Genomic DNA, 144,179 nt, shown 5'->3' with positions numbered 1-144,179 from the left:
ACTGATGTCTTGAGATGTTGCTTCAATATATCCACATAATTTTCCTTAATCATGATGCCATCTATTTTGTGAAGTACACCAGTCCCTCCTGCAGCAAAGCATCCCCACAGCATGATGCTGCCACCCCCGTGCTTCACGGTTGGGATGGTGTTCTTCAGCTTGCAAGCCGTCCCCTTTTTCCTCCAAACATAACGATGGTCAAACAATTATATTTATGTTTCATCAGACCAGAGGACATTTCTCCCAAAAGTACGATCTTTGTCCACATGTGCAGTTGCAAACCGTAGTCTGGCTTTTTATGGCGGTTTTGGAGCAGTGGCTTCTTCCTTACTGAGCGGCATTTCAGGTTATGTCGATATAGGACTCGTTTTACTGTGGATATAGATAATTTTGTACCTGTTTCCTCCAACATCTTCACAAGGTCCTTTGCTGTTGTTCTGGGATTGATTTGCACTTTTCGCACCAAAGTACGTTCATCTCTAGGAGACAGAACGCATCTCCTTCCTGAGCGGTATGATGGCTGCGTGGTCCCATGGTGTTTATACTTGCGTACTATTGTTTGTACAGATGAACGTGGTACCGTCAGGCATTTGGAAATTGCTCCCAAGGATGAACCAGACTTGTGGAGGTCTACTATTCTTTTTCTGAGGTCTTGGCTGATTTTTTTTAGATTTTCCCATGATGTCAAGCAAAGAGGCACTGAATTTGAAGGTAGGCCTTGAAATACATCCACAGGGACACCTCCAATTGACTCAAATTATGTCAATTAGCCTATCAGAAGCTTCTAAAGCCATGACATCATTTCTGGAATTTTCCAAGCTGTTTAAAGGCACAGTCAACTTAGTGTATGTAAACTTCTAACCCAAAGGAATTGTGATACAGTGAATTATAAGTGAAATAATCTGTAAACAATTGTTGGAAAAATTAATTGTGTCAAGCACAAAGTAGATGTCCTAACCGACTTCCCAAAACTGTAGTTTGTTAACAAGAAATTTGTGGAGTGGTTGAAAAACAAGTTTTAATTACTCCAACCTACAGTGAGGGAAAAAAGTTTTTGATCCCCTGCTGTTTTTGTACGGTTGCCCAATGACAAAGACATGATCAGTCTATAATTTTAATGGTAGGTTTATTTGAACAGTGAGAGACAGAATAACAACAACAAATTCCAGAAAAACGCATGTAAAAAATGTTATAAATTGATTTGCATTTTAATGAGGGAAATAAGTATTTAACTCCTCTGCAAAACATGACTTAGTACTTGGTGGCAAAACCCTTATTGGCAATCACAGAGGTCAGATGTTTCTTGTAGTTGGCCACCAGGTTTCCACACATCTCAAGAGGGATTTTGTCCCACTCCTCTTTGCAGATCTTCTACAACCTTCAGCTCCCTCCACAGATTCTCTATGGGATTAAGGTCTGGAGACTGGCTAGGCCACTCCAGCACCTTAATGTGCTTCTTCTTGAGCCACTCCTTTGTTGCCTTGGCCGTGTGTTTTGGGTCATTGTCATGCTGGAATACCCATCCACGACCCATTTTCAATGCCCTGGCTGAGGGAAGGAGGTTCTCACCCAAGATTTGACGGTACATGGCCCCCTCCATCGTCCCTTTGATGCGGTGAAGTTGTCCTGTCCCCTTAGCAGAAAAACACCCTCAAAGCATAATGTTTCCACCTCCATGTTTGACGGTGGGATGGTGTTCTTGGGGTCATAGGCAGCATTCCTCCTCCTCCAAACACGATGAGTTGAGTTGATGCCATCATCTGACCACAACACTTTCACCCAGTTCTCCTCTGAATCATTCAGATGTTCATTGGCAAACTTCAGACGGGCCTGTATATGTGCTTTCTCGAGCAGGGGGACCTTGCGAGCGCTGCAGGATTTCAGTCCTTCACGGCGTAGTGCATTACCAATTGTTTACTTGGTGACTATGATCCCAGCTGCCTTGAGATCATTGACAAGATCCTCCCGTGTAGTTCTGGGCTGATTCCTCACCGTTCTCATGATCATTGCAACTCCACAAGGTGAGATCTTGCATGGAGCCCCAGGCCGAGGGAGATTGACAGTTATTTTGTGTTTCTTCCATTTGCGAATAATCGCATCAACTGTTGTCACCTTCTCACCAAACTGCTTGGCGATGGTCTTGTAGCCCATTCCAGCCTTGTGTAGGTCTACAATCTTGTCCCTGACATCCTTGGAGAGCTCTTTGGTCTTGGCCATGGTGGAGAGTTTGGAATCTGATTGATTGATTGCTTCTGTGGACAGGTGTCTTTTATACAGGTAACAAACTGAGATTAGGAGCACTCCCTTTAAGAGCGTGCTCCTAATCTCAGTTTGATACCTGTATAAAAGACACCTGGGAGCCAAAAATCTTTCTGATTGAGAGGGGGTCAAATACTTATTTCCCTCATTAAAATGCAAATCAATTTATAACATTTTTGACATGCGTTTTTCTGGATTTTTTTGTGGTTATTCTGTCTCTCACTGTTCAAATAAACCTACCATTAAAATTATAGACTGATAATTTCTTTGTCAGTGGGCAAACGTACAAAATCAGCAGGGGGATCAAATACTTGTTTCCCTCACTGTAAGTGTAATATTAACTTCCGACTTCAGCTGTATAAATAGTAAAACCAGAGAAACTTATATTTTTCAGTGGTCTCTTAATTTTTTCCAGAGCTGTATATAGATATCCGCATTTGTGACCAGCTTTTTTCTTTTTCGCAAATCCATTTCGGGGTAGGGCGCTTTTCTAAGCTTTGTCTTTGTCATTGGATTGTGGAGGCTATCTCCCTGGCATAGAGTGCCTGTTCACACCCCTTGAGTTTTTCCACATTTTGTTGAATTTAAGTCTGAATTTAAAATGGATTAAATTGAGATTTTGTGTCACTGGCTACACACAATTCCCCATACTGAAATGTTTACAAATTAATTAAAAATGAAAACCTGAAATATCTTGAGTTAATATGTATTCAACCCCTTTGTTATGGCAAGCCTAAATAAATTCAGCAGTAAAAATGTGCTTATCAAGTCACATAATAAGTTGCATGCTCACTCTGTGCAATAATAGTGTTTTAACATTATATTTGAATTACCTCATCTCTGTACCCCACTCATATAATTATATGCAAGGTCCCTCAGTTGAACAGTGTATTTCAAACACAGATTAAACCGCAAAGACCAGGGAGGTTTTCCAATGCCTCGCAAAGAAGGGCACCTATTGGTAGATGGGTAAAAAAAAGCATACATTGAATATCCGTTTGAGCATGGTGAAGTTATGAATTACACTTTGGATGGTGCATCGAAGATACAGGCGTCCTTCCTAACTCAGTTTCCGGACAGGAAGGAATCCAATCTGGAATCTCACCATCAGGCCAATTGTGACTTTAATAAAACAGTTACAGAGTTGAATGGCTGTGATAGGATGGATCAACCACATTGTAGTTACTCCACAGTACTAACCTAATTGACAGAGTGAAAAGAAGGAAGCCTGTACTGAATAAAAATATTCCAAAACATGCATCATGTTTGCAATAAGGGACAAAGTAAAACTGCACAAAATGTGGTAAAGATACTAACTTTGTCTTGAATACAAAGCATTATGTTTGGGGCAAATCCAACACAGCACATCACTGAGTACCACTCTTCATATTTTCAAGCATTTGGTTGTCTGCATCATGTTATGGGTACACTTGTCATCGGCAAGGACTAGGGAGTTTTTTGGGATGAAAAGAACGGAATAGAGCTAAGCACAGGCAGAATCTTAGAGGAAAACCTGGTTCATTCTGCTTTCCAACAGACACTAGTAGACAAATTCACCTTTCAGCAGGACAATAGCCTAAAACACCAGGCCAAAAATACACTGGAGTTGCTTACCAAGACGACATTGAATGTTCCTGAGTGGTCTAGTTACAGTTATGACTTCAATCGGCTTGAAAATCTATGGCAAGACTTGAAAATGTCTTTCTATCAATGATCAACAACCAACTTGACAGCGCTTGAAGAATTAAGAAAACAATTATGTGTAAATATTGTACAATCCAGGTGTGTAAAGCTCTTACAGACATACCCAGAAATTATCACAGCTGCAATCACTGTCAAAAGTGATTATAACATGTATTGACTCAGGGGGTTGAATAATTATCAATTTCAACCACACTTTGTAACACAACAAAATGTGGAAAAAGTCAAGGGGTGTGAACATTTTCTGAAGGCACTGTATGACAGCGGTCGTCGCTTGGACTTAGTGATTAGCGGGGAGGAAACTCCATCTGTAGCTCATTTATGAGCTGAATGGCACTGTTGCTAGGGTGAAAACTGTGGATAAAGCCTTTGCTCCAAGAATTGTTGCAATACCATTGTCATTTTCGTTGCACTTGCATTCTGTAGAATCTATGAATTACACTACCGTTCAAAAGTTTGGGGTCACTTAGAAATGTCCTTGTTTTCCATGAAAACATACATGAAATGAGTTTGAATAGAAAATATAGCAAAATGCATAGGAAATGTAGTCATTGACAAGGTTAGAAATAATGATTTTTAATATAAATAATAATTGTTTCCTTCAAACTTTGCATTCGTCAAAGAATCCTCCATTTGCAGCAATTACAGCCTTGCAGACCTTTGGCATTCTAGTTGTCAATTTGTTGAGGTAATCTGAAGAGATTTCACCCCATGCTTCCTGAAGCACCTCCCACATGTTGGATTGTCTTGATGGGCACTTCTTACGTACCATACGGTCAAGCTGCTCCCACAACAGCTCAATAGGGTTGAGATCCGGTGACTGTGCTGGCCACTCCATTATAGACAGAATACCAGCTGACTGCTTCTTCCCTAAATAGTTATTGCATAGTTTGGAGCTGTGCTTCGGGTCATTGTCCTGTTGTAGGAGGAAATTGGCTCCAATCAAGCGCCGTCCACAGGGTATGGCATGATATTGCAAAATGGAGTGATAGCCTTCCTTCTTCAAGATCCCTTTTACCCTGTACAAATCTCCCACTTTACCAACACCAAAGCACCCCCAGACCATCACATTGGCTCCACCATGCTTGACAGATGCCATCAAGCACTCCTCCAGCATCTTTTCATTTGGTCTGCATCTCACAAATGTTCTTCTTTGTGATCAGAACACCTCAAACTTCGATTTGTCTGTCCATAACACTTTTTTCCAATCTTCCTCTGTCCAGTGTTAATCTTAATCTTTTCTTTTTATTGGCCAGTCTGAGATATGGCTTTATCTTTGCAACTCTGCCTAGAAGGTCAGCATCCCGGAATCGCCTCTTCACTGTTGACGTTGAGACTGGTGTTTTGCGGGTACTGTTTAATGAAGCTGCCAGTTGAGGACCTGTGAGGCGTCTGTTTCTCAAATTAGATACTCTAATGTATTTGTCCTCTTGCTCAGTTGTGCACCGGGGCCTCCCACTCCTCTTTCTATTATGGTTAGAGCCAGTTTGCGCTGTTCTCTGAAGGGAGTAGTACACAGCATTGTACGAGATCTTCAGTTTCTTGGCAATTTCTCGCATGGAATAGCCTTCATTTCTCAGAACAAGAATAGACTGACGAGTTTCAGAAGAAAGTTATTTGTTTCTGGCCATTTTGATTCTGTAATCGAACCCACAATTGCTGATGCTCCAGATACTCAACTAGTCTCAAGAAGGACAGTTTTATTGCTCCTTTAATCAGCACAACAGTTTTCAGCTGTGCTAACATAATTGCAAAAGGGTTTTCTAATGATCAATTAGCCTTTTAAAATGATAAACTTGGATTAGCAAACACAACGTGCCATTGGAACACAGGACTGATGGTTGCTGATAATCGGCCTCTGTACGCCTATGTAGATATTCCATACAAAATCAGCCGTTTTCCAGCTACAATAGCCATTTACAACATTAACAATGTCTACACTGTATTTCTGATCAATTTGATGTTATTTTAATGGACAAAAAATGTGTTTTTCTTTCGAAAACAAGGACATTTCTAAGTGACCCCAAACTTTTGAACGGTAGTGTACATTATTATTATTATTATGAATAGTATTGATGTCAAAAGGGAGAACCAAGGACATGGGTGGTTCCTAATGTTGTAAGATTATTGCTAGTGTTTACAGAACAACCAGTTCTGAGAGATTAGGATCAGGACCTGCAATTGTAACAATAAGCAACTCTAACAAAATGGATGACTGCAGTATAACCGCTATCATGGGTACATGTTGCATGGATTGCTAAGGCATAAGAATATAAGTGCGTATTCTTATTTTAAAAATATGTACAGTAGTTCTGTACCTTTCTATTAATGCTATGTATTGTCGTTGTATATTGTATTTAATTTATGAACCAAAATATAAACGCAACATGCAACAATTTCAAAGATTTGGCTGAGTTACAGTTCATATAAGGAAATCAGTAAATTGAAATAAATGAATTAGGCCCTAATCTATGGATTTCACATGACTGGGCAGGGGCGCAGCCATGGGTGGGCCTGGGCGGGCATAGGCCCACCCACTGGGGAGCCAGGCGCAGCCAAACCAGATTGAGTTTTTCCCCACAAAAGGGCTTTATTACAGACAGAAATACTCCTCCGCATCCCCCCCTCTGACGATCCCGCAGGTGAAGAAGCCGGATGTGGAGGTCCACTTTGTCTGTAGTTGTGAGGCAGGTTGGAAGTACTGCCAAATTCTCTAAAACGACGTTGGAGGCGGCTTATGGTAGAGAAATGTACATTCAATTCAAATGATCTGGCAACAGCTCTGGTGGACATTCCTGCAGTCAGCATGCCAATTGCAAGCTCCCTCAAAACTTGAGACATCTGTGGCATTGTGTTGTGTGACAAAACTGCACATTTTAGAGTGTCCTTTTATTGTCCCCTGCTCACTATTTGTGCAAACAATTTTAGATAAATATGCTTTTTGTGCAAATGGAAACTTTCTGGGATCTTTTATTTCAGCTCACGAAAACATGGGACCAGCACTTTACATTTTGCGTTTATATTATTATTTAGTGTATTTCTGTCATTCAGCTGTAATTATCTATTAATGTTATTTATTATGTAATGTTTTGTGTGGACCCCAGGAAGAGTATCTGCAGCTTTGGCTGTAGCTAATTGGGATCCTAATAAAATACTAAATACTCCACTAGGGGTGTTGCGGCTTCTTGGGCATTGTTCATGGGCATGACGATTGGTGACATCTGTGCTGCAGCGAGTTTGGGTTCACCACATACCTTTTTCAGGTTTTATCGCTTGGATGTATCTGCTCCCAGTGTGGCTCATAGTGTTCTTATGGCTGGATCCGGTATTGGGTGTTAGGCAGTGCGCAGGTTGCGCATTTATCCGGCCTCCATAGTGTTATACCGAGTGACCGAGTGAACTACTGTTCCCTAAAGGAAGGAATGAGGTATAACATATTTTGGCCACACGCCGTCAGGGGATTTGGGCTCACTGAAGAGTGGTACTGAATTGAGGAAATGAATGCGAACCCCGGTATTATAGCCAGGAAGGCGGGGCTTCTGAGGGCGCGCTTGGCATCCTTTGGCCCATTGGGTGTGAATTCAGTTTTCTTCAGGTGAATATGATTGGTCGTTGACTCCCCTCAGTATGTTATACCTCGTTACCTCCATCAGGGAACAGTAGTTATATTCATAACTGTACGTTTTCATTATATAGAAGTGAAAATGTTTTCTATGACAATAATTGTTTCCCAAAATATATTAGAATCACTAGGGTCCCCCTCTTATAAATGGCTTCCTCACAACTTTATGGCCAATTACACTATAGCCATTGCATTTTCTGACACATATACAGTATGTTTGCGTTTGAACATTATTAACATAAACGTATATTGGAATCCCTGAGTGGATATGTCCTCTGGGTTAAGTAAGTTGCATATGACACAAAACGATTTGCCCAAGTGTTGCACATGCATTTTTCTCATGCCTGTGATCCGCAGTTAAAACAGACCCACTGTAATCAATGACACATGCTACACTGGCCGCAGAAGTAGCACGTCAGTGAAGCAAGTGTCATTTTACGCTTCAAGTAAATTTCAAGTGTTTCTACACGTGTCTCTGAAGTGCTCTCAACTGAAAAAGTGTCTTGTGCTTCTGATTTCTGCCTCTGTTAGCTGCTTCTGGTGTAGCAGGCTGAAAGCAATACTAACAACAATGCTGACGAAAGGTACACGTGACACGTGAAGCCCAGTTTCAGAGTGAGTGTCCAGCAAAACAAGCTAGTCTTATCTGTCGACACAAAGTTATGGTGAAATACCATATGATATCTCCAAGAACCATACTTACACTCGATACATATTAGCTACTTTAAGAGGAACCCTGGTGTTCTGACCATGGTCTGGTCCAGACCGATATGGCCTCCGGAGGTTTAGCAATCAAGTCATGACATTGCTTGCTGAGACCTGCAGAGAAATGTTTAAAAAAAATAATTAGTTATGCCATTATTCAGATTTTGACACAAACATTTCACAAACTACAGTAACACGGCATAATGAGAGTATAGGTCAAGGTCCTCTTTGGGGAATGGTGTAAAAAATGCAACTTTTGTACTCCAGACTTTTAGGTGGGGTGGTTCTGAAGCAAGTTTTGACATTTAACTTTTTTATAAGATTTTATCTTATCTTTTATCATCAATACAAAACACACATACAAACGATGACATCATACTGTACAAACATCTATTACATCACACCTGCCCAGACCCACTAGCCCTCACCCCTATCTCCAACTGCACAATTTAGTTTTTCTCCGTCGCCCATGCACTTAACATTTTTAGATAATAAAGCATTTGACCTTTCCATTGCGTGAACGACAGAGGATTGGTTATTTTCCAGTTTTTAAGTACAGTGAGGGAAAAAAGTATTTAATCCCCTGCTGATTTTGTACGTTTGCCCACTGACAAAGAAATGATCAGTCTATCATTTTAATGGTAGGTTTATTTGGACAGTGAGAGACAGAATAACAACAAAAAAATCCAGAAAAACGCATGTCAAAAATGTTATTTTATTGATTTGCATTTTAATGAGGGAAATAAGTATTTGACCCCCTCTCAATCAGAAAGATTTCTGCTTCCCAGGTGTCTTTTATACAGGTAACGAGCTGAGATTAGGAGCACACTCTTAAAGGGAGTGCTCCTAATCTCAGTTTGTTACTTATATAAAAGACACCTGTCCACAGAAGCAATCAATCAATCAGATTCCAAACTCTCCACCATGGCCAAGCCCAAAGAGCTCTCCAAGGATGTCAGGGACAAGATTGTAGACCTACACAAGGCTGGAATGGGCTATAAGACCATCGCCAAGCAGCTTGGTGAGAAGGTGACAACAGTTGGTGCGATTATTCGCAAATGGAAGAAACACAAAATAACTGTCAATCTCCCTCGGCCTGGGGCTCCATACAAGATCTCACCTCGTGGAGTTGCAATGATCATGAGAACGGTGAGGAATCAGCCCAGAACTACACGGGAGGATCTTGTCAATGATCTCAAGGCAGCTGGGACCATAGTCACCAAGAAAACAATTGGTAACACACTATGCCGTGAAGGACTGAAATCCTGCAGCGCCCGCAAGGTCCCCCTGCTCAAGAAAGCACATATACAGGGCCATCTGAAGTTTGCCAATGAACATCTGAATGATTCAGAGGAGAACTGGATGAAAGTGTTGTGGTCAAATGAGACCAAAATCGAGTTCTTTGGCATCAACTCAACTCGCCGTGTTTGGAGGAGGAGGAATTCTGCCTATGACCCCAAGAACACCATCCCCACCGTCAAACATGGAGGTGGAAATATTATGCTTTGGGGGTGTTTTTCTGCTAAGGAGACAGGACAACTTCATCGCATCAAAGGGACGATGGACGGGGCCATGTACTGTCAAATCTTGGGTGAGAACCTCCTTCCCTCAGCCAGGGCATTGAAAATGGGTCGTGGATGGGTATTCCAGCATGACAATGAACCAAAACACACAGCCAAGGCAAAAAAGGAGTGGCTCAAGAAGAAGCACATTAAGGTCCTGGAGTGGCCTAGCCAGTCTCCAGACCTTAATCCCATAGGAAATCTGTGGAGGGAGCTGAAGGTTCGAGTTGACAAACGTCAGGCTCGAAACCTTAATGACTTGGAGAAGATCTGCAAAGAGGAGTGGGACAAAATCCCTCCTTAGATGTGTGCAAACCTGGTGGCCAACTACAAGAAACGTCTGACCTCTGTGATTGCCAACAAGGGTTTTGCCACCAAGTACTGAGTCATGTTTTGCAGAGGGGTCAAATACTTATTTCCCTCATTAAAATGCAAATCAATTCATAACATTTTTGACATGCGTTTTTCTGGATTTTTTTGTTGTTATTCTGTTTCTCACTGTTCAAATAAACCTACCATTAAAAGTATAGACTGATCATGTCTTTGTCAGTGGGCAAACGTACAAAATCAGCAGGGAATCAATTACTTTTTTCCCTCACTGTATACGTTTTTTAAAGATGATTGATGAGAAAAGTATTGTCTAACCCATCGGGTATCTCACTGCACCCTCATATGCCATGTCTTGAAATATGCACAGAAAATTAAAAGTAAATTTACATTGTAACACTTCTGACAGCCATCTAACTTTTGGACTTTGTAACATTCCCAGAAGGCATGAATTATTGAGTCATTAGTAGTTTTACACTTCAGACATGACTCTGCCATTGTGCTGTAGAATTTGTGAATTTTGTCTCTTGTATAATAAATTCTATACATTAATTACATTTTCGTTGACTGTAATCTCGTTAGTTATGTTCCAACATTCCCTCCATATTGTGCCAATAGTTATTTTTAAATATTGGTTCCTATAGTTTTAATTTATTTCTAAGAGATTGTCAGTTGGATAGGCTCTCTGCAAGGTTTTGTATAGCCTACCTATCATATGTATATCATTTTCCAACCTGGTCTCAGAGCATGTCATATTATTCTGTAGCTAAATCCAAGACACTCCATTTAGTATGATATGTTGCGTTTCGTATGGTATGTATTAATTTGTGGATACCCATCACCCATTTCATATGATATGTTACGAATTACAATTCGTATTATATGTTACACATTTTGCTAAACGCACAGTGTGTTATGAATTTGCAAAATGTACAAATGTATCGTCGGACAGGGCCACAGTGTCTCCCGACCCCCCCTGTCTCAGCCTCCAGTATCTATGCTGCAATAGTCTATGTGCCGGGGGGCTAGGGTCAGTCTGTTATATCTGGTGTTATTCTCCTGTCTTATCCGGTGTCCTGTGTGAACGTAAGTATGCTCCCTCTAATTCTCTCTCTCTCCCTCTCTCCCTCCCCTCCCAGAGGGCCTGAGCCCTAAGACCATGCCTCAGGACTACCTGGACTGAAGACTCCTTGCTGTCCCCAGTCCACCTGGTCGTGCTGCTGCTCCAGTTTCAACTCTTCTGCCTGCTGCTATGGAACCCTGACCTGTTCACCGGACGTGGTACCTTGTCCCAGACCTGCTGTTTTCAACTCTCTCTCTCTACCGCACCTGCTATTTCAACCTCTAAATGCCCGGCTATGAAAAGCCAAGTGACATTTACTCCTGATGTACTGACCTGTTGCAACCTCTACAACCACTGTGATTATTATTTGACCCTGCTGGTCATCTATGAACGTTTGAACATCTTGGAGAAAAATCTGGCCTTAATGGCCATGTACTGTTATAATCTCCACCCGGCACAGCCAGAAGGGGGCTGGCCACCCCTCAGAGCCTGGTTCCTCTCTAGGTTTCTTCCTAGGTTTCTGCCTTTCTAGGGAGTTTTTTCATCTGCGTTGCTTGCTGTTTGGGGTTTTAGGCTGGGTTTCTGTATAAGCACTTTGCGACAACTGCTGTTGTAAAAAGGGCTCAATAAATATGATTGATTGATTTATAGCTTTCTACTACTAGAATTGATTTTATTAAAAACAATTTCTTGCCCATTTATTGCTCAGTTATTGACCTCACAATAAGCCAGATTCAAGTAACTTACATTGTGGTGCTGAAACTTGAAGCCGCAGCAGCAGCACAATCAATCCACAATCAATCGGAAATGGACAGCTCATGGTGCTGAAAGTAGGCAAATTCAACTAGGTATAATTATTTTCAATCATCTTTATTTGAATTAGACTTTACTCACAACAAGAGGGCTTTGTGTTGGAGCCTATTTCTTCCTATTTAAGAAATAAAAGGTAAGCCTAGCTGTTTGACAGACAAAATTAGGCTATAGGCTGCTATATCCATAGATTTGTCGGTCAATTCCTCTACCCACCATGCACTCTTTAAAATCCTTAAGAGTGTATTGACGCACCCCGTGTAACACAATAAAAAAATCCCCATCAAAATCTGTCAGTTTAAGCTAGAGAGATCAGGTTTTTTGCATGGGCTGCGTCTCAATCCACCGCGTCCGCCTATGTTGGCATTCCGACATGTGTTTGTCAGACCATGACACTTCCCGAAAATCAGTCTTCTCAGTCTGTAGCGTCCGAACGGTTTGGCCTACAAACTATTATGGTTTGGCTTACAAAGGGGAGACTCTCACGAAAATGATGGGGTTAAATATATGTCCAAAAAAACAAAAATATATCTCCTACATATTGGACAGACACTTCAAAACCTTATTCCTTAATATTTTTGGACAGTCCTAAAATTCTAAATCAAATAGCTAAATGATCCATGGCTTAGACTTTTAGAGTTAAATAGCTTACCTCAATGTCAGTGAAGGGCTATTAAGTTAAAACCAAGACTCGAATTGAGGGGGTATGAGAGGGTATGCCACAGGCTTACCTTTATTAAAGAAAATAACAAAAAGCACAGTCCTACCCCTTGATAGGTTAAGATTGTGAAGAAAATAAAATGGATCTGATTATATAAAGTGATCTATAACAGCGCTTTGGTTCGCGATGCTTTATGCTAGAAACAAGCTGTAAAATACCTGGGAAAGACTTGACTCCGATGCATATGTGGATATCATTGTTTTGTTTCTTTGACATTCAGGGGCTGACTTTTCTTGGGAAGTAATCTAATTCTGTCACTATCAATTGATTAAGCTATTCACTTTCTGTAAAATAGAAGATTTTTAAACCAGAGAGCTTTTAGAGAAACACTTTGACCTTCGCTCCTTGGGTTAAGCCACAGAAGAAGAGTAGCCAGCAGTTAAAGATTACATTTTTCTGCGTCAGTAGGCCTGCTCTGTCTGGGGTGGAAAGTACCATGCTCAGATTCCTAATGATGTCTCAGATTTGATTACTTGCAAACAAGGACAGTTTAATTGCAAACAAAACACACTGATTTGGCATTGGATAAATATGATAAGATGAACACATAGGCCTATCTCTGTCCATTCTTAGCCTGTAATTTCAGTAATCTGTGTGGTATTAAAAAAAGATTATGCTCATATGTAAAATCACGTAGAATTGAATTAAATGTTTATAAAAGGCAATTTTTTTCTTGGACCTGCAAATACAATGATAGATTGATGCAATGCTTTTACTATAAAGGGAGTGTTCAGGGAGGGCCATCCATTTTCATTTCAGAGACGTCAGATTGTTTTTCATGTAACCCTTATTATAAATAATGTTCACTCCCTAACAGAATTCAGTAAAATCTCCCTCAGTTTTTTGTGACCACACTTTCCAAAAACTCTGTTAAAGGTGCAATATAACCCAAAATATTGTATTTTCAGCTGTTTGAAGCTGGTGTACAAAACCGAAAGTCAAAGACTAAAAAAACTTAAGAACAGGAGGCATAGAAATAACACACATATAACAGATCTACCGCTTCTTAGACATGCTTTGTCACGCCCTGGCTCGGGGGACTCTTAAATGTTGAGCCAGGGTGTGGAGTTTCTGTTATATTTTCTATGCTTTTGTTCTAGATCGTTTATATCTATGTTGGCCAGGGTGGTTCCCAATCAGAGACAGCTGTAGCTCGTTGTCTCTGATTGGGGACCATACTTAGGCAGCCTGTTTGGCACTAGTATTTTGTGGGATCTTGTTCCGTAGGGTTTTGTGTATAACCTAGGACTTCACGTATTGTTTGGTTTATTGTTTTGGTTCGTGTGTACACAAATAAAGAATGTACGCTTATCACGCTGCTCCTTGGTCCGCTTCATCTGTCGACGATCGTGACATGCTTTCAATGAGAATGACAGATCTATAACTCACATTTCTGTTAATTTTGTCGGGTCGCCCAAAAAGTTACATATTGCAGCTTTAAATATCCGCTCCAAATTAAGATTCAAAGATATCTGCAGAAAGAATAGGGTGTCAGCTATGACATGACACCTTGACTTTGAAAAAATGAATTGAAGTGGATTTACACACAGTAACATAATTACATCATGGGCCCCTGATCTGTACTATACAGAAATGCATAATTATGGATAAGAATAACCTGAATAGGTACACTATGGTAGAAATATGCAATATCCTCCTTTGCATATTTAGAAGATGCCAGATTAACCTAGCTGCCCTCTCTGAAACCCATCTGGCAGATGAAAGGCAGCTGAAGGAGAAGAAGGGTGGGTACACCTTCTTCTGGAAAGGGAAAGCAGCTGATGAGCCAAGGATCCATGGTGTTGGATTCGCAATCAAGAACCAGCTCATCAGCCACCTCTCTGAACATCTCGTTGGGATCAGTGAGCACCTCATGACCATCCGTCTGGTGCTTGCTAACAACCAGATGCCAACAGTTGTGAGTGCCTATGCTCCAACTGTGGACTCACAGGAAGAAGGTAAAGGAGACCTTCTACCCCAGCTTAGACACAACACTCTCAAGCATCCCAAAGGAGGAATAGATCATTCTTCTTGGGGATTTCAATGCCAGGGTGGGCCTGAGACCACAACCTTTGGAGAGGCAGAATAGGAAAGGAAGCCATTGGCAACATCAACTCCAATGGAGTTCTTCTTCTCATCAAATGTGCTGAGTATGACCTTACCATCACTAACACTCTCTTCCGCCAGAAAAATTAACTCAAAGCATCTTTGAGGCACCCCCGCTCCAAACGGTGGACAGATAATTGCCTTATCCGCTCCACAATGTCCATCAGACTAATACAGAAGAGGATGGTTCAGAAGAAGCAGACCCGGCCAAGACTCAACATTGAGAGCCTGGTCACACGGACACTGTCACTCAGCAACACATCCAGGCCTCACTTGTTGGAAAACTCCCACAAGATATTGGAAAACACTGGGGTCTGCTCAAATCAATCATTCTAATAGCCCATACAAACGCATTGAATTCTACGTGGAAGAACAGATAGTCCTAAAAAATAATAAAAAGGAAGTTTATTCTGAAGTGTCTGTACTACATCTGAGAGATATAAGATTTGTATAAAAAAAAAAAAAAAAAAAAAAGTATTTAACCACTTATATTTGGCACTAAACAGTCTCCATATAAATTTCCATTCATTTTTGCCACTGGTACTGGGGGACCTTCAGACGATTCTTGTGAGGCCTGTGGGCGTCCTAGAGCAAAACAACCTAAATGTACACTACCGTTCAAAAGTTTGGGGTCACTTAGAAATGTCCTTGTTTTCGAAAGAAAATCTATTTCTTTGTCCATTAAAATAACATCAAATTGATCAGAAATACAGTGTAGACATTGTTAATGTTGTAAATGGCTATTGTAGCTGGAAACGGCTGATTTTTTATGGAATATCTACACATAGGCGTACAGAGGCCCATTATCAGCAACCATCAGTCCTGTGTTCCAATGGCACGTTGTGTTTGCTAATCCAAGTTTATCATTTTAAAAGGCTAATTGATCATTAGAAAACCCTTTTGCAATTATGTTAACACAGCTGAAAACTGTTGTGCTGATTAAAGAAGCAATAAAACTGGCCTTCTTGAGACTAGTTGAGTATCTGGAGCATCAGCAATTGTGGGTTCGATTACAGGCTCAAAATGGCCTAAAACAAATAACTTTCTTCTGAAACACGTCAGTTTATTCTTGTTCTGAGAAATGAAGGCTATTCCATGCGAGAAATTGCCAAGAAACTGAAGATCTCGTACAATGCTGTGTACTACTCCCTTCACAGAACAGCGCAAACTGGCTCTAAACAGAATAGAAAGAGGAGTGGGAGGCCTGGGTGCACAACTGAGCAAGAGGGTAACTACATTAGAGTGTCTAGTTTGAGAAACAGACGCCTCACAGGTCCTCAACTGGCAGCTTCATTAAATATTACCCGCAAAACACCAGTCTCAACGTCAACAGTGAAGAGGCGACTCCGGGATGCTGACCTTCTAGGCAGAGTTGCAAAGATAAAGCCATATCTCAGACTGGCCAATAAAAAGAAAAGATTAAGATGGGCAAAAGAACACAGACACTGGACAGAGGAAGATTGGAAAAAAGTGTTACGGACAGATGAATCGAAGTTTGAGGTGTTCGGATCACAAAGAAGAACATTTGTGAAACACAGACCAAATGAAAAGATGCTGGAGGAGTGCTTGATGCCATCTGTCAAGCATGGTAGAGGCAATGTGATGGTATGGGGGTGCTTTGGTGATGGTAAAGTGGGAGATCTGTACAGGGTAAAAGGGATCTTGAAGAAGGAAGGCTTTCACTCCATTTTGCAATACCATGCCATACCCCATACCCAATTTCGTCCTACAACAGGACAATGACCCAAAGCACAGCTCCAAACTATGCAATAACTATTTCGAGAAGAAGCAGTCAGCTGGTATTCTGTCTATAATGGAGTGGCCAGCACAGTCACCGGATCTCAACCCTATTGAGCTGTTGTGGGAGCAGCTTGACCGTTTGGTACGTAAGAAATGCCCATCAAGCCAATCCAGCTTGTGGGAGGTGCTTCAGGAAGCATGGGGTGAAATCTCTTCAGATTACCTCAACAAATTGACAACTAGAATGCCAAAGGTCTGCAAGGCTGTAATTGCTGCAAATGGAGGATTCTTTGAAGAAAGCAAAGTTTGAAGGACACAATTATTATTTATATTAAAAATAATTATTTCTAACCTAGTCAATGACTACATTTCCTATTCATTTTGCTATATTTCCTATTCAAACTCATTTCATGTATGTTTTCATGGAAAACAAGGACATTTCAAAGTGACCCCAAACTTTTGAACGGTAGTGTACGTGTTTGTGAGAGTCTCACCTTTTCACAGAGGGGTCATATTAGTGTGTAGCCCAAACTTTTCGGATGCTACAGACAGAAGTTGGCATATCGGCTGTACAGACTTCAGACGAGTCTCAAGACGCTTGTGGGGGTCGTAGAACAATACGGAGAACACCATTGTGTTCGTGAGAGGGGTCATAATAGTTTGTAGGCCAAACCGTTCGGATGCTACAGACGATTTTGTGAGAAGACCAATTTTCGGGATGTCTCATGGTCTGACAAACTCTGCTGTAGCTCTGTCACCTTTCACCGCAGATGCGGAAGTGCGACATTGAGACGCATCCAATGCAAAAAAAAACAGATATATCTATCTTAAACGGACAGATTTTTATGGGGATCATTTTATTATGCTAAATCGATTTCTGGGGGCGTGTTACTTTACAATATTACTTTGTGTGGAAAATAACGTATTATATTACTAGTAATATTACTTTGCATAACTTTCATGAAAAAAATCGCAATCTCACTGTTAGACTGTCAGCGGGAGCAAGGCAAGCCGCGCACCCTATACCAAAGAGAGGCTACTTACTAAGGGCTCTATTCAATCTGTAAAGCTGAAGCATTACAGATGTTGCTATATAAATTTAAAGGTAATTTCCTATTGAGCCGACATATGCAGCGTTTATCGTGAATGCAGTCTCCGCTAAAGCGGGAACATTGCCTTTAAATTTCAATCGCGTTGCAAAGCTGAAATCTGCGTTGCGGATTGAATAGAGACTTACTGTAACTCAGGTTTGATCACTAGTTAATCCTTTCATCTGTGGCACTGCTTTCCTGTGCTAGTCTACAAGTGCTGCGCTAGCATATGGGCTGCTTAATTAGCTGTATACCGTAAGCCAAACATCTGTACAGATTTCCGATCTTTTCATTCAAAATCATTCTCTCAAGCCGACCAGTTCTGGTTATAGACTGCACGTACATGGACACATAGAGATGTATTTAGGCCACACTGGCCACTAGACATAATTGAATCACTTAATAATTCATAAATCAAATAGATATCAGTAAAAACACTAACTAATTGGTAGGTATACCTACAGTAGTTACTTCTGTAAACATTTATTATCCTCCCTCCTCATGAAGGAGAGAAATTAGAAAATATCTTAAAGATATGTGGGATTTTGGTAATGGATTACAAGGCACATGGGGCAATATTTCTTGCAAATAATTTCTCAAAATAAATATGTGTTGATATTAGTTGACAGGGGTCTTTACTTCAACTTTAATACCTTTTTAAGACGCTTTTTCTATCTGTTTGACCAGAAATCAAAGCCTTTGCTTATTCCAAATTTTTAGGATGGAAAACATATTGACTCTTAGCTTTCATTTGACACCCAATTTGACATGCTCCTAGGAATTTCACATGTTGGTGCTTATGGAAATGACCTTTTACATGGAAATGCCCTGTACTTTTCTACTGTATGTTGATCTCATCGGGATGATCATTCCTTGCATCCACAGCTCCATCTATACATTTGAGTGTGGTTTAATGCCCCCAGCCCCATCGCTCAGCTTACAAACAAAGTGGCAAGGTCCTGCTGTTGACATTACAGATTGTGCCTTTAAGTAATTGTGTGTTACAGCTATTTGGTTGTATAAGCGCAACAGAGAGTAACAAGATGATGTACTATGCAATAATATATAGGCTAAAGAGGAATGGTCAATAAAAGGCCTCTATTCAATAAATCCTGCTAATGCCTTATTGTTGTGCTGCTGTTTTGTTCCAGTAGGCTCTGAGACACAGATCCAACCTGCTCTGTATTCCGTTGCCCACTGAGGAGGTGCCGGCGATTGATGGCCAGGTTCTGTAGCATGCTAAGGATGGATGGATGGCCATGCTGTTGGAGATGGTGAGGATGAATGGATGGTTAGTCTATGGTACAGAGAGGATGGATGGATGCTTATATGATATGCCACAGCAATGAAGTGCTGAGGATGGATGATACCAGTAGAAGTCAGTGACTGATGGGCTTCCAAATGGGCAGGGGAAACATGTATAGATACCATACCATCTACTACTGTGCAGCGTATTACCCTATGTAATGCAACCTGCTCTCACAAAATCAGACACACAGCAAATTAAGTGGTCCCTTCCTCAAAGTTAGATACAGTACAACACTTGTTGTGTTCAACAACAGTCCCAACATCTTGGTTCTGGGCTATGCATCCCCCATAACATGAAATTAATACTCAATCAGCAACACAATAAATGCATTCATAATCAAATTGCACAGTAGCTGCCCTGTGATGATGACAACTGAGGAACTGAATAATAACAACTCCAAAAAGTATACTGTTGGTATATTATATACAAAATCCATAAAACCCCAAATATTACAGGGGAGACCGGAGGCAAAAACAAAAGATGGAACATGTAAAGGAGAGAGAAAGCAAGAAAAATTTATTTATGGCAATATATCTGCCACCGGGAGCTTGCATCGGAGGACCACTTGTGATGACGTACTGTATGAGCGGCAGCGAATTGATGTATTGCCTTTCCAGGTTATTAGATGGGGACCATGATAGGCAGTAAAATGAGTCTTTAGTTAAATGAAAGCAGCCTTTAACCATCCTCTGTATTGGGACCTGCAGCTCTCCTGTGGCGTTGACTTACCAGGCTTGATTTTTAGCGAGGCGTTAATAATCCACAGCTTTCAATTTCCCACTTAAATCAGCAGAAACCAAAGGCGTGCCCGCACAAAATGGAGGACGTGAGTCTTGTTGACACGACGGAGCCCAGCGGGGCCACAGCATTAATCTCATCACCAATCCATAAAAACCTCCAAGAGCATCATCAATGTAGTGACATGGCTCCATTGGGAATAAAGTCAGGCACAGGTAAGTTTACTAGGCCTCAAATATTTATTCATAAGGGCTCTGGGGAGAGTAGAGGACCCAGGAAGAATAAACAGCTTTACACATGTTTTTGTTAGCCCAATAGAGACCTACATGAACATATACAGTGCATTCTGAAAGTATTCAGACCCCTTGACTTTTTACATTACAACCTTATTCTATAATGGATTAAATAAATTGAAAATCTCATCAATCTATACACAATAACCCATAATGACAAAGCGAAAACAGGAACATTTTGCAAATGTAAAAAAATACTTTTTATAAATTTATAACATTTTTGACATGCGTTTTTCTGGATTTTTTTGTTGTTATTCTGTCTCTCACTGTTCAAATAAGCCTACCATTAAAATTATAGACTGATCATTTCTTTGTCAGTGGGCAAACGTACAAAATCAGCAGGGGATCAAATACTTTTTTCCCTCACTGTATTATATATAAATTGAAAGGCTCAACTCTCAAACAAAAACACAAACCAATGTATGGTTTGTAAATGATTAGGATTAATTTACAAGATTCGATAATTTCAAAAACGAACCCTTCTGTCATACAAAACACGTAAAAGCTCCATAGTCATACAAAGGGTTTAGCTTTCTCTGTAGAGATGGCTGAAATGGTCACAGAAATAGATATAATTATTAGGATGAGGATAATGAATTCAGACCGCGGGTTCTCAATCCCCTGCAGGTGCTTCAGTATGTTGATCATAAATGGGAAATTCCCCTGAAAACAGCCAAAAGGTCAACACGGCGGGGGACTGTCTGGAAAATATGAAAATCTTCAATCTGTGATTACAGTTACAATACAACCCAAGCTGCCTGTGGCCAATTATCAGCTGTAGATGTAGGAAGGCCTATGTGAGGAAAGGTTTTGTAATGCCTTCATTGCAAAATATGATCCACAGTTGAAATTCAATGTATTTTGCAATGCTTATTGCAGAAATGATTGTGTTGTTGCATGTGGCTGAATATGTTGTAAGATTTGTGATGGTAGGAAATGACATATTTATTCTATTGGCATAGTGTGTTATTTTGGTTCTGTGGTTTGTTTTGAATCTCAAGGGCCTGTTACATGCTAATACATGTCTTTATGTATAGATTACTAAAAACCAAAAATACTGAAATCAGTCATTTGGCAATCATCATCAGTCTTGTCTATGTCACTGTGTGTTTTCTGCAGTGAATATGCCCATCAACACTTAAACACCACTAATACAATAATGTCAAAGTTATGACCACATAAGACCAAAATAACCAGCTCCATTCCATGCATCCACCACGGTGATCTGCAAACTTAGGATCCTTTCATTGTTTTAACCCTACTTGACTCTTTTGTTTTGCGAAAGGAAAAGATACAATGAGCAAAACTGACAGGAAAGCCTTTAGCTAATAACAACCCAAATCTGCTCTCCCTTGGTAGATAGAGGCTGTGACTTAAATATTAAACTCTAAACTAGCTTTGCTCTCACTTAGCCCTCTGGTGTGATAGGGGACGGGTAAGTAGTTTATACTGCTGGGTGACCTGAGCTGCCCTGGAAGTTCAAAGTTCAAAAACAGAATAGCCATTAGCAGCAGTGCTATGTTTTGTGTGTTTTTTTGCTATGGCCATGAGCAGCAACTGATGCACTGCCACTGTTGGTGGATGCTGCCTGTTTCGACCAATCTAAAAGCACTGTTATAGACAAGACTGATGATGATTGCCAAATGACTGATTTCAGTATTTTTGGTTTTTAGTAATCTATACATAAAGACATGTATTAGCATGTAACAGGCCCTTGAAATTCAAAACAAACCACAGAACCAAAATAACACACTATGCCAATAGAAGAAATATAAGTAATTTCCTACCATCACAAATCTTACAACATATTCAGCCACATTCAACAACACAACCTCTATCTACCAAGGGTGAGGTCACTCACTGTTGTGTTTGACTGTGCAGTTAAAGTCAGGTATTAGATAGAAAGGTGCGGCCCCACGCAACTGTTTAGAAAACAACCTGTGGTTATCTAGGTTACCCCTTTGGCTCACAGCAAATACTTTACCTTTTTCAAAACACAATTTTCTTGTTGTCTGCTTGTTTTAGTCAATTACAAAGCTACATTTAAGAAAAGTACAACATGTCTACAAATTACTTTTCAACATTGCCTGCTCCCGAGCGTTCTCGCTACTTAGAAAAATGTAATATTGTAGGGCTTCCCTCATGCCCCTTTTCATGACGGTGCAAGCAACTGGCTCTAACCAGAATAGAAAGAGGAGTGGGAGGCCCCCTTGCACAACTGAGCAAGAGGACAAATACATTAGAGCAGGGGTGTCAAACGTCCGGCCCGCGGGCCGGATCAGGCCCGCAAACGGGTTTAATCCGGCCCGCGAGATGATTTTGTAAAGTATAAAAATGAGCTGCAATTTTTCAATAAAAGAAACTGCTGTTCCAATTGTGTCCACTGGAAAGCGCAATAGCAATTGTGTTAAGCAAGCAAACTGTTTATACCGGGGCAGAGCAAATAGGTCAAGCAAGTGCAGCCAGTCCGGATGAGCTACTTTGTTTTGCCCGCGATATTTATTACGGCTTCTACTTTTAACATTATGTGCTTTAGCACCCTCATTGCCCCAATATGTCTCTGTCAAAAAAGAGAAAAGTGGACGCAGAGTGCAGTGTTCCAAGAAAAATTGTCATCCTTCTATTTATTCACGGAATTGAATGGGAAAGCTGTATGTTTGGTGTGTTCACAGCATGTTGCAGTGCTGAAAGAATATAACCTTCGTCGCCACTATGTGAGTCTTCATGCCAACAAATATGACAACTTTCAAGGACAGCGGAGAAGAGAGAAGGTGAATGAACTGTTGGTGGGTCTGAAGAAACAGCAGTCTGTGTTTAGGGCGGCAGGTAGCTTAGTGGGTAAGAGCGTTGTGCCAGTAACCGAAAGGTCGCTGGTTCTAATCCCAGAGCCGACTAGGTGAAAAATCTGTCGATGTGCCCTTGAGCAAGGCACTTAACTCTAATTGCTCTGCTAAATGACTAAAAATAAAATAAAAATAAAATACTCACAGCCGAGACATCAGTGACGCTGCAGTGAAAGCTAGCTACCTCATTGCTAATGAAATCGCAATGGCTTCAAAACCATTTAGTGAGGGTGAATTTGTAAAAACATGCATGATGAAGGCAGCAGAGATTGTGTGCCCTGAAAAGCACCAGGCTTTTGCAAATATCAGCCTGACAAGAAACACAGTTGCAGACAGGATTTCCGATCTTTCAGTGGATTTGGACAGCCAGTTGAAGCAAAAAGTAAAGTCATTTATTGCGTTTTCGGTTGCAATTGATGAAAGCACGGACATTACAGATGTTGCACAACTGGCCATTTTCATCCGCGGAGTTGATGACACATTGACCGTCACCGAGGAGTTCGTGGAGTTGGTGCCGATGACAGATACAACGACAGCAGCTGATATTTTCACTGCACTCGTCGGCGCGCTGGACAGGGTCGGAGTGGACTGGTCCCGCGCTGTCAGCCTGGCTACAGATGGTGCGCCCTCAATTATCGGGAAAAAAGCAGGCGTTGTGACAAAGTTCCGAGAGAAAGTGCAATCTGCAAATGGAGGACGTGATTTTTGGACTTTTCACTGTATTTTGCACCAGGAGGCTTTGTGTTGCAAGTCATTAAAGATGGAAACGTCATGAATAAAACAAAGCTGCGCTCAAGGCTCACGCACAAGCACTTGAATCACATCCTGAAGTTGGCTGCCACTCAGGATGTGACGCCTGATATTGATGCGCTGGTGAAAGCTAAAGATGCCAGGTATCAGGAGTCAAATAAACTATGCAACCCCACTTAAAGTGCTGCATGAGACACCCTGATATAGTTCTGTGATCTGTGATATACTTCTGTGAATCACTGAGGCATTGTGTGTTTGTGTGTTGTTTGTCCTCAGAATTTCAAATAACTTGAGGTGTTTTATGATTAATAGTGATGTTGTGCTTTTGGACACACTGTCCTCAGGCTCCAGCTTTATGTTTATATGTTTTTATGTTGATGTGCTATTGTTTTTAATTTATTTTATTTTATTTGTATATTTAACCTATTCTTGATTCTGTGGTTCTTGCACTTGTTTGGGGAACAGGATTTCATTATTTGTATCTACATTTCTGCCTGAGAAATGACACCCTGATATAGTTCTGTGATCTGTGAAACAGTTATGTGAATCACTGAGGCATTGTGTGTTTGTGTGTTCTTTTTCTTTAGAATTTTCAAATAAACTTCAGGTGTTTTATGATTAATAGTGATGTTGTGCTTGTACTATTTTGGACACACTGTCCTCAGGCTCCAGCTTTATGTTTTATGTTGATAGTATTAAAACAAAGAAAACAATCTGAAGTTGTTGTTTTTAAGTTATATATACCATGATTTTACCGGTCCGGCCCACTTGGGAATAGATTTTCCTCCATGTGGCCCCTGAGCTAAAATGAGTTTGACACCCCTGAATTAGAGTGTCTAGTTTGAGAAACAGGCACCTCACAGGTCCTCAAGATTAAGATGGGCAGGCTGAGATATGGCTTTTTCTTTGCAACTCTGCAAAGGTCAGCATCCCGGGGTCGCCTCTTCACTGTTGACGTTGAGACTGGTGTTTTGCGGGTACTATTTAATGAAACCTGTGAGGTGCCTGTTTCTCAAACTAGACACTCTAATGTATTTGTCCTCTTGCTCAGTTGTGCACTGGGGCCTCCCACTCCTCTTTCTATTCTGGTTAGAGCTTGTTTGCGCTGTTCTGTGAAGGAAGTAGTAGACAGCGTTGTACGAGATCTTCAGTGTCTTAGCAATTTCTCGCATGGATTAGCCTTCATTTCTCAGAACAAGAATAGACTGACGAGTTTCAGCAGAAAGTTCTTTGTTTCTGGCCATTTCGAGCCTGTAATCGAACCCACAATTGTTGATGCTCCAGAGATAGAGAGATCCTGGTTCGAATCCAGGCTCTGTCATAGCCGGCTGTGACCGGGAGACCCATGGAGTGGCGCACAATTGGTCCAGGGTAGGGGAGGGAATGGCCGGCAGGGATGTAGCTCAGTTGATAGAGCATGGTGTTTGCAACGCCAGGGTTGTAGGTTCGATTCCCACAGTGGGCCAGTATAAAAAAAGAATGTATGCACTCACTAACTGTAAGTCGCTCTGGATAAGAGCATCTGCTAAATGACTAAAATGTAAATAACAAATCAGCCGTTTCCAGCTACAATAGCAATTTACAACATTAACAATGTCTACACTGTATTTCGGATCAATTTGATGTTATTTTAATGAACAAAAAAAATGCTTTTCTTTCGAAAACAAGGACATTTCTAAGTGACCCCAAACTTTTGAACGATAGTGTGTATATATACAGTGGGGAGAACAAGTATTTGATACCCTGCCGATTTTGCAGGTTTTCCTACTTACAAAGCATGTAGAGGTCTGTAATTTTTATCATAGGTACACTTCAACTGTGAGAGACGGAATCTAAAACAAAAATCCAGAAAATCACATTGTATGATTTTTAAGTAATTAATTTGCATTTTATTGCATGACATAAGTATTTGATCACATACCAACCAGTAAGAATTCCGGCTCTCACAGACCTGTTAGTTTTTCTTTAAGAAGCCCTCCTGTTCTCCACTCATTACCTGTATTAACTGCACCTGTTTGAACTTGTTACCTATATAAAAGACACCTGTCCACACACTCAATCAAACAGACTCCAACCTCTCCACAATGGCCAAGACCAGAGAGCTGTGTAAGGACATCAGGGATACAATTGTAGACCTGCACAAGGCTGGGATGGGCTACAGGACAATAGGCAAGCAGCTTGGTGAGAAGGCAACAACTGTTGGCACAATTATTAGAAAATGGAAGAAGTTCAAGATGACGGTCAATCACCCTCGGTCTGGGGCTCCATGCAAGATCTCACCTCGTGGGGCATCAATGATCATGAGGAAGGTGCGGGATCAGCCCAGAACTACACGGCAGGACCTGGTCAATGACCTGAAAAGAGCTGGGACCACAGTCTCAAAGAAAACCATTAGTAACACACTACGCCGTCATGGATTAAAATCCTGCAGCGCACGCAAGGTCCCCCTGCTCAAGCCAGCGCATGTCCAGGCCCGTCTGAAGTTTGCCAATGACCATCTGGATGATCCAGAGGAGGAATGGGAGAAGGTAATGTGGTCTGATGAGACAAAAATAGAGCTTTTTGGTCTAAACTCCACTCACCGTGTTTGGAGGAAGAAGAAGGATGAGTACAACCCCAAGAACACCATCCCAACCATGAAGCATGGAGGTGGAAACATCATTCTTTGGGGATGCTTTTCTGCAAAGGGGACAGGACGACTGCACCGTATTGAGGGGAGGATGGATGGGGCCATGTATCGCGAGATCTTGGCCAACAACCTCCTTCCCTCAGTAAGAGCATTGAAGATGGGTCGTGGCTGGGTCTTCCAGCATGACAACGACCCAAAACACACAGCCAGGGCAACTAAGGAGTGGCTCCGTAAGAAGCATCTCAAGGTCCTGGAGTGGCCTAGCCAGTCTCCAGACCTGAACCCAATAGAAAATCTTTGGAGGGAGCTGAAAGTCTGTATTGCCCTGGAGAAGGTATGGAGGAGTGGGCCAAAATCCCTGCTGCAGTGTGTGCAAACCTGGTCAAGACCTACAGGAAACGTATGATCTCTGTAATTGCAAACAAAGGTTTCTGTACCAAATATTAAGTTCTGCTTTTCTGATGTATCAAATACTAATGTTATGCAATAAAATGCAAATTAATTACTTAAAAATCATACAATGTGATTTTCTGGATTTTTGTTTTAGATTCAGTCTCTCACAGTTGAAGTGTACCTATGATACAAATTACAGACCTCTACATGCTTTGTAAGTAGGAAAACCTGCAAAATCGGCAGTGTATCAAATACTTGTTCTCCCCACTGTATATATATATATATATATATATATATATATATATATATATATATATATATATATGCACACACTCTCTATCCCCTCTCTTTTTCATTGTGAAATAAGGATAGCCTACAGGGCTTCCTTCCTGGTTTACTGCTGCTCACTGATAACTATTTTAATATACATTGACCCTCTACAAATCAATACCTTGAGGAGGCTAGTCCCCGGCTGAAATGAGTTGCCTTGCCTCTAACCATGCAAGAAATGTGGACAAAAGTTTGACAGTCAGTGTACATTTCAACAATCAATGGCATCAAGTTTGATATGGAGAAAGGCGGGATAGGTTCTGAGGGGGTGGAATGCCTTGGTCCCCCGTGCAAATATGGTGTGATAAAACTATAGTGATAAAAACATTTTATCTCTACACGAGTTAGGAGTTTTATTTCTGCATCCATTCTGCAACTGTCAATGTTCTCCTATATAAGCTTGGAAGCCCCATTGCAGAAGATGGAATCAGTCTTTTGGAACTTGAAGAGGACTTAACTGCTTAGGGCAGAAAATGTAGTGAATCATATACTTCCAAATGTACTTGCAGATTTACTGTATATCTTATCATGCTATACTGAAGAATGAGATACTGCCATGATAGCAAATTATTCATAAATGTTTGAAAAACATTGTGTGAGCACGGTCATAACAATATGTTATTCTTAGCGTCTATGTTCAGTGTTAGAGATGATGTGGGCGTCAGATCAGAGTCAAGAGAGAGAGAAAGAAAAGAGAGAGAAGAACACACACAAACACAGTACCACTGAACACATACTGTACACATACACTACCACCCTATACAAAGTAATGTAATGGCGCTGTCTATGGTACCAAAGCTAAACAGTAGCAGTTAATTCACAGTGTTGTCCATGGTACTTAGTGAAGTCATGTACTTGAATGATATTAATGTTTTTCACCATGCATGCATGCACGCACAAAAACTAACATTATACAGTTGAAGACCAAAGGATTTCAAGCATCCATAATGACTTACCTTGGTGTGGTCATTTCCATGTAAAAGGACCCATGAGCACTAAAATGTGAAGTTTATAGGAGTATGTCAAGTTGGGTGTCAAATGAAACCTACGAGTCTTAAATTAAGGCATATATACAATTTTCAACCATTTTCCACTAAACATTTGGAATAAGCAAAGGCTTTGATTTCTGGTCAAACAGATGGAAAAGGGGTCTTAGAAAACATCTAACAGAAAAAGTCTTACAAGGTATTAGAAATAAATCTAAACCCAATAATGTTGAAGTAAAGACCCATGCCTATAGGCAGGGGAGAAATGTTTCTGCCTTCTGTAAGTTTAGGAAATATTGCCTTGTAATTCCGTTACCAAAAACCCACATATCTTTAACATATTTTCTAATTTCTCTCCCTCTTGAGAAGGGAGGTTAATGAAAATTCACAGAAGTAACAAGTAAAGGTAGACCTATCAATTAGTTATAGTGTTTTTACTGATATACATTTTGTTTATGAATTATTAAGTGATTAAAAGTCGAAATGCCGTTACCAAATCGGTAAAGGAATTTCTGAAGAATCGGAAATGGAATTTCTGCAATTGAATTGGCTACAATTGGGAAAGCATAATAGTCACAAACCACAGTTGGTTCACAAATGTGGATACTGTACTGCACTGTACTGAACTCTACTGTACTGTACTGAACTATACTCTACTGTATTCTACTATACTGTACTGAACTTTACTCTACGGAACTCTGCTGTGCTCTACTGTACTCCAATGTGCTGTACTGAACTTTACTGTGCTGTACTCAACTGAGCACTACTGTGCTGTACTTCGATGTCCAATCTTGTGAAACATAGGCGTCTATGATTGGTTCAGATTTGGGGGCAGAGCTAATTAAAATAGTGTCTAGAATAATATAATAATATTTATACCCTTGTGTACATACAGTGGGGGGAAAAAGTATTTAGTCAGCCACCAATTGTGCAAGTTCTCCCACTTAAAAAGATGAGAGAGGCCTGTAATTTTCATCATAGGTCCACATCAACTATGACAGACAAATTGAGAAAAGAAATCCAGAAAATCACATTGTAGGATTTTTTATGAATTTATTGAATTTTATGAATTTATATGAATTTACAGCCCCAAAGCATGATGTTTCCACCCCCATGCTTCACAGTAGGTATGGTGTTCTTTGGATGCAACTCAGCATTCTTTGTCCTCCAAACACGACGAGTTGAGTTTTTACCAAAAAGTTCTATTTTGGTTTCATCTGACCATATGACATTCTCCCAATCCTCTTCTGGATCATCCAAATGCACTCTAGCAAACTTCAGACGGGCTTGGACATGTACTGGCTTAAGCAGGGGGACACGTCTGGCACTGCAGGATTTGAGTCCCTGGCGGCGTAGTGTGTTACTGATGGTAGGCTTTGTTACTTTGGTCCCAGCTCTCTGCAGGTCATTCACTAGGTCCCCCCCGTGTGGTTCTGGGATTTTTGCTCACCGTTCTTGTGATCATTTTGACCCCACGGGGTGAGATCTTGCGTGGAGCCCCAGATCGAGGGAGATTATCAGTGGTCTTGTATGTCTTCCATTTCCTAATAATTGCTCCCACAGTTGATTTCTTCAAACCAAGCTGCTTACCTATTGCAGATTCAGTCTTCCCAGCCTGGTGCAGGTCTACCATTTTGTTTCTGGTGTCCTTTGACAGCTCTTTGGTCTTGGCCATAGTGGAGTTTGGCGTTGACTGTTTGAGGTTGTGTCTTTTATACTGATAACAAGTTCAAACAGGTGCCATTAATACAGGTAACGAGTGGAGGACAGAGGAGCCTCTTAAAGAAGTTGTTACAGGTCTGTGAGAGCCAGAAATCTTGCTTGTTTGTAGGTGACCAAATACTTATTTTCCACCATAATTTGCAAATAAATTCATAAAAAATCCTACAATGTGATTTTCTGGATTTCTTTTCTCATTTTGTCTGTCATAGTTGACCTATGATGAAAATTACAGGCCTCTCTCATCTTTTTAAGTGGGAGAACTTGCACAATTGGTGGCTGACTAAATACTTTTTCCCCCACTGTATTTAGGATACATTTTACCATGAAGAGAATGACATTCATATCCATAATTATGCATTTCTGTCTAGTACAGATCAGGGACCCATGATGACATTCCGTTTAACGCAATTCCGTTACCGGGTGTAAATCCACTTCATTTACAGTAGTTCAATAACCAAAGTGTCATGTCATACCTGACACCCCATTCTTTCTACAGACATTGTTGAATCTTAATTCGGAGCAGATATTTAAGAGTTTTTGGAAAACGTGGACACAAAAAACGGAGGAAGATTTTACAAAAATTATATTACCTAACTTTGAATCTGCACAGTTCTTCCAGTAAAGATTTTCATGTATATTGTTAAAAGTAGTCCTTTGAAATCAATGTTTTTTGTTTAGCACACATTTTTAAGCCCCCATGCAATTAATTTTTCAATCATAACTTTATGTAATAAATCAGTGTGTTATTTTTTTCTATACACTGAACAAAAATTTAAACGCAACATGTATAGTGTTGGTCCCATATTTCATGAGCTGAAATAAAAGATCCCAGAAATTTTCCATGCGCACAAAAGCTTTTCTTTCTTTCAGATTTTGTGCACAAATTTGTTTATATCGCTGTTAGTGGGCATTTCTCCTTTGCCAAGATAATCCATCCACCTGACAGGTGTGGTATATCAAGAAGCTGATTAAACAGCATGATCATTACACAGGTGCACCTTGTGCTGGGGACAATAATAAATGTGCAGTTTTGTCATACAACACAATGCCACAGATGTCTCAAGTTTTGAGGGAGCGTGCAATTGGCATGCTGACTGAAGGAATGTCCACCAGAGCTGTTGCCAGATAATTTAATGTTAATTTCTCTACCATAAGCCGCCTCCAATGTCGTTTTAGAGAATTTGGCAGTACGTCAACTCGGCCTCACAACCGTAGACCACATGTATGTCGTCGTGTGGGCGAGCGGTTTGCTGATGTCAACGTTGTGAACAGAGTGCCCCATGGTGGCTGTGTGGTTATGGTATGGGCAGGCATAAGCTACGGACAATGAACACAATTGCATTTTATCGATGGCAATTTGAATGCACAGAGATACAGTGACAAGATCCTGAGGTCCATTGTCGTGCCATTCATCCGCCGCCATCACCTCATGTTTCAGCATGATAAGGCACGGCTCCATGTCGCAAGGATCTGTTCACAATTCCTGGAAGCTGAAAATGTCCCAGTTCTTCCATGGCCTGCATACTCACCAGACAAGTCACCCATTGAGCATGTTTGGAATGCTCTGGATCGACGTGTCCACCAGCGTGTTCCAGTTCCCGCCAATATCCAGCAACTTCACACAGCCATTGAAGAGGAGTATGACAACATTCCACAGGCCACAATCAACAGCCTGATCAACTGTATGCGAAGGAGATGTGTCGCATTGCATCAGGCAAATGGTGGTCACACCAGATACTGACTGTTTTTCTGATCCACGCCCATCCTTTTTTTTTTTTTTTTTTTTTATCTGTGACCACCAGATGCATATCTGTATTTCCAGTCATGTGAAATCCATAGATTTGGGCCTAATGAATTTATTTCAATTGACTAATGTCCTTTTATAAACTGTAACTCAGTAAAATCTTTGAAATTGTTGCATGTTGCGTTTATATTTTTGTTCAGTATATAAATTATAACTCCAACATATATTTTTTATAATGTATTTCCCTGATCCTCCTTGGGCCACTGAAATGCTCAGTCTGATCGTGTGGGCGTTGTGTAATATGAAATTAGATATTTACATACACAGTCTTACCACTTCAAAAAACAATAGGTCACCAGAAGATGCAGGACAAGAACAGCCTGTTTGCCTGGTGGACCATCCTGGCCTATACCCTGTCTGCCATCTATTCATTGCAGAATGCCATGACTATCTACAGGGCAGACTATAGGCCTCTGCATCTGAGGCCAAACACTGTAAGCAACACTACAGTATACTTGGTCATACTTGCTGTGTTAGGCCTCTGAGACGCAATGGCCTTTGTATAATCTTCAGTATCATCACAAAGTCTATTTCATCATTTTGCGAAATAGACTTTGTGATGGTACTGGAGATTATAACGTACTTAAAACACTCTTGAATTCAGTTGTTGAAAATGAATAAAGAAACCAAACTGCAATGAATGGTTGTAGTCATTCTTAATAAATTCTCCTGTCAGTTATTTACATAAAATAATAAACATGCCTGCAATTCAATTATTTATTGTAAACTGCAAAGTGCTCCACTGTGGCACATATATTTGTGTAAATAAAACCAATCTACAGTTGAAGTCGGAAGTTTACATACACCTTAGCCAAATAAATTTCAACTCAGTTTTTCACAATTCCTGACATTTAATCCTTGTAAAAATTCCCTGTCTTAGGTCAGTTAGGATCACCACTTTATTTTAAGAATGTGAAATGTCAGAATAATAGTAGAGAGAATGATTTATTTAGGCTTTTATTTCTTTCATCACATTCCCAGTAGGACAGAAGTTTACATGCACTCAATTAGTATTTGGTAGCATTGCCTTTAAATTGTTTAACTTGGGTCAAACGTTTTGGGTAGCATTCCACAAGCTACCCATAATAAGTTGGGTGAATTTTGGCCCATTCCTCCTGACAGAGCTGATGTAACTGAGTCAGGTTTGTAGGACTCCTTGCTCGCACACACTTTTTCAGTTCTGCCCACAAATGTTCTATAGGATTGAGGTCAGGGCTTTGTGATGGCCACTCCAATACCTTGACTTTGTTGTCCTTAAGCCATTTTGCCACAACTTTGGAAGTATGCTTGGGGTCATTGTCCATTTGGAAGACCCATTTGCGACCAAGCTTGAACTTCCTGACTGATGTCTTGAGATGTTGCTTCAATATATCCACATAATTTTCCTTCCTCATGATGCCATCTATTTTGTGAAGTGCACCAGTCCCTCCTGCAGCAAAGCACCCCCACAGCATTATGCTGCCACCCCCGTGCTTCACGTTTGGGATGGTGTTCTTGCAAGTATCCCCCTTTTTCCTCCAAACATAACAATTGTCATTATGGCCAAACAGTTCTATTTTTGTTTCATCAGACCAGAGGACATTTCTCCAAAAAGTACGATCTTTGTCCCCATGTGCAGTTGCAAACCGTAGATTGGCTTTTTTATGGCGGTTTTGGAGCAATGGCTTCTTCCTTGCTGAATGGCCTTTCAGGTTTTGTCGATATAGGACTTGTTTAACTGTGGATGTACATATTTTTGTACCTGTTTCCTCCAGCATCTTCACAAGGTCCTTTGCTTTTGTTTGGGATTGATTTGCACTTTTCGCACCAAAGTACGTTAATCTCTAGGAGACAGAACGCGTCTCCTTCCTGAGTGGTATGACGGCTGCGTGGTCCCATGGTGTTTATACTTGCGTACTATTGTTTGTACAGATGAACGTGGTACCTTCAGGCGTTTGGAAATTGCTCCCAAGGATGAACCAGACTTGTGGAGGTCTACCATTTTTTTATGAGGTCAGGGCTGATTTCTTTAGATTTTCCCATGATGTCAAGCAAAGAGGCACTGAGTTTGAAGGTACACTGAGGGAAAAAAAGTATTTGATTCACTGCTGATTTTGTACGTTTGCCCACTGACAAAGACATGATCAGTCTTAATTTTAACGGTAGGTTTATTTGAATAGTGAGAGACAGAATAACAACAAAAAAATCCAGAAAAACGCATGTCAAAAATGTTATAAATTGATTTGCATTTTAATGAGGGAAATCAGTATTTGACCCCTCTGCAAAACATGACTTAGTACTTGGTGGCAAAACCCTTGTTGGCAATCAGAGGTCAGACGTTTCTTGTAGTTGGCCACCAGGTTTGCACACATCTCAAGAGGGATTTTGTCCCACTCCTCAGATCTTCTCCAAGTCATTAAGGTTTCTAGCCTGACGTTTGTCAACTCAAACCTTTAGCTCCCTCCACAGATTTTCTATGGGATTAAGGTCTGGAGAATGGCTAGGCCACTCCAGGACCTTAATGTGTTTCTTCTTGAGCCACTCCTTTGTTGCCTTGGCTGTGTGTTTTGGGTCATTGTCATGCTGGAATACCCATCCACGACCCATTTTCAATGCCCTGGCTGAGGGAAGGAGGTTCTCACCCAAGATTTGACAGTACATGGCCCCGTCCATCGTCCCTTTGATGCGGTGAAGTTGTCCTGTCCCCTTAGCAGAAAAACACCCCCAAAGCATAATGTTTCCACCTCCATGTTTGACGGTGGGGATGGTGTTCTTGGGTCATAGGCAGCATTCCTCCTCCTCCAAACACAGCGAGTTGAGTTGATGCCAAAGAGCTCGATTTTGGTCTCATCTGACCACAACACTTTCACCCAGTTCTCCTCTGAATCATTCAGATGTTCTTTGGCAAACTTCAGACGGGCCTGTATGTGTGCTTTCTTGAGCAGGGGGACATTGCGTGCGCTGCAGGATTTCAGTCCTTCACGGCGTAATGTGTTACCAATTGTTTTCTTGGTGACTATGGTCCCAGCTGCCTTGAGATCATTGACAAGATCCTCCCGTGTAGTTCTGGGCTGATTCCTCACCGTTCGCATGATCATTGCAACTCCACGAGGTGAGATCTTGCATGGAGCCCCAGGCCGAGGGAGATTGACAGTTATTTTGTGTTTCTTCCATTTGCGAATAATCGCACCAATTGTTGTCACCTTCTCACCAAGCTGCTTGGCGATGGTCTTGTAGCCCATTCCAGCCTTGTGTAGGTCTACAATCTTGTCCCTGACATCCTTGGAGAGCTATTTGGTCTTGGCCATGGTGGAGAGTTTGGAATCTGATTGATTGATTGCTTCTGTGGACAGCTGTCTTTAAGAGTGTGCTCCTAATCTCAGCTCGTTACCTGTATAAAAGACACCTGGGAGCCAGAAATCTTTCTGAATGAGAGTGGATCAAATACTTATTTCCCTCATTAAAATGCATATCAATTTATAAAATGTGTTTTTCTGGATTTTTTTGTTGTTATTCTGTCTCTCACTGTTCAAATAAACCTACCAATACTTTTTTCCCTCACTGTATTCCTTGAAATACATCCACAGGTACTCCTCCATTTGACTCAAATGATGTCAATTAGCCTATCAGAAGCTTCTATTGCCATGACATCATTTTCTGGAATTTTCAAAGCTGTTTAAAGGCACAGTCAACTTAGTGTATGTAAACTTCTGACCCACTGGAATTGTGATACAGTGAATTATAAGTGAAATAATCTGTCTGTAAACAATTGTTGGAAAAATTACTTGTGTCATGCACAAAGTAGATGTTCTAACCGACTTGCCAAAACTATAGTTTGTTATCAAAACAAGTTTTAATGACTCCAACCTAAGTGTAAATAAACTTCCGACTTCAACTGTATCTCACATCATAAACAAGGTTATAATGAAAGTCAAAATCATGGCATGTAAATATAGTTTAGTTATTGTTTGTCACGGTTTCGGCCGAGGCGGCCCCTCCTCCTTGTTCGGGCAGGTTTCGGCGGTCGTCGTCTCCGGAGTACTAGCTGCCACCGTTCTATGTTTCATGTTTGATTGGTTTTGTCTGTTTGTCACACCTGTTTTGTGTTATGTCTCATTAAGCACCCTATTTAGTTCCTTGTTGTGAGTTTAGGTGTTGTGTGTAATTGTTCCCGTTGTCATGTTGCTGCGCTACCCGTTTCGGTGCGCTATTTGTAGCTTACCTCCTTGTTTCTTTAGGAGAGGATTACGCACATGTTTAGTGCGCCCGTTTGTTTACGCCTGTGTGCGCTTTTCTCGCCTCCGGGCTGTTTTGGATTATATTTTGTGTGATCTACTAAAAGTCTTTGTTGGACTTAACTTCTGCGTCCTGCGCCTGATTCCACACCACACCTACCTACAGCAACACCTGACAGAATTACACACCTTCGCATGGAATCAGCAGGAGCACCCACCGACATCATGGAGGAGCGTCTCCGTGGTCAAGACGATCGGATTAACCAGATCGGGCACGCCCTGGACCGGGTGATGAACATTCTCCATCGTTGGGAGACCAGCGATGTACCCACACCTCCACCTACCGCACCATCACCATCGGTCAGCCCGCCCGTACAACAACCGGAACCCAGTGGGATTCGGCTCTCGCTCCCGAGGGCGTACGACGGCACCGCTGCCGGGTGTCAGGGGTTCCTGTTACAGGTGGAACTCTACCTTGCCACCGTACACCCGGCGCCCTCGGGACACGAGAGCGTTTCCGCCCTCATCTCCTGTCTCACCGGCAAGGCGTTGGAGTGGGCCAACGCCGAATGGAGGAGAATAGACGCCGCCACTGTCACCTATGCGGAGTTCTCCCGCCGCTTCCGTGTGGTCTTCGACCATCCACCAGAAGAGAAGGCGGCGGGGGAGCGTCTATTCTACCTCCGACAGGGGATGAGGAGCGCTCAAGAGTTTGCGCTGGAGTTCCGGACTCTAGCGGCAGATGCAGGGTGGAATGAGCGGGCCCTCATAGACCACTTTAGATGCAGCCTCCGGGAGGACCTCCGCAGAGAGTTAGCGTGCAGGGATACTACACTATCATTTGACCAGTTGGTGGACATGGCCATTCGGCTGGACACCCTGCTCGCGACCCGCGGACGTCCCAGGTGGGGGTCGCCCATTCCACCCTCCAGCGCCTCCGAGCCGAGCCCGATGGAGCTCGGAGGTGCTGGCGCTAGAGGGGGAGAAGAAGGAGCCCGAGGGGGCGGTCTCCTGCACCAACTGTGGCCGCGGAGGGCACACCGCGGCTAGGTGCTGGGGAGGGTCCCCTGGTGAGGGAGACGGCAGGTCACACATTGGGGAGTCCTCCCAGGTGAGTAGGCGCCCTACTTACCCAGAGCTTTCTGTCGTACACATAACTATACCTGTTTGTTTTCTACAGGTTGCACCTCGTTCCCAGCATAAGGCGCTAGTCGATTCAGGCGCAGCTGGGAATTTTGTAGATCGTAAATTCTGTGTTGAGTTAGGGATTCCCCTCCTTCCGGTTGATAAGCCTTTCCCTGTACATGCCCTAGATAGTCGTCCGTTAGGATCTGGGTTGATTAGGGAGGTCACGGCACCACTTAGCATGAAGACGCAGGGGGGTCATAGATTCAACTCTATCTGATCGACTCTCCTGCGTATCCGGTGGTACTGGGGCTTCCCTGGTTGATTACCCATGATCCTACGATTTCGTGGCGAGAGAAGGCTCTTAAAGGGTGGTCTGCTCAGTGTGAGGGGCTATGTCTGGGTGTTTCCGTAGGGGCGACCTCGGTGGAGAGTCCGAACCAGATGCCAGCACTGCACATTCCGCCTGAGTATGAGGATTTGGTACTCGTGTTTAGTAAGACAAGAGCGGCACGGTTGCCGCCTCATAGACAGGGGGATTGTGCGATAGACCTCCAGGCAGGAGCTGCGCTCCCGCGGAGCCATGTGTATCCTTTGTCACAGGAGGAGAAAGGGGCAATGGAGACATACATTGCCGAGTCTCTGAGACAGGGATACATACGGCCCTCCACTTCTCCCGCGTCCTCGAGCTTCTTTTTTGTGAAGAAAAAGGATGGAGGTTTGCGTCCGTGTATTGATTACCGCGGTCTCAATCAGGTGACTGTGAAATATAGTTATCCACTCCCGCTGAATGCGACCATGACGGAGTCCTTACACGGGGCACGGTTCTTCACAAAATTGGACCTCAGGAGCGCATATAACTTGGTGCGAATTAGGGAGGGCGATGAGTGGAAGACAGCATTTAGTACTACCTCCGGCCATTACGAGTATCTCGTCATGCCATATGGTTTAATGAATGCTCCATCAGTCTTCCAATCTTTTGTAGATGAGATTTTCTGGGACATGCAGGCGCAGGGAGTAGTGGTGTACATAGATAATATTCTAGTATACAGTTCTACTCGGGCCGAGCATGTAGCCCTGGTGCGCAGGGTATTGAGGAGATTGTTGGAGCATGACCTGTATGTCAAAGCCGAGAAATGTCTGTTCTTTCAGGAGTCAGTCTCCTTTTTGGGTTACCAGTTGTCTGCGTCAGGGGTGAGAATAGAGGTTGACCGTGTGTCTGCCGTGCGTAATTGGCAAACCCCAACTACGGTTAAAGAGGTGCAGCGGTTCTTGGGTTTTGCAAATTACTACCGGAGGTTTATCCGGGGTTTTGGACAGGTGGCAGCTCCCATAACGTCTCTTCTGAAGGGGGGTCCTGTGCGCTTGCGGTGGTCGGCTGAGGCGGACAGGGCTTTTGGGAGACTGAAGGACCTGTTTACCTCGGCTCCAGTGCTGGCGCACCCGGATCCCACTTTACCCTTCCAAGTAGAGGTAGACGCGTCTGAGGCCGGTATCGGGGCAGTTCTTTCACAACGGTCCGGCACACCACCTAAACTCCGCCCCTGTGCTTTTTATTCTAAAAAGCTCAGTCTGGCGGAGCGGAATTATGACGTAGGGGACAGGGAGCTGTTAGCCGTAGTACAGGCCCTAAAGGTGTGGAGGCATTGGCTTGAGGGGGCTCAACACCCTTTCCTCATTCTGACTGACCACCGTAACCTGGAATACATTCGGGCAGCTAGGAGACTGAATCCTCGCCAGGCTCGATGGACTATGTTTCTCGCCCGGTTTGTGTTCAAGATCACTTACATCCCTGGGTCCCAGAACGGGAAGGCAGATGCCCTGTCTTGGCGGTATGACACGGAGGAGAGGTGCGTGGAACCCACTCCCATACTACCGGAGTCTTGTCTGGTTGCACCGGTGGTATGGGAAGTCGATGCGGAGATCGAGCGGGCATTACGCACCGACCCTAGCCCTCCACAGTGTCCGGTGGGTCGGACGTACGTCCCGCTCGAGGTCCGGGATTGGCTGATTTATTGGGCTCACACGTCACCCTCCTCTGGACATCCAGGTATTGGCCGGACAGTGCACTGCCTTAGTACAAAGTACTGGTGGCCAACGTTAGCCAGGGATGTGAGGATTTATGTCTCCTCCTGCTCAGTGTGTGCCCAGTGTTAGGCGCCCAGACACTTGCCCAGGGGTAAATTACAACCCCTGCCCGTTCCACAACGACCCTGGTCTCACCTCTCGGTGGATTTTGTTACCGACCTTCCCTCCTCACAAGGGAATACCACCATCCTGGTCGTTGTGGATCGGTTCTCGAAGGCCTGTCGTCTCCTTCCCATGCCGGGTCTTCCTACTGCCCTACAGACCGCTGAGGCTCTATTTACTCACGTCTTCCGGCATTACGGGGTACCCGAGGATATAGTGTCTGATCGAGGCCCCCAGTTTACCTCCATAGTCTGGAGAGCCTTTATGGAACGGTTGGGGGTTTCGGTGAGCCTTACCTCGGGTTACCACCCGGAGAGTAATGGGCAGGTCGAACGAGTCAACCAGGATGTGGGTAGGTTTCTGAGGTCATATTGTCAGGGCCGGCCGGGGGAGTGGGCGAGATATGTGCCCTGGGCCGAGATGGCACAGAACTCTCTCCGCCACTCCTCCACTAAACTAACCCCTTTCCAGTGTGTGTTAGGGTACCAGCCGGTTCTGGCACCTTGGCATGAGAGCCAGATCGAGGCCCCTGCTGTGGATGAGTGGGTGCGGCGCTCGGAGGAGATGTGGAACGCTGCACACGTCCATCTGCAGCGAGCCATCCGTCGACAGAAGACGAGCGCCGACCTCCACCGCAGTGAGGGGCCAGTGTACGCACCTGGAGATCGAGTCTGGCTCTCTACCAGAAACCTACCCCTCCGCCTGCCCTGCCGGAAGCTGGGTCGGCAGTTTGTGGGGCCTTTTAAAGTCCTGAGGAGATTGAACAAGGTGTGTTACAGGTTACAACTGCCCATTGATTACAAGAATATTAACCCCTCGTTCCATGTGTCTCTCCTCAGGCCGGTGGTAGCTGGTCCACTCCAGGACTTTGAGATAGAAGAGACTCCTCCGCCCCCGTTGGACATCGAGGGGGCTCCGGCGTACACTGTTCGGACCATCCTAGATTCGAGACGCCGGATGGGGGGTCTCCAATATCTCGTGGAGTGGGAGGGGTACGGCCCGGAGGAGCGGTGCTGGGTGCCGAGGAGGGACATTCTGGACCCGTCCCTGCTGACCGAATTCCATCGTGGTCATCCTACGCGCCCTGCTCCGCATCCTCCTGGTCGTCCCCGAGGCCGGGGGCGGCGCACGGCTGGAGCCGCGCGTCAAGGGGGGGGTACTGTCACGGTTTCGGCCGAGGCAGTACCCCCCCCTTGTTCCCGTTGTCGTGTTGCTGCGCTACCCGTTTCGGTGCGCTATTTGTAGCTTACCTCCTTGTTTCTTTAGGAGAGGATTACGCACATGTTTAGTGCGCCCGTTTGTTTACGCCTGTGTGCGCTTTTCTCGCCTCCGGGCTGTTTTGGATTATATTTTGTGTGATCTACTAAAAGTCTTTGTTGGACTTAACTTCTGCGTCCTGCGCCTGATTCCACACCACACCTACCTACAGCAACACCTGACATTGTTTTACAACTCAAGCTCTGGAAGGTATAACTCATTCACAGTAAAAGGTATTTATATTCTGATCTTTACAAAATAAGGAACACCTGTTTTAGTGACTGATGGTACTTTTCAAAAATTCTATGGAATTTTACGTGATATATCTGCATCAACACGTATCTGCACCAAAACAAATGACAGAAAGCATTGAGAAAGCATTGAGTCTTACATATGATATGTAAAGACATACACAAGTAATATAATATTAATAAAATAACAACTTTATTGAAAGAATAATGTTAGGGGAAAACACTGTCTCATTCAAACCTGAAAACAAAGTGCAAGTTGCATCACTATCATAACCATAACATCATACACAAACACTTGCCCTCGCATTCAGGTGCCACACAAGCAAGTCACATCATTCTTCTTTCTATCTTTCCAATAACAAAGCCAACAATTTATAGAGTAGTCCTCAAGTACATTGAAGTTTCACTCTTTCTATTCTGACAATCAGCCAAATGTTAACTTGGTCTTTATCTGTTTGTGCTATATAGCCAACTCCTATGTATAGCCAAGCCAACTGCTATGGTAACATGGCCATGTTAACTATCATACATTAGGAGTTAGCAAGACAGCATAAACAGATCTGGGACCAGGCTATAGCATTCTACGACCTGCACCACCAGCTTGGTATGTACAGCAGCCACCACCAGCATCAACCTTGGAGGGTTGGGGGGGAACCAGTTCAGCTGCTTCTCTGCCAGGTGATGTTCACCTGTCTGTCTGTGTGTGTGTCTCATACTCTTCGTCCTAATCTTCACCAAGTAGCTCCTCATCAAAAGCATCTTCCTCCAAGACGTCCATGACCTCATGGTCCTCTTCACCCTTCAGGCCTTCCTCAGTGATGACCCTGAGCACATAAATAAGTGGATCATGAATGGAAGGGAATTGGCAAGGTGACAAAGTTACATTTTATAATCCTAAGGTTTTTAACTATCACATTTGAGAAAACGTAACAATTTAATATCTGATAGTCCATAACTGAATTAATATGATCATGTATGCCTGTAGCAAAGTCAAACCAGCTAGACCTCCAGCCTGAGCTTTCATAAGGGTTATACATTCGTTCTTGCATTCAACTGCCAGAAGGCTTACTATTTTTTAGGAATCATATAAAAGATAAACATACACCTAATGAGATATCTAGCTAGCTAATAATAATAATAGCTATCATTAGTTAGCTCACAGACTTGGTAGCTAGCAATCTAGCTAACATTACTCTTCATCAGCACATGGTGTCTCAGAGAATGCCATTGACTAGCTAGTAGAACTTTCATTCGGGCATCAGTCCTCAAAAGGAACGTTCAAAACAATATTGTGACAAAGCATGCAACGCATGAATAATAGCATGTCCTTTACTTATAATAGAACAATAATTATCTAGACACAAGCCGGGTGTACACTACACGACTTTCAAAATCCTAACATCGCTGAGCCTCTCACATTAAATGACCGTCTTTCCGGGTAATATAGTTTTTTTGTCTTGCTAACTTAGTGGTGAGCACACTAAAGGATGGGGCACAGATGGGGGGTCACACACTACAAGATTCTTCACTTGGTCTTGAGGATTTTCGATACCACGTTGTCTCACGAAAACAATGTGATTAGATTTAATGCAGCTACAACGAGCTATGGCTCAAAGCAGCCTCATAAAAGTTTTCAGTCAGACATTCATGCTTGCCATACAGAGTTGAAATATCTATCCAACATTTTGAATTGAATAACTACTGGTGAACTTCAGAGCTGTAACGGTTTTACACTTTGGCTTTGGTTAAAGGCAAGTAGGATGTATACTAGTAGTAGTCATCGCTCCTGCTCGAGAGTCTACACATTCTGGGTGAAGCGAAAAACCGTCATAATCTCACTGGCTTTTTCTCTGGTGAGCACTCATTTGCTATTTGTATTTGTATTTATTAAGGATCCCCACTACTCTTCCTGGGGTCCAGCAACATTAAGGCAGTTATATACAATTTAAATATTACATAACATTACATTTCATAACACTTTTCACAACGTATTAAGTGTGTTCCCTCAAGCCACTACTCTACTATCCCATATCTACAATACAAAATCCATGTGTACATGTGTGTAGAGTGCGTGTCTTATCATGTGTATGTGTGTCTGTGCCTGTGTGTGTATCTCTTCACATGTGTGTGTCTCTTCCATAAGGTGTATTTGTATCTGTTTTTAAAAATCTGATTCTACTGCTTGCATCAGTTACCTGATGTAGAATAGAGTTCCCTGTAGCCATGGCTCTATGTAGCACTGTGCGCCTCCCATAGTCTGTTCTTGACTTGGAGATTGTGAAGAGACCTTTGGTGGCATGTCTTGTGGGGTATGCATGGGTGTCTGAGCTGTGTGCTAGTAGTTTAAACAGACACCTCGTGCATTCAGCATGTCAACACTTCTTACAAAAACAAGTAGTGATGAAGTCAATCTCTCCTCCACTTTGAGCCATGAGAGATTTACATGCATATTATTAATGTTAGCTCTCCGTGTACATTTAAGGGCCAGCTGTGCTGCCCTGTTCTGAGCCAATTTTAATTTTTCTAGGTCCTTCTTAGTGGCACCTGACCACATGACTGAACAGTCGTCCAGGTGTGACAAAACTAGAGCCTGTAGGACCTGCCGTGTTGATAGTGCTGTTAAGAAGGCATAGCAGCACTTTATTATGGACAGACTTCGCCCTGTCTTAGCTACTGTTGTATCAATATGTTTTGACCATGACAGTTTGTAATCCAGGGTTACTCCAGGCAGTTAAGTCACCTCAACTTGCTCAATTTCCACATTATTTATTACAAGATTTAGTTGAGCTTTAGAGTTTAGGGAATGATTTGTCCCAAATACAATGCTTTTAGTTTTTGAAATATTTAGGACTAACTTATTCCTTGCTACCCATTCTGAAACGAACTGCAGCTCTTTGTTAAGTGTTGCGGTGATTTCACTTGCTGTACTAGCTGACGTGAATAGTGTTGAGCCATCCGCATACATAGACACACTGGCTTTACTCAAGGCCAGTGGCATGTCATTAGTAAAGATTGAAAAAAGTTAGGGGCCTAGACAGCTGCCCTGATCACCGTTCTCAAAACTTGTCGTTGCACATCGCACACTACAAGAGTATTTAAGATTTTATACCAATAAAATCAAACATGTTTGAAAATATCGGGATGTCTGGGACTGCTCAAAGACGAGATCGGCAGCCCTCAGATTGCGCCTCTAACTCGCTCACATTTTTATTTCATGAGATGATTGATGGAGCTGCTGGGAAATCCACGTGTACCTAGCCTGATTTGCGATTTAGTTTGATGCAAAGAGTGCTGTGTAGGAGGTTCGACTGAACTTGTCTGACAGTTGATTATGAAAACTAAATCGAAGCCAAATCAGACGAAGTGATTGTTCGGATGGAATACAGTGCAAAGGCAGCCATACTGCACAATCTCCCTTGCTTCTGGGCGGGACCAGCACCAAAAATAGGAGGGAATATGTAAATAAATGATGAACGTTAATTGTTCTATTATAATCAGATCGCCGGGTGATGATATGTGGAGGGCCAGAATTACATCCCACCTGAACAGGCTGAAATTCCATGTTTTTTTCAAACAGCTCTTACACAAAAAGGGCATTATGATCATTTTCACAATTTCAGTGTTATTTCCAACTCATAGTGTGGAAATATATATTTTTTTTCTTTCTGGAAAAACAAATTTTTGTGACGAGGTGTGAATGAAGGAGTCAGGCGCAGGAGGTAAAACACCGAAGTCCAGAGTTTATTCCGTTTACATAAATAAAACGCACCCAGCGTCAAAACGAAACTATCACAAGGGAAATATTCCACCTTGGCAATAACAAATGGAAGAGTTACTCACTCTCACAATGAAACAATCACTCACAAAGACAATGAGAACAGAGGGAACACTTATACATATACTAATTAGGGGAATGAGCACCAGGTGTGTGATTGACAAGACAAGACATGACAAGTGGAGTGATGAGAATGGGATCGGCAGTAGCTAGTAAGCCGGTGACGACGAACGCCGAAACCTGCCCGAACAAGGAGGGGAGGCAGCCTCCTCGGAAGTCGTGACAATTTTTAACTGCACTGCCCGTTTAAGTGAAAAATCTGAGTCTCAGTACAATTCCACCGTGGAATTGCCCGTATACAGTCAGGTCCAAAATTATTGGCACCCTTGGTAAAGATGAGCAAAAAGACTGTATAAAACAAACAATACAAATACTGAGGGGCAATTCCACGACAACGGAATTACGCTTTGACTCTGATTTTTCACTTGTCACTTTTTCAATGTATGCCAAACAAAAACCATTGATTTAAAAGTTTAACAAATCATACAACTGCATGCACAAGGACTACTTTGAACAATTTACATAGACAATTTCACAAAAACACATTTACTGGAAGAACTGTGCAGATACAAAGTTTGGTAACATAATTACGGTCAAATCTCCCTCAGTTTTTTATGCAACCAGGTTTTCTAAAAACTCTTAAATATCTGCTCCGAATTAAGATTCAAAGATGTCTGCAGAAAGAATGGGGTGTCGGCTATGACATGACACCTTGAGTTTTTAAAAAAATATTTTGGTTATTGAACTAGAGTAGGCGAAATGGATTTACATCCGGTAACAGAATAACGGTAACGGAATTACATCATGGGTCCCTGATCTGTACTATACAGAAATGCATAATTATGGATGTGAATATCATTCTCTTCATGGTGATGTATCCTGAATAGGTGCACCAAGGTAGAAATATGCAATATCATTCATAAATCCACTTCACCTACAGTGTTGCTACTGTGTTGTTGTCATGTGTTGCTGCCATGCTGTGTTGTTGCCTTCGGTCTCTCTTTATGTAGGGTTGTGGTGTCTCTCTTGTTGTGATGTGTGTTTTGTCCTACATTTTTATTTTTAATCCCAGCCCCCGTCCCCGCAGTAGGCATATTGCCCCTTGGTAGGCAATCATTGTAAATAAGAATTTGTTTATATATTATTATTTTTTTTCATATCTGGGTATTATTCTACACACTGACTATTATTCTAATGAGCTCCACCACCAAACAAGACCACATTTGGTTGGTCCGGACCAGACCAAATCTGAACCAATCATAGACGTCTATGTTTCACAAGTTTGGACATCTCAGTACAGCACAGAAGAGTACAGTAGTACAGCACAGCAGAGTAGAGTACAGTACAGTAGAGTACATTAAAGTAGATATGTTCAGTACAGTACAGTAGAGTACAGTACAATACAGTACTGTTCTGTACTGTTCTCTACTGTGCTCTACTGTACTGTACTGTGCTGTCCAAACTTCTATGATTGTTTCAGATTTGGTCCGGCCAGGGCGAACTTACCAAATTTCAAATACTTTTCAACGTCCATGGACGTCCAGTGTCAGTCGGTCCTCAGTGGTGGAGGATGCTTGTTACAGTAAATGGAAAGAGGGTAGGTGGTAGGTATCATGGTAGGTGTCAGTAAGAGCTGGGAGAGGTGACATTAACTGGGGAGAGAGAGAGAAGAAAGAGAGAGAGAGAAAGCGGCAGCGAGAGAGAGGGGTTGTCCAGGCTGTTTTCACAGTCTTGCTTTGACCACCAGACGACAGAAAGAGAAATAAAACAGTTATGTGCTCAACATAACAGTATGCCAGTGGAAGGGAAGGCACAGGCAGGTGACCCAAATGTGGTTTGTGACTTCTATAATTTCCCATTGTAGCCAATTAAATTGCAGTAATTCCGTTACGTTACAGTTAGAACCCCTAATAATTCATAAACAAACTTGATCAGTAAAAACACAAAAACTAAGGTCTACATGTACTTGTTACTTCTGTGAACTTTCCTTATCTTCCCTCATGATGGAGAGAAATGTGAAAATATCTTCAAGATATGTGGGTTTTTGGTAACGGAATTACAAGGCACAAGGCAATGCAAGGCAAATGTAACATAAGGCAAATAATCAATCCAAAACTAAATATAAGTGTTGATATTAGTTGGCAGAGGTCTTTACTTCAACATTATTGTGTTTTTATGTATTTCTAATACCTCTTAAATACTTTTTCTGGTAGATGTTAAGACCTCTATTTTCATGTCATCCAACAAATGTAAACACCTGGAGTTTGGTAAACGCCATTTGCACTCGGACTGGAACAGGTGGTATGATCAGATGACATGAAAATAGAGCTCTTTGGCCACGCACACCAGTGGTGGGTTTGGCGTCGAAGATATGGTGCATATACCTACTGTAAAATATGGTGATGGATCTTTAATGTTATGGGGCTATTTTGCTTCCACTGGTGCTGGGGCCCTTGTTAAGGTCAACGGCATCATGAACTTGATCCAGTACCAGGACATTTTAGCCAAAAACCTGGTTGCCTCTGCTAGGAGGCTGAAACTTGGCCGCAAGTGGATCTTCCAGCAAGACAATAACCCCAATCACACATCAAAATTCACAAATAAATTGTTATTTCACCACAAAATCAACATTTTGCAATAACCATCTCAGTCTCCAGACTTGAACACCATTGAAAAACTGTGGTTTGAATTGAAGAGGGCAGTCCATACGTGCAGACGAAGGATATCAAGGATCTGGAAAGATTTTCTCCAATATCATCAAACATTTTAGAAAAAGGCTCAGTGCCTTATTGAAAGGTGAGGTATTGAAAAGCGTTAAACAGGGTTGCCAATAATTTTTACCCCTATCTTTCTTAGAAAAAAAAAATGAATTTTTAAACAAAATGCATACAATATATCTCAGTATTTGTATTATTTATTTTATACAGTCTTTTTAGCTCATCTTTATCAAGGGTGACAATAATCTTGGACCTGACTGTATGTATGTCAATAGTGTCATTAGTTCACGCCTGACTTGTTGTAATATTGTAATCCTCAACAATTAATCATATGGTTCAGGTGTGAAAAGGAAACTTGTTTACTTTTGCTCAGAGTTATCCTTTAACCTTGATACAGTACACAGATGTACCCGGTGGTTCCAGTAACTATGGTCGATGATGCGTAACCCGACCAGCCCAGCATAGCTTGGCTGGCTCTGTAGTATGAATCAGGTTTGTAATTGGCAAATAATTTATTGCTCAAAGGGATACTTCAGGATTTTGGCAATGAAGCCTTTTATCTACTTTCCCAGAGTGAGATGAACTCATGGATACCATTTTTATGCATCCAGTTTGAAGGAAGTTAGAGGTAATTTCGCGAGCCTATGCTAACTAGCTTTAGCGCAATGACTGGAAGTCTTTGGTATCTACTAGCATGCTAGCACCTCGTCGTCTCCCTTGTTCCCCTCGGACTCTCTCCCCGGTGGCAGACATCCATTAGTTGATCGCTCCAAAATGTTTGGTCACTTGCAGATTGGACTGTGAATAATCGGAGACAATAATTGAAGACCGCAATCTGTCTTAATGCATCAGAGTTGACTTAAATGACTTGATAGAAACAATAAACAATAATCACTTGTGCTAGTCCTTTGTGGATTGGCTGTTTGGGGCTGTTTGATCCATAAAGCCTAGATTAGAAACAAAGTGGCTCTGCACTTAATCATGTGCAAATGTAGGGCTAAGAAATATATGAATTGTAGTTAAGACTATTCAATCAAAACTGTTTCCCCTGCTTTGAATTGAGTCTTACTTTGTTCGACACTTTAAATAATATTTTCCATATTTACATGATTCAAATTGTGTGTACTGTTGTCGGGACAAGACAAATGTTATTCTTGATTTATCCCAGAAACCCAGGAGCCATTTTTTAAAACCCAGCCTTAACTTTGTTTATACAGGTCCATGACCACATATACTTTAATATTCACAGACTAAGCCTAAGCCAGTCACAGTAACAAGCAAATCAACTCTGACTGGAGTGTCTGAGCTGGCCATGGAACCTCCTTTGATGGGCACAGGTTGCAGTGGGTACTTTATCTCGCCGCACTAAAGTGTCTCTCTGGCAGCAGTTGGCATGTGCTGTCGACCTCATTGATCTAGGCATCTGTGTAGGGCTGCATAATTCTGTTTAATGTATGAAGACTGAGGGGCTCAGAGACTGTCAGAGGGAGTAGAGACTGATCTGCCCTGCCTCATACTAATGCCGCCTGGCAGCCCTCCCTGAGGGGACGAGGGGGAGAGGAGACCAGGGCAGGCAGCAGGAGGACTCACTCTGCCCATGCACATTCATCAAAGAGGGGCTGGAGAGGAGGCTTACGCCCTGCTGATGGTAGACCATGTCTCCATGTGATACCCAATTTACAAAGGCCTTTTTAAAAACTAAAGTAAAATCAGACCATTGTGTCAGGTCGTAGTTCAAGTGGTAGAACGTTGTTCAATCCAGAATCCAGAATAACATTTAGTTAAAATAATGACTGAAATGTAAATGTTGTTTGCAGAAGCAGGAATACACCTAACTTTCTCTTGTATAAATTATATGAAATTCAGGTACAAGGTGATGACCGTACGAGTTACAGAATATGTTGGCAAAGTTGGCAACAAGAGGCAGGCAAAAAAACTGGAGTGGCTTTTCCACTCGACGGCCAATAATGACAGTATTAATTTAATAAATTAATATTGAAATAAAGATCCAAACAAACATGGGTAGAGCCTGCCAAGCTATAATTAACTGTATTATTAACAGCTTGACTACTTTAGCTATCAAAAAACAAAGGTAGAAATTATAGAAAAAGTTCATTATATTTGTGTGCGTCATATGCTGTCTCCCTTACAGCCCTCTTAACTCATAAACTACGGTTTGTTGATTATTGAGGCATTCCGTACTTAGGCAATACTTTAATCAAATGTGAAGGTACTGTAAACAAACTGATAATACAGACGAAAACCTTGAAAAAAATAAATAATAATTATTATTATGATTTCTTGTTTTCTGGGAACGACATTATCCAAATAATTAGATTAGTTATATGTGTGTGTGATTTTATTACATTCTCTTCTTTTTTTGTTGCATTTTACTGTGAATCAGGCAGGCAGTCAGTCAGTCAGGCAGGTAGTCAGGCAGTCAGTCAGGCAGGCAGGTAGTCAGGCAGGCAGGTAGTCAGGCAGTCAGTCAGTCAGGCAGGCAGGCAGGCAGGCAGGCAGGCAGGTAGTCAGGCAGGCAGGCAGGCAGGCAGGCAGTCAGGCAGGCAGGCAGGCAGGCAGGCAGTCAGGCAGGCAGTCAGTGAGTCAGGCAGGCAGGCAGTCAGGCAGGCAGGTAGTCAGGCAGTCAGTCAGGCAGTCAGGCAGGCAGGCAGGTAGTCAGGCAGGCAGGCAGTCAGGCAGACAGTCAGGCAGGCAAGTAGTCAGGCAGTCAGGCAGGCAGGCAGTCAGGCAGAGCAAACTTCAGGGTAACTAGGGGGAGAGACAACTCCCCTGGGTGTTTTGCTTAGACATTTTTGTTTGAGATGTGGGAGGAAAGGAGCTAAAATGTATGTGGGTACACCTCATATTCAAATAGTTTATTTGTGTTATTAGACAAACTCCCCAGCATGAATTTAGATGGACAGTTTGTGTTGTTTTACATTTTATTAATAGCAACATCAGAGTACTAAATGTACAGAGGACGAATCCGATGAGAATCGCATTTACAGTGCTTGCAAATACAGAGCTTAGAAGTACAAGAGTAACCAAATCAAAATCACCTGTAAATTTAAACATTACCAATAACTACAAAAAGAGATGTGATCCATAAGACACAAAACAAAATGATACAACATTTAGCTGACACAGAAACTGACTGTTTATACAGTCCTTCTGTGTGTGTTTGTGTGTACTACAGTCATAGATAGATCTTATATAAAAGTAACAGATGTACTCATTGATATATTAAACACAAATATAAAAAGTTTAAGAGTCACAAAGTACACATTTTTCATTTCTATGGCAACAACAAGACTTCAGTCAGGTTCTGTGTAGTAGTAGTATGGATTCTTGTGATTGTTTCGCTGAACAAACTGTTGTTGTGTGCACCTGTGTGAAACACCAGAAAGAAAAATATGTCATCTCAGTCAGACATATGTGTGTGTCTACCATTTAGCTTTGCGAATGATTTCAATACCTGAACAAACATCTTAACAATATCTCTCAGACATATATCGGTTTGGCTTCATCTGCTCTGAGACAGTGACGAGGCAATGCTGAAGCAATGCCTCACTGTCAGGGTTGACTCTGTTCCATTCTGACGACCTGTCCAGTGATAGCACGGCTCAATCGATATATCTCAAATATCAATGTTAAACCAGTCCAGATCAATATACACTCCGTTTTCAAGGCGTCATACTGAGTGTCAGTCTGAGGCCCTCTTTTGTGCAGTGGCATATAACTATGCTCATAGGCAGATGTGTTTCATGCAACCAGACTCCGCTTGACCCAAAATGGCCATATAGGAAATGGTGACGTCATTGAATGATAGTTCAAGTCATTAACACTATTGACAAACACTGGTGATTATGTCAGTACAATAGTTCTTATGAATAGAAAAATAAAAACATGATCTGCGTGGAGAATTGGAGCCCTCCTCTTTTGATACAGTTTAAGCGCACAATACGTGAAGTCATAATAACATGATGAGGGAAGCAGTTTTTGAATGAACAACCCTGTGTAAAGCAAAAATATACACCCAAAAACAACCCAAACACCACACATTTATCCCCTTTCTCTAAGTATTTCAGAACAACAAGGAGTCTCAGTACCCCCCTGTACCGTAATTAGCCTGTGGCCAGAAGAATTCTAGTGCTATCAATCAGTCGTTGCTAGGCTACTCACAATGTTCATTATGATAATATGTTCCCCATCAGTATAGTGCCATATTGAAATAGCTTAAGCCTGAACCCCCTGGCCTGTGATTAGACTAAGACACAATACAGATTGATCATGCTAGTTCTGGATCCTATCTCATAGATAAAAAATTAAAAATTAAAAACTATTGGGCTAGTAAGACGTCAGGTAAACATGGAATTGACGTTCTGAATATGTCAATAGGTTGCAATCAATACGACTGATATACTGTATTATTAACATGAAGCGAAATACAACAAAATATGTGTGTGACACCTCCTTTCATCTTGCTGATGGCACTGACTGCATCCTTTCATTAATTGACAGTTAGTTTTTGTCATAGGTGACACATTGGGGACATGGTGTACTATAAGTGTCACAGATCACTGAAGAGACAGCTAGAGCACATACAGTCTGTCTCTTATGTAGATATTTGTTTGCTCACAAAAGGTGTTCAGTCTCATATTTCTCTGATCTTACTGCAACTCCATTAGTCATTAGTCATCTTCACAGTCAAGTGAACTGCCTCAACCACTATGGGCTAACTGTAAAATTAGCAGACAAGATATAGAATAGCTCTGTTATGTCCGTGTTACCCACAATGTGAAAAATAAATAGGTTTTGCATGATCCAGGTATGTTCTTTCATGTTCCCTGATTTTTATCATAACATCATAACATTGCAATTACCTGCCACAAGAATTGATATATCACCTCAAGCATTTGATGAAAAAGGTCAATTTTACAAGGAAACTTGAGGTAAAATGTGGCGGAAGCATGAGTGTACTGTGAACGCGTTAGTGGACTACTGCACAGGTATGCTTCAGTGAATCATATTCTACATAACATATTGAGCAGAGAAGCATGGGTGCTGTTGTTGGCACTGATATTTCACACTGAGGGAAGAACTGAACTGAGGGAACTGAGGGAACTGAGGGAAGCAACTGTGAGTTGCTTATGGCAAGTTACATTTACTTTGCCATTCCAGTGCTAGTTTAGGTACTGAAGTGATGACCCTAAAGCCAGGTACACACTACGTTTTTAAGTCCTATGGGCGTATTACCATTAATACGCTACATGGCCAAAAGTATGTGGACACACCTTCAAATTAGTGGCTTCGGCTATTTCAGCCACACCCGTTGCTGACAGGTGTATAAAATTGAGCACACAACCATGCAATCTCCATAGCCAATATTGGCAGTAAAATAGCCCGTACTGAAGAGCTCAGTGACTTTCAACGTGGCACCGTCATAGGATGCCACCTTTCCAACAAGTCAGTTTGTCCAGAACTTGACTGGCCTGCACAGAGCCCTGACCTCAACCCCATCGAACACCTTTGGGATGAATTGGAACGCCGACTGCGATCCAGGCCTAATCGCCCAACATCAGTGCCCGACCTCACTAATGCTCTTGTGGCTGAATGGAAGCAAGTCCCCACAGCAATGTTCCAACATCTAGTGGAAACCCTTCCCAGAAGAGTGGAGGCTATTATAGCAGCAAAGGGGGAACCAACTCCATATTAATGCCCATGATTTTGGAATGAGATGTTCTACGAGCAGGTGTCCACATACTTTTGGACATGTAGTGTATTTTAAGACACTTGAGACAGTTCTGCTATTAATGTTGCAAGGTGCAAGACTTTCACATGTAACAATTTCAAAGTATATTAGGAATTTAAGAAATGCGCATTGGGGACAATGCTTGGGAGGATATACATACATCTGAGGCTTGTAGACAGCACTTGAGAAATGGTGCCCCTGATATTCCTATGATGTCCCAAACTTCCTTTAGAATATTGAGGGGAAAATAGTGTAGTATGTAGCTGGCTTTAAACAACCATGCTGTATCTAAAAATCTGATCATGAAGATGTTCATGAAAGTGGAGAATTTTGTGGCAAAACATCAGTGGTGTTTCAGTCATCATCATATGAAAGAAAGACATAATAAGTACATACCCAATACATTTCAGTACCAGCATAACCAAAACAAACCAAAACATAAAAAATCCTTGTTCATGTACCGTAATTTTCGGACTATAAGCCGCGCCTTTTCCCCATTTTTCGACCCTGCGGCTTATATAACGGTGCGGCTAATCTATGGATTTTTACAGCTAACGGCCACTAGAAGACCTCCTAAATCTATGGATTTTACAGGTTACAGTCCACCAACATTAACTCTATGGGCTCTATGACCGGTCCGCGCCCCCCACCTTTAAGCGGCGGGCTCCAGCAGGAAAAGCTGGAGGCCGGAAAAGAGTGAGACAGGTAGCGCGCAAAAGTAAAAGTGGAACCGAGAGTGGTACGAGAGACAGAACGAGAGACAGAACGAGAGCAAGACAGACAGACATTACGAGAGCGAGACAGTTTGTCTCTTTCCCGACAATCCCCTCTGTGCACGAACCCTTACATATGGTAATTAAACATTAAAACACCTGTGGCTTATAGTCCAGTGCGGCTTATATATGTACACATCATTCAATATCATTCAATTTAGCTGCTGCGGCTTATACTCCGGTGCGCCTTATAGTGCGGAAAATACGGTACTTGTTCTCTGCAAATGCAAAGGGGAGTGAAATATATACCCTAAAAACCCCTTGAACCCTTAATCTTGTTCTGTTTACTACTGTACTTCTTTCCGATAATTTATATGTGGTTTCAACTCATGCTAAATAGTATGAGGTCATAGATCTAATAGTTTTCCCTGCCTTTAAAGAGAAAAATAACACATATATCTAGGTCTCTAGAGTGGTTACATGTAGTTATAAATATTACAACAAAAATGAACAAAAAATAAACTCAGTCTAACTTTCTCTCATAACAATTATTGTTGGGTTTACATTACTTCCCCTTTTCACCATGACTAATCATATTTCCAGAAGCAAATAGATTTCATATGAAAATGGTGTGTCAGCATTTGATAATTGCGCATCTTCTACCAACCAAACCCCAAGCATCAGCACGCCGATCTCATCATAGTATACAATCAAAAGACCTTCTCTTCCTGGGCCGTAGCTTTCTTACTTCTCACAACTTTTTTCAGTATGTGAAATATTGCAGTGTCTATTTAAGTATTGTATTGGTTAGTTAAATATATAATACAGGTACTGCTTGAAAGTGCAGTTAGGAAGCTTGGCACAAGGTTAGTTTGTGTTATGAAAGAAATACAGTAGTTACACATGTAAACAAAGACACTATCCCCAACCTAGCCAAACCTTTCCCAAAAAGAGACAGGTCTTTAAAAATAGAACATACCTGTACACAAATAGAAGTAAATATATAGAAAATACATTTACACATGTATAATATACAGTTTAGTAACCCTCTTGACTATTAAGATAACACTCTTCATTCAAAAAATATATGTTATGTTGACGCAACTTGGTCTCAGCGTACATGTTGGGATGAATTGGCATGGTCATTCATGGTGTTTTGGCGTGTGAGTGGAGAGTGGTGTACTAGGAGTCACAGTTGCATCACAGCCACTGATCCAAGGTCAGTTCTTTACCTCTCCAGTTACATAAGCTTATGATTTAGTGATTTAGGATCTGAAAAAGGGTCCACCTCTACATTGAGCTAAGGGAACAGAATAGCTGAAGCCTGAATCTTATCCATCTCATTGAGTAAATGCAGATCTCAGCCCACACCCGGGCCAGAATCCAGTCCATCTTTAAATCTGTATATATTGCTGTCGACACAGAATAATTGCAATCACGTGTTGTTCTTTTTTGTGCTTTTTACCAACCCACTAGCGTAATGAAATGTTTTGTGTTATGTCCTTGTGTCCTGTCTCACTAATAGTGGAATTGTATTAACTAATCAATTAATTCATGTATTACCTGTGGCCCAGTCTTCTCGATTCCGATTGGCTGCTCCTAATCCCCCTAGTTCCGCATCTCATTGATGATGCTGGAGGTTTTGACGAGGCTGATATTCCGCAAATTCGCATCCATCAGCAACCCTCAGGAACCAGGAAAGAACATGCCTGTTTTTCACTGTACTGCACTTGACATGAAAGAGGGAGTGTATTCCTTCATATAAGTGAGCTTTAGGGAGGAACATTGTTATATATGGTTGTGTTTGCATTCACAGCACAAGATATACAGCTAATTTGGACCTAATTTGGAGGGATACTTTACCATTTTTATTCAGATGTTCTGTTCATTTCCATTTCTTGATTTGCATGCATTTCTGAGATTATGGTATAGAAAAGACTACTTCCGATTGTAAATACTTCTCACACAGGGCACCATTTGTAAAGGTGTTTGATGATAATATGATAATTCCAATTAGCATGGGCTTGATAAATGCAACACTAAAAGGTATTATTATTCCCCCAATAATACACACAAATGACACTTATTAGTGGCCTTAGAAGCATTGTTTGATAAATCTGACCCTTGGTTGTTTTAAGACTAATTATTATTATTTTTGCAATTAGACTATGAGACACAGTAGGTAAACACTGAAAATGTATATATAGTTGAGAGGAGATATTCAATATTTCTCACTTACTGTAATTGCAGAGTTAGAATAATTATATTCTTACAAGTTAATTCTAAATTCCACCCTTGTGCGGTACCGCTCATATCCTACCACCACTCATAGTAACATATAATGTCTTATCCCTTGTGAATAATGCTTGGGATGGAAAATTGAATGAAGACTTGTGTATTGGACACTGACCTGAGGCAGTATATATGTAAACACACTGCTAATCCTCTCTGTTTGCCTTAGCTACCCTGATTCAGATAGAACTGAACACAACAGGACATATGGCATGCAATGTTCGACAACCATTGTGTAGTAAGCATAATAAAAAACCTCTGAGAAAAAGGACATTCCGAAAGGGTAATTAATCTGGGCTTGGATTCGATGAGTGTTTTGAATTCCCTTTGCTTCAATCTCTGATTGGACTGTTAATGGTGTTCCGCTGTCCAAACATCATGTGGCATGGGAACTGCACTGTTTGGGTTGTGACTGACCTCTTTTCGTGTATAAAAATAGACAGACTACTCTGGTTTTAAAATGGGACATAGTAACAATGCATTAAATGTAGGTGTTGACTAAAGCATGTACTGTTTTCTTTTCTTTCCCCACTTGCCCTCAATGAATAGTGCTTCATATTATAAATATTTTTTGGACTTTGGAACACAATTCTTACAACTATTTCAGAAAACATATTCAAATACTTTTAAACATTTTTTTTTCTCTCACTTTTCTTTAAAAAAAGATGGAGTTAGGTTGATACAGGGTTAATATTGTCCATGAATTGTTGTCTAAAGTTCCTTCTGTACAGATTATGGCACATAGTGGCGTAATTGGCACATTGTTCAGTAATACAGCTCAGCTTTTTCCATTGAGAGCAGCTCCTCCAAGTCTCCTAGCTCTCCAAGAAACCTAGTCCTCTTCAAGGTGACGCTGACGTAGATGGTCTTCTCCGGCACATCCAGTAATATAGTTATATATTAACTCTAACTAGATATCTAAATGAACACAGGTCTCTGGAAAATAGTTTGGAGTGGCAGCGGTATGGCTGCTTGGTTTGTCATCATTTATAGAAAAATAAATATCTTAATCTGTGTCCAGAGAGAGAGTTCCCACTACTTTACAAAATTGGCCTTCGTTTGAGTCGCTTCTTTCTCTTGGTTGGAAAAGTTTACCAAAGGATCCTGTGGAGAAAAATCAAGACATTAGTAAATTAAATTGTCAGAAGAGCTGTAGAAAACCAATAGCAATAGTTAAAGCAAAATAAGCATGTGTCAAACTCAACATTGAACACATTAATTTTTTACATATATTTTTTTAAACTAGGCAAGTCAGTTAAGAACAAATTCTTATTTACAATGACGGCCTACACCGGCCAAACCCGGACAACGCTGGGCCAATTGTGCGCTGCCCTATGGGACTCCCAATCACGGCTGGTTGTGATACAGCCTGGAATCGAACCAGGTGGTCTGTAGTGACGCCTCAAGCACTGAGATGCAGTGCTTTAGACCGCTGCGCCACTCGGGAGCCTACAGTATGTGCCATAACTGCCAGTTGTAAGTACCATGTCACAATGTGCACCTACACTGCAATTACACTGTTTATGCCCATCTAACTACCATGGCTCTCCATGGTCTTTAAGACTGCAGTGCTGGAAGGAAGAACTGGGGCGTTTTAGTTCTTTCTCTGACTGAGACCAATGTCCGTACAGACGATGGTCTTGGACCTCTTACTCCAGCTAATGTTCCTGCAGGCGTTCTATTCCTTTTCAAATCTGGGTCAATAACAGACGTGTGGCCCCCTGGGCTTTTAGCCACACACTGGGCCAGAGCATGTGTTTAACTTTCACGCTTGGAATTTCAAATGGAGGCAGTCCAGCTAATCGGCAATGCATAAAAAATGCAGGAAAGTCAAGTGAAAGTGGCTCTTTCCCATAACAAAACATTGAAACAATATTTCACTGGCCGCATGAATGAGGGCCACAACCCCATAAATGCGTAATATTTTTCATAAAGGTTAGGTTGTCGAAGGGCATGAATCAAACATAATTGTATTATAATGGCTAATGAATGACCTTTAGTGATCTTGCCGTTAAATTACATTTTTCCGGGCAGTTTGTGAAAAATCCTCGCCGAAATAACAACCATAAGCCATTTCCCTTCTATTCCCAAACTGGGACACTATCACCACAGGGATCAAGGTGGGGAAGGCTCAGGAAAGGATTTGCAGGGGGGAAAGTGGCATAGTACCCACCAGAGCATAAATTCAGGAAGTCTGTTCCATCCATGTGATGTAAAAAAGCCTTCAGTTAGTCAGCAGGAGATCTCGAACCACTTCTCTGACACAAAGGCCACAGGAATCAGCTGCCTTTCAATGGGAGAAGGTCTGTAGGACAAAGGATGGAGACACAAAGATAGTGAGAACCTGCGTCCAGGAGACACTGTTATAGAGGTATTTCGCAAGGAAAACAATACCACTTACAAAAAGGGGATTTACGCCATTTAGGGCCAGGACTTTTTCCCAAATACGTGATTTTACCAGGAGAAACTTAACGGAGTACTGTTCTAATTTGAGAAACAATATTACAGTTATTGATCAAAGATACAGTAGGTCATTATTACTGTGTTACTTTTGTTATCATTCCCTTCCTATTAAAGTTATTATTTGTGATGATTATTCTATCGTCCTCTCACCAAGTTCCTGTTTAAGCACGCACGCCCTACTACTGACCGTGTTAGTTGAAAAATTGCAGAAGCGTTTAAAACATTGTTTCTCAGCGTGGAAGTACTCCCATTACTTTGATTTGGTAGGATGACAAAATGACAACAATATAACTGTAAAATGTAAACTGTGCCCAGGAGAGAAACACCTCTACACTGCTAGAAACACAACCTCCAATCTCTTGAAGCACCTTCAAAAGCAACACGCCAAGACAAAACTCGAAGCGAAAGACCCCCAAGGCCTGACCGCTACTGCTGAAGATGACTGTAGGCCTACCTCATCCAAACAATCAAGGCTTGATTTGAATCGTTCTGGAGGACAGGCTGTGAGAGCTAAACAAGCTTGTAGCACAGGAAATGCTGCCCTTATCCGCGGTAGAATCCGCCTCTTTTTTTGTGTCGCTCATTATTAGGCTACTTGTGTTTGTGTATAGGCCTACTGTAACTTTGACATTGCGTGAGGACGCGCAACGTTTTGGGGGGTAACGCAAAAGTAATATAACGAGTGTAATTAATTACTTTTCACAGGGAGTAATAAGTAATGTGTTGTTGTTTGAAAGAAGTAACGAGTAATTGGTAATATATTACCTTTTTTGAGTAACGACCCCAACACTGCTCATAATAACTAACCCAAAAGTGAGAGGAAAGCACTTACACAAGCAGTGATCAAACTGACCCAGAAACCTAGCGCTGAGAGCGATTTAAAGCTGGCGTACCTATTTCCGTTGTAGGTGGTCTTGTATATAGGGGTCTGCTGGATCATCTCGTCCGTGTAGACGGGCACGGCGGTGCGCACACACTCGTGCGAGCACTGCAGGCTGTCGTTGTAGGCGGTGAAGATGTCCACCTTATTGGGCACGCGGGCAGGGGTGAAGTCGGTCAGGTTCTGACAGCTCTCCTCCTGCTGGTGAATCTTCCGCTGATGGCTACTGTGACGGCCATTCCCCGACTGTACACAGCTACAAAAACACGTACCAAAGACAAGAAACAAACATAAAATCATACCTTGTACCACTGTGGATGAGTGGCTCTGGTAAAAGTTTAATTGCCACTTTCAAAAGCGATGTGTTGTGTGTGTGTGTCAGGAAGTAATTGCAAAGTAAAGGAATCTTTCCTACCAGTTTTTAAGGACAAGTGTAGTTATCAAGGCTGCGATGACCATAATGAGAGACACAGTGATTGTAATAATCTGGTGAACTGCCAGTCCTGCAAAGAAAGGAGGACACAAAACACAAAGAAGCGCTTAGTTATGAAGGGAACTGTTTCAAAGGCCGGTAGTAATTTGCCATGTTACAGAAAACTAGTAACATTTTAAGGATGTTTTTGAATAAGCATATGTGCTCCACATAGCACCAAGGGCAATCTACTCAAGGTCAGAGGAAGATATCTGTGAAGAGATTTACTTAAGGTATTGATGAAAATATCATCATATACACTTCATTATTTAACAGAACTATAAATTATTAAATCAAAGCCAACCACCCACATATTAGATTAGTTATCTGTTTTTGTACAACACTTTTACAACTTCTCCTGAACTGGTGTGACCCTTAAACTCCCTTTGAGTTTCTTAACACTTCCCTGATTCCCTATTAGTGAATTCAAAGCACTAATACTTTTCACTTGTCAAAACTTAATCTCAAAGTCTTTACCTCAAAATAACCTATAGTTCAGTTCAAATACAAATATACATGTTATCCATGCCTAAGCTGTTTTTGATGAACCCAGACAGTTTTTAAGTTCATATTTTGTGTTAGCTATGTTCCAACAGCCTCTGGCTTGCATTAGCCTCATTGGACCAAAATGAATGGAAACCAATGGGCCATGTTACATTTTGTTTTCCTCACCACAAATGTAAAGGTAATGTTTTGAATAATGAAGTCTGTATACGTGTCTAAATTCCTCAAGCTGGGCATTTGACGTTAGTTCCTACTTTACAGGAGGCCTGTTTGAAATGCCTACTTGAACATGTGAACTTTCAAGTGCCTTAATAACAAACTCGTATGTGATCTGTAAATATAAATAACACATTTCAATTATGACCCTAGTTTAGCCTAGGAGAAAGCACTGAGCTATATAAGGCGAAATACAGGATCCTTCCATGATTGGCTGATATAATTGAGGGGCTGGACATGCCGATTAGTCTGTCATGTTACAGGCTTCTGTCTATAACAAAATGGGGGCTTCCCTGGTCAGTATATACAATAGATCATATTTTTTACAGCATTTAAAAAATATATATAGTCATGCAAAAGTGTTGCTACAGCTCTCAACAACATTGCTGGCATACTTAGCTGGTGCTATCGACAAAGCTCAGTGGGAGAAAGTTGTAAGAGACTACTTTCTGGAGCAGGGTTTCCCAAACTCGGTCCTGGGGCCCCCACTGGGTGCACGATTTGGGTTTTGCCCTAGCACTGATTAAAATCATCAAAGCTTGATGATGAGTGGGTTATTTGAATCAGCTGTGTAGTGCTAGGACAAATATCAAAACGAGCACCCATGGGGGCCCCCAGGACTGAGTTTTGGAAACCCTGTTCTGGAGGACAAAACTTTTTGTAAAAAATACAATAAGCCTAGGATCCTGTAACAGCCACATTATCAATTAATGTGTACCAAGGCGCTAATAAGAACAAACAAAAACATTTGCACATTTCTACAGGGCATGTTACATGGTTCACAGTGGTGCCCCCTCTCTGCTTATTGTGACACAAACCTCCATCCCTGAGTCTCTATCCACCAATCGCAGCCTTGCTTTTGCATAATGCCGAAAAACAGATGCTGACTTCCAGATGTTTCGCTGGTTCGAATCATACTTAAACCCTGGAGAACCCTGCAAGGTGCTGATCCCTCCGTTTTGGAGGAATGTGGTCATCTGCAGACACAAATGCAGAGCATGTCAGCACCACGGATTTCTCTCAATGGCAGACATACAGTATGATGAGGTGGTGGGGGGTTGGGAAGGGGGGACGACGACAATTCACCAGCAGTGAGTGGGCCACACGCAGCAGAACGCCAAGTTCTTCATGATGAAAACGTCCTTGCGGGCCCACACATCCAAACCCTCATCAGCCAGCTGATTGTCTGCTGATCCAGGCCAGTTTGTCTTCGGGATAGCTCAAAAGGAGCTGCCACTCAGTCATTGTAAAACGATGGTGCCAGCGCTCACAGTGACTGCTAGCTCCCTTACTGTGCATATACAGTGGGGAGAACAAGTATTTGATACACTGCCGATTTTGCAGGTTTTCCTACTTACAAAGCATGTAGAGGTCTGTAATTTTTATCATAGGTACACTTCAACTGTGAGAGACGGAATCTAAAACAAAAATCCAGAAAATCACATTGCATGATTTTTAAGTAATTAATTTGCATTTTATTGCATGACATAAGTATTTGATACATCAGAAAAGCAGAACTTAATATTTGGTACAGAAACAGCAGGGATTTTGGCCCACTCCTCCATACAGACCTTCTCCAGATCGTTCAGGTTATGGGCTGTCGCTGGGCAATACGGACTTTCAGCTCCCTCCAAAGATGTTCTATTGGGTTCAGGTCTGGAGACTGGCTAGGCCACTCCAGGACCTTGAGATGCTTCTTACGGAGCCACTCCTTAGTTGCCCTGGCTGTGTGTTTCGGGTCGTTGTCATGCTTGAAGAGCCAGCCACGACCCATCTTCAATGCTCTTACTGAGGGAAGGAGGTTGTTGGCCAAGATCTCGCGATACATGGCCCCATCCATCCTCCCCTCAACACGGTGCAGTCGTCCTGTCCTCTTTGCAGAAAAGCATCCCCAAAGAATGATGTTTCCACCTCCATGCTTCACGGTTGGGATGGTGTTCTTGGGGTTGTACTCATCCTTCTTCTTCCTCCAAACACGGCGAGTGGAGTTTAGACCAAAAGCTCTATTTTTGTCTCATCAGACCACATGACCTTCTCCCATTCCTCCTCTGGATCATCCAGATGGTCATTGGCAAACTTCAGACGGGCCTGGACATGCGCTGGCTTGAGCAGGGGGACCTTGCGTGCGCTGCAGGATTTTAATCCATGACGGCGTAGTGTGTTACTAATGGTTTTCTTTGAGACTGTGGTCCCAGCTCTCTTCAGGTCATTGACCAGGTCCTGCCGTGTAGTTCTGGGCTGATCCCTCACCTTCCTCATGATCATTGATGCCCCACGAGGTGAGATCTTGCATGGAGCCCCAGACCGAGGGTGATTGACCGTCATCTTGAACTTCTTCCATTTTCTAATAATTGCGCCAACAGTTGTTGCCTTCTCACCAAGCTGCTTGCCTATTGTCCTATAGCCCATCCCAGCCTTGTGCAGGTCTACAATTTTATCCCTGATGTCCTTACACAGCTCTCTGGTCTTGGCCATTGTGGAGAGGTTGGAGTCTGTTTGATTGAGTGTGTGGACAGGTGTCTTTTATACAGGTAACGAGTTCAAACAGGTGCAGTTAATAGAGGTAATGAGTGGAGAACAGGAGGGCTTCTTAAAGAAAAACTAACAGGTCTGTTAGAGCCGGAATTCTTACTGGTTGGTAGGTGATCAAATACTTATGTCATGCAATAAAATGCAAATTAATTACTTAAAAATCATACAATGTGATTTTCTGGATTTTTGTTTTAGATTCCATCTCTCACAGTTGAAGTGTACCTATGATAAAAATTACAGACCTCTACATGCTTTGTAAGTAGGAAAACCTGCAAAATCGGCAGTGTATCAAATACTTGTTCTCCCCACTGTATATTCCCTTGGATAACGAACTGCTGTAGGCAGGGCACAAAGCAGCCAGGTCAACCTTGGATTAATGATTTCTCTGGCTGTCTCAGGAATGTCTCCCTTCCTTCACCGCAATCAGTCCCTCTGCAGCAAAGACACATTAACTTATCTGGCAGTCATTTGCATTTTTCGCTCTTGCTCGCTCCCCTCCCTCCCTCCCTGGCTGACATCAAGGCTGAAGTTGAAAGTGTGGAGTAATAAATTAACACCTGTCCAACTTGCTTGCCCTTGACCTTGATCGATAGTCCACATCTCCATGGAGAATTGTTTCGTTTTGCATTTGTGTCGCCATGAAAGGCTTCTCTGGCAGAGATTTCCAGCTTAAACCAAATTCATATCAAATCAAATCAAATGTTATTGGCCACATGCGCCGAATACAACAGGTGCAGACATTACAGTGAAATGCTTACTTACAGCCCTTAACCAACAGTGCATTTATTTTTTAAAAAAAAAGTCAAATAAAACAACAACAAAAAAAGTGTTGAGAAAAAAAGAGCAGAAGTAAAATAAAATAACAGTAGTGAGGCTATATATACAGGGGGGTACCGGTGCAGAGTCAATGTGCGGGGGCACCGGCTAGTTGAGGTAGTTGAAGTAATATGTACATGTGGTTAGAATTAAAGTGACTATGCATAAATCATTAACAGAGTAGCAGCAGCGTAAAAAGATGGGGTGGGGGGTGTGGGTGGGGGGCAGTGCAAATAGTCAGAGTAGCCATGATTAGCTGTTCAGGAGTCTTATGGCTTGGGGGTAGCTGTTGAGAAGTCTTTTGGACCTAGACTTGGCACTCCGGTACCGCTTGCCGTGTGGTAGCAGAGAGAACAGTCTATGACTAGGGTGGCTGGAGTCTTTGACAATTTTGAGGCCCTTCCTCTGACACCGCCTGATGGCAGGAAGCTTGGCCCCAGTGATGTAGTGGGCCGTACGAGCTACCCTCTGTAGTGCCTTGCGGTCGGAGGCCAAGCAGTTGCAATACTAGGCGGTGATGCAACCAGTCAGGATGCTCTCGATGGTGCAGCTGTAGAATTTCTTGAGGATCTGAGGAACCATGCCAAATCTTTTCAGTCTCCTGAGGGAGAATAGGCTTTGTCGTGCCCTCTTCACGACTGTCTTGGTGTGTTTGGACCACGATAGTTTGTTGGTGATGTGGACACCAAGGAACTTGAAGCTCTTAACCTGTTCCACTACAGCCCCGTCGATGAGAATGGGGGTGTGCTCAGTCCTCCTTTTTTTCCTGTAGTCCACAATCATCTCCTTTGTCTTGGTCACGTTGAGGGAGAGGTTGTTATCCTGGCACCACACGGACAGGTCTCTGACCTCCTCCCTATAGGCTTTCTCATCATTGTCGGTGATCAGGCCTACCACTGTTGTGTCGTCGGCAAACTTAATGATGATGTTGGAGTCGTGCCTGGCCATGCAGTCATGGTTGAACAGGGAGTACAGGAGGGGACTGAGCACGCACCCCTGAGGGACGCCTGTGTTGAGGATCAGTGTGGCAGATGTGTTGTTACCTACCCTTACCACCTGGGGGCAGCCCGTCAGGAAGTCCAGGATCCAGTTTCAGAGGGAGGTGTTTAGTCCCAGGATCCTTAGCTTAGTGATGAGCTTTGAGGGCACTATGGTGTTGAATGCTGAGCTGTTGTCAATGAATAGCATTCTCACGTAGGTGTTCCTCTTGTCCAGGTGGGAAAGGGCAGTGTGGAGTGCAATAGAGATTGCATCATCTGTAGATCTGTTGGGGCGGTATGCACATTGGAGTGGGTCTAGGGTTTCTGGGATAATGGTGTTGATGTGAGCCATGACCAGCCTTTCAAAGCACTTCATGGCTACAGACGTCAGTGCTACGGGTCGGTAGTCATTTAGGCAGGTTATCTTAGTGTCCTTGGGCACGGGGACTATGGTGGTCTGCTTGAAACATGTTGGTATTACAGACTCAGTCAGGGACATGTTGAAAATGTCAGTGAAGACACTTGCCAGTTGGTCAGCACATGCTCGGAGTACACGTCCTGGTAATCCGTCTGGCCCTGCGGCCTTGTGAATGTTGACCTGCTTAAAAGTCTTACTCACATTGGCTATGGAGAGCGTGATCACATAGTCATCCGGAACAGCTGGTGATCTCATGCATGCTTCAGTGTTGCTTGCCTCGAAGCGAGCATAGAAGTGGTTTAGCTCGTCTGGAAGTCTTGTGTCACTGGGCAGCTCGCGGCTGTGCTTCCCTTTGTAGTCTGTAATAGTTTTCAAGCCCTGCCACATCCGACGAGCGCCAGAGCTCGTCATGTAGCTTAGCATCTGCGTCATCTGACCACTTTTTTATTTACCGAGTCACTGGTGCTTCCTGCTTTAGTTTTTGCTTATAAGCAGGAATCAGGGGGATAGAGTTATGGTCAGATTTGCCAAATGGAGGGCAAGGGAGAGCTTTGTATGCGTCTCTGTGTGTGGAGTAAAGATGGTCTAGAGTTTTTTTTTCCTCTGGTTGCACATTTAACATGCTGGTAGAAATTAGGTAGAACGGATTTAAGTTTCCCTGCATTAAAGTCCTAGGAGCGCTGCCTCTGGATGAGCGTTTTCCTGTTGACTTATGGCCTTATACAGCTCATTCAGTGCAATCTTAATGCCAGCATTGGTTTGTGGTGGTAAATAGACAGCTATGAAAAATATAGATGAAAACTCTCTTGGTAAATAGTGTGGTCTACAGCTTATAAATAAAAATAAAAGATACTCTACCTCAGGCGAGCAAAACCTTGAGACTTCCTTAGTATTTGATGTTGTGCACCAGCTGTTGTTTACAAACATACACAGACTGCCACCCCTTGTCTTACCGGAGTCAGCCGTTCTATCCTGCCGATGTAGCGTATAGCCCACTAGCTGTATGTTGTCCATGTCGTCGTTCAGCCACGACTTGGTGAAACATAAGATATTACAGTTTTTAATGCCCCGTTGGTAGGATAACCGTAATCTTAGGTCATCCCATCCATTCTCAAATGATTGAAGATTGGCTAATAGGATTGATGGGAGAGGCAGTTTACTCGCTCGCAGTCGGATCCTTACAAGGCACCCCGACCTACGTCCACGATATCTCCGTCTCTTCCTCATGCGAATGACGGGGATTTGGGCCTTGTCGGGTGTCTGTAGGATATCCTTCGCGGCCACATCGTTGAAGAAAAAATCTTCGTCCAATACGAGGTGAGTAATCGTTGTGCTGATATCCAGAAGCTCTTTTTGGTTATAAGAGACGATGGCAGAAACATTATGTACAAAATAAATTACAAATAACGCGGAAAAACACACATAATAGTACAATTGGTTAGAGGGCTGTAAAATCAGGCTGAAGCCCTAGCCATACAAATACAGTCTTAGGTCTCATTATAACCTAATTTTATGGCAGTGCATTAACAAGTAAAGATAATGTCAGATAATGATTCCACTGACACAACCGGAAGACGGTCCAGACGATTCTCTATCCCTGTCCAGAACTGCCAGTTTAAGGGAGAAATATTTGGCCCTGCTAGCTCAAACTCATTGTGCTCTGGCAGTGAGGCTGAAAAATCACCTTTGGCAGTCACCTTGCTTTAGAGGTGCTGGGTTAGGTTTTGTTTGGAAGAATCAGTGCCAGACAAAGAGATGGGGAGTGAGAATGGGAAAGAGAGAGAATAAGAGAGGGATAGAAAGAGCTACTGTGTCAGCAGGGTTTGAGCCACACCAAGGCTCCCGGAGAGAAATAAATTAGGTTTTCACCTTCACGGTCTTGACAGTTTGATAAACATGCCATTGACAAGCATGGCATTTTAAGAAAATCTCACTATCTGCCTTTATTAAAAGACTACCTAGCCCAGCCCAGTAGGGGAACAATAAACTATTTACATCTGCTTGTTGATATTATATTCTATCAAACACATTCACCTTAACATACGTATATACAGTACCTATGTGCATGCACATCCAGTTAATTAAATAGTAGTGGATACAAGCCTGTGGAAAACCCCCACAGCCAGTTGATAAAAATCTAGCAGCACTATAGCTCTTAACCGGCAACAAAAAAACAACATACTGTCAACCTCGATAACGAGACGGAACACTGACATCGAGCTGAAAACGCTCACCTGTTAAGTCAATGGTACCAGAAGCAAACAGTGCATTTAGTAAAGAAGCCATCCACTTTTGAACCAGAAACTGTGTTCTCCCCGATAAATGGACATTGGCTTGACTTCCCATCCCAGGGGACCCTTGACCTTCGCTCAATTTCATAGCCTGGCTATTTGAATTGCTTGTGGGCATCGATTTTAAACTGTTATTAGACCATTTGTGCGGGGACTGCCTTCGAGCGGTTTTGTTCTCCCAAAATTGCCTCAATAACAAAGGCATAACCAGCCATTGCCGAGCAAAGGAGAAATATGTGGAACTCAACTGTCCAAAGTTATGTGAAGCTATAAGGCAGTCATTCTAAATGGCCATTTAGCATTAAGGCTTAATGCCGCCGTACAGCCTACGTCCGCTAGCAGCATTAAAGCTCATGGAAAATGTGTGAACAGTGCTCATTTGTGAACGGAGACATTGTGGAGAGCAAGCCAGCCCTCCCTTCCTCCCACCCATTGCAAATGTACGGAATCTGTCCCTCATTTATAATGCATTAAACTTCCTGGAGAGTGTGAGGGTTGACATGCAGTGAGACTTAACCCCCCTGTCCCCTCCGCTCTCCCCCGTGGCCACTCTCCAATCCATCCTCCCAAACGTGGTACCTGAGCGGGGAGGGAAGGGAGGGATGGGGCAGGGGAAACCTCCTGTCGAAGCCTGCTGATGGCTCACAATTGCCAATTAACGCTGATGTCAAAGTGTCAATCTGGCCTGATTTCCACTGAGTCACCGAGCAATCTAAAACACTTACAGAAGAAGAGAGGGAGAGAGAGAGAGAGGGAGAGAGAGAGAGAGAGAGAGAGAGAGAGAGAGAGAGAGAGAGAGAGAGAGAGAGAGAGAGTAGAGAGAGACAGAGAGAGAGAGAGACAGTAGAACGAGAGAGAGGAGAGAGAGCGCGACATCAGAGCCAATTATTCCACACACCTTTTCTCCCAATGTCAAAGGCAGCACTGCATAATTCAATCACTCTAGATAGCAAACTTTGACAGTCGAGGAGAGGAGATTTGGTCGGACTCTTGCTCAAGTTCCGCTGATTTTATTACTTACCAGGAAATGCAGTTGTCATGCATGCCTGTACTTCATTTGGGGACAGTTAGCTATGAAATACTTATTTTAGTGTTTTAAGAGCCACTGAACAAAAAACGAGATTTCAGTTTTGGAGGTGTGTTTCCTGACCGATTCCGCGTTGTTTGTCCCCCATGAGAAGCCTATTTCACTTCCTCAAAATCCCCAGAATGAATCTAAGATAACTCAAGAAATCTGTAATTAGTTTTTATATTTTTGCCGAGGATGTTTTAGTTGCGCAATTTTACATCTAATTAAGGTGTTTGGTGCATTATTTCTCAAGTAACAAAATGTGCGACGTGTTGTCAGATCTAAACAAAGTCGAAGCTGCTGGGCATGTCTGTCTCACTGTCTATGCTATTGGATAGAGAGCAATCACCGCAGCTGTTCACCCCATGTTAGTGGGAAAATGGATATCGTCAAATCAACACCCAAACTTAATTTACATATTGTGACGCACGGATGTTTCAAACTTTTAGACGAGGCTGACTTTATGACCAAATGTATCCTACTTACACTTTGTAGTCAATTTTGACACAACTGTTTCTGCATCGAATCGATGCTTTGTAAAGGCAGTCACTTTTTAAGTACAGAAAGGGGATTGCCACCAATAAGTGGGACTACATCAGAGAGAGAACGTTTTGTGATGTATTCAACCGTAATCCCTCGCATGTCCTCCCCACTCAATTATCTGACTTGATATTGATGTTTCTTTATGCTGTCTGAATTTGTGTAAAACAAACAAATGACGTACACTGTGAATATTTGCTGTAAGAGATTACATTCTAAAATAGATACACCAACACCTCATATTTCTAGTTGACATTGGGTAAAGGAACAATTTGCTATCTCCTGACCTGTTTGGATGAATAAGGTTTTGGAGTCCAGCTAGCCAGTACAGAAACAACAAAAGGTTTTTAAAATGGTCGCTTGCCAGTAGTGCACCTTTCCCTCTCAGAGGAGATGTCAGCCATGAAAAAACTGAGCATTAGAAACATGAAGTAAAACAGCATCTGTTCATTCTGGCTACTCTTCATCTCCTCTTGGCCAAGTTTCTGTAAATCAGAAGGCTCGACTGTGCATGGCTGTCACCAGGCATCAGCATTTAAGTCTAGATTTAACGCTCGGGAAGAAGATTCATTTTTACCCAGCTTATCGAGAGTCAATATAGAGTAATGGCAAGATTATTAGATTGCCATGGTAACCAGTGGGGAAAGTTTCTCTCTTTCTCTCTCTCTCTGTGCCTGAAGAGCCTCTCACTCTATTGTAGCCTATGCCTCTACAAGGCTCTCCAAGGTCATTAGTGGCGTGGCGTTTGCCAAATTTGCACACCTCTTTAAGGACTCCAAACCTGGCCATCTGTGGAGATATGGGTTGGGGACCATGTGTGGTTAGGCAAAAAGGTTACATGGTATGTCTTTGCATCATAAATAAATATGCCAGAACACAGAATCACAAAAAAAGTGTTCGACTGGGACCTTACTCATAGCTATCCGTGAGCCAGAGAATTGTTATACATTTTTTTGAAAATGATTTGCAGTATATATTCAGGAACAAACTACCATGTGATGTTAACCAAATCAAGGACACACTTTTTCTGATCCACCAGGAAAAATGGGCAGTTGATATTTGTTTTAAACCTAAACTTAGAACGTGCACTCTCATCAAAGAGAACTACACCCCTGAACCATATGTCCTCCTGAACCTAACAAAAAGTCAAAGGTCAGTTTGTGCACAACTCAGATCCGGCACCCTCCCTCTGGCTGTAGAGACGGGTAGATTTAACAGTGTGCCTGAAGAGGAGAGAATTTGCCTTCTGTGTGATCTTGGGGAAATCGAAGACATGTTTTATTTGTCAAAGAAAATTGAAATAACCCTTTAGTATTCTAGGCAGGCTTGAATTTTGTTTCAGACAGGGCGTGTTTGAGATTGCTTAGTTTGTTCACAATGCCAGGAGGATAATGAGAAATGTACTGTTTGTGTAGTGTGGCTAGATGGTAGCTGTACTTGCCATGATTATTGTATGCGTATAAGTTGTAAAATGTTATTTTGTTTTGTAGTGTTTTGTAAGCCCATGTGGGCTGGGCACCGGTAGATGTATGACACTTAAATAAATCATATAATCATGTTCAATGACTATGTGCATAGGGCAGCAGTCGCTAAGGTGCACGGTTGAGTACCGGGTGGTAGAAGTGACTAAAGTTCAGGGTAGGGTACTGGGGATACATTACAGAAGGCTCAGAACGCATTTTCTGAGCCTACTGTAATGTATATAGCATGGTCCTTTTAGATAACAACAGTCCCGGTGCTTCGAGCCTCAGATCCTGCTAGTGTCTGGGGATGTTGAGGGTGGGTGAGTTCTCTTCTCCCAAGGCTCCCAGTGACCTGACATGCCTTCTGTGGGAGATAGCAGAGAATAAGGGAAGTGTCTGTCCCCTCCTACCCCTCCTACCCCTGCCCCCCTCCAACAGTGGTTTTGTTTCATCAGCAATACTGAGCGCTGTTGTCTGTAGTTGGTAATTATACCTTGCCCGCAGGCGAGTGTGTGCGAGACACACATTTTATGCATTGTGAAAGCCAAGTAAAGTTTCTACAAGGCTTTGGCTGTGATTACTGCATGCATGTGTCTCTATCCATTTCCTCTTATTGCGTATCATACTTTTGAAAAATAAATATGTATTGTGTGCGTAGTCATAATCAAATGAAATATCACATTACCGGCAGCTCTGAGGGAACTATTTGAATCATTATGGTATTCATTATTCTCTGAAATACCAAATCAAACATTTCCTTTTGACTATAAATTGCCCATAATATGGAATGGGAAAGGGCAAATCACAATAATAATAACAAGCCAATTAAACTGACTATTGCTTAGAACACCTTACACTCGTGGATATTGGCCTATATGGATAGGGCCAAATGTAAATGTTTCTAAAAGAAAAACTATAAAATGCATATGCATGACCATGGTAGTAAATGAAAGAGAACACTTTGGAGATTATGGGGAAATTATCAGACCAAAGGTGAGGACACAACAGTTCACCTGACACAAGACTGAATCCAACCATTATACTATTGAATTTATGCATATTTTACATTTACTGTACTTTTTACAGCATTTGTCAATAATGAAATCGGAAAATACTCTGGATACATTCAATAACATAATAAGAATATTCATTGACATTTTGGAGTAGGTGCAAGATAAGAAAAAAACTATGACAAGGGTTTGAGTGAGATGTCTAAATGGTGCATCCAAATGGCCACACACATCTCCAAACTGTGCACAGTTCCTAAGTAATGTTAATGCACTTTTATGACTCAAGGAAAGAGCCTTCAACTATAAGGTACTTTTTTGAGCTCTCCTAGATTTATCATTGAGGAACTGAAGCAAGCACACTTGTATTTTTTGTTTCGAACACAGCCCTGCGTCCCCACCATCACACAATTACTGTTGTTGTTTACGGAATCCAAAAACATTCCATTATAAATTGCATTATGGGTCAGGTGGGCATCATTTGAAAGCTTATTCTATTGCCTACATGGCTAGCTAAGTTATAAAATACTATCTTACAGTGTTAGGCTTTCAAAAGGCACTTCAGACAAACAGATTGTAATTTTGGTGCGCATAGAATGGAGTCATGAGTGCGTGTTCCGCACTGTCTGAGACAAAATAGCTGAGTAGGTCCGGATGGGGCTGGGTTCATATGAAGTGCAAGAACTGTATGAGAGCACCAGCTGTTCCGGATGACTATGTGATCACGCTCTCCGTAGCCAATGTGAGTAAGACTTTTAAGCAGGTCAACATTCACAAGGCCGCAGGGCCAGACGGATTATCAGGACGTGTACTCCGAGCATGTGCTGACCAACTGGCAAGTGTCTTCACTGACATTTTCAACATGTCCCTGACTGAGTCTGTAATACCAACATGTTTCAAGCAGACCACCATAGTCCCCGTGCCCAAGGACACTAAGATAACCTGCCTAAATGACTACCGACCCGTAGCACTAACGTCTGTAGCCATGAAGTGCTTTGAAAGGCTGGTCATGGCTCACATCAACACCATTATCCCAGAAACCCTAGACCCACTCCAATGTGCATACCGCCCCAACAGATCCACAGATGATGCAATCTCTATTGCACTCCACACTGCCCTTTCCCACCTGGACAAGAGGAACACCTACGTGAGAATGCTATTCATTGACAACAGCTCAGCATTCAACACCATAGTGCCCTCAAAGCTCATCACTAAGCTAAGGATCCTGGGACTAAACACCTCCCTCTGCAACTGGATCCTGGTCTTCCTGACGGGCCGCCCCCAGGTGGTAAGGATAGGTAACAACACATCTGCCACACTGATCCTCAACACGGGGGCCCCTCAGGGGTGTGTGCTCAGTCCCCTCCTGTACTCCCTGTTCACCCATGACTGCATGGCCAGGCACGACTCCAACACCATCATTAAGTTTGCCGACGACACAACAGTGGTAGGCCTGATCACCGACAACGATGAGACAGCCTATAGGGAGGAGGTCAGAGACCTGGCCGTGTGGTGCCAGGATAACAACCTCTCCCTCAATGTGACCAAGACAAAGGAGATGATTGTGGCCTACAGGAAAAAAAAGAGGACTGAGTACGCCCCTATTCTCATCGACGGGGCTGTAGTGGAACAGGTTGAGAGCTTCAAATTCCTTGGTGTCCACATCACCAACAAACTATCATGGTCCAAACACACCAAGACAGTTGTGAAGAGGGCACGACAAAGCCTATTCCCCCTCAGGAGACTGAAAAGATTTGGCATGGGTCCTCAGATCCTCAAAAAATTATACAGCTGCACCATCGAGATTATCCTGACTGGTTGCATCACCGCCTGGTATGGCAACTGCTCGGCCTCCGACCGCAAGGCACTACAGAGGATAGTGCGTACGGCCCAGTACATCACTGGGGCCAAGCTTCCTGCCATCCAGGACCTCTATACCAGGCAGTGTCAGAGGACTGTTCTCTCTGCTACCGCACGGCAAGCGGTACCGGAGTGTCAAGTCTAGGTCCAAAAGACTTCTCAACAGCTTCTACCCCCAAGCCATAAGACTCCTGAACAGCTAATCATGGCTACCCGGACTATTTGCACTGCCCCCCACCCCATCTTTTTACGCTGCTGCTACTCTGTTAATTATTTATGCATAGTCACTTTAACTCTACCCACATGTACATATTACTTCAACTACCTCAACTAGCCGGTAACCCCGCACATTGACTCTGCACCGGTACCCCCCTGTATATATAGCCTCCCTACTGTTATTTTATTTTACTTCTGCTCTTTTTTTCTCAACACTTTTTTGATGTTGTTTTATTTTACTTTTTTATAAAAAAAATAAATGCACTGTTGGTTAAGGGCTGTAAGTAAGCATTTCATTGTAATGTCTGCACCTGTTGTATTCGGCGCATGTGGCCAATCAAATTTGATTTGATTTGATTTGATCTATACCACTGGGTCAACGCAAAAAAATAAGATATAGCCTACTGTAGAAGTATGGCAGTTACCCATTTCACTATGCCATACAGTGCCTTCAGAAAGTATTCACACCCCTTGAAGTTTTCAAAATGTTGTTGTGTTACAGCCTGAATGTAAAATTGATTAAATTGATATTTTGTGTTACTGGCCTACACACAATACCCCGTAATTTCGAAGTGGAATTATTTTCTCAGATTTTTACAAAATAATTACAAATGAAATGCTAAAATGTCTTGAGTAAATAAGTATTCAACCCCTATGTTATGGCAAGCCTTGATAAGTTAAGGAGTAAAGATTTGCTTAACAAGTCACATAATAAGTTGCATGGACTCCCTCTGTGTGCAATAATAGTGTTTAACATGATTTTTGAATGACTACCTCATCTCTGTACCCCACACATACAATTATCTGTTAGGTCCCTCAGTCGAGCAGTGAATTTCAAACACAGATTCAACCACAAAGACCAGGGAGGTTTTCCAATGCCTTGCAAGGAAATAAAAAAAAGCAGACATTGAATATACCTTTGAGCATGGTGAAGTTATTAATTACACTTTGGATGGTGTATCAATACACCCAGTCACTACAAAGATACAGGCGTCCTTCGTAACTCAGTTCCCGGAGAGGAAGGAAACCACACAGGGATTTCACCAGGATGCCAATGGTGACTTTAAAACAGTTACAGTTTAATGGCTGTGATAGGAGAAAACTGTGGGTATACTAATCTAAATGACAGAGAGAAAAGAGCGAAGCCTGTACTGAATGAAAAAATTCCAGAACATGCATCCTCTTTGCAATAAGGCACTAAATCAAAACTGCAAAAGATGTGGCAAACAAATGAACTTCATGTCCTGAATACAAAGTGTTATGTTTGGGGCAAATCCAACACAACATATCACTGAGTACCACTCTTCATATTTGTAAGCATGGTGGTGGCTGCATCATGTTATGGGTATGCTTTTCATCGGCAAGGACTAGGGAGTGTTTTAGGATAAAAAGTAATGGAATAGAGCTAAGCACAGGCAAAATCCTAGAGGAAAACATGGTTCAGTCTGCTTCCAACAGACACTGGGAGACAAATTCATCTTTCAGCAGGACAATAATCTAAAACACAAAGCTAAATATACACTGGAGTTCCTTACCAAGATCACAATGAATGTTCCTGAGTGGCCGAGTAACAGTTTTGACTTCAATCGGCTTGAAAATCAATGGCAATACTTGAAAATCAAATCAAATCAAATTTTATTTGCCACATGCGCCGAATACAACAGGTGTAGACATTACCATGAAATGCTTACTTACAGCCTTTAACCAACAATGCATTTATTTCTTAATAAAAAAGTACATTAAAACAACAACAAAAAAATTGTTGAGAAAAAAAGAGCAGAAGTAAAATAAAATAACAATAGGGAGGCTATATACAGGGGGGTACCGGTACAGGGGGGTATGTGCGGGGGCACCAGCTAGTTGAGGTAGTTGAGGTAATATGTACATGTGGGTAGAGTTAAAGTGACTATGTATAAATAATTAACAGAGTAGCAGCAGCGTAAAAAGATGGGGTGGGGGTGCAAATAGTCCGGGTAGCCATGATTAGCTGTTCAGGAGTCTTATGGCTTGGGGGTAGAAGCTGTTGAGAAGCCTTTTGGACCTAGACTTGGCGCTCCAGTACCGCTTGCCGTGCGGTAGCAGAGAGAACTGTATATGACTAGGGTGGCTGGAGTCTTTGACAATTTTTAAGGGCCTTCCTCTGACACCGCCTGGAATAGAGGTCCTGGATGGCAGGAAGCTTGGCCCCAGTGATGTACTGGGCCGTACGCACTACCCTCTGTAGTGCCTTGCGGTCGGAGGCCGAGCAGTTGCCATACCAGGCGGTGATGCAACCAGTCAGGATGCTCTCAATGGTGCAGCTGTATAACTTTTTGAGGATCTGAGGACCCATGCCAAATCTTTTCAGTCTCCTGAGGGCGAATAGGCTTTCTCGTGCCCTCTTCACGACTGTCTTGGTGTGTTTGGACCATGATAGTTCGTTGGTGATGTGGACACCAAGGAACTTGAAGCTCTCAACCTGTTCCACTACAGCCCTGTCGATGAGAATGGGGGCGTGCTCAGTCCTCTTTCTTTTCCTGTAGTCCACAATCATCTCCTTTGTCTTGGTCACGTTAAGGGAGAGGTTGTTATCCTGTCACCACACTGACAGGTCCTGACCTCCTCCCTATAGGCTGTCTCATCGCAGTCATGGGTGAACAGGGAGTACAGGAGGGGACTGAGCACGTACCCCTGAGGGGCCCCCTGTGTTGAGGATCAGCGTGGCAGATGTGTTGTTACCTACCCTTACCACCTGGGGGCGGCCGTCAGGAAGTCCAGGATCCAGTTGCAGAGGGAGGTGTTTAGTCCCAGGATCCTTAGCTTAGTGATGAGCTTTGAGGGCAATATGGTGTTGAACACTGAGCTGTAGTCAATGAATAGCATTCTCACGTAGGTGTTCCTCTTGTCCAGGTGGGAAAGGGCAGTGTGGAGTGCAATAAAGATTGCATCATCTGTGGATCTGTTGGGGTGGTATGCACATTGGAGTAGGTCTACGGTTTCTGGGATAATGGTGTTGATGTGAGCCATGACCAGCCTTTCAAAGCACTTCATGGCTACAGACGTCAGTGCTACGGGTCGGTAGTTATTTAGGCAGGTTATCTTAGTGTCCTTGGGCACAAGGACTATGGTGGTCTGCTTGAAACATGTTGGTATTACAGACTCAGTCAGGAACATGTTGAAAATGTCGCTGAAGACACTTGCCATTTGGTCAGCACATGCTCGGAGTACACGTCCTGGTAATCCGTCTGGCCCTGCGGCCTTGTGAATGTTGACCTGCTTAAAAGTCTTACTCATATCGGCTACAGAGAGCGTGATCGCATAGTCATCCGGAACAGCTGGTGCTCTCATGCATGCTTCAGTGTTGCTTGCCTCGAAGCGAGCATAGAAGTGATTTAGCTCGTCTGGTAGGCTTGTGTCACTGGGCAGCTCGCGGCTGTGCTTCCCTTTGTAGTCTGTAATAGTTTTCAAGCCCTGCCACATCCGACGAGTGTCAGAGCCGGTGTAGTACGATTCAATCTTAGTCCTGTATTGACTCTTTGCCTGTTTGATGGTTCGTCGGAGGGCATAGCGGGATTTCTTATAAGCGTCCGGGTTAGAGTCCCGCTCCTTGAAAGTGGCAGCTCTACCCTTTAGCTCAGTGCGGATATTGCCTGTAATCCATGGCTTCTGGTTGGGGTATGTACGTACGGTCACTGTGGGGATGACGTCATCGATGCACTTATTGATGAAGCCAGTGACTGATGTGGTTTACTCCTCAATGCTATCTGAAGAATCCCGGAACATGTTCCAGTCTGTACTAGCAAAACAGTCCTGTAGCTTAGCATCTGCATCATCTGACCACTTTTTTATTAACCGAGTCACTGGTGCTTCCTGCTTTACTTTTTGCTTATAAGCAGGAATCAGGAGGATAGAGTTATGGTCAGATTTGCCAAATGGAGGGCGAGGGAGAGCTTTGTATGCGTCTCTGTGTGAGGAGTAAAGGTTGTCTAGTGTTTTTTTTCTCCTCTGGTTGCACATTTAACATGCTGGTAGAAATTAGGTAGAACGGATTTAAGTTTCCCTGCATTAAAGTCCCCGGCCACTAGGAGCGCTGCCTCTGGATGAGCGTTTTCCTGTTAAGTTATGGCCTTATACAGCTCATTGAGTGCAATCTTAATGCCAGCATTGGTTTGTGGTGGTAAATAGACAGCTATGAAAAATATAGATGAAAACTCTCTTGGTAAATAGTGTTGTCTACAGCTTATCATAAGGTACTCTACCTCAGGCGAGCAAAACCTTGACACTTCCTTAGTATTTGATTTTGTGCACCAGCTGTTGTTTACAAATATACACAGACCGCCACCCCTTGTCTTACCGGAGTCAGCCGTTCTATCCTGCCGATGTAGCGTATAGCCCGCTAGCTGTATGTTGTCCATGTCGTCGTTCAGCCACGACTCGGTGAAACATAAGATATTACAGTTTTTAATGGCTCTCTATCAATGATCAACAACCAACGACAGAGCTTGAAGAATTTGAAACATAATAATGTGCAAATATTGTACAATCCAGGTGTGCAAAGCTCTTAGAAACTTACTCAGAATGACTCATAGCTGTTATTGCTGCCAAAGGTTATTCTAACATGTATTGACTCAGGGGTGTGAATACTTACAGTGGGGAGAACAAGTATTTGATACACTGCCGATTTTGCAGGTTTTCCTACTTACAAAGCATGTAGAGGTCTGTAATTTTTATCATAGGTACACTTCAACTGTGAGAGACGGAATCTAAAACAAAAATCTAGAAAATCATATTGTATGATTTTTAAGTAATTAATTTGCATTTTATTGCATGACATAAGTATTTGATCACCTACCAACCAGTAAGAATTCCGGCTCTCACAGACCTGTTAGTTTTTCTTTAAGAAACGCTCCTGTTCTCCACTCATTACCTGTATTAACTGCACCTGTTTGAACTTGTTACCTGTATAAAAGACACCTGTCCACACACTCAATCAAACAGACTCCAACCTCTCCACAATGGCCAAGACCAGAGAGCTGTGTAAGGACATCAGGGATAAAATTGTAGACCTGCACAAGGCTGGGATGGGCTACAGGACAATAGGCAAGCAGCTTGGTGAGAAGGCAACAACTGTTGGCGCAATTATTAGAAAATTGAAAAAGTTCAAGATGACGGTCAATCACCCTCGGTCTGGGGCTCCATGCAAGATCTCACCTCGTGGGGCATCAATGATCATGAGGAAGGTGAGGGATCAGCACAGAACTACACGGCAGGACCTGGTCAATGACCTGAAGAGAGCTGGGACCACAGTCTCAAAGAAAACCATTAGTAACACACCACGCCGTCATGGATTAAAATCCTGCAGTGCATGCAAGGTCCCTCTGCTCAAGCCAGCGCATGTCCAGGCCCGTCTGAAGTTTGCCAATTACCATCTGGATGATCCAGAGAAGGAATGGGAGAAGGTCATGTGGTCTGATGAGACAAAAATAGAGCTTTTTGGTCTAAACTCCCCTCGCCATGTTTGGAGGAAGAAGAAGGATGAGTACAACCCCAAGAACACCATCCCAACCGTGAAGCATGGAGGTGGAAACATCATTCTTTGGGGATGCTTTTCTGCAAAAGGGCCAGGACGACTGCACCGTATTGAGGGGAGGATGGATGGGGCCATGTATCGCAAGATCTTGGCCAACAACCTCCTTCCCTCAGTAAGAGCATTGAAGATGGGTCGTGGCTGGGTCTTCCAGCATGACAACGACCTGAAACACACAGCCAGGGCAACTAAGGAGTGGCTCCGTAAGAAGCATCTCAAGGTCCTGGAGTGGCCTAGCCAGTCTCAAGACCTGAACCCAATAGAAAATCTTTGGAGGGAGCTGAAAGTCCGTATTGCCCAGCGACAGCCCCGAAACCTGAAGGATCTGGAGAAGGTCTGTATGGAGGAGTGGGCCAAAATCCCTGCTGCAGTGTGTGCAAACCTGGTCAAGACCTACAGGAAACGTATGATCTCTGTAATTGCAAACAAAGGTTTCTGTACCAAATATTAAGTTATGCTTTTCTGATGTATCAAATACTTATGTCATGCAATAAAATGCAAATTAATTACTTAAAAATCATACAATCTGATTTTCTGGATTTTTGTTTTAGATTCTGTCTCTTACAGTTGAAGTGTACCTATGATAGTAATTACAGACCTCTACATGCGTTGTAAGTAGGAAAACCTGCAAAATCGGCAGTGTATCAAATACTTGTTCTCCCCACTGTATGTAAATGATATTTGTGTATTTCATTTTCAATACATTTGCTAAAATTTCTAAAAACATGTCTTCACTTTGTCATTATGGGGTATTGTGTGTAGATTGGTGAGAAAACACAAATATTTAATCCATTTTGAATTCAGGCTGTTACACAACAAAATGTGGAATAGTCAAGGGGTATGAATACTTTCTGAAGGCACTGTATGTTCAATGACATCATCCTGCTGTACATATAGTACTGTATTGGCATTTACCACATCTAGCCAAATGTCCATAAACCACAATGTCTTGAGATGTTTTAACACGTACAGTTTAGTGGTCAATATATTCCAGTGGACCCTTTGGTTGCCCTCTGCAGTGGGAACATGATTGTCTGACATTAATGTAAATCTACTAACTGGGAAAAGTCAATTAACATAGTGCTAGGTCATACACCGTTAAACATGACTCTGGTTTTATGGCCACCTGACATAGTCCATTTAAGAAGCCGAGCCTCTTCGTTGATTTAATGAAATGGTCAATCTAATGTGCATAGACAGTCAACTTCATGTGTTCGCGGCATGGAGAGACTTCACCATAAAATCACACATTGCTTTTGTGAAGAAGTACATCAAATGGACAGTAATTTTCGGTAATAACATTTAAGCCCTAAATATGATCTACAACATAGTGTAGAACTTACATATATATTTCATCATACCATGGTACCACAAGCATTTGGTAAGAACTATTTAACAATGCTCTACCTGCAAATCACAATATATTCTACACTTATCAAATCAGTCATACAATGGGTGTATAAACGAATAGACCTACAGTGCCTATCATAAGAAATCACCCCCCTTGAATTGTTTTCACATTTTGTTGCGTTACAATAATTCATGATCTATGGCAAGACTTGAAAATGGCTGTCTACCAACCATCAACAACCAAGTTGACAAAGCTTGAAGACTTTTGAAAAGAATAATGTGCAAATATTGCACAATCCAGGTGTGCAAAGCTCAGAGACTTACCTAAATAGACTCACAGCTGTAATCGCTGCCAAAGGTGTTTCTAACATGTATTGACTAAGGGGGGTGAATACTCAAGATATACTAATTTTTTAAAAAACATTTAGAATTTTCCATCCACTTTGACATTAAAGTATTTTGTGTAGATCGTTGACAAAAAATGACAATTAAATCCATTTTAATCCCACAATAAAATGTAAAGAAATCTAAGGGGGGGTGAATACTTACGATAGGCACTGTATCTACAGAGGTATAAACATGGCAGAAGCCTATTCTGAAACCACAAACTGTTGAATAAAACAGTTTGCTCTTAGTCACAGCTCCTTTAAGTTCAGGGGAGAGATTAAGTGTCCTAAAATATTAATTGGCCGATGGTTAGGGAAGATGTGCTTTGAATAGTTGAACAATTTTGAGGGGCCCATCCCTCTCAATACCCTAGATATGTCAAAAGGAGAACATTTACATCACTGAATGATATTTCACTTCTTTTACACAAATATTCAACGCACTCTTTACTTATCTGTCCCAGACAACAGCACTTCATGCCAAAATCTTGCTTCTCACAGTTAGCAATTGGTGTATAATAACGTGATATACTCCTGCTGTCTTCCTGACTAGCCTTGACACGCCAAATCCATCTGCACTCCTTGCAGTAGGACTATTATTTACTTAACAGTGGAATGCTTAACAGGATAGAAATACAGATGAAATACTTTCAAAATAGCATGATAGAAAACATAGGAAAGGAGTTTTACCTGGTGTGTCTCCGTATGGCTTTGGTGGTTTGACAGTCTCCCCTAAACTGACGCTGGCCTTGGTGGTGCTCAGCCTCCTAGGGTGCGGGGTGGTCACCACCGCGAATGTCCTCTGGGGGCTCTTGGTGGTGGTGGTGGTGGTGGTGGTAGTAGTGGTGGTGGCCACAGTAGTAGTCAAGGCCTTGGTGGACAGCGTGGAGTTGGCCGCCGTTTTCCCCTCACCGTCGTCAAAGTTGTCCTCCGTCCCTGTGGGTCCCCAGTCGATATATCCGGCCACCGTCGTGGTCCTGCCATCCTGAGATTTGTCGTCAGCGTCCCATTTCAGCTGTCTCCTCGCCCTCCGTAACAACCTCACCACGTCTGTTTTGCTCCCCCTGGGAAGACCTACCGCTGCTGCCGACGCTGCAGAATCCCCCGCCTCGGTGGATGTGTATTTCAACCGGCACTCCTTACATGGCTGTCCTTTGTGTGCCAGTCTCCTGTACTTTTGACCCCTGACCTTTGGCCCTGGCCCTCCCCTGCTGTCCGGTAGTGGGACGGGGTTGAGGAGCCGGTGCGCCAGAGTGCTTACAGTCCTCCAGTGGAGAATGTTGGGAGTATCCCAGAGGGGCGCCGAGCGGGGCCGGGGGCGAGGCACAGGTTTGGGGATGAGCTTGATCCCCAGGCCCTGACTGAGGGGGCTACACAGGGAGAAATCCAGGGTGAGGTGGGTCATGGCCAGGAGGATCCACACCCGACGCCCTAGACAGCTCCCCGGCCGTAGAGCAGACATCAGACTGGGGAGAAAAGGAGAGAGGCCATTTTAGATTTGACGTTGGTGCACATTTAAAACCAAAAGTGATAGTAGTAGTTTTGTAGAAGAAGGATTGGTTTCCCAGACTTGCATTAAGCCTAATCCTAGACTAAAAAGCACTTTAGGCCTAATCTACATCAGAAAACCAGCCCAAAGTGTTTTCTAACTGTGAGATTGGCATCACAGAAGTTACGTTGATGAAGGTCTAGTTACCTACACAATGAAACGGTTCTAAAACGTATATCGATGTAACATTGTGTAGGTCCGCATCTGTATTCCAGACTGACCTGATTCTACTCTCAGGCAAAGTTCTGCTCTCTGACTAACTAAACTCTGGCAAATTGAACTCCGATAATAATTAGTTTAATGGAGCACCTGAAATGACAAAGGTCAGACACTAAATAAATAGTGTAATACATTTTAAAAGATTAAGGCTTTAACCTACTGCTTTGTGCTGTCAAATGCAGCAAGAACTTATCCTTGATTTTACAAGTTTACTTCTTCAATCCAGTCATGATTAACTGTAAAAAGAAAAGGTCAGGCCTAGTTTAGCTGATCATAATATTCAGCATAGAATGTCATCTTGATTCCCAAAGGGCAATTTGATTATGCTGCGAGATAGCACTGAAGGGTGTCATATAATATAAAGTCAGAATTAGACATGGCTTGATATTGAATAAGAAAACTTAAAGGTAGACTCAGAAACACGACATCAGCGTGCACAGCGGGGCCACTTCCTGTTTATAAAATATCAACAACAACAGACTTCAAATCTGTCAAACCTGCCACCATTGGCTCCTAATTATGGGCATGTCTCAAGGGAGGGCTTAGTGGTGGTATTAGCAGATTACATTTTTTGTTTGTTATTGATATCTATAAACAGGATATCGCCCCAATACTACCTTTAACATTCAAAGGAATACATTCTTTATCACTTTAGTCATCATTATCATCATAATTAAAACTCCATTCATACTAGTATTGTGTAAAAAAAACACGTTACATTTTAACACCTGTGAAATTGTACTGTTTTCAAATCCTCCACTTGTTGTTATTGATATCAGTAAACAGGACACTGCCCCATAAGAGCACATCACATTTGGTGTCAAAAGAAAGCTAAGAGTCGAAACCTTTTTTTTATAAGCATATATACATTTTCCAACCATTTTCCATCCTAAACAATTGAATAAGCAAATGCTTTGATTTTTGATCAACCAGATGGGAAAAGGGGTCTTAAAGTCTTAAAAGGTATTATAAATACATCAAAACACAATCATGTTGAAATAAAGACCCCTGCCAACTAATATCAACATTTATATTTAGTTTTGCAGAAATTATTAGATTTTTTATTTGATTTATTAGGATCCCCATTAGCCGACACCAATGGCGACAGCTAGTCTTACCGGGGTCCGACACATAATGAAAAATACATTACAGACAAAATACTTTATAATTTACTGTCACGCCCTGGCTCTGGGACTCTTATATGTTGAGCCAGGGTGTGTAGTTTCTATGTGTTTGTGTTCTGTGGTTAAGTTCTAGTGCTTGTGTTTCTATGTTGGCCGGGGTGGTTCTCAATCAGAGGCAACGTGAATCAGCTGTTGCTTGTTGTCTCTGATTGGGAACCATACTTAGGCAGCCGTTTGGGCATTGTCATTTGTGGGATCTTGTTCCGTATGGTGTGTATTGTAACCAAGGACTTCACGTTTCGTATCGTTTGTTGTTTTGTTCGTTCAATAAATATGTTCACTTATCACGCTGCGCATTGGTCCACTTCCTCCGACGATCGTGACAGAAGATCCCACCATAACTGGACCAAGCAGCGTGTCCAGGAGCCAACGCCAGAGAGGGCTCTAAAGGACATCAACCTCGACTGGGTCAAGCCGCGGGAGGAGGAGAGAGGCTGGACTTGGGAGCAGAGGAGCGAGAGTCTGGCGAGAGCCATGGAGGCCTGGCCCACGGGGAGGAGAGACGCCCAGAACATTTTTAGGGGGGGGCTCACGCCGTGGACGACGGGGCAGCAGGAGGCCGGGATAGAGTGGTTCAGCGGGTTGGCAAAGTAGGCCGCCAGGTTACGGGAGTCACTGGTCACCAGGGGGAAGGAGAATGTAGAGGCACGGCGAGAGGTACTGGGGTGTGTTGCCAGTCTGGTCCGGCCCGTTCCTGATCCCCGCGTAGGGCCAGTGGTGTGTGTCCCCAGTACGGTCTGGCATGTTCCTGCCCCTCGCACCAAGCCTGTGGTGCGCGTCGTCAGCCCGGTCCGGCCTGTTCCTGCTCCCTGCACCAAGCCAGTGGTGCGCTTCGTCAGCCCGGTTCGGCCCGTCCCTGCTCCCCGCACCAAGCCTGTGGTGCGCGTCGTCAGCCCGGTCCGGCCTGTTCCTGCTCCCCGCACCAAGCCAGTGGTGCGCTTCGTCAGCCCGGTCCGGCCTGTTCCTGCTCCCCGCACCAAGCCAGTGGTGCGCTTCGTCAGCTTGGTTCGGCCCGTCCCTGCTCCCCGCACCAAGCCTGTGGTGCATGTCGTCAGTCCGGCACAGCCCGTGCCTGTTCCACCGGTGCCTGGTCCGGCACCGGTCAGCTGCTCCACTCCGGAGCTAGAGCAATCCGCTCCACCAGTGTTCAGTCCAGCTCCGGCCAGCAGGGCCAGACCGGACCAGGGGCGCTTTGGGGGGTTGTTTGGAGGGTGGGGGTCAAGCCCGGAGCCGGAACCGCCTCCGAGGAGGAATGCCCTCCCCTGTTCGGTTTATGTTTGGCGCGGTCCGCGCCTTTGGGGGGGGGGTACTGTCACGCCCTGGCTCTGGGACTCTTATATGTTGAGCCAGGGTGTGTAGTTTCTATGTGTTTGTGTTCTGTGGTTAAGTTCTAGTGCTTGTGTTTCTATGTTGGCCGGGGTGGTTCTCAATCAGAGGCAACGTGAATCAGCTGTTGCTTGTTGTCTCTGATTGGGAACCATACTTAGGCAGCCGTTTGGGCATTGTCATTTGTGGGATCTTGTTCCGTATGGTGTGTATTGTAACCAAGGACTTCACGTTTCGTATCGTTTGTTGTTTTGTTCGTTCAATAAATAAGTATGTTCACTTATCACGCTGCGCATTTGTCAACTTCCTCCGACGATCGTGACATTTACATACATTTAAAAACATTAACATGTAGTATGTGTGTGTGTGTGCATCTATCAGTTACACATACTGTACATGTCAGTACATATACACAAGAAGTCGGTCACATGGGGGAGAGGCGTTGTGCCGTGAGGGGTTGCTTTATTTATTTTTTTAAACCAGGTCTGCTGTTCACTTGCGCTTTATAAAATGGAAGAGAGTTCCATGCACTCATGGCTCTGTTTAATACTGAACGTTTCCTTGAATTTGTTCTGGACCTGGGGACTGTGAAAAGACCCCTGGTGGCATGTCTGGTGGGGTAAGTGTGTGTGTCAGTGCTGTGTGTAAATTGACTATGCAAACAATTTGGAATTTCTAACACATTAATGTTTCTTATAAAACAAGAAGTGATGCAGTCAGTCTTTCCTCAACTCTTAGCCAAGAGAGACTGCCATGCATAGTATTAATATTAGCCCTATGATTACAATGAAGAGCAAGATGTGCTGCTCTGTTCTGGGTCCGCTGCAGCTTAACTAGGTCTTTCTTTGCAGCACTTGACCATATGACTGGACAATAAATGAAGATAAGATAAAACTAGAGCCTCTCTTTATTACAGACAGACCTCTCCCCATCTTTACAACCATTGAATCTATATGTTTTGACCATGATAGTTTACAATCTAAGGTAACACCAAGTAATTTAGTCTCCTCAACTTGTTCAACAGCCACACCATTCATTACCAGATTCAGCAAGAGGTCTAGAACTTACGGAATGATTTGTACCAAATACAATGTTCTTAGTTTTAGAGATGTTCAGGACCAGTTTATTACTGGCCACCCATTCCAAAACAGACTGCAACTCTTTGTTAAGAGTTTCAGTGACTTCATTAGCTGTGGTTGCGGATGTGTATATAGTTGAATAATCAGCATACATGGACACACATGCTTTGTTTAATGCCAGTGGCAGGACATTGGTAAAAAAATAGAAAAGAGTAGAGGGCCTATAGAGCTGCCGTGCGGTACACCACACTTTACATGCCTTCTATAAGTTTAGGAAATATGTGACTCGTTTCAAGAAACTAGGCATATGTCGCACGTCACTACTTCACAGGAGCAGCATTTGAATGTAAACATTTATGTTTTATCAAAATGTGTTTTTTTGCCAGAAATGCCTTCTGGAAATCAAGAAATGTCAGAACGAATCTAATTAACAACCCAAATAAGACTGTATCAGTAATCCAAATGCAATCTATGTATATAAACACCGAAAATATATACTAAGAATGATATGTATGTACAGCAGTAGCTATATTATCTATGACAAGAATCCAGTATATAAATATGTGGTGTGTATAAACAGTGTAATTAAAATGTGATGTACAGTAGTAGATATATTAGAATGAGCTATGTCGAGAATACAGTATATAAATAAACAGTGTGAAAAACAGTATAAAAGAAACGGGAAGGTTCCAGTGTTTAATGTCTCTATATACATGGGACAGCAGCATTGGCTGTGTGTGTGTGTGTGTGTGAGTGTGTGTGTATGTGTGTGTGTTTATGAGTATGGGCGTATGCATGTGTGTGAGTGTATATGTGAGTGCAAGAGTCTGCATGTGTACAGTGGGGAAAAAAAGTATTTAGTCAGCCACCAATTGTGCAAGTTCTCCCACTTAAAAAGATGAGAGAGGCCTGTAATTTTCATCATAGTTACACGTCAACTATGACAGACAAATTGAGAAAAATAAATCCAGAAAATCACATTGTAGGATTTTTTATGAATTTATTTGCAAATTATGGTGGAAAATAAGTATTTGGTCACCTACAAACAAGCAAGATTTCTGGCTCTCACAGACCTGTAACTTCTTCTTTAAGAGGCTCCTCTGTCCTCCACTGCGTTACCGGTATTAATGGCACCTGTTTGAGCTTGTTATCAGTATAAAAGACACCTGTCCACAACCTCAAACAGTCACACTCCAAACTCCACTATGGCCAAGACCAAAGAGCTGTCAAAGGACACCAGAAACAAAATTGTAGACCTGCACAAGCCTGGGAAGACTGAATCTGCAATAGGTAAGCAGCTTGGTTTGAAGAAATCAACTGTGGGAGCAATTATTAGGAAATGGAAGACATACAAGACCACTGATAATCTCCCTCGATCTGGGGCTCCACGCAATATCTCACCCCTGTGGAGTCAAAATGATCACAAGAACGGTGAGCAAATATCCCAGAACCACACGGGGGGACCTAGTGAATGACCTGCAGAGAGCTGGGACCAAAGTAACAAAGCCTACCATCAGTAACACACTACGCCGCTAGGGACTCAAATCCTGCAGTGCAAGACGTTTCCCCCTGCTTAAGCCAGTACATGTCCAGGCCCGTCTGAAGTTTGCTAGAGTGCATTAGGATGATCCAGAAGATCATTGGGAGAATGTCATATGGTCAGATGAAACCAAAATATAACTTTTTGGTAAAAACTCAACTCATCATGTTTGGAGGACAAAGAATGCTGAGTTGCATCCAAAGAACACCATACCTACTGTGAAGCATGGGGGTGGAAACATCATGCTTTGGGGCTGTTTTTCTGCAAAGGGACTAGGATGACTGATCCGTGTAAAGGAAAGAATGAATGGGGCCATGTATCGTGAGATTTTGAGTGAAAACCTCCTTCCATCAGCAAGGGCATTGAAGATGAAACGTGGCTGGGTCTTTCAGCATGACAATGATCCCAAACACACCGCCCGGGCAACGAAGGAGTGGCTTCGTAGAAGCATTTCAAGGTCCTGGAGTTGCCTAGCTAGTCTCCAGATCTCAACCCCATAGAAAATCTTTGGAGGGAGTTGAAAGTCCGTGTTGCCCAGTGACAGCCCCAAAACATCACTACTCTAGAGGAGATCTGCATGGAGGAATGGGCCAAAATACCAGCAACAGTGTGTGAAAACCTTGTGAAGACTTACAGAAAACGTTTGACCTGTGTCATTGCCAACAAAGGGTATATAACAAAGTATTGAGAAACTTTTGTTATTGATCAAATACTTATTTTCCACCATAATTTGCAAATAAATTCATAAAAAATCCTACAATGTGATTTTCTGTATTTTTTTTCCTCATTTTGTCTGTCATAGTTGACGTGTACCTATGATGAAAATTACAGGCCTCTCTCATCTTTTTAAGTGGGAGAACTTGCACAATTGGTGGCTGACTAAATACTTTTTTTCCCCACTGTATGTGGTGTGTGTGTGTGAGCTTGTGTGTATGTTTTGTGTGAGTGTGTTGGAGTATGTGTGCAAAAAAGTATATAAGCTGCAGGACAGAGTACCGGGCAGGAAGATGGCTAGTGATAGGTGTTCAATGGTCTGATGGCCTAGTGATAAAAGCTGTTTCCAAACCTCTTGGTCACGGCTCTGATGAACCTGTACCGTCTGCCAGACCGTAGCAGAGTCAACAGTCTGTGGCCCGGGTGGCTTAGGTCCTTAATGATCTTCTTAGCCTTCCTTCGACACCGAGTGCTGTAAATATCCTGGAGGGCAGGCAGTGTGCCCCTGATGGTGTGTTGGGCTGACCACACCACCCTCTGAAGAGCCATGCGGTTGAGGACGGTGCAGTTGCCGTACCATACAGTGATGCAGCCAGACAGAATGCGCTCAATGGTGCATATGTAGAAGTACATGAGGTTCTTAGGGGCCATGCCGAATTTCTTCAGCCGCCTGATGTTAAAGAGGCACTGTTGTGCCTTCTTCACTGCGGTGTCGATGTGATGGGACCATTTCAGGTCCTCAGTGACTGGACACCGAGGAACTTGAAGCTTTTGACCCTCCACACTATAGCCCAGTCGATGTGGATGGGGGCTTGCTCTCTGATCTATCTCCTGTAGTCCACGATCAGCTCCTTGGTTTTGTTGACATTGAGGGAGAGGTTATAGTCCTGACACCACTCCACCAGGGCTCTAACCTCCTCCATGTAGGCTGTCTCGTCGTTGTTGCTGATCAGGCCTACCACTGTTGTGTCGTCAGCAAACTTGATGATTGAGTGGGAGTCGTGCGTGGCCGCGCAGTTGTGGGTGAACAGGGAGTACTGGAGGGGGCTAAGTACACACCACTGGGGGGTGCCTCTCTCTCTCTCTCTCTCTCTCACGCCCACTCTCACTCTCACTCTCACTCTCACACTCACTCTCACTCTCACGCTCACGCTCTCTCGTTAATGTCACCTCTCCCGGCCAACTACCCATGAGCCCCCTCTCTTTACATTTACTGTAACCAGCCCTCTCACCCACTGAGTACAGACCGACACCGGATGTCCATGGACGTTGAAAAGTACTTAAAATTTGGTAATTCCAAATCTGAACCAATCATAAACGTCTGTTTCACAAGTACAGTACAGGTAAGAAAAGTAGAGTATAGTAGAGTATACAGTACCAGTCAAAAGTTTGGACACACCTACTCATTCAAGGGTTTTTCTTTATCACACCATCCCATCTGGTTTGCGCTTAGTGGGACTATAATTTGTTTTTCAACAGGACAATGACCCAACACACCTCCAGGCTGTGTAAGGGCTATTTGACCAAGAAGGAGAGTGATGGAGTGCTGCATCAGATGACCTGGCCTCCACAATCACCTGACCTCAACCCAATTGAGATGGTGTGGGTTGAGTTGGACCGCAGAGTGAAGGAAAAGCAGCCAACAAGTGCTCAGCATATGTGGGAACTCCTTCAAGACTGTTGGAAAAGCATTCCAGGTGAAGCTGGTTGAGAGAATGCCAAGAGTGTGCAAAGCTGTCTTCAAGGCAAAGGGTGGCTCGTTTGAAGAGTCTCAAATATAAAATATATTTTGATTTGTTAAACTTTTTTGGTTACTACATATGTGTTATTTCATAGGATTGATGTCTTCACTATTATTCTACAATGTAGAAAATAGTAAAAATAAAGAAAACCCTTGAATGTCCAAACTTTTGACTGGACTGTATGTCAGTAAAATACAGTAGAGTAGAGTTTAGTACAGTACAGTAGAGCACACTAGAGTAGAGTACAGTATAATCAGTATAATTTACTGTATTGTAAGGTACTTTACTGAACTCTACTGTACTGTACATTACTGTCCTGAACTCTTCTGTACCGTACTGTGCTGTGCTGCACTGTACTCTACTCTACTGATTTCTACTGTGCTCTACTGTGATGTCCAAACTTGTGAAACATAAACGTCTATGATTGGTAAAGATTTGGTCCTCATTAGAATAATGGCCAGTGTGTAGAATAATACCCAAACATGTAAACAAGGATTTAACTCTATAATATATTTTCTACCTTTGTGTACTTATTCAGGATACATCACCATAAAGAGAATGCCACTGATAATTATGCATTTCTGTATAGTACAGATCTGGGACCGATGATGTCATTCTATTACCATCATTCCGTTACCGGGTGTTAATCCACTTCACTTTCAAACTCAAGGTGTCATATCATAGCTGACACCCCATTATTTCTGCATCTTGAATCTTAATTCGGAGTAAACATTTAACAGAGTTTTTGGAAAACGTAGTCACATAAAAAACTGAGGGAGATTGTACTGTCATTCTGTTACCAAACTTTACCTCTGCACTGTTCTTCGAGGAAATGTGTTTTTGTCAACAAAATCTGTGGAAATTGCTAAAAGTAGTCCTTGTGCATAGAGTTTTATGGTTTGTTTAACTTTGCAATCAATGGTTTTGGCTTTGTCATACTTTTAAAGTGAACAATCGGAGTCTCAGCGTCATTGTGTTACCGTGGAATTGCCCTTTCACGATCCTGACTAGAACATAGAGAATAATTGATCTGCCGAGTGCAACCTTCTATGGCTACTATGTGACAAAGCAAAACTATTGATTCCAGAGGGAACAACCTCATCATGGGGTATCTCTAATATTTATTGTCCTTGGTCAATTTAAGCCAGCAAGTAATTTGGAGGTGTTGCTGAACAAAGGAGGTATTGGAGTGAATAGGTTTGCTGTCATAAGAGGACATTACATATCAAACCAAATCAAGCTTTATTCATACAGCACATTTCAGACATGGAATGCAACGCAATGTGCTTTACAGGAAAAAAACTAATAAAAACAATTAAAATAAAAACTGAAATATTTACTACACAACAAACATAAGAGGATAAAAAACAAAAGAATAACAATAAAAGCTGAATGACTAAAAAGCACCCTAAGGAAAAGCAAAGCTTAAAAGGTGTGTTATAAGATCTCTTTTAACAATGTCCACAGTTTCGTCCCCCCTCAGGTTCTCTGGCAGGCTATTCCAGAGGCTGGGGACATAGTAACTAAAGAAGGGTTCCCCAACAGGTGGCCCGAGGGTGGTTTTATTTGGCCCACCAAGTCTTCTAAGCAAAAAATAAAATGTTCTATGACAGACATAAAAGACGCGGTCAATTTGCAGTCTACAAATTATTTGTAATTATGTTCCGGACCCCGACCATCCGCTCCCGAAAAAAAATCAGCCAGCGGCTGAATCTAGTTGACGATCCCTGAACTAAAGGCTGCCTCTCCATGCCTCTTGGTCCTAGGATTTGGGATAGTTAAAAGGCCAGTGCCAGAGGACCTGAGGGACCTACTGGGTACATATTTTAAAAGCATGTCTGACATGTACAGTGGGGAAAAAAAGTATTTAGTCAGCCACCAATTGTGCAAGTTCTCCCACTTAAAAAGATGAGAGAGGCCTGTAATTTTCATCATAGGTACACGTCAACTATGACAGACAAAATGAGAAAAAAATTCCAGAAAATCACATTGTAGGATTTTTTATGAATTTATTTGCAAATTATGGTGGAAAATAAGTATTTCGTCAATAACAAAAGTTTCTCAATACTTTGTTATATACCCTTTGTTGGCAATGACACAGGTCAAACGTTTTCTGTAAGTCTTCACAAGGTTTTCACACACTGTTGCTGGTATTTTGGCCCATTCCTCCATGCAGATCTCCTCTAGAGCAGTGATGTTTTGGGGCTGTCGCTGGGCAACACGGACTTTCAACTCCCTCCAAAGATTTTCTATGGGGTTGAGATCAGGAGACTGGCTAGGCGACTCCAGGACCTTGAAATGCTTCTTACGAAGCCACTCCTTCGTTGCCCGGGCGGTGTGTTTGGGATCATTGTCATGCTGAAAGACCCAGCCACGTTTCATCTTCAATGTCTCACGACACATGGCCCCATTCATTCTTTCCTTTAGACGGATCAGTCGTCCTGGTCCCTTTGCAGAAAAACAGCCCCAAAGCATGATGTTTACACCCCCATGCTTCACAGTAGGTATGGTGTTCTTTGGATGCAACTCAGCATTCTTTGTCCTCCAAACACGACGAGTTGAGTTTTTACCAAAAAGTTCTATTTTGGTTTCATCTGACCATATGACATTCTCCCAATCCTCTTCTGGATCATCCAAATGCAGTCTAGCAAACTTCAGACGGGCCTGGACATGTACTGGCTTAAGCAGGGGGACACGTCTGGCACTGCAGGATTTGAGTCCCTGGCGGCGTAGTGTGTTACTGATGGTAGGCTTTGTTACTTTGGCCCCAGCTCTCTGCAGGTCATTCACTAGGTCCCCCCGTGTGGTTCTGGGATTTTTGCTCACCGTTCTTGTGATCATTTTGACCACACAGGGTGAGATGTTGCGTGGAGCTCCAGATCGAGGGAGATTATCAGTGGTCTTGTATGTCTTCCATTTCCTAATAATTGCTCCCACAGTTGATTTCTTCAAACCAAGCTGCTTACCTATTGCAGATTCAGTCTTCCCAGCCTGGTGCAGGTCTATAATTTTGTTTCTGGTGTCCTTTGACAGCTCTTTGGTCTTGGCCATAGTGGAGTTTGGAGTGTGACTGTTTGAGGTTGTGGACAGGTGTCTTTTATACTGATAACAAGCTCAAACAGGTGCCATTAATACCGGTAACGAGTGGAGGACAGAGGAGCCTCTTAAAGAAGAAGTTACAGGTCTGTGAGAGCCAGAAATCTTGCTTGTTTGTAGGTGACCAAATACTTATTTTCCACCATAATTTGCAAATAAATTCATAAAAAATCCTACAATGGGCCACTCTGCCCCTGGGGCATCTGCCTAGAGGTAACCAATGGAATAACAACCAAATTATTAACGTAAATCCACGTTTTTTTCTCCAATCTATCAGAATAGTAGGAGATGACAGTTTGTATAAACTCACTAGAAGGCGGAGTCAAGGGAACATAAATTAGGTTATTCACAATAACCATAGTGCCATTTCTATAGGAGTTGATATGGTAAACAAGTCCTCTGTTGGTTATTCTGACAGGGAGAACTTGAGCACTACCAGACCCTGTCTGTCAGTCTCTAAAACAGTTTGCGATGTTGCTGGAAATAATCCTGGAACCCCTGAGGTTAAGGTTAATCCCGTCTCTTTTAAAAAGTGCTGGTTTGCTCCCACAGCAAATCAAAGTTGTCACAAAAAGAGACATTCCTGTCATTACAAAGTTTCTTCAGGTACTCGTTTAGGGCAAAGAGTCGACTGAAATGTTCCGAACCCCTTCGGTAGCACAGGGGGGGGCCAGACATAATTATTATTTTCCCTGTGCTAGCGAGGGTCATAAAAAAAAAGTGTAGTCCTCCCTCAGATCGCCTAAAACGAAGGCCGTTAAAACCTACGTGAGTGACGATGGTGTCAATATTGGAGTAGTTGGCCAGAACCGTGGGCTGGAGAGAGTTGATGTCATGGACATGGGTTCCTGGGTGACAGCGGATCTTGGTCGGTCCACAGATCGTAGGCAGGCCAAAATCTCTCACCATCGAGCTGCCCACAATGATGGTGGTAGTGATGGAATCCGATGGGGAAGCGACCTGCTGAACTGTGGTGGCTGTGGGGGAGTGTGCCACTGGCCGCCGGCTGTTGGTATACACCCAGTATCCGCGCTCACTCCCGGGGCTGGTAGATCTGTCTGAAGCAGGGCAAAGCTGTTTGATAGCTGGATTGGATCTTCTCGGATAAATGGGTGGCCAGACTGGCTCCCCGATCTCCTACGCCTTGCGAGTGTCCAGTCTCCCATGGGCAGCGGAGTTGAGCTTAACATCTGTCCGTTGGATTCGGACAGATCAACTCCGCCCGACTCATCAACAGCTTTGCTATATGAGGCATTTAAAACAGGTTTGCCTGGGTTACAGCAAGGTCGGTGTACTTAGAAAGCAGGTTTTACTTTTCTCGCGGCCGAGCTAACAGCCGGAGGATCTCTTCCCTAAGATGCTTGATGGTGGTGCATTTAGGGCAGACAAATTCCTGTCCATTTTCCAGTTCCACCTTATCTTCATCTTGTGATTGTGTGGAAATCATCTCACACCTGAAGCATTTGTGCCCAGCCGTGGATAAAAACACAGGTGGGCTAGCACTGCTAGCGTTAGCCTGCTCCATTTTTATGATGGCTAGCAGCTAACTGCTACTTAACAGGAATCCGGGCCACAAACTTGCAGTTCCAGCCGTAAAGGCTTACCGGAATCAGTAGCAATACAAACTTTAGCTATGAACAACGATTAAAAAAAATAAGTACACACATAATCCATAAAAATAAAATAATAATATCTTAAGACAAACAATTTACCAGCTCATATCGACCCTGACTTTACCCTTTTTAGTTGTACTTTAGTTCTAATTGCTTAAATTTTTCCATGGACCCAAAACGTTTTAATTGAGCAAGATAACAATTTAATAGCAAAACTCAACAAGGACTTAAACAATTTAGTTTAAACTACTGTACCCACTGAATGATTGAATTGAATTTGGACAATGGAAAGGTTTTCGGAGACAGTAAACATAGTAAAAGTAGGATGAGACTGTGCATACTAACCAGCAGTTGTTTTCCATGCACGTTTGAGAATCACAGTCATCATCAAACATCAAAAGGGCAAAAACTTGTACACTGCTGAGGGGCATGAAAAACCCACAAAGAAGAAGAAAGTCAACTGCCATATTATGAAAAATGCTGGTGTTTTTAATTCACAAGTGTTCAAAAGCACAGTGCAGGAAAGAAATGAACTTTAATACATTTAATACAATTATTTGTAATTTCAGTGTTGACTGTGATAACAATACACCAAAAGTTTCTCACATTTTTGATAGAGGGTGAAAGTTCACATGACTATAGCTTAAAACATCAAATATGGTCTATATAGTTATGTCTGGTGACTTGGATTGGTCCTGCTCTCAAACCAAGCTGTGTACCTTCTAAAAAGCACACTTTTAAAGTGACTACATTCTCACCCAAGACTGCTATATCTGAGGGTTCCGAAATTAATGTAGTCTCTGATAAGGGGAGCAGTTGTTACCCCTCCTGAATAATATTGATTCTAGCAGGTGATGGGGGATAACACCTCTGCCCTGTCAAAAAGTGTCAGGGGAGGTTTAATGACAACCTCGGTTCAGCATCTACCCCACTGCTCTACTGGGTTCCATTACAGCCACATAGAAGAGTGGCAGAGTGCCAAACTATTCTGTTGCATCCCTATGTGAGTGTGAATTATCATGGGTAAAGGAAAATGTTGTTGTAGGTCTAATGGTTGCCAGATCCCAGTGGTTCATATAGGCCACCTACTACGCCGTAATCAGGAACGTGTTGCTCTGTGAAAGCAGTAAGGTCATTGTATGAGGGGATCATAAACAGGATGATACATGTAGCATGATAAACACCTCTGCATCACAAGCATTAGCATCTGATTCGCTGCCGGCAAGGAAAAGGAGAAAGGCTATTGGCAGAAAGAACCAGCGGGAGTAGAAAATATTTTTGGTATCTCAGATTGTTCTGGAAATTTTCCCCCACTACTACCCCAATAACACATATTACCATAATACATTCAGATGGTACTGTGGGATCATGGGAGGGGGAGTCATCATGGTTGGTGCAGCCTCATTGATCTTCATGCCCAGTAAAACAGGAGGAAGAACACAATTACTCAGAGAGGAAGCGCATATATCCACATGCATATGCACGTCTTAGTGCTGAGAGACTGGCAAAGGATAAGTTGATTGTAAACCATATGCATTATTCAGGCTCTCTTTAGACATCCGTCAGGCTCAGCTATCTGCGCTTGGATCTCAATATGCCAGGTCCATTCTGCAGCTGAAGTCATACAGGGAATGGAATTACTTTGTGAAGCTGCAGAGCGCCCAAATAATTAGTGTGTCCGTTCGCCTGGAGACATGGGCTTGAAGGTCAGGTAAAGACTTCCCTGAATGGAGATTTTGGTGATGGGTTCATGAAAAATAGGCAACTAGAGAGATAGCACGCACACACAGGCTCACACACAAGTGCAGGTGAACACACACGCCTTGTTGAAGTATAACATACAGTGGGGGGAAAAAGTATTTAGTCAGCCACCAATTGTGCAAGTTCTCCCACTTCAAAAGATGAGAGAGGCCTGTAATTTTCATCATAGGTACACGTCAACTATGACAGACAAATTGAGATTTTTTTTCTCCAGAAAATCACATTGTAGGATTTTTTATTAATTTATTTGCAAATTATGGTGGAAAATAAGTATTTGGTCACCTACAAACAAACAAGATTTCTGGCTCTCTCACAGACCTGTATCTTCTTCTTTAAGAGGCTCCTCTGTCCTCCACTCGTTACCTGTATTAATGGCACCTGTTTGAACTTGTTATCAGTATAAAAGACACCTGTCCACAACCTCAAACAGTCACACTCCAAACTCCACTATGGCCAAGACCAAAGAGCTGTCAAAGGACACCAGAAACAAAATTGTAGACCTGCACCAGGCTGGGAAGACTGAATCTGCAATAGGTAAGCAGCTTGGTTTGAAGAAATCAACTGTGGGAGCAATTATTAGGAAATGGAAGACATACAAGACCACTGATAATCTCCCTCGATCTGGGGCTCCACGCAAGATCTCACCCCGTGGGGTCAAAATGATCACAAGAACGGTGAGCAAAAATCCCAGAACCACACGGGGGACCTAGTGAATGACCTGCAGAGAGCTGGGACCAAAGTAACAAAGCCTACCATCAGTAACACACTACACCGCCAGGGACTCAAATACTGCAGTGCCAGACGTGTCACCCTGCTTAAGCCAGTACATGTCCAGGCCCGTCTGAAGTTTGCTAGAATGCATTTGGATGATCCAGAAGAGGATTGGGGGAATGTCATATGGTCAGATGAAACCAAAATAGAACTTTTTGGTAAAAACTCAACTCATCGTGTTTGGAGGACAAAGAATGCTGAGTTGCATCCAAAGAACACCATACCTACTGTGAAGCATGGGGGTGGAAACATCATGCTTTGGAGCTGTTTTTCTGCAAAAGGGACCAGGACGACTGATCCGTGTAAAGGAAAGAATGAATGGGGCCATGTATCGTGAGATTTTGAGTGAAAACCTCCCTTCCATCAGCAAGGGCATTGAAGATGAAACGTGGCTGGGTCTTTCAGCATGACAATGATCCCAAACACACTGCCCGGGCAACGAAGGAGTGGCTTCGTAAGAAGCATTTCAAGGTCCTGGAGTGGCCTAGCCAGTCTCCAGATCTCAACCCCATAGAAAATCTTTGGAGGGAGTTGAAAGTCCGTGTTGCCCAGCGACAGCCCCAAAACATCACTGCTCTAGAGGAGATCTGCATGGAGGAATGGGCCAAAATACCAGCAACAGTGTGTGAAAACCTTGTGAAGACTTACAGAAAACGTTTGACCTGTGTCATTGCCAACAAAGGATATATAACAAAGTATTGAGAAACTTTTGTTATTGACCAAATACTTATTTTCCACCATAATTTGCAAATAAATTCATAAAAAATCCTACAATGTGATTTGCTGGAATTTTTTTTCTCATTTTGTCTGTCATAGTTGACGTGTACCTATGATGAAAATTACAGGCCTCTCTCATCTTTTTAAGTGGGAGAACTTGCACAATTGGTGGCTGACTAAATACTTTTTTTCCCCACTGTATGTACCTATTGATCCTTGCTCCATGATGTCTGCCAAGTATGATGATGCTCAGAGCAGAGATGCAGTACGGGGTCATGTTTCTGTTATGAGTCATTAGTCATTGTGGGGGCTCACAAAACAGGGCATGATTTCAATCAAACCCACACTGCAGATATTCTCCACTCTGGAAGAATCCCATTCTTCATGCATGGAAAAACCCAAATTTTCATCAACAACAAAAATGATTTTTTAAATTTAACCCATAAACATTGCCTCATTAATAGTTAATTAACGGATAGAATTTCAAATGTGCTTTTGTATGAGACAGTAACAATATCATTTGTGTGGGTGTAAGAGAATAAACACACAGCGGAGCTGAATGGCTAAAAGCAGTTGGAAAGCAGCGATGTGTTAGCGATCACCTGCTGGGTGGAGACGAACAGTGGCGATTCAACATGTAGTTGGCAGCCAATATTTTGGTCAGCGGTGATAGGACGGCCACCCTATCCACGACATCCATTGCTCTTGTGTGTTTCCTCTCTAAAGCAGTGAGGTTTTCATTGAATTCCAGCCTTTTGAATTCAACAGTTTAAATTACCTATAGGTAACATTGGTCATTTGTGTGTTTTGTAGTAGCATTTTGGATAAAACACTCTTAACACTTGAATCTGCTGAAGGAAAGTTTTCAGTTGATATTCAACATACAGAGCCAGCCTTAGCCTGCCAGTAAAAAGTAAATCCATTGTAACGTTATTTTGCAGCTCTATATAAATTCCAGTGTCAGGGGGGTTAGGATTAGGCCTAGACAGGTATTCTAAATTAAGCACATGAGCCTCACTCATGCTTGAGGAATGGCAGTCTGCGACACATTCATAGGTTTTTGCTTTAATAAAAATATCATTGGCATATGACTCAAGACTTGATTTATACAGTTAAATTGCATCTCACGGTAAGTCATAAATAAATAATATTCTGTGACTATGTTTAAAACAGGCCCATGGTCTAAAAAGTGCTTTCCAAAAAGAGCATTCTTGAAAATCAGGCTGTGTTTACAAACTGGCACAGTAGAGATTTCACAAACGAGATTAAAGTATACTCTGAAAATGCATTCCGCAAAAAATTTATAATAAATGATGTGGGAACTTTCTGTAACACCTAAAGGTATAACAATACATTATGATGCAGTTATAATACATTGTAAGACATGTTATGAGCAAGAATGACCCCTTTATAATATATTATAATCATCTCATAATTATCCTGCCTAAATACCAGACATTTAGAGTCAGTTGAAATGTTAACACATAGAGAAACAGCATTTTATAAGCCTGATTGTAAGACATTATATAAAGGCTTGTGCAGCATTATACATGCAAGCTCCATGTAAAGTGTTATCAAACTTTCAATTCAAACAAGAAACTGTGATCTGTTAAAAAAGAAAATGCATAGTCATCGGAAATCCATTCTGCACAACTACTTAATGCCATTACTTGCAACAAAAAGCCATCCAAAAGCTAAATGAGCATAGAATAGCATTACCTTCCTTTGATGTCAGTTCAACAAAGGATTTGGGAAATCATCCTGATTCGAATGTTTGGAGGATAGGAAAAAAAAGCATTCATTCAATATGTTTAGCTCATTGATATAGTGCAGTAGTGAACTGTGCTGCATGTTTGCTGTGCTTTAAGCCTATAGCACTGGGCTCTCTGTGATCTATGCATTCTGAGAGAGGGCAACAACGGTTCAATGGTCGTCACGCTCAATGGCAGGATGACTAAGACACTTGTGATAGAGAACCAGTGACATTTGACTCCCCCCTGCCCGCTGTTGGTAGTTCACAGACTGTCTCGGCCTCAGACACGGCCTTCAGGGCTCTACTCAGGGGCCACTGACGAACGCACGGGCCACTTCAGTTCAGAGTCAGCCCTCAGGGCTTTTGTCATCAAACATGGCTGGCTAATGTTTCCTGAAAGGTTGAGAGGCACGAACCTGGAGAGACATCCATCACTGGTGTAATCAGAGAGTAATTGAATGGATGGTTAGGTTGTAATTCCCTGTTTGGGAATGGATTTATGAGCGCTTGTGCCTGGTGTTCAGATCTCAGGTGTGTAATGAGGCCAGGCTGGACAACATTCAGTGGTTATGAGAAAACAAAGGGCAAGGAGGACTGAGCGCGAAGCCTCTCATCTCGGCGTCGATGGTTACGCTGGCAGGTATAGAGATTAAGGATACCATCCAGGACCAGGCACACAGGGATGTGCAGTTTCAGCACAGCTGAGAAGTATTCGTTTCAAGGTAAATAACACTAAAATAATGGAAACACTTCAGTAAATGAGGGATACAAAGTACATTGAAAGCAGTTGCTTCCACACAGGTGTTGTTCCTAGGTTAATTAAGCAATTAACATCCCATCATGCTTAGGGCCCCCATCCACAGGGCACGAGTAGTCACTGAATGGTTTGATGAGCATGAAAACGATGTAAACCATATGCCAAGGCCGTCTCAGTCACCAGATCTCAACCCAATTGAACACTTATGGGAGATTCTGGATCGGCACCTTGGACAGCGTTTTCCACCACCATCAACAAAACACCAAATGATGGAATTTCTCATGGAATAATAGTGTTGCATCCCTCCAATAGAGTTCCAGACACTAGAATCTATGCCAAAGTGCATTGAAGCTGTTCTGGCTCGTGGTGGCCCAACGGCCTATTAAGACATTTTATGTTGGTGTTTCCTTTATTTTGGCAGCTACCTGTAACTGGTTATGCACACCACTCCAGTGACAAAGGTTAAGGGAAAATGCAATTTAAGTCATGCAAGATACAGACAACACAAAGGATCAAGGGCAGTACCTTGCAATATCCACGTTGCTGTACACAAGGTCTCCTGTCAGTTTGTATCAAGTGATTGAATGTGGTCTAGAAAATAACAATGCAGTACTATAGGTTTGTTCTATAGGCATTGTATCTCCAGCATACTCTAAATGCAGTCACCTACCCAGTAACATAGAAAAATATGCAGTCGGCAGTCGTGTACCCAGTGACCATAAAAACACACAATATAAACATAATATACAAAAAAAAGTGCTTAAGAAAAACATTGCCTATGAAGCGAACCAATTATGATCTCTATAATGATTGTCTTCTGGCTGGGCAAGCTGAGGTCTGCCATAGTCACAGTATAGTAATCCTGTGTTTAATATAGGTTGTAATTAGAACTCTTCCTGGGAGTCAGTTAGCAGCAGAAACAAGGCCTTCACCAGAGAGAGGTGAGAAAGGCAGGCCTTTATATAATCTAGTTCACCCCCCCGGCCCCTCCACTCAGCTCCCCTCTTTTTTATATGATTTATAGCCCCCGAGGCAAGTCTCGTGGTTTAAGCTAATGTTAACATTTTCGGAGGCTATACAGTAAGTGAAGCTTTTTGTTGGGAAGTGTCTAGCAATTGATGGTGTGTTTATGCCAGCTATTGTTGTATCCCGCTCTCTCCCACACAAAGTATCTAAAAATGGCCCGAGGTCAAATCAATGGTCAAAGATATGCAAGCTTCACACAGCATGTGATTCATTTCTACAGTAGGTGGTACAGTTTGGATGGTCCATGTTTACATCTGTGTAAGGGTTGGTGTCCAGAATGTCCCTCCTGGGCACCCCGGACCGCTCCACCGGCCCAAAACCCTCCCAGTCCACCAGAAATAGGAGAACCCTCCCCACCCGCCGACAGTCCAGGATCCGGTCCACCGTAAAAGCTGGCTGACCTCCGACGAGGCGCAGCGGGGGAACAGGACGAGGAGGGGGAGCCAGGGGACAGGTGGCGACGGGCTTGAGGAGGGACACATGGAATGTGGGATGCACTCGCATGGTGGGTGGAAGTTGCAGGCGGTAGGTCACTGGGTTGACTCGACGGACCACTCTGAAAGACCCGAAGGGACCGCCGCCTCCTTCACTTGCTCGGGGAGTAGGGGCGCTTGGGGATAGGCAGGGGTCGGAGCGCACACCGGGCAAGCAGCCACAAAGGCGTGCGTATCCCCCTCAGCAGATGGACACCAGAACCTCCTACGCAGGAACACCAACGTGTGGCTGGTGAGGTCGGATGGCTGGTGAGGTCGGACAGGTGCGCCCACTGAAGCAATCACGAGCGTGCAGCCTTGGATACGTACATCCTCCCCGATGGACCTCCGCCCGGATCGGGCTCCCGCCGCAGCGCTGCTCTGACCAGCCTATTAATTCCCCACGAAACTGGGGCAGCCATCAGGGCGTTGGGGACAATGGGGTTGTCCCTCATGGCCAGCGTGTCCGGCCGGGACAAGGAAAGCCATCGCCCTCGTGTGGGCATGGCGCCCGGCAGGAGATCGATAGCGCAGTCATAAGGCCTGTGATGAGGTAGGCCCTTGGCACGCCTCTTACTAAACCCCTCCCCCAGACCCCAATACTCCTGGGGAAGAGGTGAGGACTGGTAGGTGGTCTGGGACGGTGGTTTAGGCTGATGAGTGGTCGGTGGCGACCGGAACAGGACGGGGGCTGAGCCTCCCTCCAGGATGAGCCATCCCGTGGACCAGTCTATCCGGGGGCTGGGGGCGGCCAGCCAGGGGTGCCCGAGGATGAGGGGACACTCCAGAGAATCCACAATGAAAAACTGGATATACTGCCATAGCCCCCCTGCCACCCGGACACGCACAGGGACAGTGCGCCGGGTGATGCAGCCCGACCCCAACGGCCGGCTGTCCAGGCCCATGACCGGAACCGGCTCAGAGAGAGAGAGAGAGTAACGGAACGCTCCACCTTTGGGCCAGCCCCGCATCCATCAGGTTTCCCGCTGCCACAGAATCCACCAGTGAATGCGCCTGACGCGCAGTGCAGGCCCACTGAACCCTGACGTAGAGAAAAGTCTGGCCGTATCTGGAGTTGGGGTTTCGGTTCCGGCTCGCTAGAACCCCTCCCGATACCAGCGAGCCCTCCCGTTTTCCCGGCTTCTCCGGGCATAAGTCGCCGTGGTGACCTGCATAGCCGCAGCACCGGCAACGTCACTGGGGCAGATAACTCTGCTTCTCCATCCGGGACAAGCGCGCCGCACCCAGCTGCATAACCTCCTCCTGAGGCGTCTCCTCCCTGAATCGGCAGAAAGCCTCCGGGCTGATAGGGAGACGCGGAGGCGAGCCTTGTGTCATGCCTCTATCGTACGCCCTCTCAAGACGCCGATTGTCCACCCGCACAGAGAGGTCGACGAGGCCGTCCAGTTGTTCAAGCAGCTCCCTGGAGGAGAGTTCGTCCTTCATCCCCTCCGATAGCGCGTACAGGACAACCAGGGCGGCCTCCTCCTATCCTGCCTCTCGATTCCGGGTCCGGAACTCCACGGAGCAGTCCGCCACCAACCGGTCACCCTGCCGACAAGCCGTGAGCCGCCTCCCGGCCTCGTGCCCCAACACCATCTGAGAGGTGTCTAACACCTTGTGTAACTCCCGGGTGAATTGGTAGGAGTCGGAGCACGCCAGAGTTTGGCTCTCCCACTCCTCTGTAGCCCAGGAAAGGGCCCAACCTGTCAACAGAGTGATAATGTAGGCCACCTGGCCCTGCTCTGTCGGAAAGGAGGAGGGTTGCAGGCTGAACATCAAGGAACACTGGGTGAGGAATTCCCTGCAGCCCTCTGGATGTCCGTCATACCTCTCCGGAGGTGGTAGGTGGGGTTCCCGCGATGTCGCAGGTGAGACTGGAGACGCCGCTGCCGCGTCTTTCGCTCTGCCGGCTGCCAGGGCTGGTCGTGTGTCCACCCGGCTCTGCACGGCGATCGTCAGCTGGCGGAGATTTTCGATGATCTGCTGCAGGCTGCAGTCGTGCTGATCCAGCATGACTCCCTGCACTGCCAATGCGCTATGATACTGTGCTGCCTCCGCTGTGTCCATATTGGCTCAGTCTTCTGTAAGGGTTGGTGTGAGGAGTGACCCAGGTGCGGTGCAGGATAGACAGAAGGCAGTAGGCAAGGATGGTGAAACAAGGATCTTTACTGGTGATCCAAAAGCCAGGATACAAAACAACGGACTATACACGAAAACAAATGAGGAGCACATAGGTCTCCAAAAAACAGGCTGACAACAAACAATACGAAATACTAACTCTGACTGGAAAAACACAATGACACAGGGAGAACACTTCTCGAGTACCTGTAATTCCGTCACGTGATCCGTCACTGATATGTACTCCTTGACATCAAGGAACTAGCAGAGAAAACTGAGCAAAGGAACACAGGGAAGTGAGGGCATAAATACACAGGTGAATCAGATAGCCACAGGTGACACCAATAGGCAGATAATTAGTCCCGACTGTGAGTGAGGAGGTGCCTATGGTAGTCGGAGGATGACACCTAGTGGGTTGCTCCGGAACTGCAGCCCACTCCTGTAACACATCTGAGAATTAAATTGGCATTTTTTTGTTATTTTCAACAGCAATCCATTCCATTTCCCACCCTAAGGTGGTGATGCCCTGTTGCGGTCCCTAATCTCACGTGTTTCCATGTCACAGGAGCAGAGGCATTGTGGCAACTCGTTGTTAATAATATTTCAATTATTGTGAGACCAAAGGACAATCATCTTTCATGTAGTCCTTCAGGGCAGCTGCCAAATTTGGAAAATTGACTTTTGAATCTTAGTCAATCATGTCAACTGTAACATTTTATAATCGTTTAATATCATCCATACTGCCCCACTAGGTCAAAATCTAGTTGCTAATTCACCCTTCGTTAAGCCCTGCCCACTTGGTTACTGTTGCAATCTCGGTCAACAACTTTCCTGGGAAGCCCAATTCCCCATTCAAACCAATGGAGAATACCCCTCACAATGATCTCAAACTGTGTTTACACAATGTTTCATTGTGTTACACAATAAAATTAAACACAGACTACCCCTTGCTGATCAGAGGGGTATACTACGAAGCAAGCTAGATCTACTCAGGGTTTTCTAAAGCTAGTCAGCTTCAGTTAGCGTCACATTCCAGCACTTCATCCGTACTACGACAGTGGATATTGCTTGTCTACCTACCGCTAACTCTAGCAGGCTTGTAACTGTGTGTGCATGTCGCACATGGCTAGTCGGCGACGGAACTCTTCATTGGCACAATGCTGAAACATCAATCCATGAACGAGTCAGTGACACATTTTCATTTGTGCTGAAATCAAAATGAAAGAAAAATTATATTGAAAATTCAGCAGGCTATGTTGTGAAATAGGCTTTTAGAAATGCAGTCTTTATTTTATTACTTATCGTTAATGCCATCTTTGGTGTGCTTTGGTGTGCTTATCAATGCATAATAACCTTTTTTCCCACTCCTATCGAGAAGATAATTGTATTAAATCAAATGCATTCTGTCATTACTAAATGTGTATTCTGATAGGTATTTTAACATTGCTATTTTTTAACACACAACAGTTTTTTGATATTTAATCAATCGTCTTCCTCAAATGAAGGGGATGATGCAATCTTTGTGAGAGGGAGGGAATCTGATTTAATTAGTCCTGAACTCGTGGCTCAGACACTTCATTCAGGATAAATGCAGTTAGCCCTGAGTTAGCCTGCCCCGGAACAGGTTAGTTCTGAAGGATTTGTTGCCATAGAAATGTACCTGGCTAAAAGGTGTTGACCAAAGTTACGTCTAACTCCTCAAACTTCATTCATAGTATAGGGCTCTGGAGACTTTTGGGTATGTTGTGGTGGACTGTCATTACAATTGTTTCACGGGAAACCTGGTAAAATTAAGTTTGTATTTTTGCTAGCCACTGGATGGCTCTGAATTTACTGTCAAGCATGCAGTCTAAGCTACTAACCACTTTTGGCGCTAACTAGTGCTTTCAAATCTTATCCTGATGTCTAACATACATTTGGAGAAAACACGTTTTATTAACTGGCTAGCTGGCATGCTACTGTTAGCAACATCTTCAATGGTGGTCAATGAGAGCTCGCTAACCAGCTAGTAAACAATGTAACAATATAATTTTGGATTTCAAAGTCTGGTGCACTATTCAATTATTTAGCCATTTAGACTATTTATTTTTGATGAAAACTCTGTTTTTGCCATTGCCCTCATTGGCTTCCAGGCATTTGAAACTTGAGCTTGCTCGAGGCATCGGACTTGAGATGGTTAGCTACAGTTGCTATTCACCGGAGCGCTGCGATTGATTGTCCAACATTCTGCGGCGGGGCTTTTTCCAATACACATCCCTAACTGGCCATTAGCTATAAGACCCCTGATAGGAAAACATCCACAGTTAAAATAATGTTCTCAGCAGCTACAGTAGGCCTACTCCAAAATGTATGTGCAAAGTCAGCACAACATTTAACTGGTGACATGTTTATTGGAGACCTTACACTTACAGCGGTGTTAACAAGGTTAACCCTAGGTGTGCTGGCAAATTGTTCACCATCTTCAGATATGGGCGGCAGGTAGCTTAGTGGTTAAGAGCGTTGTGCCAGTAACTGAAAGGTTGCTGGTTCTAATCCCTGAGCAGACTAGGTGAAAAATCTGTCGATGTGCCCTTGAGCAAGGCACTTAACCCTAATTGCTCATGTAAGTCGCTCTGGATAAGAGCGTCTGCTAAATGACAAAAAAACAAAAAACATATGTCTTATTGGTAACACTTTACTGTAACACCTCCTTATGTACTGTATGCATTTATAAAGCCTTTATAACACCTACATAAGACATTATAACATCATAGACAGTCATAAACTGTATTTGCATTACCTTGAGAGGAGCTCTTGAACAGTTGCACAGTGGTGTGGCAGTCTTGCCCCTCTGGGGGGAAACTATGTGATCGCATTCAGGCCATAGAACAAGGACGCATCCCTTTCATCTGACTCACATGGGCAGTGCAGGCAGAAACAGAGATTGGAAGCCCACTGTCAGCAGGGCAGATTTGACTGCTTCATCAAACTACAACAATGGCCCCACGAATGCAGTTAAGAGGAAAGCGGAGGAGAGCCGAGGCCCAGGGTTTTATGAATAGCTTCAAGCATGCAGGGAGAGGAATGAGGGGACCGGGGCTCTGCTATTGTTTTTGGTGCAGCAGCAGAATGTGGTATTACAGTCTGACATCATGTTGGTGCATAACCCAAACAACAATGTGTCAATGCACCTCAACAGTGATTCTGGATGGGAAAAAGCATGCTGGTCTTGTTCCAATGAATGCTGCTATAGCTGCATCATAAAAGGTTTCATCAACACAAACTAATGAACATGGTTCCATGCAACCGTTCATTGTCCTGAAACAACAATGAAGTTGACCTTGATTGGAATTGGAAAACATGTTTTCTACATGCAGACTACACTGAGCATTTCATATTAGCATCATGATTAACATCAGAAGTGTGTGTGTGTGTGTGTGTGTGTGTGCGTGCACCCACAGGGGTATAGTAAATTCCCCGAAGTCTAGATTGGCGCACAAAACACACACAAGCACCATAGGATGGCCATTACCCCATAATTAATTAAATCTGAAGTGTACATTAACCAAAATAGCCGCAGTAAGTGGTTGTATCTCGACGATTCATATGCAGCATTTTTTTTCTTCTCACATATTAGTAATTGCTTTCTATATTGCTTTAGACATCACTGGGAAATGAGTAGATAAGGAAGAAAGCGGGTCATGCGGTTTCTTTGTACCTCTATTGAGGGGTACGGCAAAACAATGGCATGAGAACAGTCTTTCGCTGCCCTTCCCACTTCCATTAATACGAGCGTTGCAGCTTTAAGGGAGTCTCACCCAGAATAGTCACTGTTTTCAAGTCGAGGTCAGTGGAAATTGACTTTAAAGCCTGGATAGCTAAGCAGCCCTGCTCCAAACAACTGAACTAAACGACTGGACTGGCCGCTATAAATATTATTTTTTAAACGAGGAAATTACGGAGAGATTTCAAAAAGCCCCATTTCTGTCCCCCTATGACAACTTTTCACATTGCACAGACATGAACACCCGCTTCAATGTAGTGAAGTGAATGAGCTGTTTTAAAGGGAGTCTGTCTCCATGGCTGATTTCTCTCTACATCAGAACCTTGAAACAGCCGAGAGATGAAAGCAGTGGAAAGGCATTCAAATTAATGACTACAGCCTCAAGAAGCCTGTGGTTTCATACTGTTTTGAGTTTTTTGATGGCCTGGTGGGTTTTTATGGCTAGGTAGGTTTGAGGGTTGGGATAGGGGGGCAGATTATGTGGTCCTTCCTTGCCAATTAGGTGAAGCACTCACGTCAACAAAGGAGATACAATCTCCACAGCATTCTTTCCCAATACCTCCATCACCAGCCTCACATTACAACACATATATCATTAGGAAAATGAGAGTTATATTACAGCGCTTTAGACTGGCGCTTGTAAATGGTTGGGCTGGAATTATTAGAGATGTACTTATGAAGATCTACAGCACCTTTCTCCTCTTAATGACCTTATTCTCAGTCACCCTGTTCAGGAATGGTTAACATAGCTATCAAGGGAAATGCTGATTCTGCAGAGAATGGATGAATCACTGACCAATTGTTATTCTACAGATAGTTTGAGTGAGACTAACACTTAGTCCACTGGAGAGAAAGATGGGGAGAACGTTAATTGACAATGGCATCCTCTTCCTCTGAATTAAGCTTGATGGAACGACACTATAGTGCACTGTAATGCAGGTGTCTCTCAAGAGCTAATGTCTGAAATGATGTTAATCTCTAATGTTACTTAGCATGAACCTAGTACAATTGAGCTAATTATCCGTGATGTTGGAAAAACACCAGCTATCATTTGCTGGAAGTATATAGACATTTACCGTGGCCGGACTTCAAATGAAAAATATGGCAGCCCTGCTTTCCAGTCCAATAAACTCAATGAATTACTAACGATAAGGTAAATTGAATATGTCAGAATGTATACAAAATACTGAGAGGGATTCAGAGGGACCCTGATGAATGCTGCCGCATTGGAAATGTATGAATGATGAGGATACATGGCTGCTTCCATTATTAAATTTAAATTTAAATTTAACTTATCTAGCTCCAGCCTTGCAGTCCTCCAGGCTTTGGGAACAACCAAATATCTTCTGTCATTTAATGTGCTATATTCTGACATGAGTAGAAGAGAAAAAGTGCCATCTATTTTCAAGCTCGTTATTCTTTCATACAGTCAAGTCATCATGGAATAAAAGCTAGGCCTATTCTATCTCACTTTAAGACATGCACCGTCACAGACAATAAGTAAATGCGGTGCCGGTAGTCTCGGGATACAGAATTAGGAAATACTAGATATAAAGTGCCTCATTCCATATTACTGTAGCTTGCATTCTATCCAAAACTACCGTTGGCACTGAATCTGCAGCCTTATTATCAAAGCCTGGAAAACATGAAGTGTTCTTCTGAGACCTCAATGCATTACTTATCTCATATAATCCCCTGAGTAAATGTCACATTGTGGCAGTGCTTCAAACTAGGGTCATTACCAAATGTGTCTATAGTTATTTTAATCCTTTATTGCCCATGTTGTTTCCCTTTTTCTAATAACTGTCTTAATATGCTCTGTCGTTTCATTAAGTTAATTGAAGATAGAAAGGGCTCAGCCTTGGCCTCCTAAAGAGTAGCAGCGTCATAGAGGTGGCATACAGGGTGAAAGGTGGGCGATTAGGGACTGTTTGGAGAAGAGAAAAGCATCAGCCTATGTGGGCTGATTATCCCAACCATTTAGCCACTCTTATCCAAAGCCTGCCAAAGGATAATTGTTTACATGATTTTTGGAAGTGTGGATAGAATTGATTTATCTTGATAATTTATTATATTCTCTAAGCTTCTGTTAAACCATTTGAGTTCATATGCAAAACCTAAACCATATATTTATGGAGACTATATTGAGCATACTGGTGATATTGTCATACTGTATGACATTCTGGAGATATTGTCAATTTAAGTCTGCAAAAGATGGTAATGCTTTCGTACAACTGTAATAATGCATATCCAATTTTCATGAGTGGATCACTTTTATCCCTTGTTCGTCAACAGCCAAGTAATTGCAAAATACTGTTTTTTGGAAGGTCTGGTGGCTTGTGCTTGCTCAAGAAATCCCATTTTGTGAATATTGTTAGCTGTCTGTGTGGTTTTGATAAGTCAGTTTAAAACCACGTCTTAGGAAAGGCCCATTAAGCCTCCATTTGGAGCCTGTTGAATTTGCGAGGTTGTCTTTGTTGGGGTTGGAGAGACCTGTGTGCTTAAGCTCTTAGAGTATGCGATAGGACAAACACAGCCCAGCATGTTCTCACACATACTGTAGCTCTGTGGAAACGCCACCTGCCAGGAGATAGGAGGCACCGAAGATACACATACTACACTCCTGGTTTACAAGGACTCGTAAACAGTAGACTATCTCATCCAAGTATCCATATTTTCTAGCTTTTCTTGCTTTTCCAGAGGCAGAAATGGTGAGGTTAGGGAATGTTTAAGAGGACAGTAATATAAGCATTACCTTCATGTTTCTCTCTTGGTAAATGCTCTACTTTTTTGACACCACACTCCAAAAAGCAAGTTCTGCAGCCTCTAGTTTTGTCTTACCTTGATTATTGTCCAGTCGTGTGGTCGAGTGCTGCAAGGAAAGACCTAGTTAAGCTGCAGCTGGCCCAGAACAGAGCGGCACGTCTTGCTCTTCATTGTAATCAGAGGGCTTGATATAAATACTATGCATGCCATTCTCTCTTGACTAAGAGTTGAGGAGAGTGACTGCATCACTTCTTCTTTTCATAAATCCCAAATTGTTTGCATAGTCAACTTACACACAGCTCTGACACACACACTTACCCCACCAGACATTCCACCTGGGGTCTTTTCACAGTCCCCAAATCCAGAATAAATTCAAGAAAGCATACAGTATTATATAGAATTTAGCCATTATTGCATGGAACTCCGTTCCATCTCATATTGCTCAAATAAACAGCAAACCTGGTTTAAAAAAACAGCTAAAGCAACACCTCACGGCACAAGCCTCTCCCCTATTTGACCTAGACAGTTTGTGTGTATGTATTGATACAGTGGGGTAAAAAAGTATTTAGTCAGCCCCCAATTGTGCAAGTTCTCCCACTTAAAAAGATGAGAGAGGCCTGTAATTTTCATCATAGGTACACGTCAACTATGACAGACAAATTGAGAAAAGAAAATCCAGAAAATCACATTGTAGGATTTTTAATGAATTTATTTGCAAATTATGGTGGAAAATAAGTATTTGGTCACCTACAAACAAGCAAGATTTCTGGCTCTCACAGACCTGTAACTTCTTCTTTAAGAGGCTCCTCTGTCCTCCACTCGTTACCTGTATTAATGGCACCTGTTTGAACTTGTTATCAGTATAAAAGACACCTGTCCACAACCTCAAACAGTCACACTCCAAACTCCACTATGGCCAAGACCAAAGAGTTGTCAAAGGACACCAGAAACAAAATTGTAGACCTGCACCAGGCTGGGAAGACTGAATCTGCAATAGATAAGCAGCTTGGTTTGAAGAAATCAACTGTGGGAGCAATTATTAGGAAATGGAAGACATACAAGACCACTCATAATCTCCCTCGATCTGGGGCTCCCAGAACCACACGGGGGGACCTATTTAATGACCTGCAGAGAGCTGGGACCAAAGTAACAAAGCCTACCATCAGTAACACACTACGCCGCCAGGGACTCAAATCCTGCAGTGCCAGACGTGTCCCCCTGCTTAAGCCAGTACATGTCCAGGCCCGTCTGAAGTTTGCTAGAGTGCATTTGGATGATCCAGAAGAGGATTGGGAGAATGTCATATGGTCAGATGAAACCAAAATAGAACTTTTTGGTAAAAACTCAACTTGTCGTGTTTGGAGGACAAAGAATGCTGAGTTGCAGCCAAAGAACACCATACCTACTGTGAAGCATGGGGTTGGAAACATCATGCTTTGGGGCTGTTTTTCTGCAAAGGGACCAGGACGACTGATCCGTGTAAAGGAAAGAATGAATGGGGCCATGTATCGTGAGATTTTGAGTGAAAACCTCCTTCCATCAGCAAGGGCATTGAAGATGAAACGTGGCTGGGTCTTTCAGCATGACAATGATCCCAAACACACCGCCCGGCAACGAAGGAGTGGCTTCGTAAGAAGCATTTCAAGGTCCTGGAGTGGCCTAGCCAGTCTCCAGATCTCAACCCCATAGAAAATCTTTGGAGGGAGTTGAAAGTCCGTGTTGCCCAGCGACAGCCCCAAAACATCACTGCTCTAGAGGAGATCTGCATGGAGTAATGGGCCACAATACCAGCAACAGTGTGTGAAAACCTTGTGAAGACTTACAGAAAATGTTTGACCTGTGTCATTGCCAACAAAGGGTATGTAACAAAGTATTGAGAAACTTTTGTTATTGACCAAATACTTATTTTCCACCATAATTTGCAAATAAATTCATAAAAAATCCTACAATGTGATTTTCAGGATTTTTTTTTCTCATTTTGTCTGTCATAGTTGACGTGTACCTATGATGAAAATTACAGGCCTCTCTCATCTTTTTAAGTGGGAGAACTTGAACAATTGGTGGCTGACTAAATACTTTTTTCCCCCACTGTATGTAGGCTATGTGTGCCTTTAAAAAATGTTTTTATGGAGTTCTGTCCTTGAGCTGTTCTTGTCTATTAATGTTCTGTATTATGTTTCATGTTTTGTGTGGACCCCAGGAAGAGTAGCTGCTGCTTTTGCAACAGCTAATGGGGATCCTAATAAAATACCAAATACCAAATAGTGATGATATCTCACCTTCAACCTTTTATCTTAGGGACAAGGAGGGGCACCACAATATGAAGTACCTCCATGTATCTCCTAGTGTTCCACAAGAAAATTGTATCTCCAGACATTTTCAAAAAATAAATCAAACAGTGTTATTTGGGATATACAGTGGTTTGCGAAAGTATTCATCCCCAAAGCAAAACTGCTCCAGCTCCTTCAAGTTGGATGGGTTCCGCTGGTGTACAGCAATCTTTAAGTCATACTACAGATTCTCAATTGGATTGAGGTCTGGGCGTCGACTAGGCCATTCCAAGACATTTAAATGTTTCCCCTTAAACCACTCGAGTGTTGCTTTAGCAGTATGCTTAGGGTCATTGTCCTGCTGGAAGGTGAACCTCCGTCCCAGTCTCAAATCTCTGGAAGACTGAAACAGGTTTCCCTCAAGAATTTCCCTGTATTTAGTGCCATCCATCATTCCTTCAATTCTGACCAGTTTCCCAGTCCCTGCCACCACCATGCTTCACTGTGGGGATGGTGTTCTCAGGGTGATGAGAGGTGTTGGGTTTGCGCCAGACATAGTTTTCTCCTTGATGGCAAAAAAGCTCAATTTTAGTCTCATCTGACCAGAGTACCTTCTTCCATATGTTTCTGACCACTCTTCCGTAAAGCCAGCTCTGTGGAGTGTACGGCTTAAAGTGGTCCTATAGACAGATACTCCAATCTCCACTGTGGAGCTTTGCAGCTCCTTCAGGGTTATCTTTGGTCTCTTTGTTGCCTCTCTGATTAATGCCCTCCTTGCCTGGTCCGTGAGTTTTGGTGGGCGGCCCTCTCTTGGCAGGTTTGTTGTGGTGCCATATTCTTAAAATTTTTTTATAATGGATTTAATGGTGCTCCGTGGGATGTTCAAAGTTTCTGATATATTTTTTAAACCCAACCCTGATCTGTACTTCTCCACAACTTTGTCCCTGACCTGTTTGGAAAGCTCCTTGGTCTTCATGGTGCCACTTGCTTGGTGGTATCCCTTGCTTAGTGGTGTTGCAGACTCTGGGGCCTTTCAGAACAGGTGTATAAATACACTGAGATCATGTGACAGATCATGTGACACTTCGATTGCACACAGGTGGACTTAACTAATTATGTGACTTCTGAAGGTAATTGGCTTAACCAGATCTTATTTAGGGGCTTCATAGCAAAGGGGGTGAATACATATGCATGCACCACGTTTCCGCTATTTATTTGGAAACAAGTTACTTTTTTCATTTCACTTCACCAATTCGGACTATTCTATTGTATTACATGAAATCCAAATAAAAATCCATTTAAATTACAGGTTGTAATGCACCAAGAGGGATGAATACTTTTGCAAGGCACTGTATGTATAGGCTGGAACATTACTTGGAGTGTGCAGTTTCCAGTTTCTGGTCAGTGCGTGGTTGAATGGCTTTGGAAAGCAGACTGAGATGTAGCAGTTACTGAGGAAACTAGCACAGCCTCATGTTTTCTCAGTAGAAATCCACTATTTCAGAGTAAATTACCACAGCCAGCTCTAGCGAAAGTTCTGCAGCTTTATGGATTGCCTCAGTGCAGGCCTCTGGGTGGTAAATATTGTACTGAATCTTTCAAGTGTTTCAATAACGTGCTTAAGGTGCTCACATGAAAAGCTGTAAAATGTCAACCCTATCACAGACACACACACACACCATGCCTGTAAGGCCGAGCAGGCAGCAGCTGCTATTATGGGCAGATGAAGCAATGTTGTGTCACCACTAGCTGAGGGAATCTACGCCTGGCAAAACCAAAAGTGTGGAGGATCCAAGATGCAACAGCCAAGGGCGCTTTACTGTTCCACTAATTAATCCCTCAGCACAACGTCCTCCACTACTGTGTACATGGCCCACATGCTGAAAAAGAGGCTGCAAGCTTCCTGATTGGACTAACGAGACAATGTTCGAATCAACTCAGCCCTCAGTCAAGGTTTTCGCTTCCCATCCAGCCATCTCAATAACAGTCTAAGTGGATGGAATGGGAAAAAGGGAAACCATTCCCAGAAAATCCCTGTTGTTCATTTATGAAGTGTTTTCGGAATAGCGGGCCACTGAGAGGTGACCTCCATGCCTGGAGCAGGCTAGTGAGTGGAGGGGCCGTGGCGGATAAATCTGATCCTTTGTAGAGGCCGTATTGATCCGACAAAAGCTCACTACTTGTAAGGGTTGTGTGAGGTGTGACCCAGGTGTGGTGCAGGATAGACAGTAGGCAGTAGGCAGAGATGGTTTCATTTACATAAGTATTCAAACCCCTGAGTTACTACATGTTAGAATCACCTTTGACAGCGATTACAACTGTGAGTCTTTCTGGGTAAGTCTCTAAGAGCTTTGCACACCTGTATTGTACATTATTTGCACAATATTATAAATAAAAATATTCAAACTCTGTCAAATTGGTTGTTGATCATTGTTAGACAGCCATTTTTAAGTCTTGACATAGATTTTCAATGCCAAGACTAGGCCACTCAGGAACATTTAATGTCGTCTTGGTAAGAAACTCCATTGTATATTTGGCCTTGTGTTTTAGGTTGTTGTCCTGCTGAAAGTTAAATTTGTCTCCCAGCGTCTGCTAGAAAGCAGACTGAAACAGGTTTTCCTCTAGGTTTTCCGTTTAGTTTTAACCTAAATATGGTCCCTAGTCCTTGCCGATGACAAGCATACCCATAACATGATGCAGCCACCACCATGCTAGGAAATATGAAGAGTGGTACTCAGTGATGTGTTGTGTTGGATTTGCCCTAAACATAATGCTTTGTATTCAGGACATAAAGTTCATTTCTTTGCCACATTTTTTGCATTTTTACTTTAGTGCCTTATTGCAAACAGGATGCATGTTTTGGAATATATTGTATATATGTATTCTGTACAGGCTTCCTTCTTTTCACTCAGTCATTCAACAATCATGTTAAACACTGTTATTGCACACAGAGTGAGTCCATGCAACTTCTTATGTAACTTGGTAAGCACATGTTTACTCCTGAACTTATTTAGGCTTGCCATAACAAAGAGATTGAATACTTATTGACTCAAGATTTCAGATTTTCATTTTTAATTAATTTGTATACATTTCTAAAAACACAATTCCACTTTGCCATTATGGCTTTTGTGTGTAGGCCAGTGACACAAAATCTCAATTTAATCAATTTTAAATTCAGGCTGTTAGACAACAAAACATGGAAAGAGTTGAGGGGTGTGAATACTTTCTGAAAGCACTGTATTTGGTACCTCAATTCATAAACAGCGAGGCAACTTCCTGCTTATAAAAATCAACAACAACAAAATTCTAATCTGCCAAGACAGCCACTATTGGCTCTTCCCAACGTGGGCATGCCTCAAGGGAGGTCGCATACCTCAAGGGAGTCACCCCGCTGTGTATGCTGATGTAATAATGCTGAGTCTACCTTTAACACCGTTCAGTGAATCACAATTCTGACCAGTGAACAATCCTCAGAGGAGGAAGGGGATGACCACCTTCTCAGTTATCCTTTTTAGATAAAACTATACTAAATATAATGACCACCAAATAATTGATTAAAACACACTATTTTGCAATGAATGTCTACAGTAGCCTCAACAGCACTCTGTGTGGTAGCAACATGGTGTAGCCGGTGGACAGCTAGCTTCCGTCCTCCTCTGGGTACATTGACTTCAATACAGAACCTAGGAGGCTCATGGTTCTCACCCCCTTCCATAGACTTACTTACTTACACAGTAATTATGACAACTTCCGGAGGACTTCCTCCAACCTATCAGAGCTCTTGCAGCATGAACTGACATGTTCACCCAATCAAAGGATCAGATAATAAATCTAGTACTGAAAGCATAAGCTACAGTTAGCTAGCACTGCAGTGAATACAATGTGGTGAGTAGTTGACTCAAAGAGAGAAAAAGACAATAGCTGAACAGTTTTGAAAAAATTAATTTCTTCCAAAATGAAGCAGATGCAATAGAGAGACAGAGAGAGATTTTGTCATTTTTTCCACTTTCAGTTTCACTTACTTAGCTAGAAAATGCAGCTACCTAGTTTAGCCTACTCAAACACCCTGCTCAAACAGAGGGATGCTATGTTAGCTAGCTGGCTATGACTATCCAACACAACACTGGAACTCTTCCAAGTCAAGGTAAGCTTTTGGTTTTACTAATTTATTGCCACCGTGGCCCGCTACTGTAAGTGCTAAACTGCTAACTAACTGCACACTGTAACATTACTGCACAATTGTAGCAGGTTTACTAACACATTAGTTCTATTAGCTATGCTGACTATGACGTTACCTTAGCTAATATTGTGACAACGTTGTAGGCTGTGTGTAGCGGTTATGATATGGTTTGTAAAGTTTTTTTTGCCTGGTCACATACAGCTGATGTGTTGTGCATTGAACTCCACATGCGAACGGAAAAGGTGAGAGGAGGAGAGCGCATAGATGCGAGAAGGAATACAATGTGGCTGCTATGAAAGTGAATTGTGTTTACGCGTGATCAGGGGTGTATTCATTCAGCCGATTCTGTTGAAAAACATTTCTTAAATGGAAGCAACTGTTGGACTAATGATTACACCCTATATCAGCTAGATGCAGGCAAGAGTGTGCAAGACGGTATTGAATGTGTCACTGTCTGTCCATGTGTCTCTGTCACCTCACATTCTTATCTCAACCTGTGTGCAGCTACATTGTAAACTTTAATTAATATGCTAGGTTGTAGCAACCTCATGTATCATGTATTAACTTAAACCTATCGCTGTTACATTGAATATGCTGTAATAGAAATAATAAATAAAATCATCCTCCCTCATCATAAACAGCACTGACCACCACTGATTCTGACTGACATTAACAGCCAGTGCTGTGCTACATACAAGGTCTGATCAACTCCAATACATATTGTGGCCATTCTATAACTCGCTAATCAGATTTAGAAGATCAGGCTGTGCAGCTGAGCAAACTGAGATGTAATCAAAAGGGGACCATTGCGCTCTCCGAGAAGCTTGGCTGGTGCGTAAAACCTGTGATTCAGACAAACCAAAGGTGTGATGGGTCGGTACTCAAAAAGATGTTCCATAACTATTACTTTTTTTTTTTCTTTTTTTTATTATTTTCATTGCATCAGGGATAGTGTACAAAGACATTTCGGCTTTGCAGCCTTCTTCAGTTTGTAGGTACAAATCTTTTGAATTCAAAACAGCATTTTGTAGGGAACACAGGTGAGCAACCGATGAGCAAGCTGTAATGGCATCAAGTCTATTGCCAATAAACACTGGCATATACTATCATCAGACTCCTCTTTAAATTATGCCTTCCAGAATCCACCTTTATTCACCTATAAACGATCAAGAAATCGATCAAACATATTGGTTAAATCAGATGTGGTCAGAGAGAGAAAAGAGGCATTCATAAAAGGATGCTTCCCCTGTAGATCATATACCTCATGTAGCAACATAAGGAAATGTTCTAACTTTGTATGCCCTCAGACTTCTAGGACCTATGAGATAATGTAATGTATAACTTGCATTACGAAATAAGTTATTTCTATGTTAGTGTTCTTGCAATAAGATTTATATTGGAAAAACTTCCTGCGGCTTGAATGTACGCCTTTGAGAACATAAATCCACTATCCGACATCAAGATATCACCTCGCCAGTTGCGAGACACTTTACAGAACAAAATCATTCTATTAATGAATTGCGTTGCAGCGGGATCGAAAAAGTTCATCCACCACGCAGAGGAGGTGATTACGACAACAAATTACTCCAAAGAGAAGCCGTATGAATACAGTGCCTTTGGAAAGTATTCAGACCCCTTGACTTTTTTCACATTTTGTTACATTACAGCCTTATTCTAAAACTGATTAAATCGTTTTTTTCCCTCATCAATCTACACACAATACCACATAATGACGAAGTAAAAACAGGTTTTTAATAATATCACATTTACATACAGTAAGTATTCAGAGCCTTTACTCAGTACTTTGTTGAAGCACCTTTGGCAGCGATTACAGCATCGAGTCTTCTTGGATATGACGCTACAAGCTTGGCACACCTGTATTTGGGGAGTTTCTCCCATTCTTCACTGCAGATCCTCTCAAACTCTGTCAGGTTGGATGGGGAGCGTTGCTGCACAGCTATTTTCAGGTCTCTCCAGAGATGTTCGATCGGGTTCAAGTCCGGGTTCTGGCTGGGCCACTCCTGCGTTGTCTTGGCTGTGTGCTTAGGGTTGTTATCCTGTTGGAAGGTGAACCTTCGCCCCAGTCTGAGGCCCTGAGCGCTCTGGAGCAGGTTTTCATCAAGGATCTCTCGCTCCGTTCATCTTTGCCTTGATCCTGACTAGTTTCCGAGTCCCTGCCACTGAAAAACATCCCCACAGCATGATGCTGCCACGACCATGCTTCACCGTAGGAATGGTGCCAGGTTTCCTCCAGACGGGATGCTTTACATTCATGCCAAAGAGTTCAATCGTGGTTTCATCAGACCAGAGAATCTTGTTTCTCATGATCTGAGAGTCTTTAGGTGCCTTTTGGCAAACTCCAAGCGGGCTGTCATGTGCCTTTTACTGAGGAGTGGCTTCAGTCTGGCCACTCTACCATAAAGGCCAGATTGGTGGAGTGCTGCAGAGATGGTCACCTCCCTGACCAAGGCCCTTCTCCCCGATTGCTCGGTTTGGCCGGGCGACCAGCTCTAGGAAGAGTCTTGTTGGTTTCAAACTTCTTCCATTTAAGCTTAAATGGAGGCCACTGTGTTTTTGGGGAACTTCAATGCTGCATACATTTTTTGGTACCCTTCCCCAGATCTGTGCCTCGACACAATCCTGTCTCGGAGCTCTACGGACAATTCCTTTGACCTCATGGCTTGGTTTTTGCTCTGACATGAACTGTCAACTGTGGGACCTTATATAGACAGGTGTGTGCCTTTCCAAATCATGTCCAATCAATTGAATTTAACACAGGTGGACTCCAATCAAGTTGTAGAAACATCTCAAGGATGAACAATGGAAACAGGATGCACCTGAGCTCAATTTCGAGTCTCATAGCAAAGGGTCTGAATAGTTATGTAAATAACGTATTTCTGTTTTTTTTTATACACTTGCAAACATTTCTAAAAACATGTTTTCGCTTTGTCATTATGGGGTATTGTGTGTAGATTGCTGAGAAAAAAATAATATTCAATCCATTTTAGGCTGTAACGTAACAAAATGTGGAAAAATTCAAGGGGTCTGAATACTTTCCGAAGGCACTGTATATAATTTCAATTCTGTATCCCCAAACGGTTTAAACGAATAACTAGATTTTACCTCCATTCCTATAGGCCAAATTTAGACTGTTAGATGAGAACACTGTCCATATCAAATTTTGCATATCGTTTATGAGTTAGCCTGTCAGGGCGACGTGTATACGGTGAGCGAAGTCAAGCGCAGGACACCGAGCTACTGGCAGATGAACTTTACTAGCACAGTAATATAAATACAAACAAACCTCCAAACAGGGAGGAAACAAAATACGCATACACCCGAAACTGCCGACCTCACGGAAAACAATCACACACAATAACCAATGAGAGACAGGGGGTTATAAAGGGAATACAATATAACATAATGGGAAACAGGACAAACTAGACAAACACCGAAACATAGATCGGTGGCAGCTAGTACTCCGGGGACGACGAACGCCGAAGCCTGCCCGAGCAAAGAGGAGGGGCAGCCTCGGCTGATTCCGTGACAGTACCCCCCTTTACGCGCGGCTCCAGCCGTGCGCCGACCCCGGCCTCGGGGACGGCCAGGAGGACGCGGAGCAGGGCGAGTCGGATGACTCCGGTGAAAGTCCCTCAACATGGAGGGATCTAGGATGTCCCTCCTAGGGACCCTTCACCGTTCCTCCGGACCGTACCCCTCCCACTCCATGAGATACTGCAGGCCCCCCATCCGACGCCTCGAATCCAAGATGGAACGGACTGAGTACGCCGGAGCCCCCTCGATGTCCAACGGGGGCGGAGGAGCCTCTCGTATCTCACTCTCCTGGAGTGGACCAGCCACCACCGGCCTGAGGAGAGACACATGGAACGAGGGGTTAATGCGGTAATTAATGGGCAGTTGTAACCTATAGCATACCTCGTTCAATCTCCTCAGGACTTTAAATGGCCCCACAAACCGCCGACCCAGCTTCCGGCAGGGCAGGCGAAGGGGCAGGTTTCGGGTCGAGAGCCAGACCCGATCTCCCGGTGCATACACCGGAGCCTCACTGCGGTGGCGATCGGCGCTCGCCTTTTGCCGCCTGATAGCCCGCTGCAGATGGACATGCGCAGCGTTCCAGGTTCCTTCCGAGCGCTGAAACCACTCGTCCACCGCAGGGGCTTCGATCTGGCTCTGATGCCAAGGTGCCAGGACCGGCTTATAACCTAGCACACACTGGAAAGGCGTAAGGTTAGTGGAGGAGTAGCGGAGTGAGTTTTGGGCTATCTCTGCCCAGGGAATATATCCTGACCACTCTTCCTGCCGGTCCTGGCAATAGGACCTCAGAAACCTACCCACATCCTGGTTCACACTCCACCTGCCAGTTACTCTCAGGGTGAAAACCTGAGGTAAGGCTAATCGAGACCCCCAGACGTTCCATAAACGCCCTCCAGACTCTAGAGGTGAACTGGGGACCCCGATCAGACACTATATCCTCAGGCACCCCGTAGTGCCGGAAAACGTGTGTGAACAGGGCGTCAGCAGTTTGTAGGGCAGTAGGGAGACCTGGCATAGGAATGAGACGGCAGGTCTTCGAAAACCGATCCACAATGACCAAGATCGTCGTGTTCCCCTGGGAGGGGGGAAGGTCCGTGACAAAATCCACCGATAGGTGAGACCACGGCCGTTGTGGAACGGGTAGGGGTTGTAACTTCCCTCTGGGCAGGTGTCTAGGCGCCTTACACTGGGCGCACACCGAGCAGGAGGAAACATAAACCCTTACGTCCTTAGCTAAAGTGGGCCACCAGTACTTCCCACTAAGGCAGTGCACTGTCCGACCAATACCAGGATGACCAGAGGAGGGTGACATGTGAGCCCAATATATCAATCGATCGTGAACCTCGAGCGGCACGTACCTCCGACCCTCTGGACACTGTGGGGGAGTAGGATCGGTACGTAACGCCTGCTCGATGTCTGCATCAACCTCCCACACCACCGGTGCCACCAGAAAAGACTCCGGGAGTATGGGAGTGGGCTCAATGGACCTCTCCTCTGTGTCATATAGTCGGGACAGGGCGTCTGCCTTAGCGTTCTGTGACCCTGGTCTATAGGTGAGCTTCAATACAAATCGGGAGAGAAACATAGACCTTCTTGCCTGGCGAGGGTTCAGCCTCCTCGCTGCCCGGGTGTACTCCAGGTTACGATGGTCAGTCAGAATGAGAAAAGGGTGTTTAGACCCCTCAAGCCAATGCCTCCACACCTTCAGGGCTTGAACCACAGCCAACAGCTCCCTGACCCCCACGTCATAATTGCGCTCCGCCGGACTGAGCTTCTTAGAATAGAAAGCACAGGGGCAGAGTTTTGGTGGAGTACCCGAGCGCTGAGACAGCACAGCGCCGATCCCAGCCTCGGACGCATCCACCTCAACTTGGAACGCCAAAGAGGGATCCGGATGTGCCAGCACCGGAGCCGAGGTAAACAGGTCCTTCAGATGTCTAAACGCCCTGTCCGCCTCAGCCGACCACTGCAGACGCACCGGACCCCCCTTTAGCAGGGAGGTAATGGGAGCTGCTACCTGTCCAAAGCCCCGGACAAACCTCCGGTAGTAATTGGCAAAACCCAAGAACCGCTGCACTTCCTTCATCGTGGTGGGAGTCTGCCAATTACGCACGGCAGAAACGCGGTCAATCTTCATCTCCACCCCTGACGCGGACAACCGATGTCCCAGGAAGGAGATAGACTCCTGGAAAAACAGTAATTTCTCCGCCTTCGCATACAGGTCATGCTCTAACAGTCTACCAAGCACTCGACGCACCAGGGACACATGCTCGGCTCGTGTAGCGGAGTATATTAGAATGTCATCAATATACACCACTACACCCTGTCCATGCAAGTCCCGGAAAATCTCGTCCACAAATGATTGGAAGACTGAAGGAGCATTCATTAAACCGTATGGCATGACGAGGTACTCATAGTGACCCGAGGTGGTACTGAATGCTGTCTTCCACTTATCTCCCTCCCTAATGAGCACCAGGTTGTACGCGCTCCTGAGATCCAATTTTGTGAAGAATCGCGCCCTGTGTAATGACGCCGTCATACTAGCAATCAGAGGGAGAGGATAGCAGTATTTGATTGTGATCTGATTGAGACCACGGTAATCAATACACGGGCGTAAACCCCCATCCTTCTTCTTCATAAAAAAGAAACTCGAGGACGCAGGGGAAGTGGACGGCCGTATGTATCCCTGTCTCAGAGATTCGGTGACGTATGTCTCCATAGCCACCGTCTCCTCCTGAGACAGAGGATACACATGACTACGTGGAAGCGCAGCGCCTACTTGGAGGTCTATCGCACAATCTCCCTGTCGATGAGGTGGTAATTGAGTCGCCTTCTTTTTACAGAAGGCGAGTGCCAAATCGGCATACTCAGGTGGAATGTGCATGGTGGGAACTTGGTTCGGGCTTTCCACCGTCGTTTCCCCTACGGAAACACCTACACACCGCCCGAAACACTGATCAGACCATCCCTTGAGAGCCCTCTGTTGCCATGAAATGTTGGGGTCATGAGATGTTAACCAGGGAAGCCCCAACACCACGGGAAACGCAGGAGAATCAATCAAATACAAACGTAGTATCTCCTCATGGCCCTCCTGCGTTTTCATCCTGAGCGGCGCTGTGACTTCCCTAATCAATCCTGACTCCAAAGGGCGGCTATCTAGGGCATGGATGGGGAAGGGCACATCAACAGGTACAATAGGAATCCCTAACTTATAGGTGAATTGGCGATCAATAAAATTCCCAGCTGCGCCTGAATCTACTAGCGCCTTATGCTGGGAGTGAGGAGAAACCTCGGGAAACACAACTTTAATACACATATGCGCAACAGAGAGCTCTGGGTGAGTTGGGTGCCTACTCACCTGGAATGACTCATCAGTGCGCTGCCTACGCCTCGATTCCTAGGAGACCCTCCCCAGCACTGACCAGCAGTGTGTCCTCTGCGGCCACAGTTAGTGCAGGGGACGGCCTCCCTCCTGGTCTCTCTCCTGGTCTCCCTAGCACCAGCACCTCCGAGCTCCATAGGGGTCGGCTCGGAAGTGCTGGGGGATGGAATGGACGGCCCTGAATCCGGACGTCCGCGGGTAGCCAACAGGGTATCCAGACGAATGGACATGTCCACCAGTTGGTCGAAGCTGAGGTTGGTGTCCCAGGCCAATTCCCGACGCACGTCCTACCTCAGGCTACATCTGTAGTGGTCGATGAGGGCCCTCTCATTCCATCCCGCGTTGGCAGCCAGCGTCCGGAAGTCCAGCGCGAACTCCTGTGCGCTCCTCCTCCCCTGTCTAAGGTGGAATAGACGCTCACCCGCCGCTTTACCCTCTGGTGGATGATCGAATACTGCCCTGAAGCGGCGGGTGAACTCCGCATAGTTGACAGTAGCGGCGTCTATTCCCCCCCACTCGGCATTGGCCCACTCCAGCGCCTTGCCGGACAGACAGGAGATGAGGGCGGACACGCTCTCGTATCCCGAGGGCACCGGGTGGATGGTTGCTAGGTAGAGTTCAACCTGGAGCAGGAAACCCTGACACCCGGCCGCTGTGCCATCATAAGCCCTCGGGAGCGAGAGCCGAATCCCACTGGACCCCGGAGGTGAAGCGATGGGCATCGCCGATGGTGGTGGTATCGTTGGAGAAGGCGTAGGCAGACCCTCTCTTTCCCATCGCCCAATAGTGCTCACCACCCATTCCATGGCGGTGCCGAGAGCCTGGATCATGGCCGCTTGGTGTTCGACGCGTTCCTCCATTGATCCAGCTGGCACCGCCGCTCCTGCTGACTCCATGAATGGTGTGTGATTCTGTCTGGGCGACGTGTATGCGGTGAGCGAAGTCAAGCGCAGGACACAGAGTTACTGGCAGACGAACTTTACTAGCACAGTAATATAAATACAAACAAACCTCCAAACAGGGAGGAAACAAAATACGCATACACCCGAAACTGCCGACCTCACGGAAAACAATCACACACAATAACCAATGAGAGACAGGGGGTTATAAAGGGAATACAATATAACATTATGGGAAACAGGTGAAAACAATCAGGACAAACTAGACAAACACCGAAACATAGATCGGTGGCAGCTAGTACTCCGGGGACGACGAACGCCGAAGCCTGCCCGAGCAAGGAGGAGGGGCAGCCTCGGCTGATTCCGTGACATAGCCCCACATTTTTTGAACGTCTGAGCCTAATGTCCTTTGTGGTAAGCTAGAATGTATCCAAGTGAGCAGACACCTAAGGCAATTGATTCATGAATGGTTCATGACTGATGCCCTCAATTGCCCTTCGTGCTCACCTGTGTTCCCTACAAATGATGTTTTTAATTAAAAATATTTGTACCTACACACTGAAGAAGGCTGCAAAACCTAAACGTCTGTGCACGCTATCCTTGATGCAGTGAAAATAATGAAAATAATTTTTTTATGAAGTAAGCTTTTTGCGACATCTTTTTGAGTGCAGACCCATCACACCTTTTGTCAGACTGAGATGTATACCGTTACGTCAGGTGTTAATAGCTTGGTCCGAGCAGGTGGTGCCAGTCAGTGTGTGATGAAAAATAAGCATTTCACTGTTAGTCTACACCTGTTGTTTACAAAGCATGTGACAAATAACATTTGACTTGATTTTGATTTGATTTGTTGTCACTGCTGTGTGTCACAGGGACCAGCTCTCCTCCCCCCTCCTCGTGGGTTTATCAGACTGCTGAGTACAGGGTGTTTGTAATCAAACACACACACACATAATCCTCCAGAGAAGGGAAGCTCAGAGATGCAACACAGCCTATTTTACAGCAAATTAGGTTAATCCCGCTCCAGAGGCCCCAGTTAATAACCTCCATAAAGGCTATTAAGACGACAGCAAAATCAACCAAATATCTGAATATCAGATCGAGGTTTACTGTATAATGCACTACAGTAGTTGACACATAACTAAAGTGAGGTAGGCTACTTGGTAAAATCACACATAGTAAGTAAATAGCCTTGTCTGAGCTAGAACACCCCATAGGGCAGAAGCCCATCTCCTGCTTCTGTAGCGTAAGGCAGCTTGATGTGCACCCTCTGGACATGACGCTAGTCTAGACTGCAGTTTAAAAAAAACTCTTACCTAGATATCTCCTACCATTAGAATGCATTTACTTGTTGTCTTACCAAGGTAAATTATCTTAGTGCACTGATAATTTTGCTTATTTTAACCCCCCAAAAAGCTTGATACAAGTGGGGTAAGATAAATGATCTTATTTCAAGTTATTTGATCTTAATATGACATCTTACCAAGACAAATTATCTTAGTGCAATGGCAGATCATTTTTCTTACTTTAACCTAAAAAAGGCTTGAAACAAGTCAGAATATCTTACAATAATACAAGTGATCTTGATGCATTTTCTGGGTAAGCTAAATCAAACAAAACAAGTAAATGCATTTTCTTGGTGGGCGGGATCAACTCACAACAAGTCATTTTAACTTAATTATCTCAATACAATAACATTTACATTGTTTACAGTGTATCGCGAGGCCTAACCCTAATAATATGTTGTTTCATCATTTTCATTGAGGGCATAATTAAAAATAAGATCGCTTATGAACCATATATAGATATATTGCATATGCTATGATATCTGTGAAACTATGTGCACTGGGCTATTTTGCACACTCAAAAATAAGAGTTGCCAGGAAATGGTTAGGAAAAATATTTAAATCATGAGCTCTCATCGCTCCAGGTCCATAGAAACCATACTTCTATGCAAGGCATCTATCATTAAAATCCGGGAAGCCCTGCCAAGTCCTCCCCTCCAGCGTCAGTAGCTGTCTGATCTATCTGACCACTGCCAGGGCTCACCGTAGGGAGTGTCACATGTGTGACTAGGGTTGCAAAGCTACTGGTAATTTGCTAAAGTTACCAGAATCTTCAGTAATTTTGTTAATTAACAAAAAATCTATGGCAATCTATCGTAACTTTGGTCATTTATAATTTAAAAACGTCATATCTAGTATTCATTTATTATATCTGTGATCATATTATCCATGTGTTTCTAGTAGATAGACCGTATGGTTCAAGAGAAAATAGCCTAATTAATGAAAAAAGCATCTTATCAACAATGGCATTATTTTTTATTAACTCTGCAGCTCTTCCAACTATTGACTTTTTTCACAACTGCCACAAGTTTGACGGCAAAACATTGACAACAAATACATATTGACATGGTAAAATGAATAAAAGTTTGTAAAGAAATATACACTATACAGTATATACAAAAGTATGTGGACACTCCTTCAAATTAGTGGATTCGGCTATTTCAGCCACACCCGTTGCTGACAGGTGTATAAAATCGAGTACACAGCCATGCAATCTCCATAGCCAACATTGGCAGTAGAATGGCCTTACTGAAGAGATCAGTGACTTTCTACGTGGAACTGTCATAGGATACCACCTTTCCAACAAGTCAGTTAGTCAAATGTCTGCCCTGCTAGAGCTGCCCCAGTCAACTGTAAGTGCTGTTATTGTGAAGTGGAAACGTCTAGAAGCAACAATGGCTCAGCCATGAAGTGGTAGGCCACACAAGCTCACAGAACGGGACTGCCGACTGCTGAAGCACGTAGCGCGTAAAAATCGTCTGTCCTCGGTTGCAACACTCACTACTGAGTTCCAAAATAAGATCTAAGATCTAAACCTAAGATCACAATGTGCAATGTTAAGTGTCGGCTGGAGTGGTGTAAAGCTTGCCGCCATTGGACTCTGGAGCAGTGGAAACTCGTTCTCTGGAGTGATGAATCACGCTTCACCATCTGGCAGTCCGACGGACGAATCTGGGTTTGGCGGATGCCAGGAGAACGCCACATAGTGCCAACTGTAAAGTTTGGTAGAGGAGGAATAATGGTCTGGTGCTGTTTTTCATGGTTTGGGCTAAGCCCCTTAGTTCCTGTGAAGAAAAATCTTAACGCTACTGCATACAATGACATTCAAGATGATTCTGTGCTTCCATCTTTGTGGCAACAGTTTGGGAAAGGCCCTTTTCTGTTTCAGCATGACAATGCCCCCGTGCACAAAGCGAGGTCCATACAGAAATGGTTTGTCGAGATCGGTGTGGAAGAACTTGACTGGCCTGCACAGAGCCCTGACCTCAACCCCATCGAACACCTTTGGGATGAATTGGAACGCAGACTGTGAGCCAGGCCTAATTGCCCAACATCAGTGTCCGACCTCACTAATGCTCTTGTGGCTGAATAGGAGCAAGTCCCCACAGTCATGTTCCAACATCTAGTGAAAAGCCTTCCCAGAAGAGTGGAGGATGTTATAGGAGCAAAGGGACAACCAACTCCATATTAATGCCCATGATTTTGTAATGAGATGTTCGTCGAGCAGGTGTCCACATACTTTTGGTCATGTAGTGTATATATTAAGAATATTTCATGCTGAAGCCCTTATATTTAACATCAATGGTATTCACTAAGCTGATGGTTTATATTTAGGATAAAGTTTTACAGCTTTGTCATTCTATTTTTTATTTTTAAAACATCTTATTCAATAATTTCATATTTCTTACATGTGATAATGATTATTACTGACACATTTGATAATCTGAAGTACCCAAAAGGGCCACTAGATGTCTTGTTATAGATTATATAAAATCCTTGAAAGATACCAAAATTCTGGTAGTTTACTGGTAAACTTTAAACGTTTCCGGTAATATACCCTCCCTTTGCAACCCTATGTGTGATGTCCATGGAAAGAGCACAAGATAGGGCCCATTGATGCCAAGGATGGATGCGAGCGGGAGGAATCCCTATTGGTTAAGACGAGCCAAGCACACATACTCTATTATCCTATACCATCACAGTGAGGAGAAATAGAAGGAGGAGTATCTAAATAGAACAAACCATTTGGGGCCACTTTTAAGACTATAAAATCACCTGGGAGCATGAAGAGCAGTGTGCAGCGTTTTCCTTTTTATTTTTCACTTTTAAAACTATCAATATCTTGGGGCACTCCCACATACTATGCTTTTAGGTCCCAGGAGAGAACCCTGGGGGCGATAGGATTCAAGGGAACAATGTCTACTTTGAGTTTATATAATTTGAAACTGTTCACGAAGCGTCAATAGCCTATTCCGTAGATAAAGCATTTTTATTCATCTTTAGTAGTAGTAACTTTGGTCATATAAAAAAGCACAAATAGGTGACGTGCTTTCCTACCACATTCTTGCTGTATAGACGACATGTAGGCACATCTCCCTGTAGGCAACATATTAAATTAGCATAATGAGCAATGTTTTCGTGCTTGGTTAGTCAATACTGTGTTTAGCGCTCAGGCATTTCTAGCCAGCCATATTTCCAGTGTAGGAATTCGCTGTTACAAGTCCTATTCAATAAAACCCTGTGCCTCTTTATTAATTTAAGCAAATAAAATATGAATTTAATCAATAAAAATCAGTGTCACTGTGTAAAGCTAAAAGAAAACTTCCAGTTGACGTTTGAACAAGGTCCAAAATGGCTAATTTCCATTCTACAAACAACAGAGGTGAGCAGATGCATTACTGTAGCTACTACACTATTTATGTTTCCTGTTGCATTTAACTTACAGCAACACATGGTGGTATTATTAAACCTTCAGATAAACAGCTCCTCATGCACCATGTACTCTCCTAAACACAGACACACATACACACACACAGTAACACTCATAGTGATACAATTGTTGTGGCTATGCTCTAGCATCATGTTTCGAAACATAACCAGATTGATAACACTGAATGCGCGATAATTGAATCTCAATATGGAATGCTGCATCTCAAAATACTCAGAATTGTTTCAATGATATTTCAGCCTGATTAAACCAATTTGTATATAAAGATAATGAATGGCATTTTAAAGCAGGGCATGGGAAATGTTGTGGGTTGTGGGACTCGATGTCTAGCTCTATAGCTGTGATATCATTGACCTGACCAATCATTCTAAAGGCTTCTAATTTCTGCATCTTCAAAAGCAATGCTTTGTTCACACGTATTATCGTTCGACTGTGAAGTCAACCCTGAACATTATCCTTAATGCCTAATTAACATAGTTTCGGTGGGAAATAAATGTCTAATGATTAGAAGCACAATTCAGCATGAAATTGTGTTGTAATTAGTAGGATCCCTCCCACTCTGCGTTCATTGAATCACCTGAAAGGCTTGTTCACTCCCATACTATTATTTTCCTAATGAAAGATTATTCTGAATAAAAATGAATAAAACGCCCCTCTTCTGCCTCTTACAGAGGGTGACCTGTCTCAACCAACCAACCAGCCTCATTCTATCTGAACACCGCAGAATTCAGTATGAATCACTGGCTGTGAGGCTCTAATGAAATGATGTTGAGTTGATGTTCAGTCGATGTTCAGTGTGTGAGAGGGGGTAGCTAGTTCGTTAGAGGCATTTAACCAGCTGTGTGCTCTGAGTAACAAGGTGGGGCACTGTGCCACGGTGGATGTCACTTGGCTTTTGGTACTTTCCGCTGCTCTTGTAACCGCTGTCGTAAACATTAGCAGTAAACATTAACATACTTGGCAAGAGGGATGTGCTTACATTAGCTCTGCTCTAATGTGGGCAGCCACAGGAACAAACTTCAAAGAATCTAGTGGTGATGAATGGTGCTACCTCATAAAGACATATTAGCCAATTAATTCATTCAATGAATAAGACCAGGCATGTACTGTAGGCCTATGGCCACAAAATGGTCATATACAAGTAAAATCACCCATTGCAAGGGTTATTAAAGCATAGGCTCCTTGAAACCGGGTTGACAGTTCTGGTACAACTAATGGCTTGTAATTCATACATATTTAACTTGTGTTAGGCAATGAGAAAGTGTGTGGGTGTGGGTGTGAGTGTCAGTGGCGTAGCCAGAAATTAGTTGGTGGGTGGGCCTGCAGAAATTTGTGTGGGCCAAAAAAAGCTGCTAACTTCTTGCAATTTTCCACATTTTGCCATTGGGGCAACGAGAACATTCAGCAATTGTATAACTAATATCATGCTATTCTACACATTTTGCCATGAAGCTGAGAGAAAATGTTGCTGTTTAAAAGCAAATTTCCTGCAATTCTACACATTTTGCCATGGAGCAGAGAGGACTATGTGCAGTTGTATAGCTCATCTCATGCTATTCTACACATTTTGCCATGAGGCTGAGAGAAAATATAGCATTTTTAAAGCTAATTAAAGCTAAAATATAGGTGTGTTTAGTTTGCTAAATTAACAAATGAAATAGGAAGTGGCATGGCGAGAGTTTGGGACTATAAGGTTATATCTGCATTGGTGTAAAAAAAAAGATTGATATAGTACTATATAGTACTCTAAACACCACAATTCATGTTGTTAAATTAAAAAGAATGCAAGACAAAAATCGCTGACACCATTCAAACCAATGAGGGTTCAGAACTTTAAAGCCAATTATCTTAGAATCATATTTTTGCAGATAGAACCTTATAGTCCCAAGCTCTCATTTTGGTGCATATAGCCATAGAAGCACAGTGACATATACCTCAATGCGGTCATATTTGTGGCTTATTACGGGTGTGGCTTTCAGTTAGTTATTTTTGGCATTCCAGTTCATCTGTTCTGTTATATTTAATGAAATCTGACTAACCCAGTGCACTGCTTTCTATGAATTCTATCTGATGGGGTTTGCATGTTTAGGTAAAAAGACAAATAATGTCCCTTTTGGAACAATGACATGTAAAGAGCTTATTGATTGGGTGCCCCCCATGGCCCCACCCGTGATTACGCCCCTGGTGTGTGTCAACCTATTTGCCAGCAAGGGCTTGCGGTCATGTAGCGCAGCAGCATGTACCTTTGGCGACCCCCAGCGTGCAGTAAGTGAAAGTTACACTCAGTTTCTCTTCATAAAGCTGGAAACTGAGTCTTCAGTTGAAGCTCACAAAATTAACCCACACATTCAAAATATTGAATGCACAATGTAAAAACGATTGTGCCAATAAACAAACCATAGAACTATAGAAACAATATTTATGTTTCCTGTGAACCCTGCAATCGATAAAGTAGGCTAATATTCAATTCCAGCAGACGCTCATAACTCTTTCCATGGCGTAGATTATAAAGAGAGAGCGTTCGATACGGGCGTATGCAAATATGAAACAATAATATGTTGTACATTGAATAACACCCAGATACATTTAATGAAACTTAATGAAAGCTAATTACATAAGGTAGAGACTAAATGATTCTTACCTGCGTGCAATACACCGTTTTATCCTATTTTTTTTCTCAACAAGTCAGTTTTCCAGGTTTCGTCCCATTTAGATGGTTTCCACAAAAGTCGATAGTGTCTAATACACTCAAGTGATGAACCTTACTCCAAATGTAAATAATGCAAACATTCTAAGGCTATATCCTTCAATAGTGCGCACATAAAATTACTCCAGATATGATGTAAATCCTGCTATTACACCACCAAAGGCGAGACGATGCAAATATCTTTGACGTTGCTTGTTTATTCTTACTTGGTAATTATCTTCTCTTCAATTTGATAAGGTTGATAAAGACGCACCGAGCCCGTGGACAGGTGGTCGGTCCACTGTCCGATTACCAAAAGGTGTCCGCTGACCACTTGTGTCGGTCAAACTTTGTCTTTATATAAATCATCGAATTTACTCCACTAGACAGTCAAAAGGCTGTGAAAAAGTACACCGGAGAGGCAAGGTGATTCGTCGTCATCCTCCGTGGATTCGGCGCTGAAAATGACCACGCACTTTTCTAAATTGTTGAGAGGCAGAGCATCGTAAAACATCGGAAAATATTGCCTACCCAGTTCTAACAGTCAACCCCGAAAAGATGCACCGAATAATTTCGAGATGCAGACAGGTCACCGTTTGCCAAAATTCCACATTTCGCACATCTTTGAAGAAATTAATGTAAGTAATAGTTTAAAAAAAGAAACAGGAGACCAGGTGAGAAGACGAGTTCTTTCGGAAGAGTAAGTCTATGAGCCGGAGATGCTGCGCGCGGTGAGAGGTAAACGGGAAAATAAGCACTTGTCATTTGAAGAGAGAGTGCAATGTTATCACCCCGTGCTATATCTCCCTGCCTCTCCGTGCCTCACAGACTAACAACCTGCCAGTCCTGCTTCGGCTGACACCCCTCTGACGTCATTTTAAAGTAAAATATTTGATATTGGAGACCACATTGCAAACTCAACCCCTTGCTCTGGTCTTGCCCTCGGCTATCTGCACACCTGTATTGCAAGATGTTGGAGGTAGGCAACCTCCCATCACATTAGACTCAACATACTGATTATGACCACAGCCAGATAAGTGAAAACGTTACATATGACAAGCTCAGCTCTTGCATGACACAGAGAGAATGAGTGTGGGGGGCTTATTTTGCACCTTGGGGTCATTGAGACAAACAGGTGCAGTCAGCTGTTGAAATCACACCTGCTATAGCCTACATGTATGTGATTTAGACACAGCAAAACAAATTTTCATGTTTGAAGGTGAGCTAGGGCTCAAATTTGTATCATGAGTCTGAACATTTGCAGGCATGAATATAAATTCATGCAGATTTTCAAGAGTGAGAGAGCACTGCAAATAGAGAAAGCCAAGTTTAGTGCATGAGAAGTTGCTCTCTCTCTCTCGCTCTCTCTCTCTCTCTGTGGAATATCATTGGCAGAAAACCAAACCTCTCTCTAATCAACAGTGCATCAAATGTATTGCAGCTGTAATTGAAAAGTTGCAAGATGAGGACACCAGCATCACCTTTAATTGTATAAAATAGACTTGGTACAATACACTTATTACTACATTAGCGGGTACAGATGCACTGATCCGAGTGGATTCCTTTGACTGAGTAAACGCCAGTGGCTCCCTAGCAGATGGTTGCTCTCTCTCTCTCTCTCTCTCTCTCTCTCTCTCTCTCTCTCTCTCTCTCTCTCTCTCTCTCTCTCTCTCTCTCTCTCTCTCTCTCTCTCTCTCTCTCTCTCTCTCTCTCTCTCTCTCTCTCTCTCTCTCTCTCTCTCTCTCTCTCTCTCTCTCTCTCTCTCTCTCTCTCTCTCAAAATGCTGGGTTAAAAGCAACCCAACTTGGGTTATAGCACAGAAACTGGGTTATTTTAAATAAATACCGCTGTGAATAACCCAATGTGTTGGGTTACTGGGATTACCCCAAAAAAGTATTATTTTATCCAGCAGTGGGTTATTTCTTACTTGTTGGAGCTCTGAGTCCTAACTCGTAACTCTAATCCTATGAGTGACTGGGCTAACACGCCATCACATTTCTATCTTTATTTCTCTCTCCTTATCTCTGTGATTTTATTTTATTTCGATTTCTCTCTCCCCCTCTCTTTCTCTCTAGCGCACTCTCTCACACATATTGTACATGTATTACACACACAGTGTGTTTGCGTTGTGTGTGTGTTCTTGTGTGTGTTCGTGTGAGTATGTCTGAGTGTTTGTGTATGTCAGAACGAAAGAGTGTCTGACAGAGAGAGAGAGAGAGAGAGAGAGAGAGAGAGAGAGAGAGAGAGAGAGAGAGAGAGAGAGAGAGAGAGAGAGCGTTCATGAGGAGAGCGATGTTGTTTTACCTCAGAGATAGTCACTGGTTGCTGTACATCAGTCAGACTGTGGGTGGTTATGGTTCACATGGAAGAATCATAAACCCAAACGCTCCTGGTGAAACAGCTGTTGTGTAAGTCATTAACACCCCGCAATGAGGACTAGAATTAAAGGGAGAGGGATTTGGGCAGCGCAGCCTGTCTGTAGAGCTCTTCAGTGCATCAGAATGGAATTTCTGTGTTCCGTTTGTGCTTAATAAAAGTTGCCATCGTCGGCCATGTCCCTGGAAGAGGATGGTATTTCATGAAATACCGAATATCAACTCTGAATCGTAACACTTGTGCAATATGATATTCCATCATTGCCTTTGGAGCTAGGGGATTTGTAAAACGTTATGCATTGTGTTGGCACCTGTGCCAAGGAATAACCATATTAGACCAGTGTGGATAAAAGTGGATTTCTCTACTGTATGCTGCAATGGAAAACAAAAACTCAGAGTAAATTCCTTTAAAAATGAATAAATCTAGGAGGAGTTATTTAGAGGGAGTTTTTTTCCCCAGAGTCACAATTATGACCTTTTTGATGTATGTACTCATATATGCTTTTTTATTTTATTTTATATGGGACATCTTCCTGAATAATGACCACTTATGGATTGGTGTTATATTCTACAGCTTTCTCATTGGAAGGAGAGGACAGAGAGAGCAGCAACTCTACCCTGCTATGATGAATGATTTATATTGCACTTGTTTATACTGTGGGGAAATCCACTCTGCACAACAGCAATGAATCAGTGTGATAATTGCTGGGAATGTAGAATACAATGCATCTCCATTCACGCTCGTGGCACAACTTGCCATGTTTGCGCTTATAGCAACAAATGATGTTTGTCACGATCGTCATTTGAAGAAACGGGCCAATGCGCAGCGTGGAATGCGAACATCTTATATTTATATTTCACCACACGAACAAAAACAACAAAACGATACGTGAATAATAATAATAATAATAATATGCCATTTAGCAGACGCTTTTATCCAAAGCGACTTACAGTCATGCATTTTTTTTTTTTTTTGTATGGTCCTTTTTTTGTGTGAAGTCCTTGGGTATATACACAAACCAACACGGAACAAGATCCCACAAAACACAAGTGCCAAACGGTTGCCTAAGTATGGTTCCCAATCAGAGACAACAAGCAACAGCTGATTCACGTTGCCTCTGATTGAGAACAACCCCGGCCAACATAGAAACACATGAACTAGAAACTGAAACAATGAACACAAAACATAGACTCTACACACCCTGGCTCAACATAAAAGAGTCCCTACAGCCAGGGCGTGACAATGTTCTGCTAAGATTGTATGTTCATTGTATAAAAGGTATGCTATAGTATTGCCAGTTTCATATCAGGTTATTACAGTCTTGAGGCAGTCATAACTACATGAAACTTAAAATAATTGACAGTTAACAACAGGTATTTCTCTGCAACTATTGCATATTTTTTGAGTACTTATTTCTTACATTCAGGACTAGAAATAGTTACGCTTTAACTATGCTAATGAGTGAATGGGACATTATTATAATATATTTTTTGAAAAAAATACAAATTTGAAACTCTCACTCTGCAACAAGTTATTTTCCTTATTGAATTGTTCACCACACATGACCTACATGGACTGTACAGTGAACCCAACAGTCATTTATGTTGATTGAAGAAAGTGTAGGATAAAAATAATGATATACCCCAATGATTAACATCAGAAAATCTTTCAGTGGCCAATGTTGAATTATTAACACATTTCAAAGAGCAGAATTCCCAACTTCAGTCAATCTCACTTTCAGTGGAACTTTGAATAATATTTTTTGTTTATACCTGGCAACAAAAAATTCACATGCTTTACAGTTTTGAACAGTGAGATGATTGGATACGAAAACCCCCATGGACCTGTAATATCTGAGTGAGGGAAGTGTGTCTACAGTGTCTTCAGAAAGTATTCACACCCCTTGACTTATTCAACATTTTGTTGTGTTACAGCCTGAATTCAAAATAGATTAAATGTATGTTTTTTTCTCACCCATCTACACACAATACCCCATAATGGCAACGTGAAAACATGTGTTAGACATTTTTGCACATTTATTGACATTTAATACAGAAATATCTCATTGTGTTGTATTGGATTTGTCCTAAACATTACCCTTTATGGTCCCGCTTTAAATGATGTTCAGCTCATAGAGGCTTCATAAAGACTTCATAATGCCTTAATAAGCACTACAAAGTATCTATAACCATATGTCATGCTTTATAAAGGGTTCATAAATGTGGCATAACTGTGTGACATAATCACCATTGTCAAATGTGGCATAACCCACTATGTCGAATATGATATAAACATGTGCTTTAAAAAGGGTGACATGTTGTGCTGAAGGATGGGATACAATCTAAAGTGAAGTCATGTTAGTCACATTACACCTAATCTCGTTCCCAGACACTTCCACCCAAATGCGCGGAAGGTCTGGTGGACCGACGCATCAAACTTGGCCTTCATTAGTTAGATTTAGGTTTAAAATCACATTTTAAGAAGAGAAATTGTGGCAATCAGCAGAGTTTAGCCATAATTATGACTTTGTGGATGTGTTAACTAGTGACGACCAGGGGGAATGTTTTTGCTAGCAAAGGACATAGCCTGATGACAAATATTTTACTTAGGAAGGGCACTCCCTTAGAATTCTATGGTCACTCCCACTAAGGCCAACTTTGAATGGTTGATATCCCAGGCTTATTTGTGCTGTCTGCGCAATAGTCTGGGGACGACTTTACACCAAGAAACACTTATTGATGAAAGCCTTCAACATAAGGAAATTGAAAGTGTCTTTCTTCTGCAACATGTTCCTCAGTAAACAAACACGCACACAATAATATAACGAGCAATACTGTGTGGTGCTGGGCCCAGTCAGGTCTTTTGACACATTCATCCACTCCCTCGCTAAAAGATCAGTCACAAAATGTTGGCACCATTGTAACAGGTTGTAATCAAGCCCTGGTCTCCAGCGGTAGTCTCAGGTTGGACTACTCCAAATCATCTTGGCTCTGACACACACACACACACAAATGCAAGCTTTGCAGGTCCCTCAAACTATTTAAATACCTCTCACACCCTACAGTAACCTATGGATCATGAGAGAAACTTCATAAATCAGCAGAACGTTAATAACCTATTTATTGACACTTTATGTAGTGTCCTGTAATACTTAGTTTGAAGTGAGACACGTTCAGTCACTCCAACCGTAAAAGTAACAACAAAGAAAGTTAGCAGGTCTGTTAGGAAATGCCTTTGTCTCACCGACTGGATAAGGGAATTTCTGTGCTGCACCAGAAATACTCCAAATGGGGAGATGGAAAATTCCATTCAATTCGTATTATTATATTCCTCTTTCAGTTACAAATCTCATGACGTGACTATGAGACGTGGCTGTATCTAGGTGGAGTTTTATTTAGCTGAGCCTGCTACGTTAGCTAGTCACCAAAATTATTTGAAATAATGATTGAGGTAGCTACAGTATGTAATCTAACTCAACACTAAACTACTACAAACTAATTTAAATTGCAATAAATAAAGGTTAACTTACTATTTTTTCGCTGTCAAGTGGGCATTTGATTTGCAAACTTGTCAAATGTGCGCTTACTGCACTACAGAAACACAGCTAACCAAACACCAGTGCAGGGCATGTGCACTGAATTAAAGGGCAACTACATTCCAAAAAAAATCCCAGACCTCAAAAGACATCCCGTAATGTGGTTTAAGCACTGTTGTGAACAGCAAAAATCAAATTTTGTTGCTTTTCTATTTTAAAAAGTTTGAAAAAAATGGGGGGAAACCAGAAAAAAATGGGGGATATCCAAAACCTGAAAAGAAAACACACAAAAAAAATGGAATTTGGGAGAAGAAAAACAGAATTAGGCAAAAATTACAAACTGATTTTAAAAGGCCATAACAATGTTTTTTGCTGTGCATGACTGCATTTTAGGGTGTGTGTCATCCTGCAGCACAGCATTTTGGGGAAAGTTGAGGTCAGGTCCAATCTTGGCTAAGCACCCAAGAGGGAAAGCAGTTGGGCCATTCTAAAAATGTTTTAGAGTAATATTATATAATATATACAATTTTGCAGACACTTTTATCCAAAGCGACTTACATTCATGCGTGAATGTACATTTTTATTAATGGGTGGTCCCAGGAATCGAACCCACTATCCTTGCGTTTCAATGCTCTACCAAGATGCATAAACAGGGTTATATGTGCTTTGTGAAGCCTCAATTTAAAATGATTTATAAAGCCTTTATTAAGAGGTGCTTATGCCACGTTTTATAAAGCACAGGTTCATGTCATATTTGACCTTGTGGGTTATATCACATTTGACATTGGTGGTTACGTCTCACAGTTATGCCACATTTATGAACACTTTATAAAGCATGACATACGGTTATAGAGGATTTGTAACACATGTATGTAGTGTTTATGGAGGCTTTATGAAGTCTTTATGAAGCCTTTATATGCTTTACATAATTTAAAGCGGGACCCACTTGGTCTTCAGGACAAAAAGTTAATAGTTTTTTGCATTATTGCTTTGGTGCCTTGTTGCAAACATGATGCATGTTTTGGAATATTTTTATTCTGTACAGGCTTACTTATTTTCACTCTGTCAATTAGGTTAGCATCGTGGAGTAACTACAATGTTGTTGCTATCCATCCACAGTTTTCTCCTATCACAGCCATTAAACTCTGTAACTGTTTTAAAGTCACCATTGCCCTCATGGTGAAATCCCTGAGCGGTTTCCTTCCTCTCCGGCAACTGAGTTAGGAAGGACGCCTGTATCTTTTAGTGACTGGGTGTATTGATACACCATCAAAAGTGTAATGAATAACTTCACCATGCTCAAAGGGATATTCAATGTCTGCTTTTTTTTACCCATTTACCAATAGGTGCCCTTCTTTGTGAGGCACTGGAAAACCTCCCTGGTCTTTGTGGATGAATCTGTGTTTGAAATTCACTGCTCAACTGAGGGACCTTACATATAATTGTATGTGTGGGGTTCAGAAATTAAGTAGTCATTCTAAAATCAGGTTAAACACTATTATGTGACTCGATCCCTCTGATGTCAACAACTACAGACCAGTATCCCTTCTTTCTTTTCTCTCCAAAACTCTTGAGCGTGCTGTCTTTAGCCAACTCTCTTGCTATCTCTCCCAGAATGACCTTCTTGATCCAAACCAGTCAGGTTTTAAGACTGGTCATTCAACTGAGACTGCTCTTCTCTGTGTCACGGAGGCTCTCCGCACTGCTAAAGCTAACTCTCTCTCTTCTGCTCTTGTCCTTCTAGACCTGTCTGCTGCCTTTGATACTGTGAACCATCAGATCCTCCTCTCCACCCTCTCCGAGTTGGGAATCTCCGGCGCGGCTCACTCTTGGATTGCGTCCTACCTGACCGGTCGCTCCTACCAAGTGGCGTGGCGAGAATCTGTCTCCGCACCACGTGCTCTCACCACTGGTGTCCCCCAGGGCTCAGTTCTAGGCCCTCTCCTATTCTCGCTATACACCAAGTCACTTGGCTCTGTCATATCCTCACATGGCCTCTCCTATCATTGCTACGCAGACGACACACAACTAATCTTCTCCTTTCCCCCATCTGATAACCAGGTGGCGAATCGCATCTCTGCATGACTGGCAGACATATCAGTGTGGATGACGGATCACCACCTCAAGCTGAACCTCGGCAAGACGGAGCTGCTCTTCCTCCCGGGGAAGGACTGCCCGTTCCATGATCTCGCCATCACGGTTGACAACTCCGTTGTGTCCTCCTCCCAGAGTGCGAAGAGCCTTGGCGTGACCCTGGACAACACCATGTCGTTCTCCGCTAACATCAAGGCGGTGACCCGATCCTGTAGGTTCATGCTCTACAACATTCGGAGAGTACGACCCTGCCTTACACAGGAAGCGGCACAGGTCCTAATCCAGGCACTTGTCATCTCCCGTCTGGATTACTGCAACTCGCTGTTGGCTGGGCTCCCTGCCTGTGCCATCAAACCCCTACAACTCATCCAGAATACGGCACATCCGTACCTTCAGGCTCTGATCAGTCCCTACACCCAAACGAGGGCATTGCGTTCATCCACCTCTGGCCTGCTGGCCCCCCTACCTCTGCGGAAGCACAGTTCCCGCTCAGCCCAGTCAAAACTGTTCGCTGCTCTGGCACCCCAATGGTGGAACAAGCTCCCTCACAACGCCAGGACAGCGGAGTCACACCACCTTCCGGAGACACTTGAAACCCCACCTCTTTAAGGAATACCTGGGATAGGATAAAGTAATCCTTCTACCCCACCTTACCCCACACCAAAGAAAGAAAAAAATAAACATATTGTAAAGTGGTTATCCCACTGGCTATAAGGATGCACCAATTTGTAAGTCGCTCTGGATAAGAGCGTCTGCTAAATGACGTAAATGTAAATGTTGTTAAGCACATTTCTACTCCTGGACTTATTAAGGCTTGCCATAACAAAGGGGATGAATACTTGACTCAAGAAATTTCAGCTTTACATTTTTAATTAATTGGTAAACATTTCGAAAAAACATTATGGGGTACGGTGTGTAGACCATTGTAAATTCAGGCTGTAAGACAAAAAAATGTGGAAAATGTCAAGGGTTATGAATACTTTCTGAAGGCACTGTATCTGTGTGTAGCCCGCCACTGTTGCCTGTGTCTGCGGCTGCAGTGCCTACTACTACGATTTCAAAGTCGACGTCGGCAACCTTCCGTCCCTGCTCTGGATCGATCGGGGCTTCTCCATCTGTCAGAGGCCTGCATCCTGTGAAGCGTGGGAGTGGGCATATTTCCTCGTCCTTCTCACCAGCCGTGATTTTGGGCAGCTCCTGGTAAGAAATGTGACCGTTCCTGGTGAAAAAACAATGTCCTATCCCGGAGCTTGAGTAAATTACATTACTAAGCTGCTCCCGAATGTTTTATTCATTTTTTATTTCACCTTTATTTAACCAGGTAGGCCAGTTGAGAACAAGTTCTCATTTACAACTGCGACCTGGCCAAGATAAAGCAAAGCAGTGCCATAAAAACAACCAACAACACAGAGTTACATTTACATTTACATTTACGCCATTTAGCAGACGCTCTTATCCAGAGCGACTTACAAATTGGTGCATTCACCTTATAGCCAGTGGGATAACCACTTGGGGTTGGGGTAAGGGGGGGGGGTAGAAGGATTACTTTATCCTATCCCAGGTATTCCTTAAAGAGGTGGGGTTTCAAATGTCTCCGGAAGGTGGTGAGTGACTCCGCTGTCCTGGCGTCGTGAGGCAGCTTGTTCCACCATTGGGGTGCCAGAGCAGCGAACAGTTTTGACTGGGCTGAGCGGGAACTATGCTTCCGCAGAGGTAGGGGAGCCAGCAGGCCAGAGGTGGATGAACACAATGCCCTCGTTTGGGTGTAGGGCCTGATCAGAGCCTGAATGTACGGAGGTGCCGTTCCCCTCACAGCTCCGTAGGCAAGCACCATGGTCTTGTAGCAGATGCGAGCTTCAACTGGAAGCCAGTGGAGTGTGCGGAGGAGCGGGGTGACGTGAGAGAACTTGGGAAGGTTGAACACCAGACGGGCTGCGGCATTCTGGATGAGTTGTAGGGGTTTAATGGCACAGGCAGGGAGCCCAGCCAACAGTGAGTTGCAGTAATCCAGACGGGAGATGACAAGTGCCTGGATTAGGACCTGTGCCGCTTCCTGTGTAAGGCAGGGTCGTACTCTCCGAATGTTGTAGAGCATGAACCTACAGGATCGGGTCACCGCCTTGATGTTAGCGAAGAACGACAGGGTGTTGTCCAGGGTCACGCCAAGGCTCTTCGCACTCTGGGAGGAGGACACAACGGAGTTGTCAACCGTGATGGCGAGATCATGGAACAGGCAGTCCTTCCCCGGGAAGAAGAGCAGCTCCGTCTTGCCAAGGTTCAGCTTGAGGTGGTGATCCGTCATCCATACTGATATGTCTTCCAGACATACAGAGATGCGATTTGCCACCTGGTTATCAGAAGGGGGAAAGGAGAACATTAGTTGTGTGTCGTCTGCGTAGCAATGATAGGAGAGGCCATGTGAGGATATGACAGAGCCAAGTGACTTGGTATATAGCGAGAATAGGAGAGGGTCTAGAACTGAGCCCTGGGGGACACCAGTGGTGAGAGCACGTGGTGCGGAGACAGCTTCTCGCCACGCCACTTGGTAGGAGCGACCGGTCAGGTAGGACGCAATCCAAGAGTGAGCCGCGCCGGAGATGCCCAGCTCGGAGAGGGTGGAGAGGAGGATCTGATGGTTCACAGTATCAAAGGCAGCAGACAGGTCTAGAAGGACAAGAGCAGAGGAGAGAGAGAGTTAGCTTTAGCAGTGCGGAGAGCCTCCGTGACACAGAGAAGAGCAGTCTCAGTTGAATGATCAGTCTTGAAACCTGACTGGTTTGGATCAAGAAGGTCATTCTGAGAGAGATAGCAAGAGAGTTGGCTAAAGACGGCACGCTCAATAGTTTTGGAGAGAAAAGAAAGAAGGGATACTGGTCTGGTCTGTGGATCGAGTGTTGCTTTTTTGAGAAGGGGTGCAACTCTCGCTCTATTGAAGACGGAAGGGACATAGCCATGATAATGTATGTGATATCAATAGAGAGGTATACTTTCTGGGTGATTTAAATATTGACTGGCTTTCATCAGGCTGCCCACTCAAGAGAAAGCTTCAAACTGTAACCAGTGCCTGTAACCTGGTTCAGGTCATCAGTCAACCTACCAGGGTAGTTACAAACCGTACAGGAATTAAAACATGTATTGATCATATCTTTACTAATGCTGCAGAGATTTGTTTCAAAGCAGTATCCAAATCCGTTGGATGTAGAGATCACAATATAGTAGCCATATCTAGGAAAGCCAAAGTTCCGAAGGCTGGGCCTAATATTGTGTATAAGAGGTCATACAATAAGTTTTGTAGTGATTCCTATGTTGTTGATGTAAATAATATTTGTTGGACCGTGGTGTGTAATGAGGAGCAAACAGACACTGGACTTGACACATTTATGAAATTGCTTATTTCAGTTACTAATAAGCATCCACCCATTAAGAAGATGACTGTAAAAACTGTTAAATCTCCGTGGATTGATGAGGAATTAAAAAAATTGTATGGTTGAGAGGGATGAGGCAAAAGGAATGGCAAATAAGTCTGTCTGCACAACCGATTGGCAAACGTATTGCAAAT

General features: G+C 43.1%; 1 protein-coding gene across 1 annotated transcript; it reads right to left on the bottom strand.

Annotated features, from left to right (window-relative positions):
* Positions 1-55,411: 55,411 nt before the first annotated feature.
* Positions 55,412-133,437, bottom strand: LOC121538446 (adherens junction-associated protein 1-like). The gene is made up of 6 exons (XM_041846459.1): positions 132,571-133,437; positions 81,570-82,345; positions 59,609-59,696; positions 59,207-59,449; positions 58,024-58,155; positions 55,412-56,954 (listed from the first exon to the last, which is right to left on the bottom strand). Exons 2-5 carry the CDS (start codon positions 82,339-82,341, stop codon positions 58,083-58,085), a joined length of 1,176 nt encoding a protein of 391 aa, XP_041702393.1. The 5' UTR covers positions 82,342-82,345; positions 132,571-133,437; the 3' UTR covers positions 55,412-56,954; positions 58,024-58,082.
* Positions 133,438-144,179: the final 10,742 nt, after the last annotated feature.

The sequence above is a fragment of the Coregonus clupeaformis genome, chromosome 24, assembly GCF_020615455.1.
Source record: "Coregonus clupeaformis isolate EN_2021a chromosome 24, ASM2061545v1, whole genome shotgun sequence".
NCBI lineage: Eukaryota > Metazoa > Chordata > Actinopteri > Salmoniformes > Salmonidae > Coregonus > Coregonus clupeaformis.
This window is presented reverse-complemented; position numbering and strand designations above follow the sequence as displayed.

Bases quoted from the DNA above. Each gene is read 5' to 3' on its own strand.
- LOC121538446 (XM_041846459.1), bottom strand. From the start codon at position 82,341: ATGTCTGCTCTACGGCCGGGGAGCTGTCTAGGGCGTCGGGTGTGGATC. The intron at 59,697-81,569 runs GTAAAACTCCTT...CTTTCTTTGCAG, and splicing joins GCCATACGGAGACACACCAG to GACTGGCAGTTCACCAGATT. The intron at 59,450-59,608 runs GTAGGAAAGATT...GTGTTTTTGTAG, and splicing joins ACACTTGTCCTTAAAAACTG to CTGTGTACAGTCGGGGAATG.